The sequence below is a fragment of the Anabrus simplex genome, chromosome 1, assembly GCF_040414725.1.
Source record: "Anabrus simplex isolate iqAnaSimp1 chromosome 1, ASM4041472v1, whole genome shotgun sequence".
Lineage (NCBI taxonomy): Eukaryota > Metazoa > Arthropoda > Insecta > Orthoptera > Tettigoniidae > Anabrus > Anabrus simplex.
In genome coordinates, this window is record NC_090265.1 from 1797339780 (window position 1) to 1797453102 (window position 113323).

The window sequence follows — 113323 nt, forward strand, 5'->3', positions numbered from 1 at the left end:
ACTGAATAACATCCCACGCTTCAATAAAGATCTGGCGACGCCAACAACAAAGCAATAATTTACTTCACCTTCAATCAATCAATCAATCAATCAATCAATCAATCAATCAATCAATCAATCAATCAATCAATCAATCAATCAATCAATCAATAAATCAATCAATCAATCAATCAATCAATCAATCAATCAATCAATCAATCAATCATTACTGATCTGCATTGAGGGCAGTCGCCTAGGTGGCAGATTCCCTATCTGTTGTTTTCCTAGCCTTTTCCTAAATGATTTCAAAGAAATTGGAAATTTATTGAACGTCTCCCTTAGTAAGTTATTCCAATCCCTAACTCCCCTTCCTATAAATGAATATTTCCTCCAGTTTGTCCCCTTGAATTCCAACTTTATCTTTATATTGTGATCTTTCCTACTTTTATAAACGCCACTCAAACTTATTCGTCTACTAATGTCATTCCACGCCATCTTTCCGCTGAGAGCTCGGAATGTACCACTTAGTCGAGCAGCTCTCCTTCTTTCTCTCAATTCTTCCCAACCCAAACATTGCAACAGTTTTGTAACGCTACTCTTTTGTCGGAAATCACCCAGAACAAACCGAGCTGCTTTTCTTTGGATTTTTTCCAGTTCTTGAATCATATAATCCTGGTGAGGGTCCCATACACTGGAACCATACTCTAGTTGAGGTCTTACCAGAGACTTATATGTCCTTTCCTTTACATCTTAATACAACCCATAAACACCCTCATAACCATGTGCAGAGATCTGTACCCTTTAATAACAATCATATTTATGTGATTACCCCAATGAAGACCTTTTCTTATATTAACACCGAGATACTTACAGTGATCCCTAAAAGGAACTTTCACTACCATCAACTGAGAGGACTTTCCCTATTTGTGAAACTCACAACCTGACTTTTAACCCTGTTTATCAACATACCATTGCCTGCTGTCCATCTCACAACATTATCGAGGTCACGCTGCAGTTGCTCACAATCTTGTAACTTATTTATTACTCTACAGAGAATAACATCATCCGCAAAAAGCCTTACCTCCGATTCTACTCCTTTACTCATATCATTTATATATATAAGAAAACATAAAGGTCCGATAATACTGCCTTGAGGAATTCCCCTCTTAATTATTATAGGGTCAGATAAAGCTTCACCTACTCTAATTCACTGAGATCCATTTTCTAGAAATATAGCAACCCATTCAGTCACTCTTTTGTCAAGTCCAATTGCCTCCAGATATCTGCTATATCTTGCTGGAATCCTACAAGTTGAGCTTCAGTGGAATAACCTTTCCTAAAACCGAACTGCCTTCTATCGAACCAGTTATTATTTTCGCAAACATGTCTAATATAATCAGAAAGAATGCCTTCCCAAAGCTTACATACAATGCACGTCAACTTTACTGGCCTGTCATTTTCAGCTTTATGTCTATCACCCTTTCCTTTATACACAGGGCTTACTATAGCAACTCTCCATTCATCTGGTATAGCTTCTCCGACCAAAAAATAATCAAATAAGTACTTCAGATATGGTACTATATCCCAACCCATTGTCTTTAGTATATCCCCAGTAATCTTATCAATTCCAGCCGCTTTTCTAGTTTTTAACTTTTTTATCTTATTGTGTTTTTTTTGCTAGGGGCTTTACGTCGCACCGACACAGATAGGTCTTATGGCGACGATGGGATAGGAAAGGCCTAGGAGTTGGAAGGAAGCGGCCGTGGCCTTAATTAAGGTACAGCCCCAGCATTTGCCTGGTGTGAAAATGGGAAACCACGGAAAACCATCTTCAGGGCTGCCGATAGTGGGATTCGAACCTACTATCTCCCGGATGCAAGCTCACAGCCGAGCGCCTCTTCGCGCACGGCCAGTATCTTATTGTAAATGTAATTGTAAATTCAATTCAATTCAATTGTTATCATATGTAAATTTTAATACTTCTTTGGCCTTAGTCTCCTCCTCTATCTCAACATTATCCTTGTAACCAACAATCTTTACATACTCCTGACTGAATACTTCTGCCTTTTGAAGATCCTCACTTACACACTTCCCTTGTTCATTAATTATTCCTGGAATGTCCTTCTTGGAACCTGTTTCTGCCTTAAAATACCTATATATACCCTTCCATTTTTCACTAAAATTTGTATGACTGCCAATTATGCTTGCCATCATGTTATCCTTAGCTGCCTTCTTTGCTAAATTCAATTGTCTAGTAAGTTCCTTCAATTTCTCCTTACTTCCACAGTCATTTCTAACTCAATTTCTTTCCAGTCTGCACCTCCTTCTTAGTCTCTTTATATCTCTGTTATAATAAGGTGGGTCTTTACCATTCCTTACCACCCTTAAAGGTACAAACCTGTTTTTGCATTCCTCAAGAATTTCTTTAAACCCATCCCAAAGTCTGTTTACATTTTTATTTACCGTTTTCCACCGATCATAGTTACTTTTTAGAAACTGCCTCATGCCTGTTTTATCAGCCATATGGTACTGCCTAATAGTCCTACTTTTACCGGGCGAGTTGGCCGTGCGCGTAGAGGCGCGCGGCTGTGAGCTTGCATCCGGGAGATAGTAGGTTCGAATCCCACTATCGGCAGCCCTGAAGATGGTTTTCCGTGGTTTCCGATTTACACACCAGGCAAATGCTGGGGCTGTGCCTTAATTAAGGCCACGGCCGCTTCCTTCCAACTCCTAGGCCTTTCCTATCCCATCGTCGCCATAAAACCTATCTGTGTCGGTGCGACGTAAAGCCCCTAGCAAAAAAAAATATAGTCCTACTTTTAAGACCTTCCTTTCTATCACATTTATTTTTTACTACAACAAAACAGCTTCATGATCACTAATACCATCTATTACTTCAGTTTCCCTATAGAGCTCATCTGATTTTATCAGCACGACATCCAGGATATTTTTCCCTCTGGTTGGTTCCATCACTTTCTGAATCAGCTGTCCTTCCCATATTAACTTATTTGCCATTTGTTGGTCATGCTTACTGTCGTTCGCATTTCCTTCCCAATTGACATCTGGCAAATTCAGATCTCCCGCTACAATCACATTTCTTTCCATGTCGTTTCCCACATAGCCGACTGTCCTATCAAATAATTCCGAATCCGTGTCAGTGTTACCCTTTCCCGGTCTGTACACTCCAAATATATCAAGTTGCCTATTATCTTTAGAAATGGGCCTTACACCTAGAATGTCACGTGTTTCATCTTTAACTTTTCGTAGCTTACAAATTCTTCCTTCACCAGAATGAATACTCCCCCTCCCACCATTCCTATCCTAATTCTACGAAACACACTCCAGTGCCGTGAGAAAATTTCTGCATCCATTATATAATTTCTCAGCCATGGTTCAACTCCTATTATAATATCTGGTAAATATATATCTATTAAATTACTTAATTCTTGGACGAGGACAGTATAGAATCTTTTATCTTTACCTCTTACAGCGGGCGAACTGAAAAGTGATAAGAAAATGGAGTTTTCATAACTAGTTTGACTGTTTTCCAGCTAACAGTTCCATTTGTACGATGATACAGTAACATAAAGGAAATTAACACATAAACTGGATAAATCAAAACACTATTAAAGATGTAGCAATCAACTTACCGGTACCTGTTTCTTTTTTGTTGTTTTCGTTTGCATGTTGATGGCAAGCCAAGTTTCTTTCTTCTTTTCCCTCTCAGTGATTACCATAAATCATCACCTGGAATACGTAATACTGTATGGTATAGTGAAACAGCTAGTTAACAACTTGCAGCTAAACAGCAATAAGTATTGACGTGAGACACAGCCTTATGCTCACATCGTCGCCAACCAATAATAGCCCTGCCCGAGTTTTACTGCGAAAAACAGCACAATGAATAAAGTGTGATAATCATATCAGTGTAAACAACGTAAAATTTCAAACTTTAGCCTACTTATCCCAAAAGACGATAAATTTAGTCCTCGCCAAGTAAACAGCCTAGAATGGACTTGTTCCACTCTGCAAATTTTTGTAAATTTCTGAGTGAAATTAAAGCTAGACATATTATGTTTCGAAGCACTGTGATGTATCGTTCAGTTCATGGCGACTGATATGTGCAATGTTTGGCCTTCTATTGACGCAAGTGTGATAAACTGATATAACCTGAAAACAACACTCTCTCACCCAAGGGTAAATAATGCAAGCATCGAGCTCAAATTATTATTATTATTATTATTATTATTATTATTATTATTATTATTATTATTATTATTATTAATATTATTATTATTATAACTTGTAATGTATGGCTATGAAGTGTTTGAATCCATTTAGTATTAGTATTATTTACGTCATATGTACAGACGATACGATCGGATTATTTGTGAGGTTATGTCATGAAACATGTGCTGTACATATATATAGCCTAAGATTAGTTAAGGTAAGAACCTGTAATTAATAGAATATAATTTATTATTACCTGATTTGTAATCCACTACAATATTGTGAAACACACTGTAACATCTAGAATGGAGTCCGGCTCCATAGCTAATTGGTTAGCGTGCTGGCCTTTGGTCACAGGGGTCCCGGGTTCGATTCCCGGCAGGGTCGGGAATTTTAACCTTAATTGGTTAATTTCCCTGGCACGGGGACTGGGTATATGTCGTCTTCATCATCATTTCATCCTCATCACGACGCGCAGGTCACCTACGGGTGTCAAATCGAAAGACCTGCATCTGGCGAGCCTAACTTGTCCTCGGACACTCCCGGCACTAAAAGCCATACGCCATTTCATTTCATCTAGAATGGAACTAGGTAAGACGAGAACTATGGAGAATTTTCTTTACATTATATTTGGGCTTTAAGCACTCTAGAAATTATTAGAAGATATGTTATGGCATATCTTTCTAGAAGCCTGGCCAGGCTCATATATAAGGAGGTGGTCTTGATGGTAGAGACGAGTTATTGCTTAGTTGGAGTTATGATTTAACAGGTATTGTACTTGTGACTTCGTGTTGTGGACGAGATGCTTGTAAGCAGTCATCTATTTCAAGGTTGTAGTCTCCATGTGCTCCATGAGAGGCACTTGTTAAACATGGTGTTTTGCTGTGACGGCAGTTAATTAGGTTATATGCGTGTAATGTGTAGATAAACAGTTCTAAATAAATAAGTGAACCAACTGACAGCATTTTGTGTGCGTCTTTGTGGATACACCAATGCATATTCATTATCAAACTGTTCATTACGCAGTGCATGCAGTAAATGTGCAACTAAGGCACAATTGCTCTGCCACTTTGAAACTTTAACGACAGCACCTCAATTCAGAAGAGTCTGCGTTAATGCCAGGCCTTGAGACAGAGGCCTTGCAACTCTTACCACGAATCCACGCGATGTCTCATCAGACAACAATAGTACTACAACCAGTCCTATTACTGCGTGTGGAATTAAAAACAATAAGATTTCATGATTGAGAGCAGCTGCCCATAAACAAAATATTTTCCCGCATAATAAAAAGCATCCCCTAACGAGGTGTGTAGGGTGATGACATTGGAAACAGATAATTTCGAATGATGAGTCACATTATATACTGTGGCAGTCCTATGGGAGGAATGCCTGGGGAACACCATCCACCTGAATATTTCGTGCCAACGGTGAAGTTTGGAGGAGGTGGCATTATGGTGCGGGATGTTTTTCATGTTTTGCCCTCTTCTAGGACTGCACGGCCTTGTAAACGAACATTGATATCGACAGATTTTCGTACTGCCTGCAGTGGAAAATCAGTTCGGTGATGGTCATTGTTTGTTGTAAGGATTTTCACAAGTTCATTGTTTATACCAATATAATAAACTCTGAATCATGATGATGGAGAATAATATTCCACAACTAGAGTTTTCCGCCCATAATATCGATGTAACACCAACAGAACTGCTGAGGGATGTGGGATTGTAAATAAAGATATCTGCACATGTTAGTACTTTAAGTCAAGGATTGTGCCACCGCCACCGCCGCAGGACCCACCGCAGAGGCCTCCGCCACCTCCACATGCCCCTCCGCAGAGGCCTCCTCCACCTCCACACGCTCTCGGGAGAAGCCTCCGCCACATTGACTACGCTGGCTAAGACCGCGAGCCTAACCTCACATCCGCCATCTTGGAGGGACTTAACCCAACTTTTCATGCGTAAGAGAGCAAGCCTAACCTCATGGAAGGGCCTAACCTCAGTTTTACGGCCGGATGCCGTTCCCGACGCAAATTGCACAAGATGCCGGCTATACACGGCTCCTTATGAGACACCTTAAGGGTGCTTGCGCAAAATGTTTGCCGCAAGATGGCTGCTATACATAGACTCGTATGAGACTCCCTAGGGATGCTTGCGCAAGATGGCGGCTATCTAATTCTTTAAGATGGGGCTATACACAACTCCTTAATGAGACGGCTTAAGGGCGCTTGCACAAGAAGGCTGCTATACATAGGCTCTCATGAGACTCCCTAGGGATGCTTGCGCAAGATGGCGGCTATCTAATTCTATAAGATGGCGGCTATACACAGCTCCTTATGAGACGGCCTAGGGGGTGCTCGCACAAGATGGCTGCTATACATAGGCTCTTATGAGACTCCCTAGGGATGCTTGCGCAAGATGGCGGCTAACTAATTCTACAAGATGGCGGCTATACACAGCTCCTTAAGAGACGGCCTAGGGGTGCTCGCACAAGATGGCGGCTATACATAGGCTCTTATGAGACTCCCTAGTGATGCTTGTGCAAAATGGCGGCTATCTAATTCTATAAGATGGCGGCTATACACAGCTCCTTATGAGACGGCGTAGGGGTGCTCGCACAAGATGGCTGCTATACATAGGCTCTTATGAGACGCCCTAGAGATGCTTGCGCTAGATGGCGGCTATACACCGGCTCTTATGAAGAGAGCTTAGAGGCTACTGCTCAAGATGACAGCTGCTGTTATGAAGATCCTTATGCATGCGGTCGAGGGAAATTTGAAATTCTACATGCTCTTGTTTGAAAACCAAGCTACGTGCTTTTTGACAGCTGTCATCTTTAATCAACAGAGCACCGTGCTGCCATCTTTATCTACCACCTTAGGTATGTTGTAGCGGGCAATTCGAAAAATTCCACGTGCTTTTCTGACAGCTCCCATCTTTAATCAACAGAGAATCGTACTGCTACCTTTACAGCACTACACCTTATACCGTTGAAATGTGGTGGTAGCGAAATGGAAAAATTCTGCGTGCTTTTTGACAGCTGTCAGTGGCTATCTTTAAATAATGGCGGCTATACAGAGGCTCTTAAGGCCTCCTCCTCCTCCTCCTCCTCCTCATCCCCACCTCATCATCCTCCGCCTCTTCCTCCTATGTCAAGGCATAGTTTTTATATCTCTATCGAACAAGTTTAAACCTGCATCGCGAAGGCAAGAGTGTGCATGTGTTGCAGCGATAACATCATTGTGCATGTTTATACTTGCAGATTACAAAGGAAGTGATTAAAACATTTCCGTAATTTCTGTCTGTCTGTCTGTCTGTCTGTCTGTCTGTCTGTCTGTCTGTCTGTCTGTCTGTCTGTATGTATGTAACGTCATCGTGTATAGTGTTCTAATCTAGTCTTGTTATGTTTTAATCACAACACATCAGTAATTGTTCTGATCGCATGTTGAAGTTAACGACATCGAGTACAGTATTCGATTCTAGTCTTGTTATGTTTCAATCACTTCTTTTGTGATCTGCAAGTATAAACGTGCACACTCTTGCCTTCGCGATGCAGGTTTAAACTTGTTCGATAGAGATATAAAAACTATGCCTTGATATAGGAGGAGGAGGCGGAGGATGAGGAGGAGGAGGCCATAAGAGCCTCTGTATAGCCGCCATTGTTTAAAGAGAGCCACTGACAGCTGTCAAAAAAGCACGTAGAATTTTTCCATTTCCCTACCACCATATTTCAAAGGTATATGGTTTAGTACTATAGAGATAGCAGCACAATGCTCTGTTGATTAAAGATGGGAGCTGTCAAAAAACACGTAATTTTTTTAAAATTACCCTCTACCATATGTATAAGGATGAGTTTTAGTGCCGTAAAGATAGCAGCACGATGCGTTGTTATTTAAAGATGGTGGCTGACAGCTGTCACAACCACATAGATTTTTTCAAATTACCCGCCACCACATTTCAAAATAGTAGCTAAAGATGGCAGCATGATTCTCTGTTGATTAAAGATGGCCGCTGTCAAAAAAGCACGTGGAATTTTTCATATTGCTCGCTACCACGTACCTAAGGTAGTAGATAAAGGTGGCAGCACGGTGCTCTGTTGATTAAAGATGAATTTTTCAAATTGCCCGCTACCACGTACCTAAGGCAGTAGATAAAGATGGCAGCACGGTGCTCTGTTGATTAAAGATGGCGTGTACTCCTTCCCTACGTGCGTCTTTTCAGGGCTGCATTCAGTCCTGACTTCATTTTTATGTATGTCATTGCACGACCGCATCGAGCAGCGCAGGTGGAGAAGCTCTTGGACCGACATGATATTTGACGAATGGACTGGCCTACCCATTCCCACGACTCAAATTCGACCGAGCACGTGTGGGACACGTTGGGCAGACGTATTGCAGCACGTCACATGCACCAACGACCATCTAGCAGTTGCCAACCGCGCTGGTGGAGGAATGGAACGCCCTACCACAAGAACTCCTCACCAATCTTGTGGCCAGCATGGGAACACGTTACAGAGCATGCATCGCTGTCCGTGGTGATCACACACCATTTTAAGAACTATGTCCCTTCTTTTGTTATGTCCAGTGGATCATGTGTCGCAGTGACTTATTTGTAATTTATTGTCTCTGTATAAAAGTGTCGTTTATGTTGTTCTCATCGCATATTCCTTTCAGTTGCCTACCGTATCATACTGTTGCAGTTCTTCCTATGCTACTTGACAGTGACACAACATGCGAAAGTTACTTTCGTCCTTAAGTTTTGCACAGCAGTGTAGTAAATAGTATGGTGTCACTAAATCAAAATCACAATTCTGTTTCTAAGGGCGACGCTTCCTTCCAATGTTCGTTACTAATTCAGCGATGAGGGGGTTTCATTTCTGACTTGTCAGTCCCTTGTAAGACAGAGCGATTTTCCCTCACCACTGTAGTTAGTGAGCGATTCTTTCCGACTCATCGGGTCACCGAGGGAAAAGACGAGTAAAGGTGCATAGTTTTCGCCCTGGGGCTCCCAACTACTGGCTCTTGTTAAAAGAAAACCTTGGTGAAAATTTTATCGACAGGAGGACGGTTGGGACGAGATCTATAATTTTTGTCATAGGCAGAGTACTCGTGCGATGGTTGTGACATCGCGTACGTTAGAATTTTGGGAGTGTTTTTATTCAAGTCGAGAATGACGACCTGTTCTTCTCATTAATTTTCAAGAATCTACGCTAGATTTATGTAGAAACGATGCCGGAAATCCGTTAATTCCCAGTTCTTGAGGTGGCTTATTCACTGTACAAGGTGCGTACGAAGTCTGTATACCCCTACATTAAATTAAATTAAATTAAATTCAAACTGGCGTGATATAAAAGTTCACATACTCATTATTTATTTATTTATTTATTTATTTATTTATTTATTTATTTATTTTTTACTTACATCTTAGGAATCTAAAACATCCGTATGTCTCCCTCCATGGTCTCTGCACGGCTCAATACACCGCCATGTTCTGATGCTCATATTAGGCAACATCATTGGGGTCAGTGTCTGGCAAGCTTCGCGGACCGCATTTTTCAGATCATCAATCCGAACATACCGCTGCTTCCTCAACTGATCCTTGAGGTAACCCCAGAGTGCGTTATCGGGTGTTGCTAGATCAGGGCTCCTTGGTGGCCATGGAAGTGGAGCTAGATCATTGTATGATCCTCGACCGATCCAGCAATTCCCAAAGACTGCGTTCAGACGTCGAACAGCCACTGCGAAGTGAGCCGGCGCCCCATTGTGTTGAAACCGAACAACGTCTAAGATTCCCGCAATTTTGCAGCCGTGGGATGAGCCAGTCATTAAACATCTGGAGGCAAGGGCGCCCATGCCCGGGGGCAAGGAGGGGCCGCGGCCCCCCCTCTATCTCTCGCGGAAATGCAAAAGTCGAATGTAGTCGGCTGTTTTTCTTTCAAGAAAATGATTTAAAAATCGGTATTACGTAGACGTGGTAGTACTGCACCCCCACTAACAGGAAGGGGATACCGTGGGTGTAATTCTACCGCCATTCATCTTCCAAAATACTACATACCCCCAGGTCTAGACTCCCCCCGCCTAGAAACTGCCATATGGGCGCCCATGTCTGGAGGTAACTGTTCTGATAAACAGAACGATAAAAAAGCACGGGCCAAACAGATTCGTTTGTGTCATTCCGGCCTGGATCATGAAACAAAGGCGCCCATGCCCTGGGGCAAAGTGGGGCCGCGGTCCCCTTCTAGCTCTCAGGGAAAGGCAAAATCTAGTGTAGTCAGGTGTTTTCCTTTCAAGAAAATGATTTAAAAGTCAGTATTACGTAAAAGCGGTAGTACCGTCCACCACCAACAGTGAGTTCTTCTACCGCAGAATACAAATCGGCATTTATCTTCCAAAATATTAAAATTACTACGTACCCCCAGGTCTGGGCCCACCTCTAGAAACTGCCATATGGGCGCCCCTGTCATGAAACTCGATTTCTTGAAAAAAAAAAAAGCTGTTTTCTTTTCCCCAGGAAGTAAATATTGCGACTACGGGAGCTGCGATAAATCGCACATACGTCAGTGAACATGACTTCTGCCTTCTGAGCCATTGTTTGGAATTGTTGCAGCATCCGACTACAAGCATCTACACGTCTATCTAAATCATTTAAGAAAGGCTGGGAAATCAACAGATAGGGAATCTGCCACCTGGGCGACTGCCCTAAATGCAGATCAGTATTGATTGATTGATTGATCATCATCTGATAATTCATTGACACTCAGTGGACGCCAACACCTCCTTTTCAATCCACTTTGATGATAGTTGATTCCGGTACCGGTATCCCCAACTCTAATGCCATGTTTCCGTATGGATTTGACCGCAGATTGTTCGATAGATTTTTCCACGTCAGCACGAAGCTCACGCCTGGTGGATGGTCTTCCCCTCCTCGGCACGTCGCGAACACTGCCCGTTAAAAAGGCATTTTTTTTCGCGCTAATAGCGTCTTCTTTGTCGCTGCTGCATTCACAGACCGCGCAACTAAAACGTCCCTCACCTTTTTAATTAATTCACACAGCGGCCAGCAAACGTTCCTCAATCGTATAATCACTTGTATCAGCCATTCTTTCAATATCTTGGTACCAAATGCTGTCAACAATCGAAGTCGATAACAATGAGTATCTGACAATAGAAACAAATAAATAACGAGGAGGGGTATACAGACTTTGTGTGCGTCGTGTGTGAGTACCGGTATAGGGTAGGTAGGCTTCGTACAGTATGTCACGAGCTATTTCGGTAAACTTCTCTGGGTCCTGAAAAGTGTAAAGTAAGGGACAACGATTTTGTAGTAATCCTGAAATGTGTTAGGCGTTGGTATCATAGTCACGGTCTTTTTCTATATCCAGTAATAAGATAACGTGTACCGGTACCGTACTTGAGATCTGACCGCTAAATGGTATTTCCTGTTTCTTTCCCTGGAATTTCACAGGTATTATTCTGTAGTTGATTGGAGGGATTTTGTGTGACGTAAGCATTCACATGAAAGAGCCGTGAAAGCACGGGGCTAGGCGAGGCGGTGAGGTCGTTCAAGGCTGTCAGTGGCGGTAGAAGTTCCACGGCCTCTAGCTCCGTCCGTCTCGCCAGCTTTTACAGGATATGTCTGCTTTCTGCTATTAGTGTAGCCACTTAAAGTTTGAACGCACATATGATTGGATAACAAGAGATATTTTTCGCATTTGTGGTATCTGTCGTTGTTCTTATTCGTTCTGTGCTTTGTTTATATTTAGCTACTCCCTTACTCCCTCCCCTCCGTCTGTTCCCCCCTCCCTTTCTTGGCATACATCGCATTCATCACGATCTACTTCTGTGATCAGCTGTGGAAGTGGCCATGGGCAATTTCACCTTTTGTAACCTATCTGTAACACGTTACAGTTTATTTTGTGACAGCACATATGAGTTCGCTATATGATCTAGACTTATTTAATTCTTCATAATTTCTTCACCTTTCTATTTCTGAAAGATAGGTTACGGTAGTCTCTGAAAGTATACCTACCTTACTTTGGAAGTACGGAAGTAGGTCGTGTTCAATGGGTATGGAAGGTAAACGGACGTGTCTTTTGGAGGTATGCTGTGTCGTGTTGTCAGTATAACGACAATGACAAGTGGTGAAAGTTCTGTCAGAATTTCTATCAACTGAATTCTCAATATTCAACGAAAAGATGGCTATCAGAAGAGAAGAAAGGAGCTCTATGGAGTTCGTTCTTAAGTCTCTTTTGGCAGGAGGTAAGATTTATTTTCATGTTACTTTGAAACTTATGGTAAAGGAACATTTCCTTACCTGTAAAGAGTTACTTTCCTAACGGTAATTTAGGCCTAATCAGTGTCATAAGTCAAGAAAGCGTTGAGTGAAATTAATTGCACTTGTGAAATAAATTTGCTGCTATCAAGTAAATGTTTTGTTACAATGAATACAACTATTTTAAAAACAACGCAGGAACTATATGTCATTCATGTTACAAAACTTCCTGCCGTTTCTCTTCTGAGAATTCAAATGATTTGTCCTGTGAACTTTAACCTAACCTGTATCATAAAAATTCATGTATTCTTTAGTGACAGTTTTATCTGAATGACCAACTACTGAATGCCAATTCTAAAATAATTTTCTTTATATGAATAGGCAATTGTGAGCTTTTTTCTTGAAAGATGTCATGGAATTCTCAAATATTTCTGTCATTTTATAAGTGTGTTAGGCCTAATTACTGGAAAATATCAGTTATTTGTTAGACACATAGTTTATTATTTGTAAAATGGGATATTGTTACAGACTTTGAGACCTTTTATAATTATTGCAGCTAAATAACTGTTGATAAAGTCTTCATGAAGAGGAGCAAGGACTGTTGACAAGAATATACATGCAAATTCAGTACTTCTGGCCAGGCCCTTAATTCACTGCTGGAAATGTGTTCGAATAAATTGTGGACCCATCCCACTTGTTACATCAGTATATCTTACAGGTTGTGAACCAACATCAATAGGCATACCAGATTTAAAGCAAGAATTCATATACCGGTATTCCTCACCAAATTACAGCAATTAACAATTAGGATTTGTCCTGAAAATTGTGTGTAGGACACTGTAATTCCTTCCTGTAGATAGGATATAAAATTTAACTGCATACAGAATAACTGTATTTTTTCCAGTACAAATGGTCGTAATGGCAGTCCAATCAATCACTACTGATCTGCATTTAGGGCAGTCGCCCAGGTGGCAGATCCCTATCTGTTGTTTTCATAGCCTTTTCTTAAATGATTGGAAAGAAATTGGAAATTTATTGAACATCTCCCGTGGTAAGTTACTCCAATCCCGAACTCCCCTTCCTATAAACTAATATTTGCCCCAATTTGTCCTCTTGAATTCTAACTTTATCTTCATATTGTGATCTTTCCTACTTTTAAAGACACCATCCAAACTTATTCGTCTACTGAAGTCCTCCCACGCCATTTCTCCACTGACAGCTCGCAACATACCACTTAATGGAAAATTCTAAATTCCCATGGAGGGAATTAGATATTTTTCACCAATAGAGCATGTCAAAAATGTCAAAAACATATCAGATGTAAGGCTTTTCAGGCGTTTGCTCTATTAACCAGCGTTTCATCTTAGGAGATTTATCTCCCGTATGCAGTTATCAGAGTGTGCCTCTTATAAGGGCTTCTGATAAGTTCACCTGCATACACCCCAGCGTCAGTGGGTAGGGTCTGACACATCCCACTCTGATGAGTCTAGTGTCAGACCTAAGACGAAACGCTGGTTAACAGAGCAAACACTGGAAAAGCCTTACATCTGACATGTTTTTGACATACCACCTAGTCAAGCAGCTCGTCTCCTTTCTACCAAGTCTTCCCAGCCCAAACTTTGCAACATTTTTGTAACGCTACTCTTTTGTCAGAAATCGCCCAGAACAAATCAAGCTGCTTTTTTTTGGATTTTTTCCAGTTCCTGAATAAAGTAATCCTGGTGAGGGTCCCATACACTGGAACCATACTCAAGTTGAGGTCTCACCAGAGACAAATATGCTCTCTCCTTTACATCCTTACTACAACCCCTAAATACTCTCATAACCATGTGCAGAGATCTGTACCCTTTATTTACAATCTCATTTATGTGATTACCCCAATGAAGATCTTTCGTTATATTAACACCTAGATACTTACAATGATCCCCAAAAGGAACTTTCACCCCATCAACGCAGTAATTAAAACTGAGAGGACTTTTCCTATTTGTGAAACTCACAACCTGACTTTTATCCCCATTTATCATCATACCATTGCCTGCTGTCCATCTCACAACATTATCGAGGTCATTTTGCGGTTGCTCACAATCTTGTAACTTATTTATTACTCTGTACAGAATAACATCATCTGCGAAAAGCCTCATCTCTGATTCCACTTCTTCACACATATCATCTTGGAACTTGAGTATGATATGCAAATTAGCATTTCCAAAACTAAATTGATGTCAGTAAGTAAGAAATCCAAGAGAATTGAACGTCAGGTTGGTGATACACAGCTGGAACAGGTAGATAATTTCAAGTATTTAGGAAATATGTTCTCCCAGGATGGTAATATAGTAACTGAGATTGAATCAGGGTGCAGTAAAGCTAATGCAGTGAGCTCGCAGTTGTGATCAACAGTATTCTATAAGAAAGAAGTCAGCTCCCAGACGAAACTATCTATACATCGGTCTGTTTTCAGATCATGCTTTACTGGAGCGAAAACTGGGTGGACTCAGGATATCATATTCATAAGTTAGAAGTAACAGACATGAAAGTAGCGAGAATGATTGCTGGTACAAAATGATGGGAGCAATGGCAGGAGGTTACCCAGAATGAGGAGATGAACTCAATGGATGAAGCTGTACTGGTGGGGTCATGTGAGGCGAATGGAGGATGATAGGTTACCTAGGAGAATAATTGACTATGTTATGGAGGGTAAGAGAAGTAGAGGGAGCTGAAGACAATGATGGTTAGACTGTTTCTCACGATTTAAAGATAAGAGGTATAGAACTAAATGAGGCCACAGCACTAGTTGCAAATAGAGGATTGTGGCAACGTTTAGTAAATTCACAGAGGGTTGCAGACTGAACGCTGAAAGGAATAACGGTCTATAATGATTATGAATGTATGTAAACATTATCGTCTGCATAAAATGCTAATGAGTTGATCCTTGCTCTGCAGTCAAATCGTTGGTAATGTTCACAGTTCTTGTGTGCATAAGTGGGTGCAGGAATTTTGATCTGACACTGGAGAACCCTCTTTAGTCACAGATTCTATCATGAAAGACATGTCCTGACATCCTCGTGTGTGTATATGTTGTAATGTGAAGCGTTGTTCCTTCCATTCATCTGGGTTCGTAGCGTAGCATATAAATTTTATGGTTTTGATCCGTATTGAATTGTGATCACAATAATAATTAAACTTGTACTATACACTGACTAAGCAAATGTCATGGGATAGTCACCTAATGGCGTGTGGGGCCTCCTCTGGCCCTGTGAACTGCAGCGAGATGCCGTGGAAGTGAGTCGACAAGTCCCTGGTAGTCCTCTGGACGCAGCTGACACCAAATCGTTTGCAGAGCGGCTGCCAATGCTGGTCTCTTTGTGGGTGCAGGATCCATGGCACGGAGCCTGCGTTCCAGGACATCCCAGATATGCTCGATAGGGTTCATATCAGGGCTCCTGGGTGGCCATGGCAGTCATTGGACCTCCTCTGCATGTTCCTGGAACCATTCCCGCGCGACGTGGGAGCGATGTGGCGGCGCGTTATTATCTTGAAACACCGCAGAACCGTCTGGGCGCTGGAAGGCCAAAAATGGGTGGAGATGGTCTCCGAGCAGCTCAACATACCGCATACCATTCAAAGTCTCTTCCAGAACAACTAGGGGTCCCATTCCATACCAGGAAAATGCACCCCAGACCATAACAGAGACACCAGCACCCTGGACCACACCTTCGAGGCAGGCGGGATCCATCGCTTCAAGTGGTCTGCGCCATCCACGGTGCCTCCCATCGGCATGGTGCAGTTGAAATCGTGATTCGTCCGACCATATCACGTTACGCCATTGTTCCAGTGTCCATCCCTAGTGACTGGCGAACAATGCGCGTCGTTGTGTCCGATGATGTTGGGTTAACAGTGGCACCCGTGTGCGGCGCCGGCTCCCATACCCCATAGATCCCATGTTCCTATGGATTGTCCACTGGGAGACGTGTCTAGCACGGCCTGTGTTGAATTGAGCCGTGATTTGTTGCACGGTTGCCCGTCTGTCACTATTGACAATCCGTCTCAGATGTCGCCGCTCACGGTCATCGAGGGTGGCTGGACGGCTGGTCGTTCGTCTGTTGTGGACGGTGACACCCGCATTCAATCATTCACGATACACCCTGGATACGGTTGATCGTGTGAAGCCGAATTCCCGCACCACTTCCGAAATCGCACTTCCTATCCGTCGGGCACCGACCACCATACCCCGTTCGAATGGTGTCAGCTCACGATGACGTTCCATGTTACACCTGTCGCATGCACAGCCACTGCTCACAAGGTCTCCTATACAACTGCCGCTTGCACAGGGGGCGTATGGTGCGCAGACAACACACCTACGCATCAGTGCTCCGCTGTCTCATGACATTTGCTCAGTCAGTGTATTATGCAATGTTTAAATTACATTTCTAAAGTAGGCACTATTTCAGCCTTGGCTGGCCATTATCAGCCTTAATGCAAAACTGTGCAAACACATCCAATAACTAAAACAAAGGTGGGCCATTGCGACATTAGTTTAATTATTATTGGGTTCATAACAGACGTTAGATTGAAGTCATGATCTGTAGCGTCTGCTTTTTCCACCCTTCCTTTTGTGGGTGCTTCATACGTTGGTGAGTGCACTGGGTGATTCTTCATTGTTGACTCCTGGATGTGTCTATTGTTGTTCTGCATCATGAAACGACTCTTTGTAGGTTACACAGCTTTCTCTCAGTTTTTCTTTTAAGGGCAAAGTGAGCTATTGCAGTGATTTTGATGTGAAAGAGATGCAGCTGTTCCAAGAGAGAATTTTTCAGGTTTCTTGATCTTAAAAATGGCTTTGATCACTGTATATTTCTTGACTTGAAATTTTAACCCCAAATAGAATTCTAGTTTCCACATGAGAAGTTGTCTGTCTTGGACATATTTCTTCCTATTCTGATTGTAGACCTACCTTCTCTCAGTGTCCAGTCATCAAATCCATGTTGGGCTGTACAGTGGCCTACCTACATCAGTGACACACCACCTGCACTGGCTGTCATCTTTTCTTCTGGACCATCTCCGCAAATCTGAGATGGGCTGGACTTACTTCACTTAATTTCTGTCGCTCTTCTTAGAGCATAGGGCTTCCATAAAACACTTCTATTTTGTCCTATCGTTGGCCACTTCATTCCAAGTCTTTCCCTTACTCAATCATCATCTTAAATATATTTTTTTTACAAGTTGCTTCACGTCACACAAACAGACAGGTCACGTGGCGATAATGGGATAAGAAAGGGGTGGGAGTGGGAAGGAAGCTTGCATGGCCTTAATTAAGGTACAGTCCCAGCATTTGCCTGGTGTGAAAATGAGAAACCAGAAAACAATTTTCAGGGCTGCCGACGGTTGGGTTCGAACCCACTATCTCCCGGATGCAAGCTGACGGACGGCTACATGACCCAAACCAGGTGGCCACTTGCTCGGTTTCTTAAATTTTCTTTGGATGGCTGTTTTTTCAATCACCTTGGGAGATTCCAATCCAGTGCAGTCTTTTCAGTGGCTCCAGTGGGCTTTGTGGCCTATCCAACGCTACTTTCTCTCCTTTATGTGGATTGGCTGCTTATTCGTTTGACCTGACATCTGCCATCTCCTATTGATGATACGTCTTAAGCAATGATTTATGAAGACTTGTAGCTGTTCAATAACCTTTTGGGTGACTTCCCACGTTTTATAATCGTAAAGGAGAATGGACTTTAGACTTGTGTTAAAAAGTTGTAACTTGCTCCTTCTAGAAACGTTCCTATTTCTCCATATAGGAGACAGTTGAACAAATGCACCGTTCACTTTTCTGATAAAACTTTTGATGTCTTTTTCTGCTCTTCCAGTTGTAGTGACAATACTCCCAAGATATAAGAGGAATCTACTTGTTCTTTATGTTAATTCTGTATAGACAATTTATCATCAATATCTGAATTGGCCCTCATCTCTTCGGTCTTATTTACTTTAAACCCAACAGTCTCCATCTCTTCCTTCAATGACTTCATCTTCTGTTCCATATCTTTGAAACTTTCAGCCAGGAGCCAGTTATCATCCAGTCTGTCTTGTAAGCCCAACTCCTCTCCTCCTAAGACTGTCCAACACAAGTAAGGAAGAGTGTTGGAGAAGGAATACACCCTTGTTGAACTCCAGATATCCCATCTGTAAGTTCAGTAAGATTCAGAACCTGACATACATATCCTTTGTAATCTTTAGGATCCTTCATGGTATACCATATTTCTCGAGTGTTTGCCACATAACTCTTCTATTGAGGGAGTCAAGAGCTTTTGCACAATTGATAAGTCAGGTAGAGGGTGTTTTGCTTTTTTGCACTCTATTGGACAGTAATTGTTGGAGGAGTTATAAAGTCGACACAGCTACGGTTCTTGCAGAAACTGGCCTAAGGCATAATTCAACAGCACCCTTCACCTGGTCTGAAATGATCCTTGAAAGCATATTGCTGGGTACAGACACCATTGTACCGTTATTCCTTTCCAGTTATGTTTGGTATCGTAGAAGCAGGTCTTTCTTCTGTTTAGCTGGTGTCCTCTCCTTGTTCCACATCCTTTCCAACAGGGGTTACAGCAATTTTACCAAGGTCTCAATATCTGCCTTAAGTACTTCTGGCGTGATATTATCCATATGTGGCATTTTTCCAGTTTCTATCTGTTTCAAGGTCCTCTCTAATTCTGAACTGGTCGGGGGGTTGTAAATTTAATTTTGAGTCACTATTTGCAGACTCCATTTGTTGGTTAACAATCTGCTCTCTCTCTGTCCCCCTCACACACACACACACCTCTGAGAAATGTTCCTTGCATCTTTCTAGCTGTTCTTCTTGGATGGTCCGTAATACACTTTTTTTTTTTTTTTTTTAACAGGCTCATTCATTATAAAGTCTCTTTGGCAGTTTCTTTGTGATACTATACAGTTCATTAGCATCTCTCCTGCCTTTCTTGCTTGACCAGGCGAGTTGGCCGTGCGTAGCTGTGAGCTTGCATCCGGGAGATAGTGGGTTCGAATCCCACTATCGGCAGCCTTGAAGATGGTTTTCCGTTGTTTCCCATTTTTGCACCAGGCAAATGCTGGGGCTGTACGTGAATTAAGACCACGGCCGCTTCCTTCTCACTCTTATTCCATTGTCGCCGTAAGACCTATAAGTGTCGGTGCAACGTAAAACAAATTGTAAAAAAAAAAAAAAAAAAATCGGGTTCCTGTTGAGTTCAAGAGAACTTCAAATTGATATCTTAATTCTATCTGGAATTCTTTGTTTGGCTTCATCTTAAATTTACCTACATCATATTTGTTGTTTCACCTTTAAGTTTTGTTCCACATGACCCAATTTTCATTTAAAATTCTGCAACTACCGAGTGGCGGTCACTTCCAGTATATGCCCCTCTCAACAGTCAGCGATCTTCTACACTTTCAACTTATGGCGATGGCTTTCTGTAACTTGGTCTGACGATACCCACGTAATCTTGCGGCACTGTTTGTATGAAAATAGATTGCCATCCACTACCAGATCAGAAATCAATGAAGAGCTCCCCACTTTCATTTGAGTTGCAATCTTCATGCACTTCCAAAATTTGTTCCAGGCAGTGTTGCCAACCCATAAATCTTTTCTCCACAAAATTTTAGTTGAAAATCCACTAAATTCCACTAAATTTCGAACTGAAGCAAAATAGCATATGCCAGCTGTTTTAATAAAAGAAGTTAACTAAACACACACCAGTTTCAGAACGCGAGTTCATCATATTCTCCTCCGCGCACTATATGCTCTGAAGCAGATGTGCTAAGTTGAGGTCCTGCGGTTTCATATGAAGCCACATGGTAGTATTCTTTTTCAAAGAATATGCTCGCAGATCACAGCAGCAAAGACCATACGGAAATTTTCAAATATATTTCGAAAGTTATTTTCATTTTAATTCTGGTTTTCATTGTTTTTGATAAGTGTGGAAAGAATTAATGTCAAACAATTTTACATTTATATTGCACTGCCAATAGACGCACCGTCCGTATTTGAGATCATTGGGAAGCTCAACCAACTAGTCTTTTAAAGTTTAATTATTTAACCACTCTTTACAAAATATCTGACTACTTTTTAACCTTTTCTTTTGACATATTGACGTACCAAATAGAACCTGATGTCGAAAGAAACACGTTATCAAATACGACACTATGCGGCTCATAAAGAGTACAGTAATGATTGTAAAAAATACTGACTGAGGCTGTGGGCTAGACCTGGTCTAGGAAACGAGTCGTCGTATGCAGTATAAGTTCAAAACAACAGGAATAAGTAGACTATTATGCCGTACTAAGTTCTGTATTCTTTTTTTCTCCCGGTGATGAAAGGTGGTTATTGTTATTGCTGAAAATTGCTAAAAAAAAGTTAAAAAATCCGCTGTCCACTAAATGGAAAATTTATCCGCTGTTCCACTTAAAAATCTGCCAGATTTGGCGGAAAATCCACTGAGTTGGCAACACTGGTTCCAGGCCCTCATTGTTAGGGCCAACCTTAGAATTCAAGTCCTCCATCACAATAAAAATATCTGTTTTGCACACTCTCTTGATAGTTTTGTTTAACTGGCTGTAAAATTATTCCTTTATTTCCTATCTTGGGCATATCTGTGGGACACTGAATAACGGTCACATTGCAAGCATTGCACTGTCATCACTCTCTCTGAGATGGGTTTCCAGTCCACAAGGCTCCTTTTTGTGCATTTACTTAGTAACATTCCTACTCCCTCTCCATGTTCAGCATCTTCCCCTATTTGTCCAGAGTAAAGGAATGTGTTCCTCTTAAGGATTTCTCCAAACTGTGGCCACCGTACTTCACGCAACTCATTACTTTAGTGTGCTATTCCCTCTTGTAGTTCTAACATTCCTAAGATTGATTATTGTTTTCCGTTTCATGCGAAAAGTTGTCAACTTATTATCCATCTGATTGTGTTTCATTTCAGTTTCTTTAATAGTGCTTTTTAAGATCTTGGCGGTGGGGCTGCCACCTAAAGCCTCCAAGCCTGCTGTTTTCTGTAGGTATTCCATGAACCTACTACACTGTCGTAGCAGGGGGAGAGGTGATACTCCCACGTTGTCTGTCCCAGGTGGTAGATAGGGTCCTTACCGGCTTGCTGGCGGACTTGAGTGAAATAAAATAGCTCTTGCGGACCAAACACACAACCCCTGTGGGTGGGGGACGCATCCAAAAAATACACACATGGTATCCTCTGCCTGTCATAAGAGTAAACTAATAGGGGCGACCAAGCAATGCTGAATTTTGAACCATGAGATTACCTGTGATTAGTACCATCACACGAGGAAAACTATGAGTAGACTTTTCTTGCGATTAGTACCACTATGTAAGGAATACCATGGGTCTGTGGGTGGATCAATATGGGTTTACGGTATCTGTGTATACTATCTGTCACTATGATGGAGGCTCCCCTCTGTCCAGGTTCGGTTGGAACACCCCAACGAGAAAAAATTAGGCGACACTCGCTGGAGTGTTCCAGCATCTGGTTGTGGACATCATGGGTCTGCGATTCGAGGAACATCATGGGTCTGGGTGTTGCCTGTGATTAATACCACTATATGAGCGATGCTGTGGGTCTGCGTTACCTGTGCATAGTGCATTACCACCGGGCGAGTTGGCCATGCGGTTAGGGGTGTGCTGCTGTGAGCTTGCATCCGGAAGATTAGGGTTCAAACCCAACTGTCGGCAGTCCTGAAGATGGTTTTCCGTGCTTTCCAATTTTCACACTAGGCGAATGCTGGGGCTGTACCTTAATTACGACCACGGCCGCTTCCTTTGCACTCCTTGGTCTTTCCTATCCCATTGTCATCGTAAGACCTATCTGTGTTGGTGCGACGTAAATGTATTGATTTAGGAAGATTCTTTTAATTTTTTCTTTGTAATGTGAAAACCATCAATACGGAATGATTCTAATATCTTGTAATGTAAATCAAATTGTAAAAAGAAAAGAGAAGGAGAAAAAGGTATATTATCTGTGGGTAGTACCACAATGTGAGTAACATCGTGAGTCTACGTTACTTGTGATCAGTACCGCTACATGAGAAATACCGTGGTTCTACTTTCTTAGCAATAGGGAACCATTTTGAGGGACCATTGACCTGGATTTTGTACCTGTTTAGACAACAAGCATCATCAATTCAGGAATGTGCTTTGGAAGCAGTCCGTTGGTTAGTATATACTATTGTTTCTGGGAAGCTGGGGCATTGTGGGTCACTGTCATTGTTCATTGTCACCTTTTTGAATTCTAGTCAGTGGATTGATTCTGGAATAATTTTTAACTTTTAATATTGGGAGTTGCATCTGCTGATTATTTGAAATTCATATTCATCCATTCTATGATTAGTGAGAAGTTTCAAACAGTAGACGGTAAGCAGGTTCAGGATATTGAAAGTGAATGGGTGGCATACAGGGATGCTGTAGTACAAACAGCAAGGGAATGCCTAGGAACAACTGTGTGTAAAGATGGGAAAAGGCAAACATCTTGGTGGAGTGATGAAGTGAGAGTGGCTTGTAAACGTAAAAAGAAGGCTTATCAGAAATGGCTCCAAACAAGGGCCGAGGCAGACAGGGATTTGTACGTAGATCAAAGAAACAGAGCGAAACAAATAGTTGTTGAATCCAAAAAGAAGTCGTGGGAAGATTTTGGTAATAACCTGGAAAGGCTAGGTCAAGCAGCAGGGAAACCTTTCTGGACAGTAATAAAGAATCTTAGGAAGTGGAAAGGATGGTAAATAAACTCCATTGACATAAGGCAGCACGAATAGATGAAATTAGACCTGAAATGGTGAAGTATAGTGGGAAGGCAGGGATGAAATGGCTTCATAGAGTAGTAAAATTTGCGTGGAGTGTTGGTAAGGTACCTTGAGATTGGACAAAAGCAGTAATTGCACCTATCTATAAGCAAGGGAACAGGAAGGATTGCAACAACTGATTAGTATACCAGGCAAAGTATTCACTGGCATCTTGGAAGGGAGGGTGCAATCAGTCATTGAGAGGAAGTTGGATGAAAACCAGTGTGGTTTCAGACCACAGAGAGGCTGTCAGGATCAGATTTTCAGTATGCGCCAGGTAATTGAAAAATGCTACGAGAGGAATAAGCAGTTGTGTTTGTTTCGTAGATCTAGAGAAAGCATATGACAGGGTACCGGGGGAAAAGATGTTCACTATACTGGGGGACTATGGAATTAAAGGTAGATTATTAAAATCAATCAAAGGCATTTATTTTGACAATTGTGCTTCAGTGAGAATTGATGGTAGAATGAGTTCTTGGTTCAGGGTACTTACAGGAGTTAGACAAGGCTGTAATCTTTCACCTTTGCTGTTCGTAGTTTACATGGATCATCTGCTGATAGATATAAAATGGCAGGGAGGGATTCAGTTAGGTGGAAATGTAGTAAGCAGCCTGGCCTATGCTGACGACTTGGTCTTAATGGCAGACTGTGCCGAAAGCCTGCAGTCTAATATCTTGGAACTTGAAAATAGGTGCAATGAGTATGGTATGAAAATTAGCCTCTCGAAGACTAAATTGATGTCAGTAGGTAAGAAATTCAACAGAATTGAATGTCAGATTGGTGATACATAGCTAGAACAGGTCGATAATTTCAAGTATTTAGGTTGTGTGTTCTCCCAGGATGGTAATATAGTAAGTGAGATTGAATCAAGGTGTAGTAAAGCTAATGCAGTGAGCTCGCAGTTGCGATCAGTAGTATTCTGTAAGAAGGAAGTCAGCTCCCAGACGAAACTATCTTTACATCAATCTGTTTTCAGACCAACTTTGCTTTACGGGAGCGAAAGCTGGGTGGACTCAGGATATCTTATTCATAAGTTAGAAGTAACAGACATGAAAGTAGCAAGAATGATTGCTGGTACAAACAGGTGGGAACAATGGCAGGAGGGTACTCGGAATGATGAGATAAAGGCTAATTTAGGAATGAACTCGATGGATGAAGCTGTACGCATAAACCGGCTTCGGTGGTGGGGTCATGCGTGGCGAATGGAGGAGGATAGGTTACCTAGGAGAATAATGGACTCTGCTATGGAGGGTAAGAGAAGTAGAGGGAGACCAAGACGACGATAGTTAGACTCTGTTTCTAACGATTTAAAGATAAGAGGTATAGAACTAAATGAGGCCACAACACTAGTTGCAAATCGAGGATTGTGGCGACGTTTAGTAAATTCTCAGAGGCTTGTAGACTGAACTCTGAAAGGCATAACAGTCTATAACGATAATGTATGTATGTATGTATGTATGTATGTATGTATGTATGTAATGTATTCATCCATTCCTTCTCCACCCTCAAGTTCTGAATTCTGGTCAGTGGGTGAATTTTGGAATTTTAAATTGTCCTTACATTTCCTCTAATTTTCTACCATTAGGGCTGATGACCGAGATGTTAGGCCTGTTTAAATAACGATCATCGTCATCATCTCTGTAGGTGTTGTCTCCCTTATCCTTTGAAGATATTTTGCCCTGTTAGGTGTCACATTTCAGGGTTCCTTTGGGGCCTTCATAGCTACTGCATAAGTGACAGGGCACATAAGGTCCCCAATGTACAGATAATCCTATACTTCGTAATCCCGCCCATCTCACACGACGTGTGGTAGGGGTTGGACTTATGGGAAACTGGTATGGAGTGACTTGGTATGCTTTCGATCCAGAAATGTGAATCTACATTTGACTCTAAACTGTTTTTAGAGAATTGCTGATTTGATTTCAACATTCAGTATCGTACTCTCTTTAGTTCCTTGAATCATGACCTCATTTTACTATTGTAAAAAAGTTTATTTTGCTTTCTGAGTTTGGACTCTGGAGAGTAAAGAACAAAAGAAAAGTCTAGATTTTGATGTTACGTATGAATGGGGGGAAATTGGTTATGAAGAAGCCTCATTTATGAAAATAGGTATGAATTTCTTTCATGTCTGTTGGTAAACCAAGATCACTCTGTGCCAAGCAGAGCCAAAATATTAAAAGAATCTCATTCATATCTGCGACATTTGATACGATACATGTACAGTGTAGAGCAAGTAAATGGAGTTTCTGTGCATTTATTTTGCAACCTTGCATTTGCTCCCAAAATAATTGAGTTTTTTTTTTTTTTTTTTGTAATTCTCACAGGATTTGTTTGGGTTTTTTTTTTTTTTGCCTGCTAGGGACTACGGGGCTTGTCTTAACTCTTAGCTATGGTCTTCTACTTTCTCTTGGCCCAGTAAGCTTTCATTTTCTGGCTGTGTGCCAGCTTCTGTCCATCCGTCCTCTGGTGGTACTCTTTTTGCTTGTGAGGGACAGTGGGAAGACTCCCTGTATGATGGACTGTTGGTACTGAGATCGGTTCTCTGTGGTCTCAGATGGGACCTGCAGTTCCTCCAGGTCTGATTTTACTGAGGTGATCCACTTGGTCTTCCAAGTCTTTTCCCTACTTGTCACTGTGAGGATTATGTTGGGGAGAGCCTGCAGGATTTCAGGCACGTCATGTGCTTATAGAAGGTCAGTCCCCTTTTTCTCATACACGTGACGATATCTTCCTGATGTTCGTAGAGCTTGTTGTTGTGCCTGATCCTGTAGTTGCCATTCTCCTGTCTTATGGGTCGTAATATCCTCATCAAGATCTTTCTCTTTACGTTCTAGTTTTCTGAGAGGGCCCTTTCAATTCATAAAGAGACACTCAGAGACGTAGAGTACAGAAGATCTCACAGTTTATTTATTTAAAACTTCCCTTCAATTTTCAATCCTGTTTCCTACTACTTCTTCCTGCCCCATTATTTAACTACTTGTCAGGTGTTGTAAAGAATCAGCCAGTTCGTCCACCATTTCTGTCTGAATACTTTCCTCTCCGTAACTTGCTCTTCTTAGCTATCCATCTTTATGCCTTGTTCTTGCTTTGGACTCTTTGCCATTCCAAAATTGGTCTTGGACTCCTTATAGTTTCTATCCTGCTGACAAGGCAAACCACAGATCTATATTCTGTCTTAAAGTTTACCGAGTGATTTGGCTGTGCAGTTCAGGTCGTGTAAGTCCGAGCTCGCATTCGGCAACCTTAAAGTAGATTTCCTGTTTTCACTCCAGGCATGTGCTGTGGCCGTAGCTTAAGACCATGGTTGCTTCTATCCAAGTCCTGTACTATCCCATTATTGCCATAATACCAATTTGAGTTAGTGTTGATGTAAAACTAATACCAAAGAAATGTTCAGTCAATCAATCAATCCATCAACTTTTGCTACTCTTTTGTCGGAAATCACCCAGAACAAATCGAGCTGCTTTTCTTTGGATTTTTTCCAGTTCTCGAATCAAGTAATCCTGGTGAGGGTCTCATACACAGGAACCGTACTCTGTTTGGGGTCTTCCCAGAGACTCGTATGTCCTGTGGATTCTCTCTTTCACAGCTTTCCCATATCTCCATATTTTAAAAACGATTGTTCCATGTTTTTCTTACTTTGTAGGAACTTAATTTCTGTGGGGATCACTGTAAGTACCTGGGTGTTAATATAAGGAAAGATCTTCATTGGGGTAATCACACAAATGGATAGTAAATAAAGGGTACAGATCTCTGCACATGATTATCAGGGTATTTAGGGGTTGTAGTAAGAATGTAAGGAGCCTCCGTGGCTCAGACGGCAGTGCGTCGGCCTCTCACCGCTGGATACCGTGGTTCAAATCCCAGTCACTCCATGTGAGATTTGTGCTGGACAAAGCGGAGGCGGGACAGGTTTTTCTCCGGGTACTCCGGTTTTCCCTGTCATCTTTCATTCCAGCAAAACTCTCATTTCATAGCATCTCTGTCATTAATAAATCACTTTGGGAGTGGCGACCACATCGTACTAATAGCCTATATCTGCTTCATTCATTCCATCCCTGACCCGGTCAGTGACTGGAAAACAGGTTGTAGGTTTTCATTTTCATTCAGTAAGAATGTAAACGAGAGGGCATGATCAAGTTCACGATGGAAGTAGAAAATGAAGGTAAATAACCTTTTCTTGATCTGCTAGTATACAAGAAGAATGATGGTACACTAGGCCATGCAGTGTACAAGAAACTTATACATTCTGAAAGATACCTTAAGTCTTCACATCACCACCTCTGCCAAAAAGTAGCTCTCCTTCAAAAGTTATTTACTAGGGTGAATATGATTGCAGACGCTGATAACCGCTCAAGTGCATTAAGAGAACTGACAACATCCATGGAGAAAAATGGATATATGTCAGGACACATAGCATGAGCTGTGAAGATCAAGGAGCCTAACAGGGATAGCACCAACCAGGACTACACTAAAAAGAAGCAAGTATTCCTTACGTGGCAGGTATAACTGACAGAATAGGGCGCATTCTTTGGAAGTACAATATAATTCCAGTTTTCACCACAGACCAGAAGGTCATATCAGTGTTTCAACGATTCAAAGAAAAACCACATCTTGAAACACCAGGCGTAAATGAAGTTCCATGTTGTTTATGGTTGCTCGTATATTGGCATGACGAAAAGTCTTGTCAGCACCAGGGTGAAAGAACACATCAGGTCAGTAAAGAATGTCGCTCTTTCATCCTCCACGGAGAATGGCATAAGCCAGTCTGCCATAGCAGAACATTTCTACAGTACAGACCATGAAATCCTCTTTGACCAGGCGAAGGTCATCATGCCTGTCAATGACTTCTATGCTCGACTGGTAAGGGAAGCCATAGAGATTGAGCTGCGCCCAAATAACATCAATAGACAAGACGACTTCAAGTTATCAAATACATGGAGACTTGTACTGCAGAAATACATGCATAAGACCACCATGGAACAGCGGGATGCACTCGCGAAACCATCAACAGAGGGCAGTGAATCACAGCACGATGATCCTTGAGTCCAATTAGTGGGGTAGGCCGTGGATAGTACGGTCATGACTTCTGCGTTTCTTCGAATTTCTTTGCTCACTGTTGGAAGCAGATACTAACATGCCCTGATGAAGGCCAATGCAATTTGGCTGAAAGCTCAGCTTAGTGGCTTTAATCCAGTATACATTTATTCATTTAACTTTGAATGGTGTTTTTAAAAAAGGAAAGATAACAATTTGAAGATAAAGTTGGAATTCACGGGGACAAATTGGGGCAAATATTCTTTGATAGGAAGGAGAGTTAGGGACTGGAATAATTTACGAAGGGAGATGTTCAATAAATTTCCAAATTCTTTGCAATCGTTTAAGAAAAGACTTGGAAAGCAACAGATAGGGAATCTTGCCACCTGGCCGACTACTGTAAATGTAGATCAATGTTGATTTATTTATTTATATTGATTCCCTGGATCCTGGTTTCTCTCTAGACTTGTCTTGGCTCCATATGTCAAAAGAGGGGCAAAGGAGATCCCATACTATTAATTCATTGTGGTACCTCCTCTTTTTCCGTACCTGGCTTCTTATGTTGTGATGTAATCTTCCTGCTAGTTTAGCCATGTTGCTTAATGCTTACATTGTGGTCTTATCTTGTAACACTGCTCATCCCAGGTACTTATCTAATCTTATCATGTCTCTCACATCATTGATCTACTCTTAACCTAGCTTATTTTCGCATCCCATTCTTGCATTGTTTCCTTCCAGAAATCTGACTGAATTTGTATTTTATATTCACTCTTTCTCAATGCCCATGGCGCAATAGGCCCAGAGAATCATGGCCTGCCAAGCGACCGCTCCTAAGCCCAAAGGCCTGCAGATTATGAGGTGTCATTTGGTCAGCACGACGAATCCTCTCGTTATTCTTGGCTTCCTAGAACGAATCTCCATACCGCAGCCAAGCTGTCCCACTCTCTGTATCATAGTAACAGGTCTGTCCTCATTTCAGACAAGTAAGACAAGGTTCCTAATTCGTTTCTTCGCCCTGCTCTTATTGTTATGTTAACGATTGGCGAAGAAAATATTTCTTTTTGGGAAAATGCGGTTATGTTATTACTTCTGGGTGTGCGACAAACTTGCTGAATATGCTAGCTGCTTTCTGTTGTTGTGCGTCAGAGGATTCACGATCTTGTCAGAGACTACTGGTTCAGAGAATTACACTGTTAATAGAAGGAAAATTAGATGAAACAGTCACATTATGCCACTGGCACTGCAGTCCAACATTCGCCACAAAAATCCCTACTGAAATCAGCACAGTGGGTTGGGGTTTCAGCAACTTCTGCATCCACGGCAATAAAATAGCTTGTCTGCTGTCCACGATCGTTAAGGCGTTGAAGTCTAAAGGGTCTGACACCATGGTTAGCTGGTTCGAGTCCCGTTCTTTGAAAAAATGTTCACCATCAGAATGTTGGCTGGCAGGGTAGGAAAGGTGGTGGTATACAATTTCTAATCAGTGGAAACAGGAAGAGAGGGGAAGGGGGAGACAGAGGTAATGCTCGTTCTTTTCCCAGCCCCAGTGGGAAGTATACAGTTTGTTCTGCACAAATTGACTACTATGTGTACCCCATAGAAAGAGAAGATGAACTTGTACCCAACTGTCCAGGTCATTCGCGACCCACGACACATCCTCAACAGACTCCAAAGGTTGCTACTACACCGTTGTGAACTGTGGATCGAAAAATCAGGGTTGCAAGTGTGTCTTAATTATATACACAGAGAGAGAGAGAGAGAGAGAGTGTTTATCAAACGAACTGTATGGAGGAGACAAGGACAGTCCTGTCGCTGTCTCCATCATACACTGCCTTCTCTTTCCAGCGGCTGGCTCTCTGGCACTGCAAATACGGCGACCTTATCAATTTGATTTGTGTGCCCGGAAGGAACAAACTAACCTAATTTTGTCGCAAAGAAAACTTTTTCTAATCAGATTGCACCATTGTGCTAAACACAACATGAAGATTCTTTTTTTAAGTATAGTTCTGATACATCCAGTATAGTTAATGCCTAGACCATTTGTTCTATTTCTTCTGAAAATTATTAATTTTCAGTGCTCTCTGTACTCTTTGTGTAGAAAAATTATTCTATGTTTTGTCAATGTCATCACTATATATAATACATTATACTTTTTACATTTACTGCTATTTGTCGCATTGTGAAGACAAAATCTGCTCTTGTGCTGGCTCTTTTGGAAACCATTTTGCTCTTCTCGCTATACTCCAGTGCTTGAATGCATATTTTGGTTATGGGAAGGATTAAGTTGACTCCTCTCTAGTTGTCACATTTATTTTTGTGACCTAATTTCCTTAAAAATGAAATATTTCTTCTCTCCTTTTCCTCAGTCACCACTGATCTGAATTTAGGACAGTCACCCAGGTGGCAGATTCCCTACCTGTTGTTTTCTAGCCTTTTCTTAAGTGATTGCAAATATATTGAACATCTCTCATGGTAAGTTATTCCAATCCCTAAATCCCCTTCCTAGTATAAACAAATATTTGCCCCAATTTGTCCTCTTGAATTCCAATTTTACCTTCATATTGCGATCTCTCCTACTTTTAAAAACACCACTCACACTTATTCGTCTACTGATGGCATTGCACGCCATCTCTTCGCTGACAGCTTCGAACATACCAGTTATAATACCAATATAGTTGGTCCGTTATTGGACATTATACATTTTTCCACCTAACTCATTCCTGGTTGCCAGCGTTTTTCCCCAGTGTGCTAAGTTGGTAAATAGCACACCTACCAAGACGCCATGGCTAGTGCATACCGTCAAGGCTACTGTGTGGGCTACTTGGAGCCACCGGCAGTGCCAATGCACTATGAGAGACTTTGTCTCATTTTTAAAAGTTGATGCCTGCCTGGTCATCAGATACCACCAACATATCACTTAGTCGAGCAGCTCGTCTTCTAAGTCTTCCCAGCCCAAACTTTCGCCACTCTTTTGTCGGAAATCACCCAGAACAAATCAAGCTGCTTTTCTTTGGATTTTTTCCAGTTCTTGAATCAAGTAATCCTGGTGGTGGTCTCATACACTGGAACCATACTCTAGTTGGGGTCTTACCAGTGACTTATATGCCCTCTCCTTTACAATCTTACTGCAACCCCTACATACCCTCATAACCATCTGCGGAGATCTGTACCCTTTATTTAGAATACGATTTATGTGATTACCCCAATGAAGATCTTTCCTTGTATCAACACCTAGGTACCTACAGCGATCCCCATAAGGAATGTTCACCCCATCAATGCAGTAATTAAAACTGAGAGGACTTTTTTAATTAGTGAAACTCACAACCTAATTTTTTTACCCCATTTGTCGTCGTACCATTGCCTCCCGTCCATCTCACACCATTGTCAAGGTCTTTTTGGAATTTTTCATAAACTTGTAACTTATTTATTACTCTATAGAGAATAACATCATCTGCAGGAAGACTTATCTCTGATTCCACTTCTTTACACATATCATTTATATATATAGGAAACATAAAGGTCCAATAATACTCAACTCTTAGGCAGCTGCTTTTTTCAGGCAACTCTCACTGTCTTAGTCTATTCTGAAGCATTTCTGTCCATCTCTTCTTAATATTTTCGGGTCCCTTTCACATCATCAAATCATCTCTACTAAAATTCTTCCAATATTTATGTTTCTCTGGATTCATTATGTGTTGACAACCCTTTCACCTCTTTGTAATTTTGTCTTGTTTATTCACTTTTCCTCTATATTCATCTAATTATGAATAAAAGACAGTCTGTTTATCACTCTGACCCATTTAAATGTACTCACAGAATTCTATTCAATCGTGAATGACCACATTCACTAACTGCTGGCCATTTCCAAGTCTCTTACAGCAGGACTCCAGCTGGAATGTCAGCACGATGCTATAATCCTTACTGAAAGTTTGCCTTGCTTTCACTTTCACTCGTGCAAGTTCAGTCCCTTCAAACATGCAGTTGCATGCAGAGCTTTGAACACAGGGCTACGACAGCCAAACACATAATGACTGTCCCTCGGTTCGACTCCAGAGAATGTCCAGTAATTCACACAGCTAAACACAGTGAGCTGCAAACAGCAACGACCATTAACACTGTTCCAAGTGATGGGCAGTCCACAATCCACTGTATTACACAGCTAGTATTCTGCTCAGTATGTGACGATACTCTTACTCCACCAGGGCACAGACGACAACCAGCACTTCTGTCGTCAAGCTCCAATTGCTCACTCCATACTACTCCAAGGCGGTAGACACCGGGGGGGGGGGCGTTGTGGTAGGGGCAAGTAACGAGGTGTTGTGTATGACGTGAAAAATCGACTGCTTACTTGTCAACTGAAGCTTTTAAAAACCAAGATAAGGAAATCAAAAAGAATGTTCGATTTCTCCAGATAATACCAATATAAATGGTCCGTTATTGGACATTATAAATTTTCCGGCGAACTCATTCCTGGTTGCCAGCGTTTTGCCCCCGTTTGCTAGGCTGGGCTCATCAGTTGGTACCTAGCACACCTACCAAGACGCTGGCTAGTGCATACCGTGGAGGCCACTGCATAGGCTAATTGTAGCCACAGGCAGTGCCAATGCACTATGAGAGACTTTGTCTCATTATCAAAATTGATGCCTGCTTGGCCATCAGATGATATAGATATTGATTCCCATAGGGAATCTGAAATATTTGTTCCGAATGAGTAAATTTATAATACGCTGGCAACCAGGAATGAGTTAGCTGGAAAATTTATAATGTCCAATAACGGACCATTTATATTGGTATATAAATTTACTCATTCGGAACAAATATTTCAGATGCTCTATGGGAATCAATATCTATATCTTTCTCCAGATAAGTCGTTACTTTCACTTATACTTCATTTATTAGGTAGCTCCTCTAAAAACGTCCTTTTCTACTGAAATTGGGAGATCAACACAGATCATGAAAATTATAAATTATAAACTATTATAAAGACAGAAAGTTTGGTTAAAGAAAATTAGTTAATGGGACATAAATCAAATAATAATAATAATATATCATCATCATCATGTGTTCAATAACTTTCAAATTTATTTGCAATCATTTAAGAAAAGGCTAGGAAAACAATAGATAGGGAATCTGCCACCTGGGTGACTGCCCTAAATGCAGATCAGTAGTGACTGATTGATTGAGAAAGTTCGGTTCATGGATGTCCTGAAGCGGCATATAGGTATAATTTGGGCGACTGCAAACAGTAAAGTGTTGACTTTCAGCGTTTGGCTTGCGATTGTTCTGGCTCGTGTCGTGTGATACGTAAGCAAACTGAAGTTTACAAAAGGGAGCATCTGCGGTTGCCGGATGTACCGAATGAAATGAATAGGTGGAGGCGGCAGATCAAATACAGTTATAATGTCAACAGTATTCTTCAGTACAGCACCTGTCACCATCTCTTCAAAACTAAAAGTGGGTTCAGCAGTCGTGTTCAAGCCCATGAGAGAATTAAGACCTCTGTGGTCGGATACACCCAGGACTTCGACCTCTCTATGCATACCGAACTTTAAAATACCATAATTATGTTACAATGAAAGTGTATTATTATTCACTCAGTTTATTGTCCAGGGTTGGTTTTTGTCTCGGACTGAGTGAGGGATCCCACCTCTACCGCCTCAAGGGCAGTGTCCTGGAGCATGAGACATTTGGTCAGAGATACAACTGGGAAGGACAAGCATCTCGCCCAGGCGGCCTCACCTGCTGTGCTAACAGGGGCTTTGTGGGGGATGAGAAGATTGGAAGGAATATACAAGGAAGAGGGAAGGAAGCGGCCATGGCCTGAAGTTAGGTACGATCCTAGCATTTGTCTGAAAAAGAAGTGGGAAACCATGGAAAACCATTTCGAGGATGGCTGATGGGAGAATCGAAGCCCCCTCTACTCAGTTGACCTCCTGAGGCTCAGTGGACCCCGTTCCAACCTTCGTACCACTATATTGTGATATGTAAAATAAATAAAAATAGAGAATTGCAAATTCTAAGAGCATGTACCGGTACTTTACATTTATACAATTCGTGAAATGAACAACTTCCAGTTTATTCTTAGAATACAACATTAACAATGTCACCCTTGATGAAATCACTATTCAAAAGGTGTCGCAAGTTTCTACCATGCTGTTAACACAAGATTGGGAGCCAGATATTAAAATGAAAGCCAGAATCAGAATTGCAAGAAGTTTATTTCTGAACTTGAAACATCTTGTGTACATCTATGACCTTGAATTCTGTGTTGTGAAGTGTTAAGGTTGATCATTGAGTCGATTGCAGGCTCTTGAAATGTGGGTGTATTCTGGGTAGACCATGTCACCTATGAGGAAGTACTTCACCGTGTCAGAAAATCATGTGCAAAATGCAAAGAAGCTGCCCGTTTCAATCACAACTTCAGAAATGACAAGTGCAGTCTGATACAACTGATCATAGAAGAGAAACTTGCTTGGACATTGATGGGTTCGTCATACAGGATACAGCAACAGAAAGTAGATAGTTGCCAGCCTCTTTTGAGGAGGTGGCACCAGCAGGAGAATTATTATAGTTCCTTAAATGTTGTACATTTTTTCTCTGTGACAATAGTACCTGGGCGTTCATAGTCTACTATTAAATGTCGCCACCCAGAATGTGAAGAACCTGAGACCCGGGGCCATGTGATGGACTGCTGTTCCAAGGGAAATTTACAGAGGAAAATGCCCAATCACGATGTGCGTTCTTTCATTGTGACGGCCCTGCGGAAGACAAAGTGGGAGGTTCATGCCGAAGGGCACTGCCTTTCAGAAGATGGATTAACCAGCCGAGCAGATATTATTGCCATCAACCATAAGGAAAAGAAATGCCTCCTATTAGACCCCAACCATATTCTTTGAGGTTAACTTGGAGCAGGCATTGGTGGTGAATGAGGGAAAAAGAGCCATCTACTACCCATGTGTGCCTCATTTAAGTGAGAGCTATATTTGTTACACATGAGAAGTTCAGAGCCTGGAGAACTTTGTTTAAAGACACAAGTTTCCATCTCAAGAAGCTGGGTCTTATGTTGTCAGATGTGTAACAACTTTTATTAAATATTTTGAAGGATACCCTGACAATACTAAAACACCATCTATATTCTTGTCATTAGATATCAGTGATTCGCTATATTTGTATTATACATTTAAAAAGTTGTACTGTTTTCCGGATCCTTGCGGTCACCCGGAATTGCATCCAGGTGTCTCTTTTGTTGAGTGTATATATATATATATATATATATACTCAACAAAAGAGACATATATATATATATTTATTTTGTAGTCATTAGTCTTACTGAGAGAGGACTGTCACAATCTGACCTTTGGCAATACATGCCAGATTTACATATAGGAAAAAAAACCAGCCAATCTTATTTCTTTTTTGCAGCAATGTTTCTTTCATGTCATCTCTGCTTAATTGGTGAATCTTCCTAGATAGTGAGAGAGTTATCATTTGGATATGTTTGCAGGTGTTGCTGGAATGTGCTCCAAGACAACTGTAGCACCACTTGATAGAATTAAAATTCTACTGCAGGCTCATAATAAGCACTACAAGCATTTAGGTAAGTAAGTCCTTGTTAACAAAAACAATATACATGGTGGTCCATATGTCTTGTAACTTTACATGGCTTTATAATAATATAGTATAATATCAGGTAGTGTCAGCCAGGCTTATGTTTATTTTCATGCCATGAAATGTTTACGCATCCAGAAGGTCAGTATGACCACCTTTATTTTCGTGACACAAAATGATGCAGCGCCATGACCTGTGTGATATTTTACAAAGCAAACCTTCGTTGATTGTATCAAAGGCAGCTCTAACAGCATCCTTCAATTGTTCTGTTGTTTGGTATCATTGTTGTGATACCTTTGCCTTAATAATACCCCAGAGGGCATTGTCACAAGATGAGAGATCAGAGCTTCTGGGAGGCCATTCCAGAGGTGCTGGAAGATGTACTGATCCGCGTCCTATCCACTTATTGCGAAACACTTCATTTCAATATTCCCTGACAGTGATGGTATGGTGTAGCGGTGCTTCATACTGCTGATACCAGGAAGGTCCCAGGAGATTCAGTCTTTGGAGCACTGGAACAAGAAATTCCTGTGACATGCCAAGATAGGAGTGTTGATTGACTACACCATCAAAGAAATTAGGAGCCTATCAAGCGGACATAGCGACCCAGAGCATCACATGTAATAATGAGGAGTTTCCTTTGACCAGTTGTAAACATTCATTGCACGTGCACTTCAATAAATAGCACATTCATCGGAGAAGACAAGTTCAGCCCGCTGCAGGAGTGTCAGAAATACGACCAGCAATTTTACGCATGCTGCTTGTCGTCATCACTGAGCTCGTTGACGGCTGCTGGTTTAGAGGATTTCTATCGAAGATCCTTCTTCATGTGTCGTAACAGTTTTTGGGATTCCAAGTTCAGAGGACCATTTTGTGAAGTGACTTGTTTGGTGACCGAAGCATAGATACCTCCAGACCTGAACACTTTGTACCGGGCGAGTTGGCCGTGCGGTTAGGGGCGCGCGGCTGTGAGCTTGCATCCGGGAGATAGTGGATTCAAATTGCACTGTGGGCAGCCCTGAAGATGGTTTTCCATGGTTTCCTATTTTCACACCAGGCAAATGCTGGGGCTGTACCTTAATTAAGGCCACAGCCACTTCCTTCCAACTCCTAGGCCTTTCATATCTTATAGTCGCTTTAGGACCTATCTGTGTCAGTGCGACGTAAAGCCGCTAGCACAGTTGGTATGTCGTTTAGTTGGTGCTCCAGGCCTTGGTTTGTCTTTGATACATCCAAATAAAAACAGTTTCTTTTCCCAACGCACTATTGTCACTTTAGGAGGTACGGTCTTGCGGAATCGTCTCATGAAATCTCGTTGCACATCCTCCATGGTCTTGCCAGTATGTGGACATTCATAAGCCTAAATACTGACAAGACGACGCTCTTCCACACTATAGGACCTTGTGTCAGCCATGTCTGCAAAAGAACACTGAATTAGGGCTAACAAGATATTATTTTGGGAGGGGGGTAACAAGACATATGGGCCGGCCCCATGGTGTAGGGGGTCCCGGCCAGGTCAGGGATTTTTACCTGGACCTGAGGGCTGTTTTGAGGTCCACTCAGCCTACGTGATTAGAATTGAGGAGCTATCTGATGGTGAGATAGCGGCCCCGGTCTAGAAAGCCAAGAAAAACGGCCGAGAGGATTCGTTGTGCTGACCACACGTCACCTCATAATCTGCAGGCCTTTGGGCTGAGCAGCGGTCGCTTGGTAGGCCAAGGCCTTTCAAGGGCTGTAGTGCCATGGGGGCGGGAACAAGACATATGGACCATCCTGTACATTACTTCAAAATTCTAAACTTCTTTTAGATTTTAATCCAACCCCACTTGGTTGCTAGTTAGGTATACTGCTTTCATCATGGTTCATATAGAGAGATAGGGACAAGAAAGAAACACATTGTTGGGCGAATCAGTGAGGCAAGCACAAGGCCTGCCAAGAGAAGTGGTTTTTCATAGTAATTTAGACAGCTTTATAACACTAGACCTAACATTTCCATGTATGTGTATGTTGGTATTCAGCCCAAAGGCTGGTTTGATCCTCTGCAGCTCCACCAACAGCTGTCATAAATAGCCTAGGCGTTGCTGAAGAGGCATACTACGGAAATTAGGAGTGAGGTAGTTTCCCGTTGCTTTCCTCACCGAGCCAGCTGTTGCTATTACATATCAGTCTGCCAAGCCCACTGAAATGCATGCACCAACCGACCCTATGAGCGATATTTTCACACCATTCATAACAGGGACTGGCTGCATAAGGAATGGTATTACTAGCATCACTCATACCTCAGTCACTTTCATATTGTCAAAGCCAAGGATGAGACTAAGACAGCCCATACCAGAAGACATAGTGCACTGTAAACACTATATCTCGCCAGCAAAGGCATAACATTTCCATAACTAGCACAAATTTCTTAAGTCCATTAGTGAAAGATTTAAACAGAACAGTGTTTTAAATAAGGAAACTGCTTGATTATTGCCCACAAGTGGAAAAGATCATTCTGAGTTCCAGTTGGCGAGTTCTGCCTCATTCCAGTGGTATTTGAAGGTGCTCAAATATGCCAACCTCGTGTTGGTAGATTTACTGTCATGCAAAAGAACTTCTGTAGGACAAAATTCCAGCACCTTGACATCTCTGAGATTCATAAAGAGTAGTTAGTGGGATGCATAACCAATAATGTTATTATTTATCGTTACTTAAAAGGTTGATTATTGTATGATGATAACGGAAATGAGCACAGAAGATGAGACAGGCTCGTGCTTGAGAGTCGCAGGTCTGCTATTTCAAGTGCTGCTATTTGTGTAGGCTACTGCACAGAGCTAAAGTTACATATTTCCTTGTAGAGAGATCATTTCCTACTCCATCCCTCCAGTTTTCAAGTTATTTTCAAAAGAAAAACTGTTCTAGTTTGTATGTATGTCTACCTGTTAGTCCATTTTCTTGAGGCATGTTTTTATGGCCAGATGCCAACCTAGATAATGAAGGATGAAATTGGGAAGGAATCGGCCATGACGTATGAATAGGAACTGTCCCGGCATTTGCCTGGAGGTGAAAATGGGACACCAAAGAAAATAATTCTCAAGACAGCCTATGGTGGGGTTTGAACCCACACGTCTCCCAAATGCAGAGTTTGGCTCCACAGCCATAGCGCTTTAACAGCCACCGCCATTGCACTCCATTACTAATTCACTGATAATTGAAATTGAAATATTAATAAATTACTAATTTTAAGATGCAATTGTTCTCCAGGATGAAACTCAAATACTCCTGTCTTTTGAGAGACTTGTTAATTGTTCACAACAGAATGGCCCTTTAAATCTAATTCTGAGATACGTAATTCAAGTTTAAAAACTTCATATTAAATCCGTATTGAACCGAGAATCTAATGGGAACAAAATAGTGGGGTCCACCTATTCAATACAGTACAATGTTATAAAATGAATTGTAACATTTTATTATTCATGGGACCGGTGCGATGCTGGTGTGCATGATCTTCAGCCACAAACGTACAATGACAACTTAAGTTTGCAAAAACAATGCATAAAAGTGTACACAAATCATAAATGATTGGAGCAATGACTTAATTAAAAACATGAGCAGTGAACATTAACCTAAAGGTACTCTTTTCTAAAAATATAGCACCAATTATCTTAGTTTTGTGTAAGCGTCCTCTTAAACAAGAGTTCACTGAATTTTAAAAACTTTGAATGATATGTGACTGGATTAACAGTAACCCACTATCTTAAAAGTCTAACACCATATTTCTTTTTCATGAGAATATTTGTATGAAAGTCTTCTTGATGAACATTCACAGAGTCTTGAAGTATGTGGTGCAAATGTTAAGACTTCAATCAAAAACATTTTGTTTTACCATTGATTGAAAAAGATCTGATGTAGATGTTTATTCCCATGGGGAACCTAAATTATTTGTCCCGAATGAGTAAATTTATAATACCAATATAATGGTCCGTTATTGGACATTATAAATTTTCCAGCTAACTCATTCTTGGTTGCCTGCGTTTCGCCCTCATGTGCTAAGTTAGGCTCGTCAGTTGGGACTCAGCACACCACCCAAGACGCAAGGCTAGTGCATACCGTGGAGGCCACTGCATAGGCTATTTGAAGCCTAACTTAGCACACGAGGGCGAAACGCAGGCAACCAAGAATGAGTTAGCTGGAAAATTTATAATGTCCAATAACGGACCATTATATTGGTATTATGAAAAAGATCTGTCGTTAAAATAGCTTAACCAGTCTTAATACATAACAAATTATAAATCTAAAGAAAACATGAAGGAACTTCAAACTCTGTTTTTACGTAGTAAAATGAGTCTTCTCTAACTTACGAAATTGTGGCTGGAGTCGGTCTACTAAGTATTCTATAGCAAGTTTTTACATGAAAATGAGGCGGATACCATGTTTTCCCCAGGGTGCTAAATGATGTTCTCGGTTCAAAATGGGACCTCTGGCGGCGTGTATGACGTGTGTAACCAGACGTTAGAGAAGACACTGATAAGATACTTAAACATTTATTAAGATTCTGACAGACTGTCTGGGCAATCTGGCATTGTGAAGCAAAATTTATTTTGGTTTATGTCTTAGTGCAGACAGCTTGTTATTGGACATGGATGTACTGTGCTGCTGGAATCACTCGACAAGAAAGCAAGAATTTTGATTAAGTCTTTAAGAAAGTTGGCACTGTAAAAGCTGAGACAGGAAGGGTTTGCTCAGTGATTGTTTCCCATCAGGAAGTTAAAAAAAAATTAGGAACTAGACTTCTGGAGTGGCTTATGGCCCCAAATTTCCCTTAGCTGCACCAGAAATGAGCAGCAAGTTAATTCCTGGTGCAAAGAATGACCAGGCATAAACTAACCACTCTGTCCGACTTGGTGTTAGGTTTACGAATAGTGAACGACGTGATATTTCACTCTTCCTTCATAGCCTGTATGGAGATGACTTTGCTTGCAGAAAGTCACGAACCTTAAGGGTTACAAGAAAAGTAACCTAGCCTTAGAACTGAAATCAGAGATAAGGTTTTCTGCTGTTGATGTTATTATGTACAGAGTAATAAGTTACAAGATTCTGAGCTACTGCAAAATAACCTCGACAATGAAATTGAAATAATAAGTAAGGTAGTTCAACCTATTCAATACAAATAAATATGAAATGTAGTATTAAATTCCTATTCAATTAAAAGCGGAAGCGGTACCGGTTTTGACCCTAATCTGGGTCATCATCAGCCAAATAAAATGCAAAAAACAATGCAAAGATAAATAAGAAATTAAAGAGTGAGTCTTTCACAAAAGCAGTTGAAGAGTCAAAATATATTAATGGGGATTGGCACTGTGCAGTTTTAAACCGTAAAACCTAGAAGAAGTAGAAAGTCAGTCACTTATAAGAAGTAAGGCGCAATCTTTTGAATAGTAGCACAACACACGCAAATTTCAGCACTGTCTCATAATGTTTACAAGAAGAGGTGAAAAGTTAAATGAGCCAGCGAATGAGGCACGAAGTCACAATATAATTAATGAATATGAAGTCCCAAAGTTGTTTAGAAGTTGAAGACAAGTCGCTTAATTGAAGCGAATTGTTAGCTCCTGAAGATCAGCGCAACACACTCAATGTCCGGCACTGTGCAAACGAAGCAATTATAGACTGGTTCATCAAGCTATTCACAGAGTTCAGTTGGCAATTGAAAGCACAACAAGATATACAAACAAGAAGGTCTAGCCATGGGAGATCCCTCTCGGGAATACTCGCGGAAATTTACATGGATAATCTCGAAAATAGTAAAATAACAAATAGCATTAATGGATTGTGTCTTTGGCTACGCTATGTCGATGACACATTAGCAACAATAGATAAAAGTTGCAACAATAGTGAAGACATACTAACCTACTTAAATAGCCTAGACAACTGCATCAAGTTCACCAAAGAGGATGAGGGCAATAATTTAATCAATTTTCTCGACATTACAGTTACCAGGACCTTAAACAATTTCGATTTCCAAATTTGTAGAAAACCTTCGTTCACTCCTACAACCATTAAACAAAATTCTCTTCACCCACAGTCACACAAACAAGTCTCATTTTACAGTTTAGTGTACAGAGCGCTAAAAATTCCCATGTCAACTGCCAACTTGAAAAAAGAAATAAATACCATAAAAGAAATAGTTAGTTTCAATGGATACAATCCCTCAATCATACATAAAATAATCAATAAATTGAAATTGACCACGAACCTCTCCCCAATGGAAAAAAACAAATCAAAGTACGCAACCTTTACCTATACTAATCCCATCATACATCAAGGAAACATGATATTAAGATAGCCTTTAAGACCCAACATTCAAATCAAAAGTTATTCTTCAACCACAACAAGATAAACTCGGACAACGATAAGTTTTTGGGTTCCGGCATTTACAGACTGAAATGTGCCGAGTGCAATAGTTCGTACATTGGTCAAACCGGAAGAAGCTTCATAACTAGATATGCAGAACATGTTAACACAACAAACACTCAGCAATGAGCATCCATATGAAGGACACAGGACACAGTTTCACCACAATCAAACAAGATCTCCAAATTTTAAAAGACTGGATTAAGGCAGACTCATGACTGAGTTTGAAAATTTGTACATTTTCTTGGACCAAAAATACAACAGTAATTTTAAAAAAAAACTTAGCCGGGCTGAGTGGCTCAGATGGTTAAGGCGCTGGCCTTCTAACCCCAACTTGGCAGGTTCGATCCTGGCTCAGTCCGGTGGTATTTGAAGGTGCTCAAATACGACAGCCTTGTGTCAGTAGATTTACTGGCACGTAAAAGAACTCCTGCGGGACTAAATTCCGGCACCTTGGCGTCTCCGAAGACCGTAAAAGCATTTAGTGGGACATAAAACAAATAACATTATTATTAATAAAAACTTATGTGATCCAATAGACAACTGAAGCCCTCTTTGTGAACAATTAATAATTTTGTTCAATAAGTTAAATCTGAAAGACAAAAGATTAGTTGACGTCCTCAAAACAACCTCTTCAAGCACCCCCACTAAGCCGTTCAACTTATCACGCCCCTGTTCTCCCTCCAATACACACAACTTCTTCCCATGTGCCAATCACAGGCCCACTCCCCTCCACCAAGACGTCACACGTACAATACGAAGAGCAAGACGTTAGTGACAGCCAGTGCTTTACAAATCTCTTAGCAATAAGGTAACAGCCCAACAACACCCAAGGTAAGTTTTAACTTCACAGTGTCAATTCTTTTACACATTCATTCTTTCTCTTTTCCTGCCATTTCACTCAACTAATTAAGGACTTATTCCTTCCCTTCAGATTTTCACATACGTAAGACAGCTCAACATTAATTACATCGCACAACGTTTTCGACTGTCGCCCATTCAACCAATAAAACTGAAATCGCATTAGTCCATGGATACTTCGACGAACTATTTTGTTTGAGCCTAAAATATAATTAGTCAACATAGACATCCAAGTTGAATTACGATGTAATGCAACATTTTTACATGAGCTGGTCATAAATCACATACAAAATTTCACATCTTGAAGTCATTTCTGATTAGACTGCACCAGAACCGTAATATTGAGGTCCAAAAAAAATTTTTCTTTTTTTTTCTTTTTATGGAAATTCATACAAATTTGGAATGCTTTTTCATATTATTTTACAATGTAAAATACGCGTACAGTAAATTGTAATTATATGTATTCTGCATTCATTCTCAATATTTGTATATAAATTTTAAACTGTCTTTGAACCTAGCATCAAATAAGACTTTAACTACCTCTATTGTCAATACTGTACATATGACGGCCTTGTTTTGAGTGAAAATTCACCAACGTGTTCACTAGAGTAACATTTTTTAATCAATTTAATATTTTGTTAATGATAAGATCTTGTAAATGTTTTTTAGTGTATTCACTCATGCAACATATATTTATAATTTCCAACCAGATGCCTGGTAGAATTTTGAGGTGTTTGATATGACTGATGATGCCCCACAGAAGGGGCGAAACATATCTCAACTATTTTTAACGTTTAACTAATATGTTAACATCTTGTACTGTATTGAATAGGTTGAGTGAAAATACATTTCTTATATTATTATAAATTAATTCATCATCGTCAAGCCAAAACTACTGGACATAAAGAATTGAAATTTTGAGGATACATTTATATTACAATGGCATTAGCTCTGTTGAAACACCGGATCCCGCGAGATCTCCGAAGTTAAGCAACATTGGGCGTGGTCAAGATTTGAATGGGTTGCCACACACTGTTGGTGGGGGTAAGGAAATGGAGGAGTGGAAAGTAACTGGCCACCCTACTGTACATAAACTCCGGCTCAGGCACACCTCTGCAGAGGTTCGAACCTGCCTTCGGTCAGATTACACCCTTACCGTTACCTTAAAAATAAAGAGACACGCATTTTTTGTTTTGGGAAAATCCCACTAGGAGGGGTGCAAAAGGGGTTGAATGCCTTTAATGAGGATACGTATATCTTAGAAACTGAAGATATTACAAACCTAAAAATTGTTATTTGGAATCTCCTTTAAAAATATAGAAAAATGCGTTTTGGGGGAAATCATCTTGGTCGGGGCGGGGGTGAAAAGGAGTTGAATTCCTTTTATGAGGACACATATCTCAAAAACTGAAGATGTTACAGTCATGATAACTGGTATTTAGAAGATCCTTTACTAATAAAGAAACAAGTATTTTTTCTGGAAAATTCACTTGGGGGACAGGGGTGAAAGGAAGTGAAAAAAAGTGAATTCTTTTTATGGGGATACTTACATCTCAAAACTGAAGGTAACAGATGTGAACATTGGTATTTGGAATCTCCTTTATACATAAAGAAACACACCTTTTTTTGGAGGATGGGAGGGGGGGGGAGGGGGGAATCAACTTAACAGCAGTGGGATGAAAGCCAATTGATTTTACTGTTCATAATGTACTTGATTCTGATCATAAACTGATCATTTTTAATTTTTCCTGGGTTCGTTTTCAAGAGCCATCTTTTCCTTTGGAGAACTTTAAGTTAGATTACAGTAGATTCTCCTGGGATATAAATAAAAATTTAAACACCTTTAAAATAAAAGATACGAATGATACTGACCATGTAATTGTTCACCTCTATAATAAGGTCAGTAATGCACGGAAGTACATCATTTGTATCGCCAGAAATCCCGGGCCTACGCGCGACAATGGTGCTGGTCACATTGTCAACAATGACAGTGGCAGCAGATGTAATTTACCAAAGACTTTTTAATATTACTTATCGAGACTCACACAGCGTGCTGAAGCTATGAGGAATATCGAACACATTAGCGCATCACCCTGTTGTGGGAAATTCAGCTTTGAATGCTTGGTTAGCACGTGATACTGTTTACAGTTCCTTGCATGCTTTCATATTGAATCATGTTGCTTAGTGGATCTGCTGTAGTGTTATATGTGAAGGAGTGATAATATATTGCCAAATGTTTTCAGTGAATAAGAGCTTTAGCAGTACTTAAATTGATGGAAAATATTAAAGGAGAGTTAATTTAGGCTTTACGTTTGGAGTGGAAAATTATTCAAGGATTGTGAACCATTGTGCAGCTTATAATTGTACAGACCACTGTCAGAAGGCATCTGTATGTTTTCACATAAGTGAGTGGAAATTGAATTGTTATGATATTATTTTCAGTTACCATAATCTGAATTAAGCAGGCCATAGGACGGTGGATTCAGAGAATGTGTGGATATGGAGTTTTGAATGTGAAACCAATATATAGAAGCTGTCAATGAGTACATTATCTTGGACACAAGATAAAACTTGGAAAAGACAACCAACGTGCAGAAATTCCTCGCAGAATAGGTATGAGTTGGACAACGTTCCGAAAACTAAGATTCATCCTCACCAACAAGGATGTTCCAATTAACTTGAAGACCAAGGTTTATAATATGTGCGTGCTGCCAGTTTCTACTTACGGTCTGGAAACGATGACTCTGACGAAGGAAAGCGCTCGCAAGCTTCAGCGAACACGAGCCATGGAGCGACAGATGCTAGGGATCAGCCTTAGGGATAAGATCCGTTCAGAGGACATCAGGAGAAGAACTAATTTAACAGACATCCTAGAGAGAGTAGCAAGACTAAAATGGCAATGGGTAGGACATGTAGCTCGACAAGACTACAACAGGTGGACCTCTAGGATTGTACACCAAGGGAACATAAGAGAGGCATTGGAAGACGCCAGAAGAGATGGCTTGACGATATAAAGCTGTTGGCTGAAACACGCTGGTTCCAAGTGGTTGAAGACTGAAGACGATGGAAGCATATGGATGAGGCCTATATCCAGCAGTGGATTGAAATAGGCTAGAAAAGAAGAAGAAGAAGGCTTCTTATTCTTGGCCTTTTTTCAATTTACCGAGATATCATTCTTAAGAAATAAACAGTTATTCTGAAGAAAAACATGCATATATTTCTTGCAGGCTATGTACCGGTACCAATAAGAGGAAAAACATGAGTCTAGAATCTCAAAAATGTAGTTGATAAAGCTTGATAAAACCTGTCTGGTTTTAGGGCGAGGTATTGCTTCAAATCACTACACGTTTTCTGAAAAAAAATTTTGTAAGTATCCTAAGTTTTAATTTCTCCCTTTTCGCATCTGTTTTATAGTAAAACAATGGTTGAATATGCTATTCCAAATTTTTTTTTTTTTTTTTGCTAGGCCCAAGTATATAAAATGCTCATTACAGTCCTGTGAACTACGTGATCTTTTTTTAAGGTTATCAGTTTCATGTACCTATTTATGATGTTTTTCTGTTTTTGGGGACTGTTCTCTTAATTTAAAACATGTTAGTTCCGGGCGAGTTTGCCGTGAGTTTAGGGGCACGCAGCTTCGAAAGGCTATTTATCATACATATTCATTGCACCTATTTTCAGGTTCCAGGCTTTTGGCACAGTCTGCCATTAAGACCAAGTCGTCAGCATAGGCCAGTCTGCTTACTACATTTCCACCTAACTGGATCCCTCCCTGCCATTTTATACCTTTCAGCAGATGATCCATGTAAACTACGAACAACAAAGGTGAAAGATTACAGCCTTGTCTAACTCCTGTAAGTACCCTGAACCAAGAACTCATTCTACCATCAATTCTCACTGAAGCCCAATTGTCAACATAAATGCCTTTGATTGATTTTAGTAATCTACCCTTAATTCCATAGTCCCCAGTATGGCGAACATATTTTCCCTCGGTACCCTGGCATATCTCGGTTCGCCCAGAAGGACGTGGGTTCGAATCCCCGTCAGGAAGTCATAAAATTTAAGAAACAAGATTTCCAATTCCGGAGGTGCACATGGCCCTTGAGGTTCACTCAGCGTACACCAAAAATGAGTACCAGGTTAATTACTGGGGGCAAAGGCGGCCGGGCATTGAGCTAACCACTCTACCCCTTCAAGTGCTGAGGTTACGGATAGTGGAAGCCTTTACCTTCAACCCCTCCAAGGGCCTTCGTGGCCTGTACGGATATAACTTTGCTTTTTACCCTGTAATATGCTTTATCTAGATCTATGAAACATAAACACAACTGTTTATTCCTCTCGCAACATTTTTCAATTACCTGGCGCATACTGAAAATCTGATCCTGACAGCCCCTCTGTGGTCTGAAACCACACTGGTTTTCATCCAACTTCCTCTCAACGACTGATCGCACCCTCCCTTCCAAGATGCCAGTGAATACTTTGCCTGGTATACTAATCAGTTGTTGCAATCCTTCCTGCTCCGTTGCTTATAGATAGGTGCAATTACTGCTTTTGTCCAATCTGAAGGTACCTTACCAACACTCCATGCTAATCTTATTTCTCTATGAAGTCATTTCATTCCTGCCATCCCACTATACTTCACCATTTCAGGTCTAATTTCATCTATTCCTGCTGCCTTATGACAATGGAGTTTATTTACCATTCTTTTCACTTCCTCAAGCTTAATTTCACCAACATAATTTTCCTCCTCTCCATGAGCTTGATTGTTGTTGTCACCAACATGAAGATTTCCTTTTACGTTGAGAAGGTTTTCAAAATATTCCCTCCACCTGTCCAGTGATTCCCTGGGATCTGTTATGAGTTTACGTGAATTACCCAAAAGTGCTCAGTAGTAAGCAGCTGTGTTAAATATTAGCTGGAAGGAGCGACTGTAGCTTCTTGTATAGAGTCGAAAGGGAAATTTGGTTTGAAGTCTGTTTATTAATGTTAAATTGGTTAACGTAAATTTGAGTTGGAGACAAAACGTTGTGTGTAATTTCATTTATTTCCTTCTTCACTCGTGCTTTAAGAAGACTACAGATTTATCTCTTCACACGAGATTTACAACAATCTAACCACTTTATATGTTATTATAAACCCCGCTTGAAGTATCTAGCATTTCCCTTGCCCCTACAGCATAATTTGAGTGAGCGGCAGAAACATCTCATTACAAGCTTTAAAATGTATTTAAACTCCACTTGGAGTAATCAGCAACATTCTTCATCATTATTCTGACATTTGAACTGTTTAGGATCCAAACTTTTCTCTAACGTCCTCAACCAACACAGGGCGCCGCTTTACAAGATTCAACGTAGCAATTTGCGTTCTTATAGAACTACCAATATGCAACTTGTTACCACATACATTCAAGAAAGTGTATAAATTACATCTATTTGTTTGTAAGACTTTATTAAGACTTTATTTTTAAGAATATCTTAACTATTTCCTACATCATCCTCACATTCATTTGTAATTTATTTTTTAAAAAAATCAACCACAATTAAGAACAATCAGGATCCTGATTTTTATCTTTCAGATTGAAATTAAGGCTGAAGATGCCCTTAAATAAAGGGTGAGACATGTCCCTATAATTTTTAAAATCACTTTTTATGTATTGAATAGGTGGAATAAATAAACATTAATATTTCTTTGACTTTATTGTACAATTCAATATGGACCAAAATATGAGAATTATAATATGTAAAATAAATCAAATAGAAAAAAAAAGTGTCAAAAAGGGACCTCAAAAATGAATTGAACATTATTCGTAATATTGTTAAGTCTAATGAATAAAACACTTTCGTTTTTGAAAGAATAATCAATAAATATCGCCCCTCAACCACTTTGAAAAAAAAATACAAAACAACTCCTTTTTTTCCACTGTTACGTTCAACAAACAAATTTTCAATGTCACCAACATCTTTAAAAAGCACGATGTGAAAGTAGTTTTCAAAACTAATAATAGGAATGCAGAAGCCTTCTTTTACATTCATGAACTTCAATGACTTGAGTAAACAGCTTCATGAGAAGTAAAGGTCATTTGCAGATCAAAGGTTTGATTCTAACGCTGGCATTGACTACAACTACTACTACACACCTACCTGCCAACAGTCAAGATATTGCTGTAATATATTTCTTCTTAAAAATATCTTTGTATGCCGCAGTAATACAGAACGCCATTCGGGGTCTCTGGTGACGAGTTTGAACGCCACTGGCGGTGCTGTTATCAACTTAAGCACATAAAAACTGGGAGTGATGATTCACATCAGTACTGAGAAGGTTTATTTAGAGTTTTGTGACATTAGCTGCAACGATGCTGAATTGGATTGACCGTTACTGGGAGAGCTACATAACAGTCCTTTCCGATGCTAGTCTAGTTATTCTGCAATCCAAGGAATTTGCTAGAAGCATGATTTCTTGATATCAAAGAAAGAAATCAGCGCTGTATTGAATATAAAAGGAAAGGCCGACTGGGCACAATTTCACAGAGGATAAAAACAGGCAAATCCACGACCACCCATGAACCGTACACCAGAAGAAGGCCCTGTCTCCCAAAGGACTATCGCACGTAAGTTGGGGATGTTAACATGATAACCAACAAGGACCTGCAATTAGAAAACCGGCATAAGCTCTGTGTTCAAAAGCTGTTGGAACGTCGCACTAACGCAAGAAAGCGTGTGAGGGTTATCTGGTAGGTAATATTAGTCGAAGCATACGTGTACTTTAGTGATTGTAACAAAACCCGCTCAATTTACTACAGCCCTAGACACAAAAAAAGTCATCGAACACTGTATAAAGAATGGCAGGAAAGTATAATATGAAGGTGAACTGTAGATACTATCAGCAAGAGGTTTTAACACCAACTTACAACACAGATATCCCAGCACTGTATGGAAGGCCGAAAAATCAGTTATGGGTACATCAAGTTAAAGCATCCAGCCACACCTCTCATTTGACTCGTCTGTTCTTAGAGATTGCAGATGGAAACTGGAATCTGCACAGCACGTTTTACTGATATTCCGCTTAAGGCACCCGTGGACTTCTGTGCATTTGGACAGGAGATATACGTCCACACACTACCAATGACCTGTGGAAATCCTGTCAGGAGGAGTGCGACAAGATACACATGTTAGCTCTGTGAAAAAGTCTGCTGTAATGCCGAGCTATAGCTAGAAATGCTGGCTTTCCGACTGAGCATGATCGTTAGTGGAGGCATGGCTTTTTGCAAGCTTCAAACATCGTCCCCAGAGATCCTGAACGACCTTCTGTAACTTTGAACTATCAATGTTTTCTGTTTTTTTTTTTTTTTTTTTAAATCGGTATTTTTGACCCATCTCTTGTTTATCATTTGATTTCTGGTTTTTGCTAATATTGTGCTCTCAACCTTTCAGCATACATTTTAAAAATGTTTCGTAATTTAAATAACTGTTCATTTTTTTTTCTTTTTTTCAGGTGTATTCACTGGCCTCAGGCATATTGTCCACAAGGAAACATTTTTTGCTCTCTACAAAGGAAATGGAGCACAGATGGTTAGGATATTTCCATACGCAGCAACCCAGTTTACTGCTTTTGAAATATACAAAAAGGTAATTTTTTTTATTTTTTTAAGTACAAGTACATTTCTGTAAGTTATTTACTTCTTTTTTCAGTTTGAACCGTGTTGTTGTAAATTCCGTACAGTTTGCTGACATTTTGAGTAGGCCTACATTGCAGTATTCTTTTTCAAGGCAACTGAAATACCCCTGCTCGATCCGAGGTAATCGCTCTACTCAAACTAGTAGTAGGGGTATGGACAAAAATTACTGCAATGTATTTGAAACATCAGCAAACTAACACGGTTCAACCCGAAAGAAAGAACTAAATAACTCTACACACTGTCGAAGCTTCACTTCTATTACATTTCTGTAAGATTTCATTTCTTCGATTGGAAAATGGCTTTTGCCTCATAACCCTTATTATTTATAATTTGCATTTTAATTTGAAATATGTGAACCATTGTGTGGAAAGGGACCTTAAGTCGGATTTTTTATTCTTGATATTTTAGTGGTTCTAAAATTTACAAGATACTGAGTATTCATAGGTATTTCTCGGTTTGACTGTTGCTATTAAGAAAACAGTATTTTGTGAAAAACTCAGTTACGGCTTTCACTCATTTTCTTACCAATTGTGCAAAGTCTTCACGACATCCAGTGGCGAAGACTCAAACAGCTCCATAACAGACAGCATGGGGGGGGGGGGGGGGGCAACAAAGAAAATCCATGAACTACTTAGGTGTGTCAAAGACAAGCACCATCCTCTTTCCACAGCAGGGGTCTACAAGATCCTGTGCAGCTGTGGCATGCTGTACATAGGCACTACCAAACACAGCATCACCAGACGATTGAAGGAGTACAACAGATATAGCCGGCTGGGCAAGCAGATAGATCATCAGTCGCTGAACACTCGCTGCTAGCAGACCATCACGTACAGTACTGTCTACTACTGTGTCTTATCATGCCCGGCTACTGAGGGAAGCCATTGGAATCTGAACGGGTAAACAAAGCCTGGTCTCCATTTCTGAAAGCCTTAAATTTTGGAGGACCCGATGGGCGTGGCAGACCAGAAAAAGCGACGGGTGATCAAAGGAGGTTGAGGTACATCGGGCTCCTTAATGCTTCAATTGTTGGCTGAGGAACAGCATGGCGTCCCTTCAGTAGCCTGCACTATATAATGAGGTGGAATTACACCACCACTCCATTCCACTGTGAGCTCTATTGAAGTCAGTTGGAACCCTTGATAATGCCAAGCGCAGTCTTCGGCGAAACATCGGCACATCACGTGATCCTGGACCACGGCCTACAAGCCTGGGAAACACAGACATGATATGTAGCACCGGCCGTGAAAGCCTCAATTGCTATATTTTGCTTTGGGCCTTGATTTTTTTGGGGCCTTGTTTCTAGACTATATTTGAAATTACCATGGCTCTCGTGACTTAGTGTTTTAACCCTTCTGAGCAGAGCATTTAAAGTGTAGCCTTCACTGGATGCGGGAGGAACATTCATTGGGCATTTAAGGGCTAGCATACCTGTGCACCAAACTGTTTTTTGATACCATATCTCAGTTAATTTCCAACCAATTTTGAATATATTGGAAATAGCTTTTTGGTCGATCATTGTCTGTAGTCTCATTATTGTTGAAGTGAGGTAATTTGCATATGGATTGAAGTTTGTCTAAAGATGTGAATCAAATAGGGGCATGACAGTGGTACAATTTTTCGAGATGTAGACCTAAAATTAAGTTTCTGACTATTCCCTTCAACATGAAGATAATGTACTTCTCGTTTTCATTGACTGGAATAAACTCCCTTACCCTAGATCGAAATGGAAATAACATTACTCGGGACTTCACATACCGCTAAGTGTAGTGATTTGTTTCCGTTGCACTCAGCTGGGCGAGTTCAAGTGAAAAAGAAACGTTTGGAAGACTACTTGTTGCACGACATTTAGACCTAAACCTTGGGGTGAAAAAAACCTTACAAAATATTTATTTCTTACGTAATTATCCATGTCATCCCAGTAAAGATTACACGCAGCACTACCGCATCTAGCACGAATAATGCCTGTATCATTGCATCCCCATCATGGTCTAATTCGGCAATATCGACATCACTGTTGTCAGAATCATCGCTAAAATTATAACTACTATCCTCATAATCACTAAAACACTTAACATCCCTCGTACAGCATCGCTAGAAAACTTATCCTACACCTTTGCGAGAAAAGTGCACGAGTGAAGAGTTGAAGAATTTTACACATCGATAACTTGGTGTAAAATCGTTAAAATTGATAGACACATGAAACGAAAGAATAAAGCTTTATTTAGATGGCTGTGAAGAGACCTTGGACATAGTTCAAAAGAAACTCATGAGATGGAGCGATAATTCACATGCGGCCCAATGCGTGTCACACACGTGACTCACGCTGTCAGATACCACAACAGTACTTGGACAAGTTTTACACACACGGTATATATATGCAGTTCAGGTCTGTAATGCCGATATCCTGTTAATAAACCTCACAAGTTCATGGCCTTGGCTATCATTTGCAGGCATTTTGGCTTGACGCCTGCAAGTCAACTGTGACATCTTATTTTACTCTACCAGATCGCAGACAGGAACTCTCTTCATGTGTTTTAGTTACCTACACTTGCTGGGCTCAGAATCCAGGGGATGACACCACTGATCCACAGAGCAACGTACAAGTACCGGATTGTGCGTGTCTTTGTTACTACTCTAGGCTTCTTACAGACAGCTTAACACAAAAAAAACAACTTCCTAATTGATCAGATGCTTTGACATTTTGAGTGAAAAAAACATACACAGTATAGCAGTTCTATAGCTAGTAATTCTTATTGATGAACAGGGAATGGATTTATATGTAAAAACATATCTCTTTAGGAAGCTAAAATTAATTATATTTTGCATTATCTTTATGAATCATGACTTGTGGAGTTGAAAAATGTAGTATTCATTTTCCATATATTTCCATATTTTGGAGTTTAGCACATATGTCCCATATTCGTGATTATAATCAATATAGTCCATATTTTGGCTAAAAAGTATTAAATTATATTAAATTAGGAGTCCTGTCAATAACGAAGAAATAAATTTAAAATCTATATTCGAAAAATTAATATTTTAACTGGTGTGCAGGTCATTATCACGCCTGTCCACGTCTGGGCTGATAAAATAAGCTGATAAGCGGTGCGAAGAAAGAGAGAGGTTGAGCCCGGAAGTAGTGGAGATCAGCTGGTCAGTACCATGACTATCTGAATCAACTTGCAGCATTGATAAGCTGCATTACATAACATCGACTGTGTCTGTGCCATAATTTCGTAACTAGGGAAATCTCATTCATCGATGATGTGCTAGTGGTTTCCAGATTAGTTCGTAATTCAAGCATTCCCTTTGATTGCTTCATAACTCCATCTAGTTCACTATCAAGTCATTCGCAGTTTGAAAATTAGCAGCGAGACGGATCATAGTGTTCTTGTACGTGCAGTTGTGTATTGATATTCATTGAAGACATTAATGTTGTTACAGTATGCCTAAAGTAGCTCAGTCAACCAGTTTAAAATTGAAAAGTTGCATATCGGAATTTAAAGAAGATTTGTGTCATTGTACAGTGACATCTACTCGAAGGTTCCTTGTGAAACAGCACGTTTCAACCAATAAACACCAGGCTAACAAACAACGAGATTCCAAGCAGAGACGGTTGTTTCTGACACAACCAGCAACTTCCAGTGTAACACCCGAGTTCAACACCGATCTCTGTCGTGCTCTCATTTCTGCTGGCATACCTCTCTTCAAACTGAATAATCAGTGCTTCAGGGAATTCCTCGAGAAATATACTAAACTATCCATCCCGGATGAGTCAACGTTCAGAAAAACTTACTGTTCAGCCATATACGATGAAACTGTTCGGAATATAAGGCAAGAGATTAAAGACGGTCCAGTTTGGGTTTCCATTGATGAGACAACAGACAAATAAGGCAGGCTAATTGGCAACGTAAACATTGGTTTGTTAAGCGAAGATTATTGTAAACGGATTCTCTTACACTGTGATGTTCTAGAAAGGTGCGGTAACAAAACTATAGCAAAACTGTTCAATGATGCTGTGGGTATCCTCTGGCCATAGGGCGTTAAGTATAATAAAGTGTTACTTTTATTAGCGATGCCGCACCTTATATGATAAAAGCCGGAGAAGCATTGTGTGTTGTATATCCTAAGATGGCTCATTTAACATGTGTAGCACATGCCTTTCATCGCGTGGCAGAAGTGGTAAGAGGCAGTTACCGCAAAGTAGATGTATTGATTTTCTCAGTGAAAAACGTTCTTCTCAAAGCCCACAGAAGAGTTCATCTTTTGAAAGATGTACCCAGAGATTCCAATGCCGCCGAAGCTGATTCTAACTCTGTGGGGTACGTGGCTGCAAGCGGTTGAATATTATGTTGAATATATATAGACTGTATTAAGAACGTTCTGCATGCCATGGACTTGAAGATGCAGCCTCAATTGAAGCCGCAGTTGTCTGTGATACAAGTGTGAGAAATGACTTATGTTACATTCAGCATAATTTTTCATGCATCACAAAAACACTGAAAACGCTCTAAACCTTGCACCTCTCACTTTCTGAAAGTTGTGAAATTGTGAATTAAACTGTGGAACAGCTAAATTGTGGTACAGGTGAAGTTGCAGATGTAGCAAACGTGAAGATGGCCACTGTACTTTCAAAGAACCTGGATATGAAGAAATGACAAAGGTTGCTGCAATGCTGTGTGGAGATTTAAGTGTAAAATTAACATTGGATTTAACCCCAGCAGATATTGTGAAGTTGAATTATGCCCCCATTACCTCTTCTGATGTTGAACGCAGTTTGTCAATATAAATCTATCCTTAGAAATAATAGGAGAAGATTCACTTTCCAGCACTTAAAAGAACATTTTGTAATCCATTGTTTTGGGAACAGAGAATAAAAGATTGTGTGTTCTTCAAATATATTAAAATGAGAAGTGCAACATTATGTTGCATGTAGAACTACTTTCTTGCTTCTTTGACCTTTGATATTAAATAGAAATTAATGTTATATGTGTAATTTTAAGTCTGTATATAATTCTATATTTCAATAAAAATAACTAAATATATATGTACTTAGTACATATAAATGTGTTCCCTGTTCATGACAATGCTTGCAATATTTATTAATCTGGATATTCTCCCAAATTGAAGTGCTGTAAATGTGTTAAGGTGGTCTTCACAATTTGAATTTTATTTTTCAGTCTCTGGCCTCCGTGTTGGGCAGCAACTCCCACATAGGAAAGTTTCTGGCTGGATCTGGTGCTGGAGTTACTGCTGTAACTTTGACATACCCTTTGGATACAATAAGAGCTCGTCTGGCCTTCCAGGTGACAGGAGAGCACGTGTACACAGGCATTCTTCACACAGCAGTGTGCATATTCCGCGAGGTTTGTATTACTAGCACTTTGTGATGGTGGAAACGAAATGTAACTTATGGCTTTTCAGTCCGTCCAACAATATAAATATTACATTATAACATATCTGAAAGAAAAAACCCGCACACTGTTAAACAAGGAATAAATATACACACTATTAGAAAAAGTGACATGTTCCATTCTTAAAAGAACATCAGCAGGGTTGCCAAGCATACGGTTTTCAACCCTCTATGTACTCGTTTCTCAATCGGGCTTGGGACCGGCTGTGGCGGAGTTACAATTTATGGAAACCACCACTAATTCATATCTCGGCAGCCGTCAAGCAGGCGTAACAACAAAGACCTAGAGTTGGAACTTTTTGCATTGCATGGCTATAGGTATTTGCCTGATGTGATTGAGTTTGGAAGAAGGTATGGAGGAGGAGGAACAGTGGAAGAAGTTGATCTATGTAGAGGACAACATTGATGTACAGTCGATATCTCGTAGTAACTTAAATTTCCCGGCCATTTGTCCTACTCTTCACGTGTATTTATTTCTCTACTACTTGAAATTCGGTTACACGAATTTCTCGATTTTTCAAAGCAAAGATTTCCTCCTATGAAGCAAAAAATACTCTGTATCTCGAATTTTGTGCAACATTAACTGTACAATACGGCAGTTGTGGTTTTTGAGGAACAGTTAACGAGCAAAGAAAGGGTTACGGTGATGCTGGGAGCTTAAATGACGGGAACCGAAAAACTAAAACTTAGAGATCGGAAAATCGGCGAAGCCTCGCTGTTTCTCGGGTGTGAAGTATTTACTGGTCATGTACGAAAGCAACCCCTGAAGTCGCGGATGACAAGCTCCATTTACGAATCTTGGTTGCGTGGTATTGACGAGAAGTTTCAACGTGAAGGGAGGAAGGTGTGTTTCTTGTTTCACTACTCTATGTACTGTATCCTGTCTTCTAAAAAGATACTATAATAAGGGTTATAACTAAAGTGATGCCATAAAATAAAGTGTGTATATTTTTAAATAGGGCCTGCTATTAAAAATAACTCATTCAGTATAAGCCTGTAGATACACATGATTCAATTACGTGCTATACATGCTTAAAAACGGTATTCTCTATATCTCGATAACTGGAAAGAAAATTTAACTCCCGAGGTGATTTGAGATATTGAGGTTCCACTGTATTTGCTAAATACAATTTTGAATTAAATTTGAAAAACAATCCAGTTGTGGAAATCTTTGCAACTTGGACTGAACTCGCTTTACAAGTGCTGACAAGATATGTTCCAATGGTTTCTGTAGAGTATCAGGCTCAAAACAAGAGCAATTTACTGTCAAAAACATTGAAATGTTGTGTGACAAGTTTATTAATTATTAGAACCCAGTAAGTGGGATAAAGAAAGTTCATGTTACTGGTTTGAACCTTAATAAAGCGATTTTATCAACACCTTTTTGTATGTATTTTCAGAACCATTTTCCACTCTACTCTGGACTTATCACATCATGTGTATTTGATCTCGTTTTGCAGGAAGGTGGTATTCGCGCTCTGTACCGGGGTTTTGTCCTCACACTCTGCAGTATGGTTCCGTATGCTGGTTTCTCTTCTTATTGATCATGTGTGTTTCATCTCGTTTTGCAGGAAGGTGGTATTCGTGCTCTGTACCGAGGTTTCGTCCCCACACTCTGCGGTATGGTTCCGTATGCTGGTTTCTCTTCTTATTGATCATGTGTGTTTCATCTCGTTTTGCAGGAAGGTGGTATTTGTGCTCTGTACTGAGGTTTCGTCCCCACACTCTGCGGTATGTTTCCGTATGCTGGTTTCTCTTCTTATTGATCATGTGTGTTTCATCTCGTTTTGCAGGAAGGTGGTATTCGTGCTCTGTACCGAGGTTTCGTCCCCACCCTGTGCAATATGGTTCCGTATGCTGGTTTCTCTTCTTATTGATCATATGTGTTTCATCTCGTTTTGCAGGAAGGTGGTATTCGTGCTCCGTACCGAGGTTTCGTCCCCACACACTGCGGTATGGTTCCGTATGCTGGTTTCTCTTCTTATTGATCATGTGTGTTTCATCTCGTTTTGCAGGAAGGTGGTATTCGTGCTCCGTACCGAGGTTTCGTCCCCACACACTGCGGTATGGTTCCGTATGCTGGTTTCTCTTCTTATTGATCATGTGTGTTTCATCTCGTTTTGCAGGAAGGTGGTATTCGTGCTCTGTACCGAGGTTTCGTCCCCACACTCTGCGGTATGGTTCCGTACGCTGGTTTCTCGTTTTACTGTTTTGAAATGCTCAAATTCCTGTGCATGAAATACATTCCAAAATTGACATGCGAGCCTTGCTCTCGAAACACAGGTGAGTGGAGTAACTCTTCCCTCTGCACATATTTGTGTTGCTCTGTAAGAAGTTGCACCAACTTTTATTTCTCTTACAGGAGGGCTCGTGTTGATTATTCCTGCTAAACTTCTCTGTGGTGGCTTTGCCGGAGCTGTGGCCCAGAGTGTCTCCTATCCATTAGATGTAACTCGCCGACGTATGCAGCTTGCAATGATGAATCCTGAAACTCGTAAATTTGGGTAACTACTGTGTTCTTCTTCTTCCTGGCCCTTTCTCAATTATCTGCGATCAGCAGTAATGTAGATTAAGCCCAGTTTTATGGTCGGATGTCCTTCCTGATGGAATAGCAGTGTTCTCCCAAGGACCTTCTTAATGGGCGCACCCCCCCCCCGCCGCCATTTTTACAGACCGCCTGGCTAACATAACCAAGATATGTGCCAGTCACATAATATTAATACTTATTTAAGTCATTGGGTGCTCCAAATTAAAATTTAAATACCGTAGAAATTACTATTTAATTGATAAATCTTCATATTGTCAGCATAATTGCATCAATTACATCAAAGTTTAAATGTTTATCTTGACTATCATGTAGCGGTGTCTTTATTGGCATGGAATCGCATGCGAACACTCGATTCCACGTGACGTCACAGGACGCTCTACAGTAAATGAGTGGTAAGCCTCGGTGTTACATGGTTATGAATGAGCAGTAGAACACTAGAAGTTCAGAATACTGTGTTACGTCTTGTTCGTGATAATAACAATAAAATAGTTCAGTTTTGCCATTATTGTTTAAACTGTCTGATACTACTGTTAATGCCCTGAGGGCAATGAATTGAAATGTTATCATATTCATTTTTTCCATAGTATTCCCCGCGCGGCTACAGATTTCTGTCACCCAGCAGATGAACATTTCTGGGGAGAACACTGAATAGTTCATCATCATCATCATCCTCATTTCCCCTTATCTAGCTCCTGTCAGGTCGGGGTATTTATGGCACTTCTCCATCTTCCCCTTTCCTTCCACCATTCCTCTTCCTCGGTCTTGTCCCAGTCTAAATTTCGTCTTCTTATGCCGCTCTTCAGTGATTCAATCCACCTTGTTCTAGGTCCTTGGAATTATATTCTCCTCCATCCTCTTTACATGTCCAAACCATCTTAGTTTATTCTTTTCAACTCTCTCACTTAGCTTTCCTATCCCAACTTCCTTCCTAACATCTTCATTTCTCACTCTGTCTTTCCTATCATACTTCTTAGGAATTTCATCTCACTGGCTGGAATTCTACTCTCTTGCCTGCTAGTCAAAGTCCAGGTCTCAGCTGCGTAAGTCAGTACGGGTACTTAGTACATTTTGTACGTTATCTCTTTACTTTTCCTTGGTACTTCTTTGCTCCAAACACATTTTCTTACACTTTGGTAGAATGCATTACCCTGCTGTACCCTCCTGCTAATCTTCATGTCCACCCTAGCATTTTGCATTAATTCATTTCCTAGGTACCTTTAAAGCTGTCCACAATTTCCAGACTCTGACTTTGAATTTTCACAGTGCCCTTTCCTTGCCTTTCCCCTCTCAACATCACCATAGTCTTGCTTTTCTCTGTACTGATTTTCATGCCATACTCCTCAATTTTCTTTTTTTTTTTTGTTCGGTACATCTAGTTGTTGTTGTTGTTGTTGCACTTCTTTGCTGTTCTTCCCCCAGATCACATCATCATCTGCAAATAGCAGTATCGTCATCTCTTGATCTCCATAGGCTTCCTTTATTTCCTTCACAATTTCATCCATGACATTAATAAACAAAAGAAGTGACAGCAGACTCCCCTGTCTTAGTCCAGTCTTATTCCTAAACCATACTGTCTTTCCAACTTGGGTCAGTACTCTGCCACCACAGTTGTACAGTCCGGTCCATGACTAAATGTTTAGCGTGCTGGCCTTTGGTCACAGGGGTCCCTGGTTCGATTCCCGGCAGGGTCGGGAATTTTAACCACCATTGGTTAATTTTTCCCGGCACGGGGGCTGCGTGTATGTGCCATCTTCATCATCATTTCATCCTCATCATGACGCGTAGGTCGCCTAAATGCGTCAAATCAAAAGACCTGCACCTGGTGAGCCAAACATGTCCTCGGACACTCCCGGCACTAAAAGCCATACGCCATTTCGTTTTTTACAGTTGTACATTACTTGCACCATTTCTAAAATGTATCCTCCGAATCTCTTTTTAACCATGGTTTCCCAAACCTTCTCTCTGGGTACACTATCATGAAAGTCATGACCAGATCCTTTCCATATTATCAGTTCTTTTCTATCAGCTGTCTCATGCTAAAGATTGGGTCCACTGTAGATCTTCCACTCCTGAAGCCATATTGTTCCTCTTGTAACGCTCCTTCAATCTTTCTTCTCATTCTTCTTTATAATATCTTTTCCAGTATTTTAACTACCTTCTGTATAGTTACCACAAACTTTCTTGTCTCCTTCATAAACACTGGTATTATCCCATTTCCAGTCTTCTGGTACACATTTGTGTTTCCACATACACTTTAGTAGTCGGTACAACCATTGCATACCAACAGGTCCAGCAGCCTTCATCATTTCCACACTGATTTCATCCATCCCTGTTGCTTTTCTCATTTTCATCTTTCGTACTGCTAACTGCACCTCCAGAATTGTTGTATCATCCTCTGTTGTTGAGTCCTCGCACTGTAGCGCTTCAGTCTCCCCTATACAGTTGGTCACATTCAGTAGCTTATAAAAATACTCCTTCCATTTTCTCTTTATGTCTTCTGGGTGTGTTAACAGTTCCCCATCTTCTTTCTTCACTAGCTTTGTGGTAACTCTTTCTGTCCTCTTACTTCTTATAAGTCCATACAGCATCCTTTTACTGCCACTTACATCCACTTCCATTTTTTGTGTACATTCTTCCCACCTCATCTTTTCTTCTCCTACCACCTTCTTACATCTCGATTTGCTGTTGAGATACTTCCTTTTGCTTTCTTCTGTTTGACCTCTGTTCCATTCTTGCCAGGCTGCACTCTTGTAGATGTCCTGCCACAAGCAATCTCTGCTGCACCAACAAATGCCTTTTTATAATTGGCCCACTCCTGTTCTACATTTTCCACTTCAGTAACTGGGATTTGTTGCTAAAATCTCCTGAAAATCTTCCTGTACATTTTTGTCTTTCAATTTCCATACTTTTATTTTGCTTTCTCTTATCTCTCTTAGTTTAACATTGAATACAATACTCCCATCTCCTAGTTCCGGATCATCTGAAACGGAGGAGAGAGAATTTGTTTGTTCGATAGATGCATTACATTTTCCTTCTTACAATTATTTGATTGTTACTACAATAAATATAGTTTATTTTGTCCTAGACGTTAACAGTGCTATAAAGTCTGAGAACGTGTATCTTCCCCTTCCTGAGCTTATTTAGTGCTTATTTTTGTGTCACAAGTCTCGTGCACTTATCCTACACTAATTACAAAATGCATTAAGACTGAATTGCGGTTGTGCATGTATAACACTCTTCTCACGGATAGACACCAATTGGAGAGATAGCATTCCCTCCTGACACAAACAGTATGTTAAAGCTTGTGTTCCCTATTGTGTATTGGTTGGTCGTGTCACGTATTGTATCTAAATAAAGATATGTATCAAGACGAACACTAACACTCAGCCCTTGAGCTCCAGGAATTAATGAGATGTGGTTCAGATCCATGGCCCAGCCGAGAATAGAATCCAGGGCCTTCTGATTTTAAGACCATTCAGGCAAGGAGTCAAAACCTGTATTTATTTATCTTAAGCCAAGCTTTTCCTTCATTCCAGAAACATATTGTTATAAAATGAAGTTAACCAGTGCTCTGCATACTTTATACCGATGATTGAAGTTTAGTTTAGTAATGTTTTATTTTACCTGGCAAGATTAAGGCCTTCAGGCCTTCTCTTCCATCTAACCAGGGTTTTTTTTTTTTTTTTTTAGTTTATCCAAAAAGTTCTTAGATACTGTAATTTACAAATTACAAACTTATGAACATACCACTGCAAGTATTATCTTGGTATTGGGTGTTACCATCCCTGCCGATGGTCACACCCTCCAGCCTTCGTGGCATCCTAATAGAAAGTCCTGAATCGTTTCCTGGGGACTGAGCGCCCACTCTTCCAGTAGTATTATATTAGACATATTTGTGAAATTAATAACTGGATCGATAGAAGGCAATTCGGTTTTAGGAAAGGTTATTCCACTGAAGCTCAACTTGTAGGATTCCAGCAAGATATAACAGATATCTTGGATTCTGGAGGTCAAATGGACTGTATCGCGATTGACCTGTCTAAAGCATTTGATAGGGTGGATCATGGGAGACTACTGGCAAAAATGAGTGCAATTGGACTAGACAAAAGAGTGACTAAATGGGTTGCTATATTTCTAGAAAATAGATCTCAGAGAGTTAGAGTAGGTGAAGCTTTGTCTGACCCTGTAATAGTTGAGAGGGGAGTTCCTCAGGGCAGTGTTATCGGACCTTTATGTTTTCTTATATATATAAATGATATGAGTAAAGGAGTGGAATCGGAGGTAAGGCTTTTTGCGGATGATGTTATTCTCTATAGAGTGATAAATAAGTTACAAGATTGTGAGCAACTGCAACGTGACCTCGAAAATGTTGTGAGATGGACAGCAGGCAATGGTATGTTGATAAACGGAGCTAAAAGTCAGGTTGTGAGTTTCACAAATAGGAAAAGTCCTCTCAGTTTTAATTACTGCATTGATGGGGTGAAAGTTCCTTTTGGGGATCATTGTACGTATCTAGGTGTTAATATAAGGAAAGATCTTCACTGGGGTAATCACATAAATGGGATTGTAAATAAAGGGTACCGATCTCTGCACATGGTTATGAGGGTGTTTAGGGGTTGTAGTAAGGATGTAAAGGAGAGTGCATATAAGTCTCTGGTAAGACCCCAACTAGAGTATGGTTCCAGTGTATGGGACCCTCACCAGGATTACCTGATTCAAGAACTGGAAAAAATCCAAAGAAAAGCAGCTCGATTTGTTCTGGGTGATTTCCGACAAAAGAGTAGCGTTACAAAAATGTTGCAATGTTTGGGTTGGGAAGAATTGAGAGAAAGAAGAAGAGCTGCTCGTCTAAGTGGTATGTTCCGAGCTGTCAGCGGAGAGATGGCATGGAATGACATTAGTAGACGAATAGGTTTGAATGGCGTCTATAAAAGTAGGAAAGATCACAATATGAAGATAAAGTTGGAATTCAAAAGGACAAACTGGGGCAAATATTCATTTATAGGAAGGGGAGTTAGGGATTGGAATAACTTACCAAGGGAGATGTTCAATAAATTTCCAATTTCTTTGAAATCATTTCGGAAAAGGCTAGGAAAGCAACAGATAGGGAATCTGCCACCTGGGCGACTGCCCTAAATGCAGATCAGTATTGATTGATTGAGTATTGCCCGCACTTTGTTGCAGGTCAGCGTCAAGCGGTTAATAACGGATTATACCTGATAAAGGTACCATTTCATTAAAAAAACTGAGTGACGTTTTATTCTTGAAAGGACATCAGATTGTATGGGATCACACTTTAAAGTATTATTTGTTTTTTATTTATTTAACATTATTATTATTATTATTATTATTATTATTATTATTATTATTATTATTATTATTATTATTATATGAATACATTTTACTTAGCTTAGCCTACCTTATCAAGGCAATTCCAGTGTATAAGAAATCATTTAATCCTTATTCTCTGATTGAAATTTCTTTCAAAAGTGCATTATTAAGAAAAAACTTTAATTTTTTTGTAAATTCTACATTTAAGAAAATACTTTTTTTTTTGTAAATTCTACATATACTGTATATATATTATAAAATATTCTTATTAATCAGTACAGGATAGCTGTTTTTCCGTATTAAATTATTTTGAACAAATCTACTGCCCATAAATGCCAATTTAAGGTGCTGATTGTCTGTCAAGGCAATAACAAGTAAATTCACATTTAAATAAAAATATTTAAGAACTAGTGAAATTTAAATTCACAGTGAAATGGAAATATTGTTAAGGACTGTCATTAAATTATATGCATAAATCAAGATGTCCATAAATGAAAAACTCTGATATTTACAGTGTTTCAAAACTTTGGATGTGATTTTCTCAAAACAGTGTTTTCAGACTTAAGTTGTTATTGCACCCATCGCCTCAACTGTTAGAAAGGTGTACACAGAATTTTAAGATAAATGTTTCTACACTTGTTAATAATATTCATCAAATCATAAACTAATAGTAACAACTTGTAAAAGTGCGGCCTTCTTGACAATTCTTTTTGCATGCATTTATTTCAGCTGTCTGTTAGATCCATTGATTTAACGAGTTATATTTTATAATCGGTGTATATATATATATATATATTAAAATCCTATTTAAATAATTCTTGTAACTATTTCACATTATGAATGTAACAATCTTTTTAAGAAGCATGGCACTTATCTGTGTGATATCTCATTTTCTTCTTTTTCATGCTGGATCTGTTCTTCCTCTTTGGTGCATGGACTGGATTGTACAGACGGTATGTTACTCTGTTCTATGGTAACACAACTTGTCCTTTCTTATTTATTTAATACTTCTCTGTTGTATCAAGGTGTGGGTAGAAAGTAGTTTATAGCAGAATATATCCTAGCGTAAAGCTCATCTAAAGATAGGAAGAAGAAAGGAAGATAAGAACATATGAAAAATGTTAACTCTGTGACAGTGTTCAGTGGAGTTCATGTCTGGAGAACAGGAAGGCCACTCTATTTGAGTGATAGTACTGTAGTATGATGAAACGAGTTAATGGTAACTTTACAATGATCAGACAGATTATCATCCATTAACACGTTCCCTGCAGCAGTGAATTTTGATGACTTAATTTTACATCGTATCTGTCCACCAGTGACCCAATGCTGCCTTTAGTTATTATTGGTTTGAGTCACCGGTGACCTGACGAATTTGACTATGAAATCCAAAACAATGCTGGAGCACCTGTTGTGTGCATTATTGTTGAGGAGACATTCCGATGTATTTACCTCTGCGACAGTTTTCCGATTCAACAAGTGCATGACCCAGAAATTACCCTGGAATTAAATGGTTTCTCGTTCATTAATCTGTTTTCATAGGAATACGTTAATTAGGTATCACAAAAGACGAGGCTGTACGTAAGGCATCATCAGATACTGAAGTGAAATCACCGTCACTGTCATCACTTGGTTTCAAATGATGAGCAATTCAACCGTGATCAAGTGCTGTCCTAAACCTCTTTCTTTTCCGTACCACCACTGTGTCAGAATGTAAAGGACATTGCTTGTAAATATTATCTACGGAAGATAACAAACATATCAATAATAATTACTCCAATAAATAAAAATCTGAAAACTCATATTCGCTTACCTGTGAGCAATGTAGAAAGTAATAGGTTACACGAGATGTCAGAAGAGCGGTTCTTAACGAATTAAACAACAGTCTCTCATCTGACGGCAGAAAAATTTAAGGCTTCAGTCACCGTAACCGTGCAAGCGATTCCTGCATAAAAACATAGGTTAGACAACAGTCCGAACATAAGGTGACCTGAAGCGTGAGGAACGCGTTAAAATGAAGTCATCTTCTAAATTCTGACAGTGCAATTGTGCTGTTAATTGGATGATGTCATTCCTGTATTTTGTGTACCTTGAACAATATGTTATAACCGCCCCAGGCACAGGCATAGTATCTGAGATGTGTCTTATCTCTTTTTCCTTAATAATGTTGGTGACATTCATCACTAAACGATACCCTATGCCAGTATTGGGGAGTCATTCAGCATGATTTCTTGTTCATCTCTAACAGGCTGCACATTTTGAGGTGTAGGAGCTGGATCTCTCCATGGCTGTTGGGAATACTGTTGGGCAACAAACAATCTAACAGTTTGATTGGGCACATGACGTTTTTCAGCCTCTACAAACACTAGGTTGAGTCCTATATAATTCAGCTCAAAGTTCTCCCAAGCCAGTAATCATTTTCTGTTGTAGAATGTGTACTACCTGTGCAGGCTAGTTTAGGGTGACCAGGCATCCCTTATTTTAATAATAATAATAATAATAATAATAATAATAATGTTGTTTGATTTACGTTCCACTAACTACTCTTTACGTTTTCGGAGGCCCCAAGGTGCCAGAATTTTGTCTCGCAGGAGTTATTTTACGAGGCACTAAATCTACTGATGCGAGGCTGGCGTATTTGAGCACCTTCAAATACCACCGGACTGAGTCAGGATCGAACCTGCCACATTTGGGACAGAAGGCCAGCACCTCAACCGTCTGATCCACTCATCACAGCGTTGCTTATTTTACGGGATTGTCTCTTATTTCTCTAAAGTGTCCTGTTGCCCCGGCAAAAAATATACGGGAGGCATATTGTCCTGTTTTTTGTATTTATTTATTTAGCATATGGCATAAAATCTGCATGTATACAGTTGAATATATTACAATAACAAGAAAACAATTTCATATCAGGATGTCCATCCACTCTAACACTGCCTCTGGTGGTATGTGGAAGTGAGCCCAGCTACCCGAGTAAGCACGTAGCTTGCAGCTGCCAACAATGTGAGCGATAGCTTGACATGCGGCAGTTCCACTTGTAGACCATGGGCTGTCCGAACTCTGTTAAGAGTGACCCAGTGCCCGAGTGGCAGATGAAATCTGCTAATAATTTGCGCATCAAAAAAACATGTTTTTCATAAACTGTATACTTTAAAATACAGTGTTTAAAGTTTATTTACCATAAAGCTCTGATGTATATTTCTCATTGTGTAAAGTAATTACAGTTTGTTTGGTTAGCACGAAATGTAACAAACCATTGAGACAGACGTATATAAACTGGCAGCTTATAATCCTGCATAGTGAACATTCTTCTAACATGAATATGTCTTAGGGCTGGGGGTCGACAAAATGTGTGATGGAAGCGACGTCGTTACCGTAGGCCTTGGTCGCCAAAGATCTCTGTGAAATAATGCAAATAAATCGTTCGTTATCAATTGTTCATTTTCATTTATTGTGGATCACAGAGTGTTGGCCTCCAGATTTTTGAAGGGCGGAAAAGAGTCCATTCGACACTCCCATGTCATACGATGTTGGCATGTAAAAGATCTCTGGTGACACATTTGGTGTTTACCCGACAAAATTAATTAAATCTCAGCCACAGACGCCCAAGAGAGTTTCGGTTTACTCGGTCTGCCATCTAGTGGGCCTAGAGTAAAACGGAACGTCCAAATTGATGAGCAGACAGCCAGATGGCGTCAAATTGAAATGTCTGCACACGGTAGCTGAGGCCATACGATTATTATTATTATTATTATTATTTATTTATTTATTTATTTATTTATTTATTTATTTATTTATTTATTTATTTTGTCGATCAGCTTTTTGCAGTGGAAAGTTTCTTTTTTGCAACACTTTACGTACTTGAATCTGATCACATCCATTTATTAATAATAATAATAATAATAATAATAATAATTTTCCTCTTGGATGATAATAGATACTGTTCTCAAGAATTACTTTCAACACTCTCCCTGAAATTTTTGTGAATTCTTGAAATATTAATCAAGCTCTGCAGATGCAAAATGCAGGTTGGTAGAACAGTGAAATGTTCGTTAGTGAAGTGAATTTTATAGCACGGAGATGAAATAAAGGTCGTGCCACTAATGAAACGTCACAGAACCTACACTTAAGGTGGTCTCATTGTATGCCAGAAACTTTTAAACATACACAGTATATTAAGAATTGATTTCCAAAGTAAACCTCTTGAGGATAGAATCATGAAATTTTTGACTTTGATGTATCCTTTTAGTGGTGGATTTAAATTCCAAATTTTAGATGTTATTTTATGTTTTTGATGTAATGATCCAAGACATACCTAGTGTGAAAGTCAGAGGAAGGTTTAACAGGATGAAAAAGTAGTTCAGATTGCTAAATCTTTGCAAGAATTATAAGTTCACCAAACAAAAAGTAAATCGAAACAGGTGGACCTCTCTTGTTTCCATAAGATTCTCAGTTCAATACGGAGTTAACATCAAGTTTTTAAACTTGAATGAGACAAAAAGTTAGTCACCCCTGGCGATATTACAAGCAGCATTTAGTACCGTGTAACTCCGCCTCTGGACTTGATAATCGCCTGGATTTGGTTAGGAACAGAGATCATAAGGTTGTCCAGGTTAAGCTACTCATCGAGGATTCGATCGTGCAATTCCACCAAATTGCTAAGATGCTGATGACGGCGTTTTACCTGCTCTTCCAACAGGTCCCACAAATTTTCAGTGGGGTTCAAGTTGGGGGATTTTGCTGGCCAATCCAGATGTAGCAGGGTGGAGAGTATTCATAAACCCTGTCATATATGCGTCCAGCTCAATTAACTTTGCTGTTGTGATCTTGAAAATTTGGGGTATCAGTAGCATACTCATCATGCAGAATGTTTAAATAAACACGCAGGTTCATGTTAGTGGGCCCAATCCATGATGTGAACCGTGCCCTCCCCCACCCCACTAAAAAAACCATCACAGACCCAGCTCTGGCTTGAACCTGACCTTGCACACATCCAGCATGAAATGCTTCATTTGACGTGTGTCATTATAATAGGCAAAAATGTGATTTGTCAGTCCACATTATGTTCCGCTAGTCAGCTACTGTCCACATTCAATGATTTCTAGCCCATTGAAGATGTGCACCTTTATGTGCCTATGGGAGCAATGACTTCTTGCGAGGTGACACACTCCAAATGTTCATTGCATGCCGTTTGGGTCGCAGTGGTCTCTTGCTGACAAGTTGGGATGGACCTTCATTCACAGACTGCAGCAATTCCCCTGTGGTTTGGAAGCGATTTTGATTCACAAGCCGTGAAACGCGTCTCCGGTCCCTGTCAGTCAAGATCTTTTTTCCGACCACAAGTCTGACTTTGTGTTTTGTGGCCATGTGTAATACACCACTGCTTGTAGACATAGCCAACAGTCCGCTGCAAAAAAACAACAAATCCCCAACTTCATGCACCTCATGGCCCCTTTTTGCCACTTTCTCACATCTTTACATCTACCCATGCTGACGTACATCAATGTGTCGCTGATAGCTACTGCCTTATGCTCGGGTAGAGGCAGTACGCATGTTGTTGGGCACTGGACTGATTCGCTGCGCCATCTGTACGGGCTTAACGATCCATCTGTACGTGACACTGTGGTGACTAATTTTTTGTCCCGTGAGCTTAACATGGTCTTCATACACCTTTTAATTCAGTTTTCTGGTGTACATGAAAGTTATGCCACATATGTCTCCTACCACCTTGTATTGAAATTATATTAATAATGTATTTATTTTTCCTTTCAGAATGGGAATGGTGAAGACTATTGTGCTGATATACCGTGAAAATGGTATCTTTAAAGGTTTGTACCGTGGAATGAGCATCAATTACCTTCGAGCCATTCCTATGGTGGCTGTTTCATTTTCAACATACGAACTTATGAAGCAGACATTGGAACTTGATACTGGCATGACTCTCTAATTAGTAATTCGTAGTTAGAGTACTGTACAGGAATTCCAAAGGGCGTGCCCAAGACAATATCTGTTTGTTAAGGTTATTGTGTGTTGCTAAAGTAAATTCTTGCAGATTACTTTAAGAAATGCTCTATGGCAGTGTTAAAGGTCACAGATAGTCAATTTACAATTATCTTCTGCAGTTTTTAAGCAATTGAACAAATTAATATAAATACATCTGTTAAAATATCAGTAGATAAAATGCAAGTGCTTGAGAAAGCAAAGATGGAAACTTACAGAATGTGTCACAAATAAATGTTTTTTTAAGAAAGTTTCTCTTCACCTTCTTACTTTTTAGCAGTCCTAATATCAACTTAATTATCATCAGGGATTTTACTTTTCTCTCAGAGAGGAATTACCATAGTTTTCTCTTTGCATATGAATGCGTTGATGATGATGATGATGGTGGTGGTGGTGATGGCAATGATTATTTTATTGCATAAAATGAATTTCATTGCATAGCCTGGATTGTCGATGTATACTTTTTAAAGGTACAGTTAAAGGTTCCACCTTTGCAATACTGATTCTTTTGTTTGTTTAATTAGCAATTAACAAGTGCTGGGACATGTTTTGTCCTTACATCATCAGCTGAAAATACTTGTAATATGAGTAAAATAGACAAGGTCACAAATACACATTAAAATACGATTTGGGTTGCCAAATACTTCAAGTTAAAATGCTGGAGCTCAATAGCTTTTTAGCTCAGGTGAAATGAAGATAAAATAATTTGACCCACGTAATAGTTCTATTAAGAATTTGATGAACGAGCTCTTCTTATGTTGGTGTGATGACGTGTGTCAGTTAAGAAGTTACAAGCCAGGTGGAATATTTGACTGTAAGCGCACACATGGAGAAAGGTTGTGCTGTAGTTGAATATTCGTCCTAGTCTGCCCCAGAGAGGTCGCTTGTTAATTGCTAATTAAAGAAAAAACATTTTCAGCGTTGTAAAGGTGGAACCTTTGACTGAATCTTTAAAAAGTATATATGATTTTTGTTTTAAGGGGTCTAACATTGAGGTCGTTGGTCCTAAAATGTTTGGAAAATGTCTTGAAAGTTTAGTTATCTGCTTACTACAGGGAGAATAATTTAAGACTTCATAGCAGAGTACCGAGGGATAGGAGCGCAGGGAGGGGTGACAGCAAGCACAGTGCCCACAGTGGCGAGCGGACGCGGTCTTCTCGAACAAGTGTAATGATTATGTCCTTAGAAACTGAACCTACCAGTTATACACATGCTGAGGACATATAAATTAAATAAAGCAAACAAATACACAAGTCAATAATGAGTCCAATAAGATCATAAATGTTTTTTTTTTTCTTTTTCATTACCTGCTGACGAATGTGAAGAAAGCAGTTTCCTGAGCGACTTACTTGCAGTCTTACCTAATCTCTCCTGTGTGATAGCTGTTCTCCTTCGCTGGTTTTTCTTATTAGTTACGGAACCAGCACTACGCCACTTGTGAATGAGTTGATGCACGTAATGTTTTGATGGTACTATAGAGCAGGGAAACTGTCTGCGGAATTTTCGAAGCCACCTTTTAACTGGTTTCTTCTTGCCCAAATAACACTCTATCAAAAATATTCTCTGCTCTATAATGTACTCAACCATCACGATGATAATAATAATAACCTCGCAACACACCTTAAAAGTTCAGTAGTTCCTAGCGAGCTGCTTCGCCAGCTCTCAAGACTTCTTATCACTGCAAGCTTGACACAAGCCATATGGCGCTCTTTTATTTATTGATTTATTGATTTATTTGTTTGTTTGTTTGTTTGTTTGTTTGTTTGTTTGTTTATTAGCTGATGTACCCGTGCTTCGCTACGGAATTCTACATTGTATACAGAATTCTATGTTAGGTAGTGTACACGTTGTGAGCAAGATTGTATTAAATTGCATAGCTTTTAACGTTACCCTAGAAACGCGACGGGGAAGTCGCCAAACATCTTTTCTCATATGAAGACTGAGTTAGGGAATTTTCATTATAATGGTAGGCCCTCTTGCCTACCATCGGTCACAATCAGGTTGGGGAGTTTTCATTATAATGGCAGACACTCACTCTCCACCTGCCTTTTTACATCCTCAGAAAGACTGTCAGTAGTTTTCCCAAATGAAATGAACATAGCTCATTACAATGACATCAGTAAGAATGGCGCGATTAAAAGCAATGCTTTCATATGAAATACTCGATCAAATGAAAAACCACACATTTTCTCACTTTTAATGAACAGTCCTATGCTGCTGACAAACAGTCCAAAGTTCCAGAGCTGGAATGGCCAAGCTGCAGATAGCCGTGATTCGTGAACAACACTTCGTCTTATATTCGGCCGGGTGGGGGTGTCGAATAGTGGAGACTCCCACGGCAAAAATTATGCCCTCTTACTCGTCTGTTTAATAGGAGTACCTGATGAGTCGGAAAATCTCAGTTCACTACACAGGCGGCGGAAAAATCTATCTGACTTGGAAACAAATTTTTCCTCCGAATCAGAGGAGAAACCCCCTCTTTGCTACTAATTTGGAATGAAATGAATGTAGAATTTAATAAAATTGAAGAGGAAGAAGCTTTTCTTAAGAAACGGCTTTTCTAGGGTTGAATTTTGAGTTGTTTCGTGAATTGTGGTGTTATAATTTGGATTAGTCCTAAATTGTCATTCTAGACCAGGTCACACTACTACTACGACGACGACTGCTGCTGCTACTGCTACTACTACTACTACTACTAAGCGAGCGTCTGCCTAAGTATGCAAACTGCTCATTCAAAGCGCGTCATAGTAGGGATCGAATAGCTGGAGTACTATGATGAACCAGCCTGTTACTTACCGGTAGTATCAGAAAATGTATGAACCTGACGAATGGCATGCTAAAGAAGAAAGTTTTCTAACTCCCCAGCTATTTTCTGCCAACATTCAGTCAAGCTGTTACACTAGGTATGCAGCACTAATCCCATCTATCTGAGTTGAGCAGCAGCATAAGAGACAAAGAACATTACAAACAATGGTCAATGTAATGTTACTGTTGATCAATGTTTTGCGCTTTCAGTATTGTAGGCCTTCACATTTAGTTTTCTTCCGACTCTGAAATACCACACTTATCATAGTCAGTACGACAAAACTGTATAAAACATAAATGGTCGGAAATTGTATTCTCTATAAATTTGGTTATGTAAGTTAGTACTTTTCGGTAGGACCAATAACATGGGTATTTAAAAATGAAATTTTAAGTGCCTTCCCCTAAACTACAATTTCATCCAGGGTGAATAAAATTGTTTATAACTTAGAACGAAAACAGTCGATGAGGAATATAAAAGTGCATTAGAAATTATAAACATTCTAAAAAAGGACAATGAGACTCTTAAAGTTGAAAATCAAGAATTAAAAGAAAGACTGCGATCGCTAGAATTTGGGACTGACCATTCTTCGAGTGATATACCGGTACAAGTAACAAACTCGAGCACGTGGTGTCAAGTAGTTCGTGGATGGCCGGCTAAGAAGAAATCTACAACTGAATTTCTGGAAATAAACATTAGAAATAGGTTTTCTGCCCTAAATAATTTAATCCTGGAAGAAAATGATCGCGCGCGTGAAACCAAATCATCGCGATCCGTTGCCGTGCCGAGTTTGAAATTTAGGCCTAGAATTCAGATTCAAGACTCAGTTAGGCCTAAATCAGCGAAGGTAGCTGTGTTTGGTGATAGCCAAGGAAGGGGAATTGCGGGAGTGATTAACGACGAGAATATAGCAGCAACCGGAGAAATATATCCAGGAGCTTCTATCAGCAGGGTTGTGGAAAACGTAGAAGCAGCAACTAGGAACTTCGGGAGCGGCGATGCAGTGCTTATCATCGGTGGGACGAACGACGTAGCTCACGACGACGCCAAGAATGTAAGATCACAACTTAAACATACACTAGGGAAGCTGACCCACACTAACGTTTTTGTAGTGAACATGCCCCACAGGCATGATTTGAGTAGAGACTCGTGTGTGAACATTGAAGTGGACAAGGTCAATACAGATATTGTTAAAATTTGTAAACATTTTTGGAACACTCAGGTTATTGAATGCAGCAGTTTTGAGAGATACTGTTATACAAAACATGGCCTCCATCTAAACAATTCAGGTAAACGAAAGATAGGAAATATTGTTCTAGATTTTATTAATCTTAAGATATGTACTGTAAAACAGGCAACTCCCTTGAGTTATAATACTGACCAGGAAAACTAGCAGAAAGAGCCAGCTATACTTCAAGCTGGCTCAGTCAACTAGAAAAAGAAACTCAGGATAGTAAGGAATTTCAAGTTACCCAATTGCAACAGTCAAGTTTTAGGGAGGAAGGGGGTCTGAGATTGCTCTTGGTAAACTGTCAAAGTGTAGTAAATAAACAATTAAAATTCGGTACATTGATGGAATCTTATGAGACTGATGTGGTGATAGGAGTGGAATCGTGGTTGAAAGAAGGGGTGGGTAATAGAGAAGTATTTCCAGAAGGGTACACAGTCTATCGTAGAGACCGAGGAGATAAAAAGGGAGGGGGGGTGTTTATTCTGGTGAAGGAAACTTACTGTTCACATGAATGGTTTACCGATGAAAGGGATGAAATATTAGGGATAAAATTAGTTTGTGATAATATGAAGGAGGTGGGAATTATAGGAACATACAGGCCTGGAAGAGAGGAAAGAGACATGGAAATCTTTGAAAAAATAATAGATTATACTCGTAAAAACAATAATAATGATATGGTAATAATTGGGGGAGATCTAAATTTGCCTGAAGTTGAATGGAAAGGAGCTGCAAGTGAAGCCCATGAACAGAAACTGGCAAATAAGTTAATTTGGGAGGGAGGATTTACACAAGTAGTACAAGAACCGACTCGTCTCAATAACTTACTAGATGTATTCTTGGTTAAACCATGGGAAATTGTTGATAAAACTGAGGTAATTGAAGGAATAGGAGACCATAAGGCTGTAATAATGGATGTAGGACTCGTACCAAAAAGGCTTAATAAGAGGGTTACACAAGACAAGAAATTGTACAGAAAAACTAAAGTTGATGAATTTGGGACTTACCTTAACTCACAATTCAGTTGTTGGATAAGTGAAGGGAGTAACGTGGATACACTTTGGGCTAAATTTAAAGGAATTATTTGGGAAGGAGAGAAGAGATTTGTACCTGTTAAGAAGGGTAAAATGACCTCAGACCCTGTTTATTATACAAGGGAAATAAGAAAATTAAAAAGAAAATGTAGAATAGTAAACAGGAAAATCAAAGAGGGTAGGGAGAGTAGAGAAACTAGAAAACAGCTAATGAGGGAACTGAATAGAGTGAAAAAGGAAGCAAAAGAGAATTATATGAATGGCATACTTCAAGAGGGTAATGACCAAAAAGGGAAATGGAAAAAGCTGTATTCATATATCAGGAATCAAAAAGGAAAAGGAATCCAAATTCCTACAATGGTGGGAGAAGGGGGTGAACACTATTTAACAGATACTGAGAAAGCAAACCTATTTAGTAGGGAATTTAGAGATTCAGTAGATGATTGTCAAGAGTTGGAAACCGAAACAGAAGATAGAGAGGGAGAGAGACAGAGGGAAACAAGAAGCTTCTCATTCACAAATGAAGATATTTTCAGAGAAATCCAACTGCTTCAGCAAGGAAAAGCAGCAGGAAGTGATCAAATTACTGGGGAGGTATTAAAGACAATGGGGTGGTACATAGTGCCTTATTTAAAATTTCTCTTTGACTATGTCATAAATAACAGTGTAATAGCAAAGGAATGGAAGGAATCTATAATAATACCAATTTATAAAGGAAAGGGTGATAAAAGGAAACCAGAGAACTACAGACCAATCAGCCTGACCAGTATAGTTTGTAAAATTCTGGAGAGTTTAATATCGAAGTACATCAGAGGGATATGTGATGATAAAAATTGGTTCATGAGGAGCCAGTATGGATTTAGAAAGAAATTTTCTTGTGAGGCACAACTGGTGGGATTTCAGCAGGACATATCAGATCAGTTGGATTCAGGAGGTCAGTTAGATTGCATAGCCATAGATCTTTCCAAAGCCTTTGATAGAGTGGAACATGGAATATTATTAAAGAAATTGGAGGGAATAGGATTGGACGTAAGGGTTACACGTTGGATAAAAGCATTTCTAAATTCAAGGGTTCAGAAAGTCAAAGTAGGAAATAATGTATCTCAGGAAGAGAAAGTTTGGAAGGGAATTGCACAGGGTAGTATAATCGGTCCGTTACTTTTCTTAATATACGCAAATGATTTAGGGAACAATATAACATCAAAAATAAGATTGTATGCAGATGACATAATTGTTTATAGAGAAATAAACAACATTGAGGATTGTTCAGAATTACAAAGGGACCTTGAAAGTATCCAACAATGGGTTGAAGAAAATAATATGAAGGTTAATGGAGGCAAATCAACTGTTACAACTTTTACAAACAGGAGCTTTAAAACTGAATTTGAATATACTTTGGATGAGGTAGTTATCATAGAAGATGGCAAGTGCAAATACTTAGGTGTGAGATTTGAAAGTAATTTGCACTGGAAGGGTCATATTGATGACATTGTTGGGAAAGCATACAGATCATTACATGTCATAATGAGGCTACTTAAAGGATGCAACAAAGAATTAAAAGAAAAAAGTTACTTGAGTATGGTTCGTCCATTATTGGAATATGCAAACAGTGTTTGGGATCCTCACCAAGAATACCTAATAAAAGAAATAGATAGTGTGCAGAGGAAAGCAGCAAGATTTGTAACAGGGGATTTCAGGAGAAAGAGTAGTGTATCAGAAATGTTAAAGGAACTTGGGTGGGAAACTTTAAGTAAGAGAAGGGAGAAAACTAGACTTACAGGATTATATAGAGCCTATACAGGAGAAGAAGCATGGGGAGATATCCGTGAGAGGCTTCAGTTGGAAAATAATTATATCGGCAGGACTGACCACAAATATAAAATTAGAAGGAATTTTAGCAGAAGCGATTGGGGTAAATTTTCATTCATTGGGAAGGGTGTGAAGGAGTGGAACAGTTTACCAGGGGTAGTGTTTGATCCTTTTCCAAAATCTGTACAGATATTCAAGAAGAGAATAAACAGCAACAGAGAAAATAAATGAAGTGTTAGAGGGCATTCGACCAGTGCAGGTTATTGTATATAAAAAAATGTGTGTGAATAAATTAATTCCATCCCCTGGTCTAAGGAGTTTGGACAGCCAAAGTAGGGGACTGCCTGTAGGGGTGAAGTACAGTGGGGACTTTGAGGGCCCTGGGACCGCTACGGTAGCTGTGAAGGCCCTTCAGGAACTCTGAAAAGTGGTGGCAAAAGGGGCTCTGGTTAAGACGCAGCAGGTCGTTATGCTACTTAGGATCCAGAACGGGTAAAAAAAAAAAAAGTAAATAAATAAATGCAATGTAAATATTAATGTTATACCAGTTGTATAGTATCATTTGAAGTAATTCCACATACTGTATATCAGTTGACTATATTTGTAAGTAGGACAGGATATATTATAAGTAGAATTTTGTAAACAATATAAATTTATTAAGGATGAGCTGTGTGTTTAATAGAAAACATTGTTAGCGTAAATTGTATAATATTGTATTATAGGAAAAATTTTCTTCTCTTGTTAATTTAATATATAGTGCTTGACAATAATGTATTTTAGTGTACCATTTGCCACCGAGGTAGACACCTCATTTGCAAATAAAGAGATTTTGATTTGATTTTGATTCCCCGACTCCATATACTGATTTTCATTAAATTCTGTTAACCCATTTTCTCATGGCTCGGCGTTGATGTGGACCTGGCAACAAAAATACAAATTCATGAATATCTGTGTTATCGAAGCCAGTACGGTAACAATGTATGACATAAATGATCGGAAATTTAATTCTATATAACTTTTGCTATGTAGTATTTATCGATAGGACCACTAATAATATAAATAAATGAGAATTAAATTTTAGACCTTCCCCTAAACTACCATTTCACTCAGCGTGAGTAAAATGATTTATAGCCTAGATTGTAGTGGCTCATCTCCCGACTTTACATATCAGTTTTCATTAAATTCTCTTCAGCCGTTTTCTCGTGATGCGTGTACATACATACATACATACATACATACATACATACATACAGACAGACAGAAATTACAGAAAAGTAAAAAGTGCAGTTCCTTGTTACTATGGACATGACTGATACAGAAAAACCATTATTTTCAAATTCTGAGTAATGTACAGACAAAACTCTTATTTTATATATGATTTAGTTAGTTAGTTAGTTAGTTAGTTAGTTAGTTAGTTAGTTAGTTATTCAGAATCAGCAAGAGAATAAAGCCGAATCACAAAGATAGCTATGTACATTAGATATTAATATAATATGAAAGATCTATAAATATTTACAAGGGACACAAATATACATAATGAAAACCGTACAATTCTGTATAATACATCTATATATATAAAATAAGAGTTTTGTCTGTACATTGCTCAGAATTTGAAAAGAATAGTATTTCTGTATCGGTCATGTCCACAGTAACAAGGAAATGCACTTTTTACTTTTCCGTAATTTCTGTCTGTCTGTCTGTCTGTCTGTCTGTCTGTACACGCATCACTAGAAAACGGCCAAAGAGAATTTAATGAAAATCGGTATGCAAAGTTGGGGAATATGTCGCTGCAATCTAGGCTATACATAATTTTATTCACGCTGGATAGAAATGGTAGTTTATCGGCAGCCCTGAAGATGGTTTTCCGTGGTTTCCCATTTTCACACCAGGCAAATGCTGGGGCTGTACCTTAATTAAGGCCACGGCCGCTTCCTTCCAACTCCTAGGCCTTTCCTATCCCATCGTCGCCATAAGACCTATCTGTGTCGGTGCGACGTAAAGCCCCTAGCAAAAAAAAAAGAAAAAAAAAGAAAAATGGTAGTTTAGGGGAAGGCCTAAAATTTAATTTTCAAACATTTATGCTTTTAGTAGTCCTATCTTCATAAAAATTGATATTCAGAGTCGAGGAATACGTCGCTACAATCTAGCCTATGAATAATTTTATCCCTTAAATGCGCAGCATTGCATATGTGCAAAGGAGATTTTGTAAGCTAGCTATGCTTACTCTTTGAAAGTATGGTAATGTTATTTCCCCTTTGTATATTCTTAGAGATGTGCATTTGCATGTGCCATGGATTTAAAGTGGCTAGATGGCACTAGTGAAGCAGTAATGCTCTCTCTTTATTATGCATCGCTGGATTCTATATCTTCTCTGACAAGGCAATGTTTGTGTTAGTTCTGATGAACTGTAGCATCAATCTACTGGAGTGTAAAATTGTGTATTACTAAATGTGTACCTATTATTGACATTGGAAGTGTTTTGACCGTATTTGATACCCGTGGAGTTTGTATAACGACATAATTATATACTTTGCATGTGTGCAAAATTGCACCTATCGTAACTCAAACCATAATGGTGTTTTATAGAGGTTGGGATGTGCTGAACCAGTATTCAGTCTGTGACTTTTGCAGTTTTAGTGTGTTGTTTATTACTATTAGTAGTAAAAATGAACAGACTGAGTTTCCTTGAAGGTGGTGTGAAGAAATTAGTTACGGATGAGGATATTAAGGCATTAGTTTGTCCATCTGAAAGTGAAGATGGATTGGAAAGTGACGATAGTGATAATGACCCAAGTATTCATGTTGATCAGTTTCTCCCAGATTCAGAAGATTATTCTGAGGAAGGTGAGAATAGGAAACAAATGTGTGAAACACGCAGGACTGTTGACTTGAATGCAAATGGAATAAATGCTAGTTCAAGTAGCACACAGACAGTTTTATATGAAGACAACCAAGTAATAGCACTGTCTTCAGGAAGTATAAATGCAAGTTCTTCAGGATCTGTATAAAGTAAAATACACAAAACTAACACTTTTATTAAAATGGAACGTGGCCAGTTGTGTGGAAGAAAGAAAATGTTGATTATTCACAAAGAAACTGGGAGTTCGTTGGAAATTCAGTGTTGCCAGATGATGTAATGGATTTACAGTCACCATATCAGTTCTTCAAATACTTTTTTAGTGACGACATCCTACCAAAGATTGCTGACGAGACTAACCTGTACAGTTGCCAAGTTGATCCCAACAAAGCCCTAAATGCAACACATTATGACATTCAGAAGTTTCTGGGAATTTGCATTATCAGTTCAGTGTCTTCACTTACTAATGTGAGGGATTACTGGAATGAAGCAGTAGGCGTAGATATTGTAAAACAGACAATGTCCCTAAAGTAATTTGAAAAGCTACGCCGCTTTTTACACTTCAATGACAACTCAAAGCATCCCAAATCTAGTGATGATAATCATGACAAGTTATATAAAATTAGGCCTGTACTTGATCATTTGAACAAGAAGTTTTTATCTGTTCCTATGAGTGAAAGGCTTGCAGTTGATGAACAAATGTGTGCAACAAAAGTAAGACATCATATGAAAGTATACATAAAGGACAAACCGCACAAATGGGGATATAAACTCTTTGTGCTGTGTGGAGACATGGGATTTGCTCACAAGATTGAAATATACAGTGGGCAAGAGAATGATGCAAAATTTCGACTTGATGGTGAACCTGATTTAGGAGCGAGTGGCAATGTTGTTGTTGGACTTGCTCGTGAAATACCAAGACATGTAGGCTACAAACTCTATTTTGATAGGTACTACACGTCACTACTGAGATGTTCCTGATTACTCGACTAAATTTACAAACATATAAAACTGCATTTATATTGAAAAATCTGAATATCTGCATTTAAAATGGAAATTATGAAAATTAACATTCATTAAATACAATACACACTCGTCGAACCTTGTACTCACACTTACTTGTTACCTGCTTACTTACACATACGTTATTTGAAGGGCGCCAGCTGTCACTCAGTACAGCAATAATAGAATGAGACTCTTGACCATCTCTAGGGTGTGGGGTAATAAGCTTACTTTTGACAACATACCATATAAGTTCTGGGAAAAGGAGATTGGCGTTCGGTTTCCCCATTAATTTTGAGGTTAAGATATTTTACTTTCAATGAAATGAAACTATGAAATCGATTGATAGAACAATATATATTCTTTAAATAATATATCAAAAAATAGTGAGTCTTGTTGCGATAAAACAGATGAGAATATGAAATTATGACATTGCAACTGAAATAAACTAGGCATGAATTTGAATTCTTCTTGACCGGACATTTAACAATTTATACGAAATATTTCCCTCACTGATTCACTTGACTGTACCTTCAACACTTTGAGTGTAATTACGACGTAATCCATTGCTCTGGTGTTTACTGTAGATGTGTCACGCCTAACGTGGTGATACATCCTTGCGACTGCTTCTTCTCCATATCATCTGACTTCTTTGTAAGTCAATATGGTATGACCTCTTGGCAGGTCCAGGGTTGCCCTCTCTGACTCCTTGGTAAGCCTTGCGTCCGCGTCTTCCACTAAGTGACGGACCAACCATTTGGTCTCACTCTCTCAATGACCAATAATGGCTCACTGAATCTTCACCATCTCTCGTTCACACTGGTTGACTGACCAACTAAGGCCTCTTGATCTAGTAGACTACTTCACTGTACTGCATCCGTATAAGTAATGACTGACGCTACAATATGCATCCACCTTATATAGACGTTGGTTGACACAACTACGTAATCTCCAGAAATAACAATGACATACTCCCACCTACGCGACAGATATTACATACAGTGGTGAAATAGCCCCGCGGCGACTGAGTCCGTGCGCGCATTGCTAAATAAATACGATAACGTAGCCATGGAGTGGCGATGACTTGGCAGAATCGCCAGTGGTCTAGCAATATAACAACGTCACTTCCAATCTCTGATATATACAACAATTCTCACTGTGCAGGTATTGAGTGTTACACTACACATACGTATATATGCATACATCTAAGTACAATCTTGCAAGCAACAGGCAATTGCAAAATCAAATTGAATAAAACGGATGATTACAATAATAGTAACAATATCACAGATAAAATAATAATACTGACATAATAATAATAATAATAATAATAATAATAATAATAATAATAATAATAATAATAATATACAGATAAAATCATACAATAATAAAATACAGATATCATCTTGTAACGGGATTTGAACCGTTACACTACCTCTAGTAGTTCATCTCTCCAAGCAAGGTATTTTTGCTGTTGAAACTGTGCAAAGAAACAGACTACCCAACTGTAAATTTCCAAGTGATCAAGAAATGAAAAATAAACCTCGCGGATTTTCGGAAGAATATTCCACTTGTATTGACTCTGTTGATGTTTCATGTGTTGCATTCAAGGATAACTGCAATGTGACATTTTTATCAACATTTGTAGGAGAAATTCCAAAGACAAAAGTCATGCGATACGACAGAAAAAAAGAAGAAACACGTTGAAATTGATTGTGCAGCTATTGTTCCAGTGTATAATAAACACGTGGGTAACATGGACTTGCTTGACAGCAATGTGGGAAGGCATCACAACAAAATGAAGTCGAGAAAATGGTATTTTCGACTGTTTTTCCACTTGGTTGACATAGGCCTAACTGTTATAAATGCTTGTATTCTATACAGGAAAGTAAATGAATGTAAGCAAGCATGTGGTAAGCTTCTCAACCAGAAACAATTTTGCATTGATCTTACACAAACCCTGTGCAAAATTGGAAAAAAGTATTCTAGGCGAGGTCGACCAAGTTCAGATTTCGTTGAGGAACAAAGAAAAAAGTTTCGAGGATCATCAATTCCATCGATTGACATAAGGAAAGATTCTAACGATCATTGGCCCCTGTGGAATAAGAAACGTACAACTTGTAAGATGCCTTTATGCAAGGGTTACACCTTCATCACGTGTGAGAAATGCAAAGTGAACCTCTGCTTGAACAGGGAAAAGAATTGTTGACCAACAAATCCAAAATCAATCGCTGAAACTGTTGCTTAACTCAGGACATTCATAAACTTGAACCTGCACGGTTATGTACTTAATTGCACAGCTTTGCATATGTGCAAAACAAAGGAAAACGCTTATATGTTGACATTGATTTTGAAAATATAATTTTTGTCTTTTATTTGGTGATTATTTATCACAATTGTGACTAAAAATAAATAAATTTTTGAAATTAAAAAAATTGCTCATTTAAGGGTTATTCACGCTGAGTGAAATGGTAGTTTAGGGGAAGGGCTAAAATTTAATTTTTAAATATTTACGTTAATAGTGGTCCTATTTCATTGAAAATTGGTATGGAAAGTCGGAGAATGAGCCACTACAATTTTAAGTTATAAGTAATTTTATTTACGCTGAGTGAAATGGTAGTTTAGGGGAAGGCCTAAATGTAATTCTCAAATATTTATATTATTGTCCTATCGATAAATACTACATAACCAAATTTATACAGAATTAAATTTCCGTCCATTTCTGTCTTATACATTTTTACTGTACTGGCTATGATAACACAGATATTCATGAATTTGTATTTTTGTTGCTAAGTCCATATCAATGCCGAGCCACGAGAAAATGGGTTAACAGAATTTAATGAAAATCGGTATATAGAGTCGGGGAATAAGAAACTACTGTCTAAGCTATAAACAATTTTATTCATCCTGGATGAAATTGTAGTTTAGGGGAAGGTGCCTAAAATGTAATTTTTAAATACCAGTGTTATTGGTCCTATCGAAAAGTACTATATAAAAAAGTTATAGAGAATACAATTTGCGATCATTTATCTTTTATTCAGTTTTACCGTACCGACTATGATAAGAGTCGTATTTCAGAGTTGGAAGAAAATGAAATGTGAAGGCCTATATTATCGAAAGTGCATAACATTGATCAACAGTAACATTACATTGACCATTGTTTATTGTGATGTTCTTTGTCTCTTATGCTGCCTCTCAACTCCGATAGATGGGATTACTGCTGCGTACCGAGTATAACAGCCTGACTGAATATTGACGGGAAATAGCCGGAGAGTTAGAAAACTTTCTTCTTTAGCATGTCATTCCTCTGGTTCATACATTTTCTGATACAGCTGGTGCGTAACACACTGGTTCATCATAGTACTTCAGCCATTCGATCCCTACTCTGACGCGCTGTTTTGAATGAGCAGTGTGCATACTTAAGGCAGAGCCTCACTTAGTGGTGGTAGTAGTAGCAGTAGTAGTAGTAATAATAGTATGGCCTGGTCTAGAATAACAATTTAGGCCTTTTCGAAATTATAGCACCACAATATTCACTAAATAATTCAAAATTCAACTCTGAAAAGAGCTGTTTCTTAAGAAAAGCTTCTTTCTCTTCACTTTTATTAAATTCTACATTCAATTTGTTCCAAACTAGCAGTGAAGAGGGGGTTTCTCTTCTGGCTTGGAGGAAAAATTTGCCTTCAAGTCAGATAGATTTTTTCCGACGCCAGTGTAGTGAACTGATATTTTCCGACTCATCGGGTATTCCTAGGAAAGAGAATAGTAACTGGGCATAGTTTTTGCCCTGGGAGTCTCCACGGAGTGTTCACGGATCACGGCTGTCTGCGGTTTGGTCATTCCAGGTCTGGAACTTTGGACTGTTAGATAGGCAGCGTAGTCCTGTTCGTTAAAAGTGAGAACATGTGTGGTGGTTCATTTGAACGAGTATTTCGTAATATGAAAGCATTGCTTTTAATTGCGCCATTCCTATTGACATCATTGTATGTTCATTTCAGTTGGGAAAACCACTAAGGCAGTCTTTCTGAGGATGTAAAAAGGCATTATAATGAAAACATCCCAGCCTGATTGTGACTGATGGTATGAAATTGGGTCTACGGTTACAGTGAAAATTCCCTCAGTCTTCATAAAATGAGAAAAGATGTTTGGTGACCTCCCGTCGCGTTTCTAGGGTCACCTTAAGAGCTATACAATTTAAGACAATCTTGCTCACAACGTGTGCACTACCTAACCTAGAATTCTGTATACAATGTAGAATTCCATAGCAAGGCACAGGTACATCAGCTAGTATTTACATAAACAACAACATTAACAAAGGAAAATACATTTATAGTAAATACTGGAGAAGAAGCAGGAAAGAACAAGATGGAAAATTAAGTTATATGAGAAATATCATGACAGAAGGAAGGAAATGATAGGACGATATCTGGGTTCTTGCTGATAGATAGGTATTAAACATTGCTGGAATATGTACAGCCTTTGGGTGAGAGAAAGCTGGGAGTAAGGAATATGGAATAGAGTCTTCATTCTGGTACTAGGGGATAAAACATGGAGGGGGGTAAGGAAACTAATTTTGGAGACCTAAATAAAGAATAAGGTGCTTTAGGTTGGCTACCTTCCTCCGAGCAGAAAGAGTTTTGAGTTGTAGTTTCCCAAGCACTTGGTTAGTGCTTAAGTTTTGACAGAGAGGGACCCTGGCGCTGGCGATAGCACAGAAGACAGATTGTGCACGGTCAAGTTGGCTGAGATTTGAAGAAGCAGAAATGAACCAGACTGGAGAGGCGTATTCAACAATCGGTAAGATACAGGCTCTGAGGGCATTTACATGTGCGATGTCAGAAAACCTATAGAGTAAACAAAGGAGTGACATAGCACGTGTGGTGACCTGTGTATGTGCGAGACAAACATTAATTTGCTGTCAAAATGCATTCCTAAGTCTTTTTGATTATCAGCAATTGTATTCGGCTACAAAAGACACAAATATACGCAATACAAACTGTACAATCTTATGTAATACATAGTTACATAAACAGCAACATTAACAAAGCTCTCTTGGGGATTCCTGTGGCATGTGAACAGAAGTGGGAAGTTTTAAATTTTAGCGCCTGTACAGTATCTATTAATGTTTGTAACGACCTCAGACTGTTGCTGCACTCTGATGTTCAATATCTTGTTGTCAGGTTCTTTGAACATTGTAAGTGATGAGAATGGTTAATGGGAACAAGGTAAGTGGTTGAAACATTTAGAAATAGAGCATACATACAAAGAATATTAAAAGATGTTCAAACTAATATCTTATCAGTGATCTTGTGATTTGTAATTGCATCAGATAGGACAGTTGCAGTAGAACTTGTTTACAACGTCATTCAAGGTACCTGATAAATTATCTCATAATTCATTGTTACAACCAAAATCTATTCTGTCAGTCGAGTGAGCTGGAAAATATTAGTTAGGCTAAGGCTACAATACAATCTCGTTATGACTTTTCTACAGAGGACAAGGAAAGAGAACATGGTAAGCGAGGAAACGCACTGCTGAATACGTGAGTAAAAACTATCCAACAAGACTATGAGAACCCTTAATGTTTTTTTTTGTTGGCACACATGCATTTGCCGGCCCCAGGGTGTAGGGGTAGCGTGCCTGCCTCTTACCCGGAGGCCCCGGGTTCGATTCCCGGCCAAGTCAGGGATTTTTACCTGGAGCTGAGGGCTGGTTTGAGGTCCACTCAGCCTACGTGATTAGAATTGAGGAGCTAAATGGTTAGCGTGCTGGCCTTTGGTCACAGGGGTCCCGGGTTCGATTCCCGGCAGGATCGGGAATTTTAACCTTGGTTAATTTTGCTGGCACGGGGCCTGTGTGTATGTGCTGTCTTCATCATCATTATATCCTCATCACGACGCGCAGGTCGCCTACGGGAGTCAAATCAAAAGACCTGCATCTGGCGAGCCAAACTTGTCCTCGGACACTCCCAGCACTAGCCTAAAAGCCATACGCCATTTCATTTCATAGCGGCCCGGTCTCGAAAGCCAAGAATAACGGCCGAGAGGATTCGTCGTGCTGACCACACGGCACCTCGTTATCGGCAGCCCCTCGGGCTGAGCAGCGGTCGCTTGGTAGGCCAAGGCCCTTCAAGGGCTGTAGTGCCGTGGGATTTGGTTTACCCATGCATTTATCGTAGTTAAATGAGGTAATCCACCTAATCAATATAATATAAAATTAGTACTTCAGTGTACAGTAGACGTCCGCTATAGCGAGCACCCCGCTATAACATCAGATTTTTTATGTCCCTTCAAAATCCCTATATTGAACTGTGCATTATCCTTCAGTTACAGCCTTATCACTGACGCATCCATTAGTACGAGGGGTTTTACCAATACTTGTGCACCCAGCCATTATATTGCATGCGATCGATCATCTTCACTATAGTTTCCTCGCTATGTCCACCAGTAAGCGCTCTCGTCGACATTCAAAGCAATGTCGGAGTTGATTAGTAATATCTATCCACTGCTGTTGTGTAAATAAAAATGGAAATGAAGCAGAACATGTTTTTGTAGTAAGTGGGTAAATAACGTGTCCAATAGAAGTTCTTAACTTCTTAAAAATAAAGACTGAAGTAAACGACCGCTTAATTTTAATGCTAAATACTGCAGTTAAGTAAGAATGGCATACACCTCATGATATGGCAGATTTCAGAGGTTAGTTTATATTTTCTCGCGTCGGGTTAAATTTCGGAAAGGCTACATCACTTTTCTATTGGCGCTTGATATATGTTTTCATGCTAAATACGTGGTATACATAGTTTAGCTGGCGCTGTTTGAATAAGAAAGCCGAAGTGTTTGCCACAAAATGCGACCTTCAGTGTCGTTTTCTTGCTATGTGCACTTACGAACTCTCTCGTCGACATTCGAAAGTGATGTCTGAGTTGATTAGTAATACCTGTCGACTGCTGTTCCATAAAGAAAGGAGGAGAGAAGAGAACATGTCATTGTAAGAAATACATAATAACGTCGTTGATAGCAGCTGTGATCTTGTTACAAATAAATGCTAAGCAAACGATCGCTTAATCTTAATACTCTACACTGAAATAAAGTATGAATGCAATACACCTTAAGATATGGCAGAGCGCATCACTGATTTCAGAGGAGAGTTAATATTTTCTCGCATCTGGTTAAATTTCGGAGAGGCTTTTCCATGTAAATTTATAGTGAGATGTTATCAATTCTCTACTGGTGCTTTGAATATGTTTGCATGATACGTATGTACCCGCCCCCTACCCAAAAAGGCTCCGGCAAGATATCTACAGGGCGTTAACGGGTGGAAAATATATTAAAATAGGCGCTTATCTAACATTACCTTAATGGCATACAGGGTAGGAGAAACGGGGCATACTTAACTACAATGAGAACACATTCAAATTAAAGTTTAAATTAACACAACCGGTTTATTAAACCTTGATGATGATGGGGATGACGCATCTATATTCACAAATGAATTACATTAATTATTAACAATTGTTGTGGATTATTTATTGACTTGTAGTCGTGTGTGATAGATCCGAGTATTGTTTATCGCAAAGCGATTTGCCATGACGTGACGTGAACGGAAACATTTACCATAAACACTGAGGCTATATGACATTATTGACAAATGAAATTAACATTCATGCAACAAGTCTGAGCGATCCCTATTCTAAAAGCACACAATTACTTCCCAACGAATACCATGAAAGAAATTATACAAATGTGGAACAAACACCCGGGTTTGAACCGACCCTTACTGGAATACACTTCGCCGTGCCGATGGGGTAGAACCATCGCCGACGCTAATTATAGTCACAACATGTCACATAAAACAACATAAAGAATCACATATTAGATACAATATACACGTGAGGCACCCCATTCTTCATTTTAGCATTGTGAAATACCAATGCCTGGGTAGGGAACTGAACTGACGACCCCTGGGGTTGAAATATGGCACTGAAATCCCTAGCTAAATTATACTCAAATGAGTTAACACTAGTAATCTAAAAAATACTAGTACCAATCACCATGTCATTTGTCAGCGAATACTTCATTCTGGCGTGTTGAATATTTCCCACTATTAGCCGATTCATACAGGCCTTCTTTTCTTAGCTCAAAGCCATCTCCTATAGAGGCGGGATACACACACACAAAAACAAACGTCTGGTTGCAAGGTCCAGCGTTTCCACCCCCTACCACGGGCGGTCAATAGCCTTGCCCTCCACAGGCATAACAAGACATTTCTTTAAACAAACCACCTCGTCCCGAGGTACGTTCACAATAAACTGAGGTCTATTCCTCATTAAGCAAATTGCATCGGCTTCCAATAAATCACCTCGATTCAACACATATTTTTCATGGCCCAACCATGACTTCAAATATCACACCTATCTTACAACACGACATCGGTTTTTATAATACCAATATTTGCATGATTACTACCATCACTATTATTATTATTATTATTATTATTATTATTATTATTATTATTGTCGGTTTCATCTTTACACTGTCTTCCTACGTGATTTAGCTGGTAATTAGATCATACTGAATCATCACACGGAAACTTCCACTTAATTACGATGTAATTAAATAACCCAGCGGCAATTAATTCAAAATTAAACCCTAATCAATTTATGATTAACACATAATTTCTAATTAAATCGTCACACGGTAATACAATAATCAATTAAATATTCACACGGTAATTAACTTCTAATTAAATATTCACACAGTGATTAACTCAATTAAATATTCACACGGTAATTAACTCAATTAAATTGTAATTAAATTATGATAAACCTGATCAAATAATCCAGCTTAAATTGTAACACTCCCTAGCTAAATATTTCAAAGGAGGCCTGGGGTATCAGTTTCGTATACATTTCTCGTGACTTTGGGACCTCACGTAGCATACTTGTATTACTTACCAGTCATGCATTTACCATTACTGGATCAACTACAACCTAGCTTGAACTACCCTGAATTTACTAAAATACTAGTCTCCTGACGCATTAACTGACCACAAGCCTCCCAAAATAAAGTAAATAAGTAAGTCTTCTACCACATGCAAACCTATTAGACTATTGTTTCCCTTATTTACAGTTAAATCACTCAGACCTGTTATTAATTAAATAAAATAAGAAATAAAAGCTACGTGCCCCATTTTGGCACTTCTACATTTAAATAAAGTTATCCCTAACATGATAGCGTCAGCTTATGATAAATAATTCCCGTCCCCTCTAATCAGGCCATATAAATATGAAAAATACTCATCTCCACTTGACGACATCTTGGTCAGCTCGGGAAATCCATTTCAGGTTTTACTGCTGACCCATGGGCACCAAGGCGATCACGGGCAGTTCCATTGCTCCTTCAAGCTGGACGTCCATAGTTCCTGGTCGATGAAGCCGCTGGCAGTAATCCTGAGCACACAACATGTCGCTATTTATTTCAAAATCTGTTTGATTGCGTTCAGCGTGAACGTCCGGCCACGATTTCGGATATTACTTCGCAATCCGCGGTTCAGTATCGAATTGCGTGTACCTCACAGCCACTCTACCTTTGTTACTACCCGACACAGTCGTGCCGTAGTAATAATAATAATATTACGATTCGCACTGAATGTTTGCGACACGTCAGTTTTAAAAAAAGTTTAATCACTGGCTTTATGTACATCAAATCTATGCGATATTTACATGAATTACACTATTTCACTTGAAATTTAAGTTTAAAGTCATTTAAACAAAGGATCATTGGGAGCTTAACTAAACATAGCTCCGGCCTTGGTTAGCTGAGAGTCCCGAATGACCCGCTTCGCCCTTGGCAGTGCTTTTCACAAGGAAGCAATTTCTCCCACTGCCTTTCTGTTCATCTTCAGACAACGCTTCCAACCATCACAGAAACATGCAAGAGCGATGGCTAGAACCCTGATTTTAGGTGCTTAGATGTTATGTAGGTTCTAAAATACTTTTAGGCTGCTTCAATTTTACAATTTTACATCAATTAATGCACCATGTATATCATGCTAAATTGAAAATAACTCGTTAAGGGGAAATATAAAACAAGTTTCACTCACCTCTTTGCTGCAAATGTCACAGCATACAATTTCACCATCCGATGTGGAATGGGGAAACTTCTGTAACGAAGACCTGACACACAGTGTATAGTGTACTACTACATTTAGTTTCAAGGCTGTCCCAATAGGTACGCTGGCAATCAGTGTCTTGTGATATCGTGCAAAGTAGCACGTATTCTCTATATTGTGTTTGGTAATAGCAAAAATTCGTGACTCAGTACGCAAGGTTAATTAATATAGATTTACCGGGCGAGTTGGCCGTGCAGTTAGGGCGGACAGCTGTGAGCTTGCATCCGGCAGATAGTGGGTTCGAATCCCACTGTCGTCAGCCCTGAGGATGGTTTTCCTTTGTTTCCCATTTTCACACCAGACAAATGCTGATGCTGTACCTTAATTAAGGCCACAGCTGCTTCTTTCCCACTCTTAGCCCTTTCCTATCCCATCGTTGCCTTAAGACCTATCTGTTTCAGTTCAATGTAAAACAAATTGTTAAAAATTATATAGAGAGAGAGATTTAAGGGATGGGGATAGAGACTGCAAATTTACGATATGTTAAGCAAGAAAATGTCTTAATGAGGAACATACTAACGAGGTTTCAGTGTACTTACTTTCAAGTCTGATGTAAAAAGTGTAAAATTGAAGTGCGGACAATGTAAAATAGATACATAACCTATGATTTAGGAAATACCGGAAAGAGACAACATTAAATAACAGATTATACCTGAAAAAGATACCATTAATTTAATAAATATCTTCAGCAGTTGTTAGTTCTTGCTGTGAAAGAAGTGAGCAACTTTTATCCTTTCAAATGCATGTCATTTAAAAGAATAAAAATCGAAAGTTACACCTCTGTATTTCAAGTCGGCATGAAATTGTAGTATCCATGGATTATAGTCGCACGATTAACTCTTTGCCGTCCCTTACGTGACAAAGCGCTCGTCACTCTTGCATTCATTAGAAGTGTGTAGAGAGAAATATTGAAGAGTCTTGTGAAACCACACTGTATTGCCTCGACTCAGCAAGCTGTCAGGACCTTGTTGACACAGGTGTCGCTCATAGGGTTAGTTGTGCTACGATAGCACTGTCTGGCCCAGCGAGGAAAGCAATGGCAAACTACCTCACTCCTTGTCTTGCCTAGTTCGCCTCATTTTGGTGCTGCCATTGGTTTTTGCAGTTTTCCTGTAACGACATAGCTTTTGGTGGTGCTGTTTGAGGATCCAACCAGCCTCTGGGCTGATGACTTAATAGGCAGTAGCAGAGCAGGCGAATATTCACAAAAAACTGGCACTGTTGATAATACCAGGCAAGACACTAACTCTGATAAAATAAGGGCACATGTAGGGGTTCTAATTCATATGGGATAATAGACAATTACTTCCTAGGAGACTTTTGCGTGTGCCCGTTAGTAAGGCAGACAAATACACTGAAACAGTTTAGGAAACTTGGGCAATATTTACATCTAAGTAGCGATATAAACAGGCCAACACCACAAGATGAACATTACGATATTCTGTACAAAGCAAGACCGGCTCTGCAACTTACCGAAAAATTCGGAATTTTGTATGCACCTGGTAGGTGAAGCTATGATAGGTTTCAAGGGGAGATTTATCTTGAAACAGTACCTCCCAGGGAAACCCACCAAATGGGGTATTGCTGACTGTGGAAATGGCTACCTTCTGAAATGTGAGATTTAAAGGGGAAGAAAGAAACACGGGACCAGAACTTATAATTAGGAGGGCAGCTGGTTTTACACCTGACAGTCATACTGGGGAAAGTTGCATCACGTTTACTTTGATAACTTTTTCAGTTCTGCACTACTGATGAAATTACTAACGCATAACACCTATAGTTATGCGACAATGAGGGTAAATAGAAAGGGTTGGCCTGATCAGTTTAGGAAATCCGCACAGTTGAAACTCAGGCGGGAAGAATGTAGGAAAATGCAAAATGAGGGTGTAACAGCAACAGTCTGGCAAGATAAACGTACTGTTCTTATGTTGTCAACTAATTCAGATTCTGTGAATGATGGTACAGTGAAACTAAAAACCAGTAAAGGCGATAATGAAATAGAAATTGTGTCCTCATTCTGTCATAAATTACAAAATGCATATGCAAGACTTGGACATCAGTGATCAGAAAAGAGCATGGATTCGACACTACTTTCGATTAATTTTATCTCTCACCCCCTCGTCCCACCACCCGTAAGGGTACCTGGGGTGTCATACCCCCACATGGTTTGTCTCATAATACTAAAAATCTGGAGTGCCGCTATTGATCTCAGCGACCCCTAAAACTGTGGATTCGACACTATTTTCGAATATTTTATGTCACCCCAACCCCCACCGCGCTAATGGGTGCATGGGGTGTCTTAATCCCACGCGGTTTGTCAAAAGAAATCCGGAGTGTCACTATTCATCTCGGCGACTCTGAAAAGGATGGATTCGACACTATTTTCTGTTATTTTGATACATCATTCCCCCCTCACCCCCCGCCCCAAAGGGGGCTGAACTTGTACTTTAAAAATCTGTTCTTCATTTTGTTTGAAGTCTTCAGAATTCAGCAGGGCTGAGGTTTATCTGGTTATGTACTTATAGAGGGACAGAACTTTGATAATCCAGTGAATAGCCTGAAGTTTGAAAGTTAGGATTGTCATTTACTTCTTCTTTGTATGTTCTTAGTCACTGAACTACATTTTTAACCTCTCTAAGATATAGCTCACAACCAGGCCAGTATATTGTTCATAAATAATTGGAGAACTGTTAGTTTTGTAAAAGTTTATATTGTTGTGATGAAGAGACCTGATATGCCATTTTGCTGACAATTTTTCATGTATGAGATGTTGTTATACTGTATATTGTTCCTTGTTGAAGATGATGATAATTTATTGGGCTTTACGTGGGATAAAACCAGCCCTTCGCATATTGTATAAAATTACTTGTATATCTTCTTAAAGGGTTCGGCTAAGGTAATCATTTGAAAACTGTGGAAATATGCATGCACTTATGCCCTAAAGATACCAAAATGTGTCAATAATATCCGGGGGATAAACTCATGTCTGGAAATATTATCAATCCAATTAGTGGCCAGTGATCGAACTAGTGGTATCACTTGAAATGAAATACTCATTAAACATCAACGGAGATCCGTCTAAATTTCTGAGATTAACTTGAAGATTCTTACAAAATTCCATAATCACCATCACATGGGTTACAAGTCGCACACGTAGCGTTTGTGAGCCTTAATCACATTATTATTACTCCCTATTCATGAAATGTATTCAAAGTGTGCTCCACTTTATTATAAATCACATTGTACTCCCAAAGACACAAACAGCAAATCATTTAATAATAAATTATCCAATTAATATCCCGCAGGACAGCCAATACTCCAGGCGCATCATGAACTGAGCACATTAAACATCACATATAAGGAATCTAAGACAATTTATAGCTCTCGGCCGTTTAATTATATTCTTAACACGATCTTTACTTAAATGTATTAGTATGTTTAGTGATTATTAGATCTATCAGTCCTCCTGAAATGTCGTGAAATTAGATGACTCGATCCTAAAGAAAGCAAGTGAACTTAGATGACATTAAATTCGACCCTATCTCACAAATTACGTATAACTCCAATCAATATTATTTCCAATATCACACGTAAGCAAATGAAGTTTATCGCGTGGTCAGTGATTTTTAAATATCCTACGTATGAGAACTCATTCAAAGACAGACTACAACAGCTAATCTAATAGATTTCAAGTTTCAGTCACACACACGTAACTCAACAACCATGACACCTCAAGAAATGAAAATGGAAGTAATTCAATCTACTACAAGAACTAATAGAACTACGATTTAGGGAAGAAAGACCGGGCGAGTTGGCCGTGCGCGTAGAGGCGCGCGGCTCTGAGCTTGCATCCGGGAGATAGTAGGTTCGAATCCCACTATCGGCAGCCCTTAAGATGGTTTTCCGTGGTTTCCCATTTTCACACCAGGCAAATGCTGGGGCTGTACCTTAATTAAGGCCACGGCTTCCTTCGAACTCCTAGGCCTTTCCTATCCCATCGTCGCCATAAGACCTATCTGTGTCGGTGCGACGTAAAGCCCCTAGCAAAAAAAATAGGGAAGAAAGATCATCTGGTTTTACAAAGATGAGAAAGATATCAAACAGTTAAAATGTTACTCAAGTTTAGCTGAAGTTCGATTCCAGGTTGAGGTTCGTCATTCCGGCATTTTCCCGTCAGTCACCTGCTCCAGCCAGAAATGCCTTACATGCTTAGCAGGTCATGGAGGCACGGCAGTGGACGTCCCACGATGAAATTATGTTGCACATTGTAGAGGAAGAATCCATCTTAAAGTACACGGCGATTCGCTGGGATGAGTTTCGCCACGTGCCAGTAATGTAAGCTGTAACTAATGCAACAGATATTAGAATGTGCACACACACGTTGTAATATTTAATGTTCTCGTGGAGAAATAAACTTAACTTGGATCACTAAGGTTGAAGTTCACTCCATAAGATTTTATAGTAAAACTGCACTAAATTAGCAGAGCGATGAATATCGTCACCAGCAGAGTCACAGAGTAGCGCAGAGAAGAGTTGATCGGAGTAGATTTAATCAGAGAGAGTAGAGATTGATTTACTGCGAGCATGGCGTTTTATAGTTGTATATTTTAGAGACGATCATTGGTTCACGGGGTCTCTTGTAATTGGTCGTGACTGTTTCTAGAAGCTTGTCTGCTTGCAGCGCAGGTCGACATGCGTGTGCCTCGCCTGGGGCACTGGCTTGTCACGTGATTTACCCTGCACTCAATCCAACACGGATCAATACTTTGTCCCTCTGAATGACAGAAAAACCAGTTTGGTGCGCACACACAGCTTTCCAAATGACGAATACAACTCCCGGCGAACAATAAAACTTTTAATGTCGACCTGTCGTAAATAATCCAATGATAGCCAAATTTGAAGGGGACAATATGAATACCCAGTAGCTTGACTGACTGAAGTTCTATATTGTTGCACAATCCTAAAAGAATATGTTTGGTTTTATTCTCGTTGCAGAGTAGTTTATCAGATAAAAACCATTTCACTGCAGTGCTAAGATCTTCTTGTGACATCTCTTGCAGATTTAATACGTCCTGACGCATGTTGGTTAGTGTTGTGTCATCTGCATATGATACAACTCATTGTGACATAACATTTTGTTGTAGGTCATTAACAGCAACATTAAAGAGAAATGGGCCAAGTACAGATCCTTGTGGAATACTGTAATAACATCTTTCAATGTGGAATGTCTATTTCTAATTGCAACAAACTGGCAACTGTTACTTAAATACATCTTAATTACATCCAAAGTGGGACCATTTATGCCATAATACTGAAGTTTTCCCAACAAAATGTCATGATCTATACAGTCGAATGCTTTACTCAAATCATATAAAACCAGAGAAACCATTTTCCTATTTTCAAAGGCTGTTAAAGTTTGATTGACAATTTCCAGAACCACAGAGGTAGTACTTTTACCCTGTAGGAATTCATGTTGATTACTAGACAACAGGGCATGATTTTCAAAGTTGTTACTAAGTTGACTATAAATAACTGATTGAACTATTTTAGATAATATGGGAACAATTGAGACTGCACGGTAATTTGGGGGAAGATGTTTGTCACCACTTTTGAAGACCGGAAAATTTTTTGAAATTTTAAGCATATTTGAAAAAAACCAATCTTTTAAACATTTATTGATACTAAACGCTAGTGGTTCACAAATCAGATGTATTGTTTGTTTAATAATGTAATTGGACATCCAATAACAGTCAATACTTTTAGAATTAGAAAATTTTGAGACTGTCTTTATGATTTCATTTGACGTAATGTCAACCCATTGAAAGTATGTCCCCCTAGTTGATGTGGACGAGGCCCAGTGATAGCAGATGTACCTGTTCATTAACTTTATCACCTATTTCTTTCACTGTGTTCAAAAAGTAATCATTCATAGTATCTTTCTGTGTTCTTATCCATGAAATGTGGGGCACCCTATTTGTTCTTTTGTCTGTGTGTTACAAATTCTTCTGGAAAAAAGAAAGTACCAATGGTTCATGATCAGCAAAAGACCCTCCAACGAGCTTCACATTATATATACTTCTTGAGAAATTGCCAATAATGTTATCAATGCATGTATGTGGGTGTTTTGTTTGTACAGGTTAAATTTAATGATCTTACAAGGTTAAGAAATATTCTTGAAGACTGTTCGTCTGATTTTGCCATTTCTATATTAAAATCACCACAGACAACTACTTTAGCATTAAACTTTAACAATTTTCTCATAACTATTTCAAAATTCTCAAGAAATACTTTCACACTGCCCTTTTGGAGATCTATACAAACTTACAATTATTAGATTCTGATGTATTATTTTAACACAACTAAACTCTCCGTCTAATTCTGCACAGTATTGTCCTAAGTCAACCTTAACAAATTTCAAACAGCCCCTAACTAAAATTCCAGCACCCCCATTCTTCTTATTACTTCTACACATAATATCTGCCATAATATACCCACTGGGCACAAAGAATTCAACTTGATCTTCTACGAGCCAATGTTCTGACATGCATACCACATCAATTTTTCAGCTTTACATAAATGTTCTAGTTCTAACACTTTCTTTCTGACACCTGCAGGATAGTCAGTAAACTATTGTCAATTTCTGTTTCCTGGACACTATCAGTACCTTGGATGTCATTTTCCACAATAGGCCTACTAGTAACTACAGGTTCATTGATTATAGTGATCTGATAAAAATCTAACCTAGTCTGTCTACCTTGCACATTAACACTATTCCCCAATACAGTTTTAAAAGAACCTAACCTATATAGACTACCATAAGTATTAATACCATTCCTCGACTCTAGCATGACAGACCGACCTATATCGGTCATTTTATCTAGAATTGTAGAGGAATGGGATGTTCTTCTGAAGGACTGTAATGCTGTGTGTTTCTCCAATCATTTGTGCTAGTTTCTCAATCACTTCTTTTCTGTTTAGGGTGTCGAAGGCTTTTGTGCAGTTGATGAATACTGTGGAGTATTTTCCTTTTGGAAATATTAAGGCCTGTTCTATTTCACTTATTAGGTTCGTTATTGCCTGCAGTGTCCAGCGATGTTTTCTGAAGCCATACTGACGTTCGGGGAGGAGATGGTTTGTTTCCCTCACTAATCGGTCCGTGATTTTTCTCATAAAGGTCTTGAAAGCATTGTTTTCTAGGGCGATGCCTGTGAATGAGTTTGGGTCCATGTTTTCTCCTTTTCCTTTATGGATTATTTTCATCATGGACCTCCTCCAAGATCCAGGTACGTATTTGTGCGCTGTCTAGACACGCATTAAATAACTCAGTCCACACTTCTAGGAGTTCGTCTTCGGTTGCCTTGATAAGTTCATTGTAGATCCCATCAGGACGAGCAGCTTTCCTGCTTTTGGCATTTGATATAGCTTGTTTCACCTCATGAGTCGTTATTGGGATTGGGTGCAACTTTGGTTCACTTCCTGTTCGTGGTGATACACTTGTGGTTGGAGTGGTGCACTTCAGGTTGAGGATTTTATTGAAATGATTTTCCCACAAGTCCATTTGTATTGTCGTGGTTTGCTGGACATTCTTCCGTTTTGACGGGTCTCTGTTCGCCTCTTTGACTAATTTTTCTGCTTCTTGTTCCTGATGATGCAGTTTTTTATCTTTTAGAGTGAGTTTGTACTTTTTCGTTTCATTGAGAATTCTTTAATGTCCTCCGTTTCTCCGCCATATCTCGATTTATGGAGGCCTTGCAGTGTTATGCGTCTTAGTTCATAGCATTCCCTTTCAAACCATGGCTTCGCGTTTCTTTTCTTATAGGGGATGGTGACAGACCTAATGCTGTCTTCTATGGTTTTCACAGCCAGATCGAGGTTGTTGGTTGTAAGGTGGTGCATTGGTTCCTTCGCACCCTGCCGCAAGTTCTCCGTGCTGCTTTCAGTTATTTTTCTCGCCAGTTTGGGTGCCGTGTTCGCATTTTGTGTTTCCTTTACTGTTGATTTGACTTTGATGCATGTCTTAATGGGAATGTGCTTGCTGAGCGGTGTGTCGGCCGACGACCAGAGTCCACATTGTTATATCGAGCTTAGTGATCTTCCCTTGATAAATACTTGATCTATGGCACTTGCACCATTGTGTGCAAAGTACGTTAGGAGCTCTTTGCTGTTTCCGTTATCTTCTGTCATTAGATTAAATATTAACTCACTTTTATGGTCTGGCTTGTCTAGTCTGCAGTATAGATCCCCACCAATTATAACATTTTCTTCAGATTCGATTAGAGAGATTGCTCGGGCAACTGACTCAAACGCATCTTCCGTTGTTGATTGTGCCTGTATGTAAAGTCCTACGATAGTGATATTTGCTGTGAAGACAATATCCATGTGTTTTCATTACTTTTCCCATTTTGTTGTTATAAAGAAGGAGACACCCCCTGAGGGTCGGCCTTCCTGCTTTTGGGTTGCCAGAGCGTGTACTCCGTAGTAGCCCAGAACGTCCATGGGTTCAGTTAGGAAGGTCTCCGTTAGGATAACTATATCACTTGTGAAAATTACTTGACTAGTAGAGATCTTTGGTATGCTTTTCAATCCTTCGATGTTCCATAGTAGGACGGTCAGCTTTTGTCTGGTACCGGTATCCATTTTATTATCCTCTGTTGAGCGAGACCCCGTGATGTTGTGTGGGGCGAAATCGATATCTTCGCACTGTGACGTCTTTTGGCCAGAACATAGTTAACATAAGTGATGGCATCTCTCTTTTCCAAGATATTTACCAGACTAATGGAGTAATGCAGGGAGACCCAATCAGTCCAATACTATTCAACATTGCAACTGCAGACGTATCGAAAATAGTAGAATTCAGTGAAACAGTATCACAACACATATATGCTGGCGACATGGTAATTGGGTCATCCAACGTGGAAGACCTTCAGGGAGTAGTGAACAAGCTGGAAACATGGGCAGAAGAAAATGATCTGCAGATAAACGAATCCAAGACAGTAATGATGACCTTCAGAAAAGGAGGAAGACCTGCAAAAAAGGAAAAAATTAAATTTCAGAACAGAGACCTAAACATAACGAATTCCTTCAAATAACTTGGAATAACCTTGCAAACGACAATCAACTCCTACAGAGTGCACATAAAGGAAAGGGCAACTACAACCATCAAAGCGATATACAGAATTAAAGACCTCCAAAAACTATCTTTAAGAACATCAATAGAGCTATTCAATTCTGCAATAAGTCCAATTGCCACACATGGCTGACCTTAGGGCCCTAGAGAAACTAAAAGCCAGATTTCTAAAGCGAGTATTAGGTGTGTGTACATAGGCTACACAAAGTCCAGACTAGTATACGAACTTTGTAAAGAGCCATTCTATATTGAGGATCTAAGAATCAATCTAGTTCTGCCATTCACAAGGCAAAGCGCAAAGATAATTGAAGAGAGAGGAATGAAACGAGTCCAAATCGAGCTCGAATTCTATGCCACCGACGCCATGCCGGAGCGAAAATGGACAGAAGCGAACTACGAGCAGCGACATGTAGTTACAAGGATGGCAGTCCATGGCTTCCACCATAAGCTGTGTGCGACTAAGCGATTCCATGAGGTGAACGACGAGTGTGTGTGCTCTCTATGTGATCGGTGCCACATACTTAAGTGCAAAAAAAAAGAACAAGATCCATCAACGAGTAGAGTAAAGACAAATAACTATTAAACTGTTTGCACATTTGTGCGCATTTCACTTATTAAAAAATTAGAGGAATGGGATCAGTTACACATTCTACATCTTGAATTGATTTAGCAAACTCTATGATACTATTTACAACATAGCTTTTTCCCAACCTATTTAGGTGCAGACCATGCCAGGTATAAAATCTTCTTCCCAAATTACTTATATCTACATATTTTCAAAAGTTCATCATTAACCTTGTTTACCTCCTTGTTAACACAAGACCATGCCGGAAGATCATGTCCGTGAGGAACAGAAAATACCACAACATTGGTGTGATGTAACTCCTGTAGTCTCGAACTGAGGGAAGAGATCACTCCTCTTGCATTATTTCTTCCCACGTCGTTAGTCCCTGCTAGATAAACTGCAACTCCCATGGCTCCTAGATGTTCACAGTATTTTCGACTTTCAGAGGTTTGTCATTAAAATGTAAATATAACGGATATTATGCATGAACTGTATGTGGGTATGTTCCAGATTGTTCTCAATGAAACTTAGTACACATACGATTTACCATCTTAGAAAAAATACTATGGCGATGAAAAATCAGAGCCTCCGCTGGGGGTGGGGAATGAGAGGGGCTGACGTGCAAAAATAATGGAAAATAACCAATATTAATCTCGAAATCCATTATTTATGTGTCTCTGATACGAACTATAACGTTCTTGACACCGTTCAAGTTCACGTTCAGTCTCCATTGAGACAGGAGCTGAGAATGGCTTGAAAGTATACAGTATAAAATGACCAAGATTAGTGTTGAATCCACTGCTTTTGGGGTCACTAGACTGATTGTAATAGTCTCAATAACAGCTGAAATCGTGTACGTCATATGTATAGTGCGACGGGTAAATACATATAATTATTACTTTTTTTTGAAGGACTCGAATACTTTCCAGTCAATTCTAGTTTCCACAAGGACAAAGTTTTACTCGAAAATAAAATAATATAAAACTTGAAATCAGATACATCTAAATAACTCTAAAACTGCATAATAGGTCGTAAAATCAGCGTCTCAGAAATAATTCAATAAGGGTTCACTTCACACTTAACTAACTGGCAATACAAACACTGAAGGTCAACATTCAAAAGCTACCCGGGCAACTTCGGGTACTACACCCAGACTATATATACACTGACTGACAGAGCAAATGCAACACCAAGAAGGGGTGGTCAGAACTTTATGCCAATTGCAGGGTAGACTGACGTCACTGAGGTATGCTCATGATGTGAAATGCGCCACTGTGCTGCGCACGTAGCGAACGATAAATGGGACACGGCGTTGGCGAATGGCCCACTTCGTACCGTGATTTCTCAGCCGACAGTCATTGTAGAACGTGTTGTCGTGTGCCACAGGACACGTGTATAGCTAAGAATGCCAGGCCGCCGTCAACGGAGGCATTTCCAGCAGACAGACGACTTTACGAGGGGTATGGTGATCGGGCTGAGAAGGGCAGGTTGGTCGCTTCGTCAAATCGCAGCCGATACCCATTGGGATGTGTCCACGGTGCAGCGCCTGTGGCGAAGATGGTTGGCGCAGGGACATGTGGCACGTGCGAGGGGTCCAGGCGCAGCCCGAGTGACGTCAGCACGCGAGGATCGGCGCATCCGCCGCCAAGCGGTGGCAGCCCCGCACGCCACGTCAACCGCCATTCTTCAGCATGTGCAAGACACCCTGGCTGTTCCAATATCGACCAGAACAATTTCCCGTCGATTGGTTGAAGGAGGCCTGCACTCCCGGCGTCCGCTCAGAAGACTACCATTGACTCCACAGCATAGACGTGCACGCCTGGCATGGTGCCGGGCTAGAGCGACTTGGATGAGGGAATGGCGGAACGTCGTGTTCTCCGATGAGTCACGCTTCTGTTCTGTCAGTGATAGTCACCGCAGACGAGTGTGGCGTCGGCGTGGAGAAAGGTCAAATCCGGCAGTAACTGTGGAGCGCCCTACCGCTAGACAACGCGGCATCATGGTTTGGGACGCTCTTGCGTATGATTCCACGTCACCTCTAGTGCGTATTCAAGGCACGTTAAATGCCCACCGCTACGTGCAGCATGTGCTGCGGCCGGTGGCACTCCCGTACCTTCAGGGGTTGCCCAATGCTCTGTTTCAGCAGGATAATGCCCGCCCACACACTGCTCGCATCTCCCAACAGGCTCTACGAGGTGTACAGATGCTTCCGTGGCCAGCGTACTCTTCGGATCTCTCACCAATCGAACACGTGTGGGATCTCATTGGACGCCGTTTGCAAACTCTGCCCCAGCCTCGTACGGACGACCAACTGTGGCAAATGGTTGACAGAGAATGGAGAACCATCCCTCAGGACACCATCCGCACTCTTATTGACTCTGTACCTCGACGTGTTTCTGCGTGCATCGCCGCTCGCGGTGGTCCTACATCCTACTGAGTCGATGCCGTGCGCATTGTGTAACCTGCATATCGGTTTGAAATAAACATCAATTATTCATCCGTGCCGTCTCTGTTTTTTCCCCAACTTTCATCCCTTTCGAACCACTCCTCCTTGGTGTTGCATTGTCACTGTCAGTCAGTGGATATATATAAAGCAAAATGTCCTGACTGACTGGGTGATAATCAACGCACAGCAAAACCTACTGGAGATAATTGCATGAAAATTTGAGGACGTGTTCGTACCATAGCTTAGATGCGCACTAAAAAGGAGTTTTAAAAATTCATATTTAAAAGGGGTGAAATGTTATTTTACTTTTTTCTTAAATTTCTCCATATCTGTGAAAAATGTTGTACTTATATTCATTCAGATATTTATTTTCATATATCATAAATACTATTTTGAAAGAAATTTTTAAAAATTCCGATTTTGAATGGCTGAAGAGGGGTGATATGAAGTTTTTCATTTGTGTTCAATATCTCCGGTTTTTGGACAATATTGTATATATATATATATATATACATTCAGTATTCCAAATCGTCTCAATACTACCGCAAAAATCTCGCATTTCTTGAAAAGTCAACGGAAATATATTTCTTTTCAAGATTTTGCAGATCAAATACTTCCCTTGCGCGCATGAATCTTTGGCTTTTGCCAATTAAAAATGGCCGCGACATTTTCCAACATATGTGTACGCGCTAATTCACTCCGCTTCCGTGTATTTTTAGACGGTAATAAACCAAATCCTTAAAGAAAAGAAACAGCAATTAACAGTATATAGGCGTACATATACGAATTTTTGTGAGTGAATTCATGAGAAATTGTTTTACGCTGCACTTATAGCGCAACGGTTAAGTCAACGGACAACATACTGCAAGAATGCAGGTTCGAATCTGCCTGTTGGCGGCCTTTTTGAACACAGGAATATTGTTTTTTCAAGGAGATTTATTACAGTTTTATATTTTGTTAGTGAGTTATGCAGCCACTTACAGTTTAAATGACTTGTTTCATCCGTACAACTGATAAATCAGGCTAGGCGAAAGCAGTACCAGTTCGGCGTGCGCATGCGTCATTAGCAAAGATGTTTATTGTTCGAAGATATGTCACTCATATATTGACGAAGGAGAGACCGGAGGCAACTTGCATAATATTGTCGACCAGTAATGAAGTGAGTGTGATAGAACTCTTGAGCAATAAGGGTTTGAACCTTGGCAATCCTTGCTAATAACTATTCCTCCTCAGAAGAGTACCAACATTTCATATCAGAATATTCAATATAATGATATTGGCTTTACGTCCCACTAACTACATTTACGGTTTTGGGAGACGCCGAGGTGCCGGAATTTAGACCCGCAGGAGTTATTTTACGTGCCAGTAAATCTGCCGACACGAGGCTGCCGTATTTGAGCACCTTCAAACACCACCGGACTGAGCCTGGATCGAACCTGCCAAGTTGGGGTCAGAAGGCCAGCGCCTCAACCGTCTGAGCCACTCAGCCCGGCTGCCAACAGAAGATTCAACGTACTGGTTTGTGATATTTCAAGAAGACAGCTAAATAACAGACTGCAGCGCGATAACGTCTTTTTCACGCACACAGCATATTGGCAGTAACGTATCTAAACATTAATGGTGAAGTGTTGCCACATAACATTGTTTCTATTGTATGTGACCGTGTGTGTTTATTTAGATCTCTTTTTTACATTTTATATTCTACTCAGTTACGGCATAAAGAAGTTCGTGAAGCTGTTGTTTCGTAAGTTGTCTCCATTTTGTCCAAAAATCATCTAGGTAATAATTATTCCTCCTCAGAAGAGTGCCGACTTCTCGTGTCAAAAGATTCGTGGAAGATGTGTTGACGGCAGCAGGCAAAATATTTCCATTCCGCTTTGAAGTTTATCGTGATCAAAGTTATACTGGACATTTAATGATGAAGCTAATACCGTAAAAAGATTGCGATTTACTGGTAATCTCTCTAAGTATTGTATATGAATGTCTGTGCGAAGAAACAAGAGCTTCATTCGTTGTTACGAAAGTTTTTGAAAAACGTCGTACTCGATATTCAAATGCTACGAGAAAAATACAGTTTAAAAATGTAGGAGCCACGTTTTTTCAGAATAATCCTTCCGCACATACCATTGCTGCAAGTAAATACCAAAATAAAAATCCCGAAGTCCATAGAGCAGCAGCGGACACGTACCAGAAGAATACTCTCAAGGTTCATAGAGCAGCGACAGTCACGTACCAGAAGAATAACCCCAAGGTTCATAGAGCAGCGGTACCGACACACCAGAAAAATAATCCCGACTTTCATAGAGTAGCGGCAGCTACACACCAGCAAAATAATCGCGAATATCATAGGACAATTCAAACGCAATATGAGCAACATCACCCTGGGGTCCGAAAAGAAAGACGATTACGTCCATGTAAAATTGTTTCGTTCCGGGATGTATTACGATCCTGAAATTAATGAGGAAGATAACAGCTTGATAACCACTGGTACTTGACTTATTTCCTTTAATTCCCTGTGGAACATAGGGCCTCGACGAAATTTCTCCAATGCTTTCATCTCTCTCCATGTCTTGTTAACTCCAGCAATCTCCTTGTCTATGGTTCTCTTCCTGGTAATCCTCGGTCTGCCTTGCCTGCGACTGCCTTGTGGATTCCAACTCAATGCCTGCCTTGTGATACTTTCTTGTGGTCTCCTCAGGGTGTGCCCAATCCATCTCCATTTTCTTCTCATTATCTGTTCCTGTATGGGACTTTGACTTGTGGCCTCCCAAAGGTCTTTGTTTGAGATGGTTTTTGGCCACCATATTCTCATAATGTACCTCAAACACCGATTTATAAAAGTCTGTAACCTTGTGGTACTGTCTTTGGTCACTTTCCAAGTCTCACTTCCATACAGTAACACAGATTTAACATTTGATTCGAACATCCTTAGCTGCGTTTTATACGAATGTGAGGGGATCTCCATATTGGTCGTAACTGTGCAAAAGCTCCTTTGGCTTTATTTATACGACTCACCACATCTCTAAAACACCTCCACCCTGGCTTACCATGCTTCCTAAGTAGCAAAATTCCTCTACCGTTTCTATATCCATTCCATTTAGAGTCAAGCTACAATTGTTAAGATGGTTTATGCGCATTTATTTAGTCTTCTTGTTATTAATGTTTAAGCCTACTTCTTTAGCTTCTATTTTTAAGTCATTCAGTTTGATTTCCATGTCCCGAAATCATTCTGCAAGAGGACAGAGATCATCCGCATAATCCAGTTCTTCCAATCGGTTATTTAATCCCCACTGAATGCCACGCTTTCCATTCGTTGCCTCTCTCAGCATATAATCCAGTGTCATGATAAACAAGATTGGCGATAGTAGACATCCTTGTCTTACTCCAGATTTTATAGCAAAAGGTTGCTTCCCTTTATGTTCTACTTGACAAGTATATCCATCATACATTACCTGTGTAAGACGGACTATCTTTGGTGGAATTCCGAAATTTTCCATAGCCTTCCACATTTTCCTCCGGTTGACAGAGTGAGAGGCCTTTTCAAAATCAATGAAAAGTATATACAAAGATGTCTGATACTCAGCAAATTGTTCAATGATTAGCCTTAGTGTGTTAATCTGATCCACAGTAGACCGACCTTCTCTGAAACCTGCCTGTTTTTGACGTAGTCTCCTGTCAACGGCTATGCTTATTCTGTTCAGAATGACTCTTGACATCACTTTTCCCCCATATGAGAGCAACGTTATTCCCCTCCGGTTATTGCAATATGAGAGGTCACCCTTCTTCGGTATCTTGATGAGGACACCTTTCTTCCACTCCTCACGAAGGTGTTCTTCGTTCCATATTAGTGTTAGAAGTGGCTCCATGATTTCCGCTGTCAAATCTGGATCTACCTTGAGGGCTTCTGGGATAATGTTATCTACACCTGGTGCTTTGCCACTCTTCATTTGTTTCACTGCTTGTGCAATCTCTTGTCGTGTTGGTGGTTCTACCGAGATGTCTGGATTCTCCAAAATGGTTTCAACTTCTTCAGTTCTCGATTCCTCACCAAGATTATTGAGTACTTCCATAAAGTGATGTCTCCATCTTTCCAATTGTTGTGTCTCAGATGTCAAGGCTACTCCGTTTTCATCTCTGACTGGTTTCTGCCCTGAAAAGTTCCTTCTAGAAAGCTTTCTCGTGATGGCATATACTTCTTTACTGTTGCCGACTCTTGCTGCTTCTTCTGCTTGTGTTGCCAGTTGGTCTGTAAACACTTGTTTATCTCTCCTCACTTTCTTCTTAACCTCCTTGTTGGCCTCCCTGTATTTTTCCATTGCTACTGCTTTCTCGTTTCTTGTTCTACTGGAGTTGACAAGTGCCTTGCACTCTCTTCGCTTTTGGATTGATTCCCAAGTGTCATTCGATATCCATTCTTTCCTCCCTGGCTCTCTATAGCCCACTATCTCTTCACATGTGTTGAAAGAGTTCCTTGATTGTGTTCCATTTGGTATTTACATCTTCATCTGGTTGTTAGGCAAGGGCTTCAAACCTGTTTTTCAAATGTATCTTAAATTCATTTTGTACTTCAAGTTTCCCAAATTTCCCGGAGTTGAAACGTTTCATTAGTACTGCTGCCTGTTTTACTGGCGCTGCCACCTTCAATCTAACATCAGTAATCATAAGGTGATGGTCGCTCCCTAGTCTGCTCCACGTTTATTCCTCACATCCAAGAATGAATGTCGCCATCTTTTACTAATCGCCAAGTGATCAATTTGATTTTCTGTGCGGAAATCAGTTGACACTCACGAGATCTCGTGGCAGTTCTTATGTGGAAACAATGATCCACCTATAATCAGTCCAAAATTACTGCATAGGTCTATGAATCTCTGGCCATTATTATTTTCTTGTCCTATTCTGTGTCTACCCATGATGATTTCTCTTCCTTAATTTTCATTACCGTTTTTTTACATTTAGATCTCCCATCAATACCACAATGTCTTTCTTCCCTGCCAGTGTTGATGTCAGCCTATCATAAAACTCCTCCTTCTCTTCCTCTTCTGCTACCTCTGTTGGCGCATAGCACTGTACTATGGTCACAGGTCTAAATTTGGTTTTTATTCGTACAGTAATTATCCTGTGTGATACAGGGGTCCATTCCATTATACAATTTTTTGCTTCCTTTGTGAGTAAGACACCCACTCCACTTGAATGTTGATCATTTTCTTCTCTTCCAGAGTAAATGAAGACACCTCCCTCTTCTGTCCTCACCTCTCCGTACCCTGTCCATCTTATTTCACTCAACCCAAGTATCTCCAGTCTATACCGTTTCATTTCTGCCATTACTTCTCTCAGTCTGCCAGTTTCATACATAGTTTTCACATTCCAGAATCCGATTCGTGTTCTGTACTTCATTGCAAAAGTCGTCTCCATAAAATCCGGCCGGTATAAATTTCGTCTGGTTTCTGTAACAAGTTTAATTCAGGTGTGCGAGTTTTCAGCCCACAGCACCCTAAGTCCAGTGGAGGGGCTGCCTCCTGTCTGCGCTAGACCGCAGGATTTTTCTGTAGGGGTTACCTCCCTTGGCCTTTAAAGATCCCTCTTTACCGCAAGGCAGTGGTTTCTTCTTTATTTATCCCCAAGAAGAAGGGTTGTCTCATCCGCCAGCTTCGCCGTACCAAAGGACCCCTTCTCCGCTATTGCTGCCGTTGAGGTCTTCACCAGAGCCCCGTTAGCCGTCACTTTTCCTGTAGGGCCTTCACAGCTACCGTAGCGGTCATATGGCACACACAGTCCCCACTGTACATCACTCCTACAGGCAGTCCCCTACTTCATGCCGTTGCCCACCTCCCACGACGTGGACGAGGGGTTGGCCTTATGGGAGGAAACCACTGGTACAATGATCCATATACATTGCAAATGTGAAATATCCCGGTGGCAATGTTGACTTACCCAACAACAACAACAACAACCAACAAACAAACAACGCGAGTACAACAAGCAAATCCATGGAGAGAACATATTACAAGAATTACTACTACCCTAACATTCTAAATCCAGCATCATTATATACAAATTCACACAAAACTTAGGTATTTCGTGTAGGTACTTAACACTACGGCTTACAGTACTATAGGTTGAGCTTACTACTAGCTTAACATTACAATGTTAATAAAGTAATGTTAAAAACATAATCACCCAACAAGAACAACAACAGTACAACAGGCAATTACCTGGAAAGAGAACACAAGAAAAACTCCTATTTTCACAATCTAAACCGAGCAGAAAATCACAAATTCAATGTCCGTAATTTACAACTTTTACTTTTCACTTTACACAAGCACTAATGGTCTTCTTAAATGTCTTGACACCGGAAGGGAATCTATCAAAGACCGCTGCAGGTAATTTATTCCAATCCCTTATGGTCCTGTTAACGAAGGGAAACTTGCCCACGTCCGTATGCTGGTTCCTAACCCTAATTTTATGCTCATGATCATTTCTCGATAAGTATGAGGGAGGTTCCACTCTATTCCTAATATTACTCCAGGCAGCGCTTTCCGTATAGCTCTTATAAAGACCACACAGACGAGCTCTAGTTCTTTTAGATTCTAGACTTTCCCAGTTAATGGTAGTATGTTCCTCCTCTTCCCGGTTCCGGAACGCATCGCTCTTCTTTGAACTTTTTCTAGGGAAAGCACGCAGATCCATATTTGAAAATAAGTCTTACCAAGCATTTAAAAGCTTTACTTTTTGTACCATAATTAGCTTTCTTGAGATACCGCTTAAAAAAATTTAACTATCTCCAGGATTTCTTAACTATATTTTCCAGTTGCTCTAACCAGTTTAAGTTTTCTAATAGTAACACCTAAGTACTTACAACTATCAACTTCAACAACATTTTCTCCTCCAATTTCGTAATCCCTCTTTCCTGTCATTTTCTTTTTTACTGAAACACAATTTCTTGCTCTTTCCGCTGTAGATTTTCATTCGATTTTCACGCGCACATTTGTCAATCGTATCTAAATACCGCTGAAGCAATAGATCGTCCTCCTCTGTCTTTATCTCACGATATATGATGCAATACTCGGCAACGAGGCGCACTTCTGATTTTATCGAATCAGGCATATCATTCATGACAAGTATGAAAGCAAATGGCCCAATGACACTACCCTGAGTCACACCAGACGTAACACTTATTGGAGAAGATAACGTTTCTCCCACGCGCACTCTCTCAGTTCTTCCATTGAGGAGTTCTCGTATCCATTTCACAACTCTGATGTCAATACTCGTAGGCGCTAACTTGTTAAGGAGGATGTCATGTGGCACAAGATCGAATGCCTTAGCAAAATCAATTACTATTGCGTCAATCCTTGACCCACTGTCGAGCTTATCCGACATATCTTTACATACGGAACAGAGCTGACCTTCGGAGGAGAAGCCTTCCCAGAAAAAATGCTGTCCCTTAAATATCATTCCGGAAGAGTCCCATTCTAACTTCAAAATAATCTACTATTAATTGCTCCATTTGCTTGCATACGATTGACGTCAAACTTTCCGGTCTGTGGTTATTCAAGTCGCTCTTGTCACCCCCTTTTTGAATAGGAACTACAATGGCCGATTTCCAATCTTCTGGAACATTCATGTTGTTCAGTGATATATTAATGATTCTTATTAAATATCGTAGGATCGCTTCACCCCCGAGTTTAAGTGCCTCTTCGGAAATAGAATCTGGCCCACAAGATTTACTTCTTGTGTTTAGAAAGACCTTTATGGAATAATGAAGCTTTAATTTAGATATCATTATTAGTTTTCGGAAAATTGTTCCTGAATAAATGTACCTTCGGATTACAAACCTTTCCGCAGTGCTTATTTAATGCTTCCGCTTTATCTGTTGTCGCCAAGAAATCCCCTCCTATACCAAGAGAAGGAACTGACTTGTTCTCACCCCTCAGTCTTCCTATATATTAAAAAAAAAAGGGGTTCCAGGAATTCCGATTTTCATTTAGGATATTTGTCAAGATATTTCTCTTAATGTTTTCTTTTCTGTTAGCAAAAGCTTCACCAAACGTCTATAATACGCTTTGCACGCATCATTATTATTTCTTCCTTTGGGGATCATTGTAAGTATCTAGGTGTTAATATAAGGAAAGATCTTCACTGGGGTAATCACATAAATGGGATTGTAAATAAAGGGTACAGATTTCTGCACATGGTTATGAGGGTGTTTAGGGGTTGTAGTAAGGATGTAAAGGAGAGTGCATATAAGTCTCTGGTAAGACCCCAACTAGAGTATGGTTCCAGTGTATGGGACCCTCACCAGGATTACCTGATTCAAGAACTGGAAAAAATCCAAAGAAAAGCAGCTCGATTTGTTCTGGGTGATTTCCGACAAAAGAGTAGCGTTACAAAAATGTTGCAATGTTTGGGTTGGGAAGAATTGAGAGAAAGAAGAAGAGCTGCTCGACTAAGTGGTATGTTCCGAGCTGTCAGCGGAGAGATGGCGTGGAATGACATTAGTAGACGAATAGGTTTGAATGGCGTTTATAAAAGTAGGAAATATGAAGATAAAGTTGGAATTCAAGAGGACAAACTGGGGCAAATATTCATTTATAGGAAGGGGAGTTAGGGATTGGAATAACTTACCAAGGGAGATGTTCAATAAATTTCCAATTTCTTTGAAATCATTTCGGAAAAGGCTAGGAAAACAACAGATAGGGAATCTGCCACCTGGGCGACTGCCCTAAATGCAGATCAGTATTGATTGATTGATTGATTGATTGATTGATTGATTGATTGATTGATTGATTGATTGATTGATTGATTGATTGATTGATTGAACGCTCTCCTAGTCTTACGTTTAAGCTTCCTAATAGTCGCGCTGTAGTACGGCGAATCTGAATTTTTCCTAATTATCCTTACGAGCATGGTAAGGTTATTTCATTTAGTGTGCAGGATGTATGAGACAGGAGAAGTCCCATCCGATTTTCGGCAGAATGTTGTTATACCTATTCCCAAGAAAGCCGGTGCTGACAGGTGTGAAAACTACCGCACCATTAGTTTAGTATCTCATGCCTGCAAAATTTTAACACGTATTATTTACAGAAGAATGGAGAAACAAGTTGAAGCTGAGTTGGGAGAAGATCAGTTTGGCTTCAGAAGAAATGTAGGAACACGTGAAGCAATCCTGACTTTACGTCTGATCTTAGAGGATCGAATCAAGAAGGACAAGCCCACGTACATGGCATTCGTAGATCTAGAAAAGGCATTCGATAATGTTGATTGGAACAAGCTATTTATGATTCTGAAGATGATAGGGATCAGATACCGAGAACGAAGAATTATCTACAACCTGTATAAAAATCAGTGTGCAGTGATAAGAATCGAGGGCTTTGAAAAAGAAGCAGCAATCCAGAAAGGAGTGAGGCAAGGCTGCAGTTTGTCCCCTCTCTTTTTCAATGTTTACATAGAACAGGCAGTAAAGGAAATCAAAGAGAAATTTGGAAAGGGAATCACAGTCCAAGGAGAGGAAATCAAAACCTTGAGATTTGCCGATGATATTGTTATTTTATCTGAGACTGCAGAAGATATCGAGAAGTTGCTGAATGGTATGGATGAAGTCTTGGGTAAGGAGTACAAGATGAAAATAAATAAGTCCAAAACAAAAGTAATGGAGTGCAGTCGAACGAAGGCAGGTGATGTAGGAAATATTAGATTAGGAAGCGAAGTCTTACAGGAAGTAGATGAATATTGTTACTTGGGTAGTAAAATAACTAACGATGGCAGAAGTAAGGAGGACATACAATGCAGACTAGCACAAGCAAAGAAGAGCTTTGTTAAGAAAAGAAATTTGCTCATTTCAAACATTGATATCGGAATTAGAAAGATGTTTTTGAAGACTTTCGTGTGGAGCGTGGCGTTGTATGGAAGTGAAACATGGACGATAACTAGCTCAGAAAGAAAGAGAATAGAAGCTTTTGAAATGTGGTGTTACAGAAGAATGCTGAAGGTGAGGTGGATAGATCGAATCACGAATGAGGAGATACTGAATCGATTGGTGAGAGGAGATCGATTTGGCTAAATTTGACGAGAAGAAGAGATAGAATGATAGGACACATCTTAAGACACCCAGAACTT

General features: G+C 39.8%; 1 protein-coding gene across 1 annotated transcript; it reads left to right on the forward strand.

Moving 5' to 3' along the window:
* Positions 1–11756: 11756 nt before the first annotated feature.
* Positions 11757–70413, forward strand: LOC136858777 (solute carrier family 25 member 16). The gene is made up of 7 exons (XM_068225695.1): positions 11757–12460; positions 35848–35940; positions 50697–50830; positions 56061–56246; positions 58420–58576; positions 58656–58797; positions 69942–70413. Exons 1-7 carry the CDS (start codon positions 12397–12399, stop codon positions 70114–70116), a joined length of 951 nt encoding a protein of 316 aa, XP_068081796.1. The 5' UTR covers positions 11757–12396; the 3' UTR covers positions 70117–70413.
* Positions 70414–113323: the final 42910 nt, after the last annotated feature.

Coding starts and splice junctions, on each gene's coding strand:
- LOC136858777 (XM_068225695.1), top strand. CDS start 12,397: ATGGCTATCAGAAGAGAAGAAAGGAGCTCTATGGAGTTCGTTCTTAAG. Junction 50,831..56,060: donor CTTTTGAAATATACAAAAAG/GTAATTTTTTTT, acceptor TTTATTTTTCAG/TCTCTGGCCTCCGTGTTGGG. Junction 58,577..58,655: donor GCCTTGCTCTCGAAACACAG/GTGAGTGGAGTA, acceptor TTTCTCTTACAG/GAGGGCTCGTGTTGATTATT.